Genomic DNA, 125,000 nt, shown 5'->3' on the forward strand with positions numbered 1-125,000 from the left:
CTTCATCGATTTATTTCTATAGCGCCACTAATTCCGCAGCGCTGTACAGAAAACTCATTCACATCAGTCCCTGCCCCATTGGAGCTTACAGTCTAAATTCCCTAATATAGGACACAGGTTCAATTTTGATAGCAGCCAATTAACCTACCAGTATGTTTTTGGAGTGTGGGAAGAAACTGGAGCGCCCAAAGGAAACCCACACAAACACGGGGAGAGCATACAAACTACACACAGATAAGGCCATAATATAATTGAACTCATGACCACAGTGTTGTGAGGCAGAAGTGCTAACCACTGAGCCACTGTGCTGCCCACATGACCAATTTTAAAGAGTTCAGTACTTGCACAATAAGCCCCTCCCCCAAAGGCTGGCACTAGTGGGCGAGCTGTGGTCACTGGTGCGGGTATGGAGGAAGCGGGACCCCCAACCCTCTGCATCTGCCATGCAACCGGCCCCATTATCTCCATGGGCCACGTACCACACCAGCCGCACCAATGGTAGTTCACAGACTACCCTAACGCACCAACGAGTTCCCTCATATAGTAATTGTTGTGTCCTTACCAACTGACGCTGCATCAGGAAACACAAGTGCGAACCGCTTGTGAAAACACATATAAATGCTGCTCTTTGCACCTGTGTTAGATATACGGAATCCAGAAGCCGGCAGCCCCCTGTCCTCACTGGTCAGCACAGGACGTTGTTATATCTGCTCTGTCCCTAACACTGAACAAACTCTCTCTTATTGGTCAGTAAAGTGGGTTCCTCCGGGTGATGATCAAACCTTGGAATAAAATCCTTAACCTACTTTTTGTTGACTGCGATCTGTAATAGTGCAGAGTAAAGTTCAAAGAATTACAAGTACATATTAAATGCCCCACATATTGCGCTGTTTGATTTATATAACATTTCATTTGAATATTTACAAAATGTCCCCTAGATGGGGGTTATGCTGCTTTCGGGGCCAACACTGTACCCCCAGAATACGCCTGACAAATAGGTCAATGCCTGATAATTCTGCTGAGCAACAGATGTAAAATTAGGGGCAAACCAATCCTGGATCACTAATGAAATCATCATGCTCACTTGCGCCGCCCTATAGCAAGATATGTAACTTGCATCATTAAACAGCCGCAAGGGATCGGACTGTAAGATACAACCATAAAGCTGGGTACACAATACAGAGTTTTTGTCCAATAATAGGCGCAACGAGCCGACATACGACCGCTCGTTTGAAAGTCGGGTCAGTGTGTGTAGTGACACGATGGTCGAAAGTCTGCCCAAATGGACGATTGTCGCCTCACTTGGTTGGTCGTACCGTTTAATTTTTTCATTCCAATCTCGTTTCCGCTGTGTAGTGTGTATAAACTTCCGACCGATCCACGACAATCCTCCGATACTTCCTCGACCTGGGGGGCGTGTGTATGTAAATTTTTGATGTCTGTCTCAGTCCCACGTGGTGCGGTATCCGCACATCACAGACTTGTGTTTTGTATAGATGTATATTGCACCTGTCTGGCTGCAGACCATTACACCTTTTTTTTTGCGGCGGGGGGGGGGGGGAGCGGGCTAGTTTACAAAAAACAAACAAACATACTCACCTGATCGCGGAGCCGGCGTCCCTCCTCTCTGCTGCTCTGTGCTCTATTCAGACTGTCTGAATGCCGGGTGTGATGTCATCATGTCATGCCCAGCATTCAGTCAGTCTGGAGTAATGGAGCACAGAGCACCAGAGAAGACCAAGGGCTAGATTTACTAAGCTGCGGGTTTGAAAAAGTCGGGATGTTGCCGATAGCAACCAATCAGATTCTAGCTGTCATTTTGTAGAAGGTACTAAATAAATGAAAGCTAGAATCTGATTGGTTGCTATCGGCAACATCCACACTTTTTCAAACCCGCAGCTTAGTAAATCTAGCCCCAAGAGAGGAGCACGGGGGGGGGGGCAGCATGACAGAGGGGTTAAAAAATGAGGGGGAGCACAGAGGGGTTAAAAAACGGGAAAGCAGCTCGTCATAGGGGTTAAAAATGAGGGGGAGCACAAAGGGGTTAAAAAACGGGGGGGGGCAGCATGACAGAGGGGTTAAAAAATGAGGGGGAGCACAGAGGGGTTAAAAAACGGGAAAGCAGCATGTCAGAGGGATTAAAAACAGAGGGGGCATCATGACAGAGGGGTTAAAAAATGAGGGGGGCACAGATGGGTTAAAAAACGGGGCAGCATGGCACAGTGGGGTTAAAAAACAGGGGTCAGCATGGCACAGTGGGGTTAAAAAATGGTGGGCAGCATGGCACAGTGGGGTTAAAAAGGGGGGGAGCAGCATAGTATAGTGTGATGAAGGGGAGCCAGATGAAGGGGGCAAAAGCAGCATGGAGGGCACAGTGTAATCATAAGGCATGGCGATGATGAAGGGGCACATTATTGTAATATTGGAGCTGGAGGAAGGCCTAATTATTAATCGTGGATGGTATTGATTTAACGCCAGGGTTGTTTGGAATTATCTAAATGTAGCTATTTTTTTCCAAATAGGGCCCCCAGCATTCCAGGATCCAGACAAGCCGCAACTAAAGAAACATGCAGCAACAGGTGGTGAAAGTGAGAAGAACAGGTAGGAGAGAGCAGGACAGTATGTGAAATGTTGTGATTCTAGTATGGACAATGTCAATTTTTGGTGAGTGTTGTGCCCAATGTAAGGTGGAGGCCAAGACTGAACTCTTTGTGTACACACTGCATTTTTTTCTATACTACATTTTGGTGCTAGATGTCCTGAAAGTCAGGAGTGCTTGGACATATGTGATGCTCGGGCGAATTGAGAGCCTAGTGATTTTGATGTGTTAGCCACTCCCCAATGGCGCATTGCCACGCCCCCAAATGCATGACCACATGTCCGAATTTTTTACCATACTCAGCTATGAGGGGGGCCCCATGAATTTATTGTACTGGGGCCCTGAATTCCTCTTGGCAGCCCTTGCGTGTGTTATTACCTGTTGCATCTATGTTGGGAATCTATTCATATTTACCCTTTATAAACTTATACCTTTATAATTTATTAAACTTTTAAAGTCATATTGACCTTTATTAACTAATATTTGTAAAATACCCAGAATAAACCACACAGTGTTCATGCAACAGTTTTATTGCAGTACAAAAGTACAAAATTTTCATTGCAGAATATGACAAGTGCAAAAAATAATATTACACTTAAAGGTGCCAGTGGTTTGTGGCAGAACAGTTGCAAACAGCATATACATTTCAACAACATTTTTCTCAAGGTTTTTAATTTTTCTCTTGATGTCGCTTGGATTTCTAAGCCCTTTGATTTCTTTGCCTACGAAACAAGGAAATAAAAAATGTTTACCATTAAACTTATATATCTGTAATCTATATCCAACACCAGAAATACTCTCATTTGCTCACCTTGCACACTGCTCGAGATCAGTTTATGTTGGGGTCCCTGTGGTGCAATTGCAATAATAGCGGGCTTAACCTCATATATTTTGGAAAACAGGCGCCATTTTGGTTAATTATAATTAAAATTCTGTAGTGTGTACCCAGCTTAAGTCCTCCATGTAACCTTGTCATAATCACAGACTCCCCGTGTGTGTGTAAACCACGCTGTGCGAGCTTTGGACGTGCGACTGAAGCATAAAGATATTTGCGATCCATCGTCCTTCCTGCGTACTGAACTGTCCTCATCTCACGGTGTTACCGTTCATTATAATTTGTGTTCATGTGTGTTTGTTTACCTACGTTATTATATTCCATGTGTCTTTATAATACTTGTTATACCAGATTTATTCTTAAATGTCACCAGGTGAAGTATTTAATAGCAGATAAGACAATGAGTCTACAAATAACATATCACCAACTTGTCATCTGGCCAACAAGGATATTGTATAATAGTATCCTGGGCCAGACTCCTAGGTGCCCTCTCCCCAGGGACCCAACGGTCCCCAGTCAGCAGGGGGCAGACACTCGGGGGTAATCATCATAACTTTCCCATCTATCACAAGCTGGCTACCACCCTAATCCACCCCCATTGGCTCCATCACCCTGGGAATAATGAGGGATATGTAACCTATATACTTACTGTATTGTGTTTTCATGGATTAGTGACTGGGGACCGCTCTTCTGCCACATGTGTACTCTGTGCTTATAAGGACTCTGCCTGGTGACTGTATATCTATCCGCCTGTATCGCCATGTGCTGAATAAACTGTGTTTTGGTTGCAGCAATCTGCCCTGGTGGTTTCAGGGAACCCACCCGGGCGTGTGGTCCTCACAGTGGTCTAGTAGGGTCCTCTAAGGTGGCAAAGGACCCGGGATGATCTGAGATCGAGCTGCAGGTTCAGCCAGGACAGTTCCCTGGGTGACGTCGCTGTGTTTTGAGCTGCTGATAGCAGCAGGTAATATTAATGTATCTAGGGGGTATTCAATTGTTGCTTTTAACGCGCTAAAACAAAAAAAACAGAGCGCTCTAAAAATATTAGCGTTAATACGGTAATATGCGCGTAAATACCGTTAATACGGTAGTTTACTCGCTGAATTTCATCTCGCAGCTCAGGGAGCTGCGAGATGAAATTTAGCGAGTAATTACCGTATTAACGCTAATATTTTTAGAGCGCTCGTTTTTTTTTGTTTTAGCGCGTTAACGGCAACAATTGAATACCCCCTAGGAATCCAGTAACATAAGGGAAGTTTTTATTTTTTAGCCACCTGAAGTGAGGAGCCCACGGTGCTTCCATGGAAGCCCATAGTGCACAGAATGCACCCGGGAACCAGTGGCCATGTTCTCAGGACCTTTCATAGTAAGTTCTCCGGCTCTCAGAGGGCGACTAACTCTGCAACTCGTGTGAGTGAAAGGGGACTGATGGATCTTATAATATCCTCATATTCAGGTGTACTGTAAACACGATGAGCTGATGTTTGTTAGCATCCCCTCAAGAGGGTATATGTTGGAAATAGTAAAACACCGGCTGCTCCTTATATGACTACATGTATTGTGATTAACACAGTCACCCTGGTGATGTCATTCGTGCCAAAAAGGGAAGAGCTCTGTTCATAAAAGGTTTTCACAAGGAACTGATCTTACTAAATTGGCAGATGCTCTCTCTGCCTGTCTGTCTCTCTCTGTCTCTCTCTCTCTCTCTGTGTCTCTCTCTCTCTCTGTGTCTCTCTCCCTCTCTGTCTGTCTCTCTCTCTCTCTGTCTCTCTCTCTCTCTGTCTCTCTCTCTCTCTGTCTCTCTCCCTCTCTGTCTCTCTCCCTCTCTGCCTGTCTCCCTCTCTGTCTGTCTCTGTCTCTCTCTCTCTCCCTCTCTGTCTGTCTCCCTCTCTGTCTGTCTCTGTCTCTCTGTCTGTCTCTCTCTCTCTCTCTCTCTCTATATTTATATATATATATCTACTATATAAATGCCTAGTGGCGTGTGTGGGAAAAAAAAAAAACAAGCTGCAACGCCACCTGCTGGGCAGAGTTATACACTGACCTATTTATTTCTTGAAGGAGAAGTGACAGTTGGGAGTGGTTGGTGGTTGCCGGGGGTGACAGTGGGGAGTTTTTAACACCTTAAGTAGCCTGATGAAGGATGTGGCGATGAAGATGAAGGATGAGCTGATGGAGAAAAATGATGAGGTGGTGACATGTGGACAAAACCACGTTAAAAAAGGGCGCTTGCATCAGGAAGTAACGCTCTTCCCCTGAGGAGGCCTGGGCTAGGCCCAAATACATGACAAGAACCTTTTTAACACCTTAAGTAGCTTGATTTGACTAGAATGCATGAGTATCATGCACGGGTTATCTTGTACATATATATGTATATAAGCAATGCCTTAATTTAATTAATTTTAACATTATAGACAGCTCACTGTTACATCTATATATATTTATAGACAATTGATGAACTGTTTGTATACTCCTATTGTTGTGTCTATTCTTGTGTGAACTAGACGTCCGCGCTGCATGTAATATAGAAGGCTGCCTTCTGCATTCACAAATATTAATATTCCCTGCCATTAGGCTTAGAAGACACAGGGTGACAAGTTACTCGGGTACTTCATACTGTGATCAGCAGCATATTCTGCAAATGAGTCCCTAAGACAAGACCCCTATACATATAGAACAAATAGGTAAATCACTTTTCTGCGCTGTGGTTTCCCAAACACAACTGTAGAATAAAACTTAAATTAAAAAATACTTATTGGTTGATGATATGATGATGTTCAATTTCTTCCAATCAATCATAGAAGTTTTCCTGAATCCAACCATGTAAAGGAAAAGATTATAATAGTGTGATACTGTATAGTACAATAATATATATGCCCAAGTTGTCAATATATGGCTTATTCTATTCTATAAGATCCCTGAAATCAATAAGTAGGTGGTAGATATATGGTGTGGGATTCCCCACAATTCAATCTACTTACACCGTAGATTCTTTAAAATTGGCACTTCAAAATAGACAAAGGCTTCCGCTCCTCCCCGCTTCTTCTAAACCTCACGAAAAATACAAGAAAGAGAGAAATATCTCTTAGGTAGAGGCTAAAAACATTTATTGTATAAAAACATAGATGTTCCTACCGCGGAGTAAATAGCGATCAGTATGTCATATGTGAGCCATTCCAGCGGGTACACAGATATTAGTAAGTAGTAAGTGACGTCCGGATGTTGGCTGCAGAATTTCAAAACAGCAGGATTGTGAGCTGAACAGTCACTGAACTCTCCATCTAAGCAAGTCCCGTCTCGGCCGGCAAGCACAGAGAAACACAGTATGGAATCACCGACTAGTTTCGATCCTGTTCAATGGATCATTTTCAAGGTAATGAATAAGGAGCACTGTGTTTCCTTTTTATAATTAACTCCGATCACATGATCGGATCCAAAGCTGTAGAGAAGTGCCAATTAAAAATGCAAAACATCATTCAAATATAAAAAATCTTCATTTCAATACAAAAACATTTTTTGGGTTTAACACAGGAAAAAAGAATACATATTTGACAAGAACTTTATGCAATCTATCAACTTTCTAAATATGTTGTCTTGAGTATGTCTCCAGTAACATATTCAAATAACAGGATAATTAATGGATAAATGTTAAATAGGTGTATTCACAAGAGAAAAAAAATATATACATACTTAACAAGCAGCTGAATACTATATCCAGTTATAAGTTTTCACAATATATTAACATGAGTATATCTCCGATCACATGTTCAACTCTCGGAATAATCCGTGAGTTCATATTCGTACATGATTTTAAAATATTCATACTTGGTTAGGAGAATATATAAATATAAGTGCAAAACTATTCAAAAATAGGAAGGAAGGCACACTGTATCACAAATATATCCCTATATAATTAGACCAATTATCTCTAATTATATAATTGTTTCCCTTCTAATGCAAAGAGAGATATAGCTAATATCGGCTATGTCAGGAGGGATATTTTATAATTAATCCGATATTGTGGGATTATAGATGTAGAGCAGTGTTACTTTCCTCTCCTATAAAATAATTCAAAATTCCAAATCATACAATGTTTAAAATAATTCAATGTTATAGATAAGTGGAGAAGATGTACATAGATGTTTCCTTCTGGAATGAGATAAGAGAAAACAAAAAAGAGATAGGATTAATCATTCTAAGAAGCATTTCAACTCAAAATCTTTATTTAAACCTGTTGGTATCAAGGTGTTGAGCTTAAAAATCCACATCATTTCTCTCTGAGATAATTTATTATTAACATCTCTACATTTCCAGTCTCCTTGTACTAAATATATACCAATGAAATTCCTAATGTCCCTAGTGTTACACTCATGATGATCTTTAAAATGCATGGATAGAGAATGTTGCTCATATCCTAATTTAATGTTCCGGATGTGTTCATATATACGTCTTTTTAGAGGACGTGATGTTTTTCCAACATAATATAATCCGCATTTGCATTCTATTATATATATAACATTACATGAGTGACATGTAATGAAGGAATCTATTTTATAAAGATTGCCATGAACAGTAAAATCTTCTATTTTACTATTATTGTGGACAATTTGTCTGCACGGAATGCACTGCCCACAACGATAGAAGCCCTTTGACTTGATTCTCCCTTGTCTGGCCCCCGGTGGGTGAATGCAAAGAGGAGTTGGCAGTCGGGGCGAATAGTATAGAAAAGAGGGTTGAGGGTCACCATGAAATAAGGAGACTTGGATGGTACAGCATAGAATAGTTGCAGGATTTGCAGAAACACAACTTTAATATTTCTAAAGATCTTCACAAACCTGTGTATAGAGGTGTCACACAGTATCATTAGGATTAATGATAAGTTATCTCAGATGCCCCTTATTACAGGCCTCAGCTTGGGGAAGCAGAGGATACAGAGGATATAGAAGACACAGAGGATATAGAAGACACAGAGGATACAGAGGATACAGATGATTCAGAGGACACAGAGGATACAGAGCATACAGAGGATATAGAGGATACAGAGGACAAAGAGGATACAGAGCACAGAGGATACAGAGAACACAGAGGATACAGAGCACACAGAGGATACAGAGGACACAGAGGATACAGAGGATACAGAGGACACAGAGGATACAGAGAACACAGAGGATACAGAAGACACAGAGGATACAGAGCACACAGAGGATATAGAGGATACAGAGGACACAGAGGATACAGAGCACACAGAGGATACAGAGCACACAGAGGATACAGAGGACACAGAGGATACAGAGGATACAGAGGGCCCTTAGGTAGAGACTTGTGATTATTCAACTGTAACAGGTTGTTTCCATGAGATTTCAATCTATATGATCTGTGTGTTGTGACAACAAACAAGGGGGATCTGTGTAATGTGACTTGTGTACAGATAGAACTGGTTTCTCCAGTGAACACGAGATACCGAAAGTAAATAAATTCCATCCATGGAACAGAAAATAGTGCAGCTAGTGTGTGCCCAGTGTGTACCCAGTTGGTGCCCAGTGTGTGCCCAGTTGGTGCCCAGTGTGTGCCCAGTGTGTGGCCTGTGTGTGGCCAGTGTCTGGCCAGTCAGTGTATGGCCTGTGTGTGCCCAGTGTGTGGCCTGTGTGTGCCCAGTATGTGCCCAGTGTGTGCCCAGTGTGTACCCCGTATGTGCCCAGTGTGTGGCCTGTGTGTGCCTAGTATGTGCCCAGTGTGTACCCAGTGTGTACCCAGTATGTGCCCAGTGTGTGCCCCATGTGTGTCCAGTGTGTAACCAGTATGTGTCCAGTGTGTGCCCCATGTGTGTCCAGTGTGTAACCAGTATGTGCCCAGTGTGCTCCTAGTGTGTGCCTAGTATGTGCCCAGTGTGTACCCAGTATGTGCCCAGTGTGTGGCCTGTGTGTGCCCAGTGTGTGCCCCGTGTGTGCCCAGTGTGTACCCAGTATGTGCCCAGTGTGTGGCCTGTGTGTGCCTAGTATGTGCCCAGTATGTACCCAGTATGTGCCCAGTATGTGCCCCGTGTGTGCCCAGTGTGTACCCAGTATGTGCCCAGTGTGTGGCCTGTGTGTGCCTAGTATGTGCCCAGTATGTACCCAGTATGTGCCCAGTATGTGCCCCGTGTGTGCCCAGTGTGTACCCAGTATGTGCCCAGTGTGTGGCCTGTGTGTGCCTAGTATGTGCCCAGTGTGTACCCAGTATGTGCCCAGTGTGTGCCCCGTGTGTGCCCAGTATGTGCCCAGTGTGCGCCCTGGTTATTATACGAGCCCTATCAGTGAAATAACAAAAAATAAATCAGTTCCTAAGCAATTCATGAAAGAACTTCAAAGATTAGATTTGCAACTTTGTCTGGGGGGTTAGGAAGCCCCGTTTTAAGCATTCTGTTTAGTATAGACGTAGACACAAAGGGGGAGTGCAGTTGCCAGAGTTATCTCCAGACAATATCTCTGAGTGTAATAGAAGAGACAGGAACAAACAGTGGATAGATGTGGAGAATGATTCTATTGATGCCGCCACATGTTCTTCCTTAGCTCTCCAAAGTCCCCACCATTGGTCCTACTATGATGACGTGGATGAAGCTTTGCTCTGAGAAGGACATGTCGGCCTCTCTGCCCACTTTATACCCCATTGTTTCCAATCCAGACCCCCCTGCCCCAGTCTCTGCAGAACCTTGTTCAGCAGGTGGATTTGGGCAGAGGATCGTTGGTGATCAACTGTCACGGGCACTAGGAGTCTTTACCCAGGGATCACCAGATGGTAGGCTTACCAGAGCAATGTAGGTGGTAATCGAGTACTCTGGTAGCTAGGTGATCACGGAACATGAAATGATGGCCGATGAGATGCTCAGGAAAGACTATGACTAGCAACACTGGTAATAATGAGGTAATAATACACAAGGAACTGTATGGACAAGGACACGTGAAGATAGTCAGTGGTCTGCGATAGCAAGTTGTACCACTGCTATAGAGAGGAGGAATGTCCAACAGAAACAAGGAGGTGATGAGAGTCAGCGGTCTGTGGGTAGCAAGTTGTACCGCTGTCTGAGTGAAGGAATGGAATCCAAGTGGAGGTATCCGGGTAGTCAGTGGTCTGCGGCAGCAAGTTGTACCACTGCTATGTGAGAGGATGATGGAACAGGTGATACCGGAAACAGGGATCAGTGGTCTGACATCAGCAAGTTGTACCACTGAATATATATGTGAGGAGGTGCACAGGGGAAGACTGCAACACAGGATATACACAGGCACCTTATACACGATCCACAGTAATATGCACAATATAGATATACATATAGATATAAATGACTGAGCAGGTCTGCAATCTAGAAAGTCTCTTGAAGTAGTCCAGCACAATTATAACACAGTCAATGATGGCAATAGACTCAGCGGATAGCAGACTCCAGAGAGAACCAAACACAGTCCAGCAAGATATGCAATACACAGCACAGTCAATGAGAAGTATGCATACCGTGGTTCAGCAGTAGCAGTCAGATGGGATAGCAGCGGTACCTGAGCGGCGGGAGGCCGCCTGGATAGGAAGTCCCTGGATAGGTGAGGCAGCGGTCTAGCAGGTGCAGCGCACAGGTGAGTAGACCAACAGGGACACGAATTCACAGGAGTCAGCAACACGTGGAACTGGACTCATAGGAGACCCAGGAGAATGGAGATGATCCAGCAGAGGGTAGTAGATGAAATACAACTCAAATGCTGACAGGAGGGTAGAGACCAGTGGAACACGTGAAGGCGTGGAGAGTGGATCAGCAGGAGATGGAGGATAGCGCTGACCACAGCAGCAGGACTCAGCGGCACACGGAGGTAACCAGTAGCAACCACAGGAACCAACAGCGATGGGAAACAGGAGTGCAGCGCAGGGCAAGAGCTGTTGATCACGAAGTGTAGCAGATGGTAATGAAAGCGGCAGGCTCGAGGAAGTCACAGCAAAGATGAGATGAAACTGTAGTGCACGGAGGCAGCGGATAGTAATCAGCTGGCAGTCACGATGTTGAACACAGGCGAGTTGAAAGCAGGAGACTGTGGTGCACGGAGGCAGCGGATAGTAATCAGCTGGCAGTCACGATGTTGAACACAGGCGAGTTGAAAGCAGGAGACTGTAGTGCACGGAGGCAGCGGATAGTATTCAGCTGGCAGTCACGATGATGAACACAGGCGAGTTGCAAGCAGGAGACTGTAGTGCACGGAGGCAGCGGATAGTAATCAGCAAACAGACTTGATGAGAAGCAGGTGAGTGAAGTAAAAGCTGGAGTGCACGGAGGCAGCGGATAGCAATGAGCAAACAGTCACATAGATGTAAAATAACGTAGAAGTGGTTTAGAAGACTGTAGTGCACGGAGGCAGCGGATAGGAATCAGCAAACAGTCATGATGATACAGTTGATGGTAGAAGTGGTATGGAACCACAGAAGTAGAAGTGGTTTGGAAACCACAGGAATCAGCAGCGCTGAATACACGAGTAATACAGGAACACCTTCAGAGACTCATGAGGAATGAGACTCCAAGATCAGGCAACGTGGTGTTGACCACAGGTGCTTAATATAGGGAGTGTTGCCTGATCTGCCAATTGAGTTAAAGGGGTATACACTGAAGTATAGAAAAGGGCTGCGCATGCGCAGACCCTCAGGATGGTGGACGGCCACGGTTCCTAAATGTCCGGGAAGAGGCACTCACGGTCCGGTGAGTGACAGTACCCCCCCTTTTAAAGGTGGGCACAGAACGCCTGGAACCGGGCTTGTCCGGATTTTTGGAGTAAAACTTCTTCAAAAGGGCAGGAGCATTAAGGTCTTCAGCTTTGATCCAAGAGCGCTCCTCAGGACCAAAGCCCTTCCAATGAACGAGGAAGTGGAGGACTCCTCGCGAAATTTTTGCATCTAGTACCTCGGTAATCTCAAAATCCTCCTCCTGATGAACTTGAACTGGCTGCGGAGCTGAGGGAGGAGTTGAGAAACGGTTGATAATAAGAGGTTTGAGCAAAGATACATGGAAGGCATTAGAAATCCGAAGACTCTTAGGAAGAAGGAGTTTCACACATACTGGATTGATAACTTGAATGATCCTATATGGACCAATAAAACGAGGGGCGAATTTCATGGATGGAACCTTCAAACGAATATTTTTTGTGGATAACCAGACACGATCTCCAATTTTTAGTGGTGGAATAGCCCGCCTCTTCTTATCAGCGAAAGATTTATATTTGACAGATGTCTTCTTTAAACAGGTTCTGACCTGAGACCAGATATTTTTAAAAGTCTGACAAACAGTTTCCACCGCAGGAACTTGGGTGGGCGGGAGGGCAGGAAATTCCGGAAAAGACGGATGGTGACCGTAGACCACAAAAAATGGAGTTTTGGATGATGACTCATGGTACATGTTGTTATGGGCGAACTCAGCCCAAGGGAGTAACTCTACCCAGTTGTCTTGATTGGCTGATGAAAATATCCTTATAAAAGTCTCAAGATCTTGATTGACACGTTCGGTTTGTCCATTGGATTGTGGATGGTAAGAAGATGAGAGTGCTAATCGTATGCCCAAGGTTTTACAAAGGGCTCGCCAGAATCTAGACACGAATTGTACTCCTCTATCAGACACAATCTCAGATGGACATCCATGGATACGGAAGATCTCTTTAATGAAATGTTCAGCCAGGATAGACGAGGAAGGCAAACCAGACAGAGGGATGAAATGAGCCATCTTCGAAAATCTGTCCACTACCACCCAAATAGTGTTATGGTTCTTACTAGGTGGTAAGTCAGTAACGAAATCCATACTAATATGGGTCCATGGTTTGGACGGAATGGGTAGTGGTCGCAGCAACCCTGCTGGGGTTCTGCGAGAGGATTTGAATTGCGAACATAATTCACAGGAAGCAATGAACTCTTTGACGTCTCTCCTCATTGAAGGCCACCAGTAACTTCGAGAGAGGATCTCAAAAGTCTTGTGTTCACCGGCGTGTCCAGAAAAGTGAGAGGCATGGAACCACGAAAGGATTTTCCTCCTTAGTATAGGAGGCACAAGGGTCTTCCCAAATGGTAGCGTTCTGGTGGATGAAGCAGCCAGTGAGATACATTTGGGGTCTAGAATGGTATGGTTGGAAACCTCTTCTATATCAGAGGACGTAACAAAGGCTCTAGATAAGGCATCAGCTTTCTTGTTCTTGGCAGCTGGTTTGAAGGTAATTATTAATTCAAAACGGGAAAAGAAAAGAGACCATCTTGCTTGACGAGGGTTCAAGCATTGGGCAGACTGGAGATATGACAAGTTCTTATGATCTGTGAAGATCGTCACCGGATGGCGAGCTCCCTCCAACAAGTATCTCCATTCCTCTAGTGCGACTTTGATAGCCAGTAATTCCTTGTCCCCGATGGTATAATTTTTCTCTGCGGGTAGGAGACCCCGAGAATAGAAGGCACAAGGGTGGAATTTTTGCTGTTCCGAGCGTTGGGAGAGAATAGCTCCTAAGCCCACATTAGAGGCATCTACTTCTAGGAAGAAGGGGAGTGTCACATCAGGCTGTCGGAGGATTGGAGCCGAAGAGAAGGACTCTTTTAATGTTTGAAAGGCTTGAATAGCCTCAGTTGACCATTGCTTAGGATTAGCCCCTTTTCGAGTCAGGGCCACAATAGGAGATGCAATGGAAGAAAAGTCTTGAATGAAGCGTCTATAGTAATTGGCAAAACCTAAAAAACGCTGGATCGCACGAAGAGTAGTTGGCTGGGGCCAATGTAGTACAGCATTTACTTTGTCAGGATCCATCTTCAGGCCAACTCCGGAAACTATATACCCCAAGAATGGAATCTGGGGTAATTCGAATGAACATTTTTCTAATTTACAGAACAATGAATTTTTCCGTAGCCTGGAGAGGACTTCTGCCACATGTTGGTGGTGAGAGGGCAGGTCCTGTGAAAAAATCAATATGTCGTCCAGGTAGACGACGACACATACATATAATAAGTCCCGAAAAATCTCATTGATGAAGCCCTGAAAAACAGCGGGGGCATTACATAGCCCGAAAGGCATTACCAGATATTCGTAATGCCCGTCTCTGGTGTTAAACGCTGTCTTCCATTCGTCACCGGAACGAATTCTGATTAAATTGTAGGCACCACGAAGATCCAACTTAGTAAAAATACGGGCTCCCTTGATGCGGTCAAATAGCTCAGTGATCAACGGAATGGGATACCGATTCTTGATAGTAATGGCATTGAGTCCACGAAAATCTATACAAGGGCGTAATGATCCATCCTTCTTTTTGACAAAGAAGAACCCAGCTCCAGCGGGCGAGGTGGAAGGTCGAATGAACCCACGCTGGAGGTTCTCCCGTATATATTCAGATGTAGCTTGAGTTTCAGGTAACGAGAGTGGATAGACCCGGCCCCTGGGAGGAGTCTTGCCAGGAAGAAGGTCAATCGGACAATCCCAAGAACGATGAGGAGGAAGACGTTCAGACTGAGCTTTATCAAAAACATCGGTAAATGAAGCATATTGAGGAGGGAGTCCTGGTGAAATAGCTGAGATGGAAGCTTGCTGTACCTTAAGAGGAATGACTTGGGAAAGGCAATGATGGTGACATTCAGACCCCCAAGACGTGACTTGAGGGGTGCGCCAGTCAATCTGGGGAGAGTGACACTGAAGCCATGGAAGGCCTAGGACAATCGGACTTGTCGTAACAGGAAGAATTAAAAACGATATCTCTTCATGATGCAGAGCACCAATCTGAAGGGTTACTGGAGACGTACTCTGGGTGATGAGACCGTTGATGAGACGTGATCCATCGATAGCCGTCACAGTAATGGGAGTTTTTAAGGTAATCACTGGTAGAGACCATTGATTTACTAACGATTTGGAAATAAAATTTCCTGCTGCTCCGGAATCAATCAATGCCTGTGACTCAAAGGTCTTGGTAGCAAAGGAAATAGTCACATCAAAAGCGCAGACTTTAGATTTCATAGACGATGGAGAGGACTCCAGGGACCCTAACTTCACCTCTCCAGAACTAGTTAGGGCCTGGCATTTCCCGATCTCTTAGGGCAGGAGCTGAGGACATGAGTGGAATCAGCACAATAGATACAGAGTCTATTCTTGACTCTTCGTTTCCTCTCCTCAGAAGATAACTTGGAACGTCCTATCTCCATGGGAATCACAGCGGGTGACACTGGACGAAATTGAGGGTTAGAGCGAAGAGGTGCTTTAGCAGAAGTCGTTTTCTCAGCCTCTCTTTCACGAAATCTCATATCAACACGATGGCATAGAGAGATCAAATCTTCAAGTGACGAAGGAAGCTCTTGGGTAGTCAGTGCATCTTTAATTTTATCGGAAAGCCCCTGCCAGAAGGCGGCAACTAGGGCCTCAGTGTTCCACTGAAGTTCAGAGGCTAAGATCCTAAATTGAATGACGTACTGGCCTACAGTATGAGATCCTTGTCGCAGACGGAGGATGCTGGAAGCAGCGGAGGTCACACGACCTGGTTCATCGAACACTCTTCGGAATGTAGAAATGAATTTGGCACTATCTTGTAATATTGGATCGTTCCTCTCCCACAGAGGGGAGGCCCAAGCCAGGGCTTGTCCTGAAAACAAAGAGATAAGATAGGCCACTCTGGAACGATGGGTAGAAAAATTTTGAGGTTGGAGCTCAAAATGGACTGAACATTGGTTAAGGAAACCCCTACAAGTTTTGGGGTCTCCATCGTACTTTGACGGAGTAGGCAGGTGAAGCGTGGAAGCTGTAGACACCTGGGATGGCAAAGGGGAAACGGAGGAAAGCACAGGAGCTTCAGAAGTAGCTGTCACAGTCTGTCCAGATGTTCCTTGGGAGGTTAATGACTGATAACACTGAAGTAACAGCTGTTGGCGGGCATCCTGTTGCTCCACACGGCTAACCAGATGTTGCAGCATCTCTTTGGCGGTAGGTTCCACATCTGGGTCTGTCATGGCCTGATCTTACTGTCACGGGCACTAGGAGTCTTTACCCAGGGATCACCAGATGGTAGGCTTACCAGAGCAATGTAGGTGGTAATCGAGTACTCTGGTAGCTAGGTGATCACGGAACATGAAATGATGGCCGATGAGATGCTCAGGAAAGACTATGACTAGCAACACTGGTAATAATGAGGTAATAATACACAAGGAACTGTATGGACAAGGACACGTGAAGATAGTCAGTGGTCTGCGATAGCAAGTTGTACCACTGCTATAGAGAGGAGGAATGTCCAACAGAAACAAGGAGGTGATGAGAGTCAGCGGTCTGTGGGTAGCAAGTTGTACCGCTGTCTGAGTGAAGGAATGGAATCCAAGTGGAGGTATCCGGGTAGTCAGTGGTCTGCGGCAGCAAGTTGTACCACTGCTATGTGAGAGGATGATGGAACAGGTGATACCGGAAACAGGGATCAGTGGTCTGACATCAGCAAGTTGTACCACTGAATATATATGTGAGGAGGTGCACAGGGGAAGACTGCAACACAGGATATACACAGGCACCTTATACACGATCCACAGTAATATGCACAATATAGATATACATATAGATATAAATGACTGAGCAGGTCTGCAATCTAGAAAGTCTCTTGAAGTAGTCCAGCACAATTATAACACAGTCAATGATGGCAATAGACTCAGCGGATAGCAGACTCCAGAGAGAACCAAACACAGTCCAGCAAGATATGCAATACACAGCACAGTCAATGAGAAGTATGCATACCGTGGTTCAGCAGTAGCAGTCAGATGGGATAGCAGCGGTACCTGAGCGGCGGGAGGCCGCCTGGATAGGAAGTCCCTGGATAGGTGAGGCAGCGGTCTAGCAGGTGCAGCGCACAGGTGAGTAGACCAACAGGGACACGAATTCACAGGAGTCAGCAACACGTGGAACTGGACTCATAGGAGACCCAGGAGAATGGAGATGATCCAGCAGAGGGTAGTAGATGAAATACAACTCAAATGCTGACAGGAGGGTAGAGACCAGTGGAACACGTGAAGGCGTGGAGAGTGGATCAGCAGGAGATGGAGGATAGCGCTGACCACAGCAGCAGGACTCAGCGGCACACGGAGGTAACCAGTAGCAACCACAGGAACCAACAGCGATGGGAAACAGGAGTGCAGCGCAGGGCAAGAGCTGTTGATCACGAAGTGTAGCAGATGGTAATGAAAGCGGCAGGCTCGAGGAAGTCACAGCAAAGATGAGATGAAACTGTAGTGCACGGAGGCAGCGGATAGTAATCAGCTGGCAGTCACGATGTTGAACACAGGCGAGTTGAAAGCAGGAGACTGTGGTGCACGGAGGCAGCGGATAGTAATCAGCTGGCAGTCACGATGTTGAACACAGGCGAGTTGAAAGCAGGAGACTGTAGTGCACGGAGGCAGCGGATAGTATTCAGCTGGCAGTCACGATGATGAACACAGGCGAGTTGCAAGCAGGAGACTGTAGTGCACGGAGGCAGCGGATAGTAATCAGCAAACAGACTTGATGAGAAGCAGGTGAGTGAAGTAAAAGCTGGAGTGCACGGAGGCAGCGGATAGCAATGAGCAAACAGTCACATAGATGTAAAATAACGTAGAAGTGGTTTAGAAGACTGTAGTGCACGGAGGCAGCGGATAGGAATCAGCAAACAGTCATGATGATACAGTTGATGGTAGAAGTGGTATGGAACCACAGAAGTAGAAGTGGTTTGGAAACCACAGGAATCAGCAGCGCTGAATACACGAGTAATACAGGAACACCTTCAGAGACTCATGAGGAATGAGACTCCAAGATCAGGCAACGTGGTGTTGACCACAGGTGCTTAATATAGGGAGTGTTGCCTGATCTGCCAATTGAGTTAAAGGGGTATACACTGAAGTATAGAAAAGGGCTGCGCATGCGCAGACCCTCAGGATGGTGGACGGCCACGGTTCCTAAATGTCCGGGAAGAGGCACTCACGGTCCGGTGAGTGACATCAACAGGAGTTTGTGCTCTTTCCAAGTTCATGTTTAGGTTGTGTGGATCAGTCTGGATTGGCTAAAGAGGCAGGAGGCTGGATTACATCCTGCCAACTTGTGTCCAAATCTGTATATAGAGCCCTGTTCTACCCTGAAGTGTATCATTATTTCATCTGTAACTTCTGGATATCACTAGTACCTCAAACTAGCATGTAACTGTTCTTATTATCACACTTGAGCTAATAAACATAACTGCTACAAGATCCTGTTTTGACTCCAACTTACCTGCTGTAATTACTGTGACCTACAGATTAGACCAATCGAATCCATTATTCGGCTGTTCTGAGGTTTGGACCCAGCATCCAGTACCAATGCTCTGACCGCTACCAGCAGCTCTGACCAGTGTGATAAGCCAGGGGGTAACTATCCACAGCAACCTGACCTGAAGGAGAGGTCAGGGGCAGCCCAGGTGCCTAGTGAGGGGGTACACTAGCAGCGGGAGTTACCCAGATGGATGCAGTTCTAGGTGCCACTAAGGAGCCTGGTGGTGGCAGCAGGCTCCTCCTACTGCGGTTAGAGGGCGCATTTGGGATAAAGAAAGGGGATGGTGACAAAGTAAGTCTACCAGGTCCCCAGCAACATAACAGACAGGGTGGTATAGGAGGTCCATCCTGTCACAACGCCATTTTGTAGCAAAGTCTTTAGGCTTTCGGAGCTTATAGTCAGACATGAGATCCTCAGAGACCCCTCGGTTGCTGGTTGCTCTCCCTGTCTGACATTCCCGCCTCCAGGTATAAAAAGTCGTTATTACATTTGAACAATGCAGCCAGAGCTGTTAGACCGATACATTGGAGATCCCGATCTACTATTTTGATTAAGGATTGGCTCATTAGAATTGGTTTGTATAGGACTAAAAATTTAATTGTTTTCTATTCTAATGACAAATATTTAGATTTTACATCCACTTGGTTTAGCTGGTTGGAGATTAAGGAATCGCAAGAATTGTTTGTTGTGTTTGTTTTTATTTCACATGATAATGAAGGTTGTGCCATAAGTCTTGTGTAGCTAATCACTCTGAGACATTCTGCCCCATGTTTTATCATCGTTGTGATCTCCTTGATGTGTTTGGTGTAACTCAATGATTAATATTCTGTTTTTACATCTGAACATTTCTTTTTTTCAAAAGAATTTATATATAAAAAAGAAAAAATCAGTTCTTCAGTTCACAACAAATCTCACCGGAGCAGCAGAACGATGGCGACTCCGCCACGGGTGGTAAGAATTGGCGTACTGCTTCTCAGGGGGCTTACTTTTAGTGTATTCCCTTGGCGTACGTTATACTGTATTTTGGTTGATTATAAGCACTTACATCAGTGACAGTTACTGTGTCTGGATCACTTAGAACTAACTTATTGCATAAATTTATTTCAATTAGTGTTGCAGTGCGCCAATGTATATCACTGCAAATGTACTGATTTCTGTATTGTTCATCTATAGATTTATGAGTGATATGCAATGTTGGAGGCAACTTGTTTTTGAAGAAAGAAAGTGCCATGCTAATTAAGCATTTCATCTGAGAGTGACCAACACATCTTTTTAGCCTCTCTCAAGGTGCCCTGAGGGAATTTACATTGGAGAGACCAAGCAGAAACTACAATCCAACATGAAAACACTTCTCTGGATCAGGACACAGTGTGACAGATTAAAAAGTCCTAATACTGAAAGGTCTTTTTAAGAATGACAGGGGGAGAAACATATGGGAATTCAAGCTGATAAGAACATTCCAGTCATTGACTAAAGGACTCAATCTAATACCTGGATTTATGACCCACTACATGGACACAGTTCACACCCCACACCAGGATGCAGACCTCTGAACTCATAAGGCTTTTACTCTTCCATCCATAACGAAAACCTTCTTTTTATTACTTTAGCTTATAATAATGATGTATTCCCCCCCAATCCCCTCCGCCCCCCCCTCTCCCGTACAAATTTATTGATGTAACAGCTCTTAAATGTTGTGCCTTTTTTTCAGTCATTTATTTGTAAACTTGCCTGATGAAGGGACCTCTGTGCTCTGAAAACTAGCAAATCTAATAAAAAAATAATTGTTAGCCAATAAAGGTATCACTTCTATAATACTTTTGTGTTGTTTTACATGAAAGTATTTAACATCACATAGACGTCTCTAACTCTGTATAGTATAACAATCCTCCAAGAACACGTCTCGCTCTACTTAATAAAACAAGGAGCCGAGGCGTCAGGGGTTCCTAGATGTTACGATTTATTACTGTGGGGACCTCAGTCACATCGCAGCCTTCTTATGTCCCCTGGACTATTCAGGACAGCCGGGACTGCAGCAGCGTTGCCGGATCTTCATGTCAGTATAGCTCTAGTTTCTCTGAATATTTGGATCCTGTCTCTGTGCTTCCTGGTATTACTCGTGATCTAGTATGTCCCTGATATCTGCACCAATCCAGTGAGTTCCTGATATCTGCATCATCTCCCATTGTGTGCAAAGACCAAACCTCCATCCGAGGGTTAATGGAAAAACCTATAAAACGTCACACTCCGCACCTCCGCCGTGGCTCGAGTTTACAAATCCTGGGCCTGGTTCATTAGAGAACGTAAATGCCAAAATGTGCCGTATTTTCTCTGCACATACCTAGATAAGGGCTAAACACCGGAGAACGCAGCGATGTCCTATTCATCTACGAGCGCAAAGGACACTTACTACAGCCTACGATTTCATTGGCAGAATGTGTATGGGACTGGGCGTATAGAAGTAGTAAGTACAGTAAGGGGGTCTCTCAGGTACTTGTTTTTCTGTCGTATCACTTGTACCAGCTACAGGTCAGGTGTAAGTGCTGATTGATAGTGATGGCAGCTGTGTGTGCATGCTAGAACACGTGTGTGCATGCTAGAACATGTGTTTGCAGCTAGAGCATGTGTTTGCAGCTAGAGGATATGTTTGCACTCAACAGCAGTGTATTGTGTCTGCCAGAGCAGAGCAGACCTAGACTAGAGATTCAATAAGAGACTTTTCTTCAGATCCACTTCTAGTTGAATACAGACGTTTGTATACCTGAATTAAGTTCATTTTTTAAAGACTGCACAATACTTTCGTTTTGTATGCCTTAGTGACCCAAACTAGCCTCTGTTTATTTCCTGTCCACATTTACAGACAATAAGAGTTACGCCAAGGTGTGATCTGAATTAAAATGGGCTAGAACGTAACCTGTATTACATTACTAAACAAAGGATTATCTTCTGGTAGACAAACCTATCTTCAGGATGTGTGATTCTACAGACGTCCACCAGATGGAGTTGTCTCCCCATATAATGTAACCAACTTTAAATCATTCTATTCCATGTTCTGGAACTATGGGGCAGATTCAGTTACAAGCGAGGTCCCATCAGCACCTCACGTGAGGTTCCTCCTCGGGATGTTGGGGGTTAAAATCTATTGAGCAAAGATTTCAGTAATGTAATTGCTGGTTCTGTGCGTACTGACCCCAGCCCCAGGTTCCACCGGGACAACAGAGGCGCCCCCAGAGCCTGGTGCCCTAAGCAGCTGCCTAGAGCTGCCACATGTACCTGTGTATACTTCATCTAGTTTAATATATTTTATGTGAGTGTGATTTTTAGAATGTAATAAATACGATTTTTAAAAAGATCAATATTACGTTAGGATTCTTCTTTTATTTCTTTTTGGGTATAATATGAGAAATAACCCTGAGACCTAGCCCTTCTGATGTAACGTATTGGAGAAATTCACATAAAGAAACCACTACGGGCTCCCTCTCAAGATTTATTCCAGTTATGTCTGATGGAATCATAAGTTTGTGAACAAAGTTTTCAGTGCACATTGTATTAAGTATAAACCGCATTTGAACTTGTAACATTTTCATTTTCAGGTAAACACTCTACAGAACTACATTTGTATTTATAATACAAATCTTCTTGAATATCTTATATTACGTAACACCCTTCAGTATCGCGATATCTGGCATGTTCTGCTGGGGAACATCAGAATCGCTGCTCCCTGCATGACGCAGAACAATATTATTTCAGGGGTGCTCAGCCTCTGTCTGGTGCGTTTCCTGCTAAAGCGCTATATCCATCTGCGTTTTATGTACGTACTAGCAGGGTCTTGTAGTCCTTATTCATACAATGACATCAAAGTATTCTATCCAACTTATCGGAGCAGCTCATCTGCTTCCTCAGCACTGCGAATAGCTGCGGATTCTGTGCTTCTGAGGGGAGGGGGTGTCACGATATTTGGTGAAACCCTTTGGGGTCCCCCTACGGTGCTGATACCGCTGTGATTAGCAGTGATGATGAAGCATTAAGCGGAGGCGTTGCTCCTGTGGGAAGTGTTTGCCTCTTCAGTGGGTTTATGATGATGATGATGTCGCCCCACTATATCCGCCAGCCCCTGCTCATTTCCCTGCGCTTGTTCAACTGTTTGTACCAGTTGGTCTTTTAGAAGATGCCTACTACGGGTGTACCATTAGCTGGTACACATGGCATTGAAGGGGCACACCTCCCAACTGACAGATGTACTGATCGCGGAACAGTTTCCTCTAATCTGGGCAGTTGGAAGTACGCCGCTGCCTCCGTACAGGGATGAACGATCTCTTCATATGTTTAGAGCTTCCATTGTGGGGGAAATATTTCTGTAACTCTTCCAGATCGCCACGTTCTTCTTTCAGCCTTATGCCGCTGCTCCCGCGAGACGTTACAATCCTTAGGACGTCGTCTGATGCTACAATTGCTGTATCGTGAATTCCCGTAATGTGCATCAGTATGCTGCTGATAGGGGAAGCCACCCCCCCCCCTAATATTATTACACATATCTATAGCTTGATATGATGGGGGGGACGAGGGGTAAGAAAATTTTAAAAGGTCTCTTATTGGTATATGTTTATTTCTTTTTGGTAGTTACACAAATCTCGTATGTATCAGCGATTGACCTTAACTTGACCATCTTGAATATAATCGGCCTGTTGTCTATACATGAAATAAGGCGTCTGATTAGCCGTAATCCATTACACAGTTACATATCACTGGTGTTTATGTTTCTAAGAAATTATCATCACATTTATAGAAATCCCATTAACTCATGAAGATTTGGCTACTAAATGCCACCCACAGTGGCCAGTATAACATGTCACTGGACAGATGTACATGATAAAGGTATGTAGCGTGTTTGCCTGGTGCCAGGCCTGCACATGGGCATTGCCCCTGGAGCTATGTTCTGTTTTGCTGCCACTGAACAGAATGCAGGTCATGTGGATGTTTTATAAGGGATTATTGATCCCTCTGACGCTCACAATCGCTGTTCACGCAGCTCTGTGAACGGACCGCAGTTCAGGCGCAGGAACGAGACGCCTTAGTGGATGTACCCTGAGCGAGGTCACTGTCACCGAGATAACCCATGGAAGAAATGTCTCCATAATGAGACGGCGCTCTGGGCTGTGTGTGTTACTGATGTTCATCACAGGGACGCTGGCTGCCTTGAGTGGGATTATATTACGTGGGCGGAAGGATCTCCTGGGGCTGCGCAGAATACTCAGAGTATTTATAGACTGTTTACTCTGAACCTTTATCAGTTGTACAGTCACTTACTGAGCCAACATCGCTTCACACTGGAGGAACATGAAAGGCAGAGGGCGGCCCCTCGCCCACACTTAGTGACAGGCCCCTGATTGTCTTTGTAGCTGTACATATTGTGTAATAGAGGGTAGGGACCTAAACGTCCTGTGTAGAAAATATCTGCACATTATTTCAGATGTTCATGTGATAAGAACGATGATCTGAAAAATCTTTATATTACTCATTCTGATCTCTTTATTCGTAGACAGGGTACAAACAAACACACACAATGACTTGTGTATTTATAAAACAGGCAATGAATGTAATGTATTGTATGAACACCTATGCTAATAGGGTAAACAAAATCTTTTAAGTTTTTATAATATACTTTTTTATAATATATATCCATATATAATTACAACTTGTGTCAGGTGAGTCCCAGGTCTCCCATGGCTGCTAGTGCTAGGGAAAGACTTGCCTTTAAAAGCTGTGTGCAGGTAAGCCTTAAGCCCAGATAAAATAGCATAGCATTTGATCATGTTAGGACTGACCAGAATGGGAAGACTTTGGCGTCAGTTGGTCAGCTTAACATATATTGCAATATGTGGAACTAACATTCCCTGTTTTTAATATAGAACAGTACTTGATATAGCATTGATTATGTGTTTGGAGAGTGCAGAGTATCCCTGTTTTCTTATATATATATATATATGTGTTACATCTTGTGTGCAGTTTTATAATAAGAGCTATACTTCTTTGGTTAAATCAGAACTACCTTTGCGAGGAGTTGGTTGACGGTAATACTCAAAAATAACGTTATTAAATGGGTCTCATCACATTTCCCTGACTATTAGAAGCCTTCTACCCCTAGAATCACCTTTTAACATCCGTTATGAATTAACTTTTTAAAAATAATGTTTAATTGATTCTACTACTTTGAACATCAGTTACAGTGAGGCAATCTGTGGCTCTCAGCTGTTGTGGAACTATAAATCCCAGCATGCAATCTGACATTGCATGCTGGGACTTATAGTTAAAGTTAGGAGGTAACTTGGGAATTTATTGCTGACAATGGGGTCTGTGGGACCTCACTATGAGAGCAATCAGGTCTGTGCAATGGGATCTGTGTTATTGGTTCTGCAGAGTGTGGCAAACAATCTGATCTGTTGTAGAACCTTCTTGGCACTAGTAGATTGCTGGTATGTGTGTATCTGGGACAGAGTTTCATATGTATAAATGTAGCAATAAACGTAAACAATCACCTTGTACATACATAAAATTATGTTGCAAAAATTGAAAAAACTGCACTTAGTATCTACACAGATCATTCAGATACAGAATAATCACAAACAGACTCATAAATAGGCAAACAAAGAAAAACAGTAACACCCTGTGTACCCAGTATGAAGGTGAATCTGATCTGTGGCTGAGAAGCACAAGGGATGCACAGAATGCTGCTGTATTTATCAACTTCAGGATACACTCATCAAGGGACAAAGAGCCACTTTCTCTGGAGACTTAATTCCGTGATGGGACTTTCATGTGTCAATACAACACATGCAACAACAATATTCCTGATATACTCTGTGCTGCTGTGGACCCTGCTCCTTCCACTATATAACTCTCAGTCTGTAACTTCCTGCTGCCTCCATTTCCCTCCTCACATCATGTCACTGCCCCTGTCACATGCAGCCCTGTCCTCACTAACACATCACTCATCTCCTGATATACTCTGTGCTGCTGGAGGACCCTGCTCCTTCCACTATATAACTCTCAGTCTGTGACTTCCTGCTGCCTCCATTCCCCTCCTCACATCATGTCACTGCCCCTGTCACATGCAGCCCTGTCCTCAATGACACATCACCCATCTCCTGATACACTCTGTGCTGCTGGAGGACCCTGCTCCTTCCACTATATAACTCTCAGTCTGTGGCTTCCTGCTGCCTCCATTCCCCTCCTCACATCATGTCACTGCCCCTGTCACATGCAGCCCTGTCCTCACTAACACATCACTCATCTCCTGATATACTCTGTGCTGCTGGAGGACCCTGCTCCTTCCACTATATAACTCTCAGTCTGTGACTTCCTGCTGCCTCCATTCCCCTCCTCACATCATGTCACTGCCCCTGTCACATGCAGCCCTGTCCTCAATGACACATCACCCATCTCCTGATACACTCTGTGCTGCTGGAGGACCCTGCTCCTTCCACTATATAACTCTCAGTCTGTGGCTTCCTGCTGCCTCCATTCCCCTCCTCACATCATGTCACTGCCCCTGTCACATGCAGCCCTGTCCTCACTAACACATCACTCATCTCCTGATATACTCTGTGCTATAGGGGACCCTGCTCCTTCCACTATATAACTCTCAGTCTGTGGCTTCCTGCTGCCTCCATTTCCCTCCTCACATCATGTCACTGCCCCTGTCACATGCAGCCCTGTCCTCACTAACACATCACTCATCTCCTGATATACTCTGTGCTGCTGGGGAACCTGCTCCTTCCACTATATAACTCTCAGTCTGTGGCTTCCTGCTGCCTCCATTCCCCTCCTCACATCATGTCACTGCCCCTGTCACATGCAGCCCTGTCCTCACTAACACATCACTCATCTCCTGATATACTCTGTGCTGCAGGAGGACCCTGCTCCTTCCACTATATAACTCTCAGTCTGTGGCTTCCTGCTGCCTCCATTCCCCTCCTCACATCATGTCACTGCCCCTGTCACATACAGCCCTGTCCTCACTAACACATCACTCATCTCCTGATATACTCTGTGCTGTAGGGGACCCTGCTCCTTCCACTATATAACTCTCAGTCTGTGGCTTCCTGCTGCCTCCATTTCCCTCCTCACATCATGTCACTGCCCCTGTCACATGCAGCCCTGTCCTCACTAACACATCACTCATCTCCTGATATACTCTGTGCTGTAGGGGACCCTGCTCCTTCCACTATATAACTCTCAGTCTGTGGCTTCCCGCTTCCTCCATTCCCCTCCTCACATCATGTCACTGCCCCTGTCACATGCAGCCCTGTCCTCACTAACACATCACTCATCTCCTGATATACTCTGTGCTGCTGGGGACCCTGCTCCTCCCACTATATAACTCTCAGTCTGTGGCTTCCTGCTGCCTCCATTCCCCTCCTCACATCATGTCACTGCCCCTGTCACATGCAGCCCTGTCCTCACTAACACATCACTCATCTCCTGATACACTCTGTGCTGCTGGGGACCCTGCTCCTTCCACTATATAACTCTCAGTCTGTGGCTTCCTGCTGCCTTCATTCCTCTCCTCACATCATGTCACTGCCTCTGTCACATGCAGCCCTGTCCTCACTAACACATCACTAATCTCCTGATATACTCTGTGCTGTGAACATTCTGATGATCTCATTGGCTGCAGGTTGCCCTCATGTGACTGATACATGGATAGTATTGTAAACATGACAGATGTTAAATACAATACACAGATGTAAATAACCCATTATGCCTGCAGTGATTGGTAACATTGATGTTAGAACGGGTGGCGAGAGCTTATAGCCGTATATACCAATGTTAATGTCCTTTATATGAACGCGGCTCATGTACAGATACTTTCGCTGCGTTTGTTCAGAAGCATCTGGTAATAATCGGTGCAGTCCCTGAGTGACTGGATCCTAGTGTCTGGGTAACAATCTGCTCTATAACCTGGGTCTGCAGCTCTCATGTACTAAGTGTTCTCCTCCTGTGCTCAGTTGTATCAGCTCAGAGCTGGTTGCTCCCCGGGAGATTCTGTGAACAGCGAGCTCCATGTTTGCTGCAGCCTCACGTTCCTCAGAATTCAGTTATCCGCACTCTGCTCTGTATTACGGGGAATAAGTCGATTTGTTCTGCAACTGGAGACGCCGGAGAGAGGTCGGGGTCTCGTGTAATGTGCTGGGGGCAGGAATGACACCTTATTGGGATTTGGCAGGTTCAGCTATCGGCCATTTACAGAAAATGTGTGGGGGGTGCAGACAGGGGACCCCAGGTACCCCCCTGAGAGAGCCCAAGATGGAGAGTGCAGAGTAATAAATGTGATGTGAGTTCTCTGTATAGCGCTGCGGAATTAGTGGCGCTATATAAATATATGATGATGGTGATGGTGATGATGACGATGACGATGACGATGACGACGACGACGACGACGATGATGATGATGATGATGTGCAGATTGTAATATAGCAGCAAATAACTGGAGGTGTGAGGCTGAGAATACAAAGTGCCTCTCTAGGAGGTATATAAAGTTGTATAGGTGAACTTTATTGGGTTACATATGTCATTAAAAATGGCTTTATATATCAGTTTACCAACATCAACCTTTACTCATATGTAAATGACGCAAAATGTTTATGATTTTAAGCCCAAAAACTAAAAATGTTTTTTTTTAACTGAAACAAAACGCCATGAAATTAGAAATGTCAAATCAGATCTGCCCCTGACTCCAGTCAGCTGTGAAAATATCACTTGTTTTGGCAGCTTCTCAATGAAACAATTTAACGTTACGTATTTTATTTGCGCAGCAGAAGATGCCGTTGCTCCGTCCACACTGAATGCCATTTGTGTAAGGTGGGCTACACAGCACGTCCATCAGATACACCAGACTGACAGCCAGTAAGGAATACCCAATGGGTTGTCATGGAAACTGCTGCCATTCAGATAACAAGAAATGGCTTTTTCCTCAAGGTCAGTTTTCGGCTGTGTTGTAGTTTAACTACTTCAGTTCTCACCCATAGTAACGTGCTGGCTGCATCCTTCACCAGCAGTGTCTGGTTGTCGCTTGCTAAATGCCACTATCAACGCGCGCCACCTAAACGCCAACTGACGCATTTTGCGTTGCACTGTAGAACACGATGCACCATCATGTGTTCAATGCTCTAGGAGCACCATGTGTTCAATGCTCTAGGAGTTCAATGCTCCGGGGTGTTCAATGCTCCGGGGTGTTCAATGCTCCGGGTGTTCGATGCTCCGGGTGTTCGATGCTCCGGGGTGTTCGATGCTCCGGGGTGTTCGATGCTCCGGGGTGTTCGATGCTCCGGGGTGTTCAATGCTCCGGTCGTTCGATGCTCCGGTCGTTCGATGCTCCGGGTGTTCAATGCTCCGGGTGTTCAATGCTCCGGGTGTTCAATGCTCCGGGGTGTCCAATGCTCCGGGGTGTCCAATGCTCCGGGGTGTTCGATGCTCTGGGGTGTTTGATGCTCCGGGGTGTTCAATGCTCTAGGAGTTCAATGCTCCGGGGTGTTCAATGCTCCGGGGTGTTCGATGCTCCGGGGTGTTCAATGCTCCGGGGTGTTCAATGCTCCGGGGTGTTCAATGCTCTAGGAGTTCAATGCTCCGGGGTGTCCGATGCTCAGGGGTGTTCGATGCTCCGGGGTGTTCAATGATCCGGGGTGTTCAATGCTCTAGGAGTTCAATGCTCCGGGGTGTTCAATGCTCTAGGAGTTCAATGCTCCGGGGTGTCCGATGCTCAGGGGTGTTCGATGCTCCGGGGTGTTCGATGCTCCGGGGTGTTTGATGCTCCGGGGTGTCCGATGCTCCGGGGTGTTCGATTCTCCGGGGTGTTCGATTCTCCGGGGTGTTCAATGCTCCGGGGTGTTCAATGCTCCGGGGTGTCCAATGCTCCGGGGTGTTCAATGCTCCGGGGGTTGCTGTCTGAACTGATCCTGCAGCAGCCGGTGTTATGACCAGGACAGATTAGCCAGAGCAACGGGGCTTCGATTTTAAAGTATATACTTAAAGGCATATTAAACTAGGCCATCTCATCTTGGATTTCCCAACGCTTTCTTAAACTCAATATTTCCAAGACTGGGCTTATAGTCTTCACCCCTGCCAGGACTCTTCCCCCCCCTCTCTATTACCCTCGTCTCTGTCCCCCAAGTCCAATGCCTTGAGGTCATCCTTGATTCCACCCTCTCATTCAAGCCTCACATTCTGTCCCTCTCAAAATCCTGCTACTTCCACCTTCAGAATATATCTAAGATATGTCCCTTTCTCACCACAGAAGCTGAGAAAACCCTTGTTCACTCGCTTGTTATCTCTCGCCTTGACTACTGTAACCTCCTTCTCTCTGGCCTACCTGATTCTCGCCTTGATCCTCTTAAGTCTATCCTCAATGCTGCTGCCCGCCTCATTTTTCTCTCCCGCTGCTCTGTCTCTGCAGTCTCCCTCCAACAGTCACTACATTGGCTCCCCATACCCTACAGAATTAAATGTAAACTCTTCACCCTCATCTTTAAAGCTCTTAGTCAATCTTCCCCTCCCTACATCTCCAATCTCATCTCTACCCACACTCCTACCTGCCCCCTCCACTCTGCCTGTGACCGCCACCTCACTACTTCACTGATCACCTCCTCTCACTCTCGTCTCCAGGACTTTGCCCGGGCTGCTCCCCAGCTGTGGAACGATCTTCCACGTTCCATCAGGGTAGCATCTACTCTCAAAGGCTTCAAGTGTGCCCTTAAGACTCATTTCTTTATTCCAGTCTATCAGTCCTCCTCCTAACTCCCGTGTCCCGGCTCTCTCCCCCAGTTAGTACCACCATATTTGTGTCTCCCTCTTCCCTTTAGGATGTAAGCTCTCAGGAGCAGGGCCCTCTTTCCTTGTGTGCTCCTTCTACTATTCCATCACCCTCTGTACCTCATGTCCTGCTTCCCTAGCCCTATCTTCCCTGTTTTCTTAAGCTTCGGCCTTCTTCTCGCTGATTTCTACCATCCCTTTCACTATCTGTCCCAGATATAATCGGATTTGCTTTACCCTGTCACTTGTGTTTGTATACATTTTTGTATCATGTTGGGTCTTGGTTCTGTTTCCTGTATATGTAATGTATGGCGCTGCGGACCCTTTGTGGTGCCTTATAAGTCAAAGATAATAATAATAATAATAATACTAAATATGTGAATGTATAACTTCTGTGTATAAAGCTGACCGATCACCTACGACGCTATATTCTAGATAAATGATGATTAGACATTTGGAGGGGAACAGGTCCACAGGATCCACCTTTGCTGCACTTATCAGACCGGCATCTGATCTAATTACAGAGTCCCTGAGAGTTGTTATTTTACGACCAGAGCACTGATCCCCTAAAATTACCGTAATTGACACGGCCAAGCACCTGTCTCTGTTCTGGTTTGTACACGGCCTCCTACAGCTTCTACTAAAGACCTCCCCTTTGTTCCTTTACTATTCAGCCAACTCGATATATCATCAGGCAGAGCTGGGATAGGACAGAGCTCTGCGCTAATCTATGCATTGGATACAATCGTATCCAGCCTCGTTTCCTGGCGCAACGGAAATAAAGAAAACCTCTCCTAGCTGGTTGTTGGGTAAACATACTCCTCCATCCATCTTTTGGGGTGCTTTCAAGAGGGCAATGTCCACTATCCCCCCAACACCCTCTGTCCTCAGTTACATTGTCCATCATTTCGGTAAAATGTTTACATTTGCTGTTATTACATCTCTACCGAGCCCTACAGTCTGTTCTTTGGATCAATCCCTACATTTTAAGCTCTATGAGGCAATACAGATGGAGTAGAGTTTATTTCAGTGAATAGTGCACCATGGGTATTGTGGAGAAGCCTTGCTGCATTGTAACAGATCTCTGATAAGGGCAGCAGAGAATAGCTCAAGATTTACTTGCAGAAAAATGTTGGCGCCCTGCAATCCACTCTGCTCCATCTGCAATATCGTGTACACTCTATGTACTTGTTATCAAAGCGCTTTGCACATCTAAAAGGATAATTACATTGTCAAACAAGTGGCTTCCTTTATATATATTAGGCCGAAACATACATATTTTCCAACAAAACATGGTACCAGCAGGCCTGATACCTCTGGTTGCTGTGGGCAAAGCTGACAAGAAACCATGGAGTCCAGGATGGATGGTAAGAGCCGGCCGCCCCTCCAAACCTTACCCCCTGTTGACATCTTTACCCCCAACAATTTCCACCAATCTAGTTCCCTCCCTTACTTCCAACTCCCCCTAGGTTATGTAGGAATATCACGCAGTGTTTCTGGGATCACAAAAATAAAACAAAAACAGACGTCTTTCTTGGGCAAATATTCTCTTTATTACAGACATTATTTTGAGATGAAACTATCCTTTAATTTGTCCCCTCTCTTCTGCTGGCAGCTCTTCACTGGTGTTATTATCATTCTATGCAAATGAGAGGTAGACACATTCAGCAGCATTCTAAAGGTTTAAAAACTGTAAGTTTGTAACTACCGTCTGGAGTAAATTACTTCCTGTTCTCAACATTCTAAGGGTCATTTATGAATGTGCAAAATTGCGGACACAGCGCAAAGGCTGTAGAGACTTCTTGTGAGATGGTATAGACCACTCTGCAAACTACTTTAGCAGAAAATAGTGGTGGCAGCTAAGAGTGATCCGACATTTATACTTTACTGGCAATCACAGTCCTTTAGTGGATACGATCCCACAGATGGTCATTCCAAGCGTGTGCGCGGAGGCGGGAGGAGGAATAGGGCGCGTCCCGTGCACGATATCTAAATACGGCAGTGGTGCAAAGGAAATAACCCCGCTCATCCAAGTTTTTTTATCATAAATGACCCTTACCCTCATAACTCATTTAATCTGATAAAGACATTAGTGTGCTCATATGTTCACGTTACATTGTTAGGATGATCAGTGCTTTAAAAACAGGGACTTACTTATCCCTGCCAAGCGAAATAAAATTAAACTATATAATATTTCCATCGTGAACGCTGCCAGTCACGACCTATTCTGATGCCTCTCAGGTCGCGGCTGCCGATCCATCATGGAGTCACTTCCTGTCTACATGAAGCACATTTACAGCCGCAGAAAGTCACTATCAAGTAGGAAATTACTGAAACATTTATTCCGTTATGTTGTGGTTTCCAAATCTCTGAAAACAAATAGAATATGACCTTATGGATTCATGATAGTGCTGTACCTAAAGGGTGACCTCCAGTTGTCACATGATCTTGGCGGCACGACTAAGTGACCAATTCCAGACCGGAGCCGCGCTGCCATCTCTGCCGGTGAAGTGGTTACAGACACAGGACCAAAATACAAATTGCCCAGCACCCTTGGGGGGGTTTGTATAAAAACTAATTCTACCCATTTAAAACCCACTAGATCCCGCTGTCCATCTCCACTGACCCTACAGCCATAGGACCACTCTTGGCCTCCAAAATGGTAAAAAGGGTCTGGTGGAGGCTCTCTGTCCTCAGTTGACGCTGTCGTCATCGCTGGCCTCTCCCCGGTCATCCTTGGTCTCAGCCACGCTGCTCTCATCTATGTTTTCCAGTGAGTCGGCATGTTGGACGGACACCTCGGAGAGGCGGATGGTTGGTAGACTGCTCTGCTCGGGGTAAAGCCAGGGCTTGTGCTGGGGGTTATGTTTTTTCTTCCAGTCTGGGTACTTGACGCAGGCTTTGTACATCTTCTTCATGGCCTGGTGACACAGAAAAAGAAACTATAACTACTACTAATATTCACAGCAAAACTGTCTCTGGTGTCAAACCAATAATCCGGTACCTATCCCTTCCCAATGTCACAGCTCTGGTTTGTGATAACTCTTTAAGGAAGGTTCTCACAAATAATTTTTGTTACACTCAGTCTTGTGTCCTTATTTTACTTTTCCTCATTAATTGAGAGTTTACTTTGTCTGTATTTATTGATAATTTGTTGTTTCGGGTATTACAAGGTTGGAACTGGGAACATTCATACAATCTGTAAGGTGATGGCGACGTTCAAGGTCTTGTAGATGCTTCTACAGAGATCCTGGGAGTTATCAGACGAACGTTATATAAAACTTTTGAACGCTTTAGGCGAATCTACTTCCATCAGGTAGAGTTGGGATCAGAAGACCACTATAGTGACGAGAGATGACCTACCAGGAAACCAGACACCAAAAAGAGGACACAGGAGCTAGATGTAGAAGATGAGGTTTTTGAAGTTCAAGGTGATAGACCTACATGCTCGTCGGTGTCCAATTTCTGGTGGGTCATCTGGACTTAAGTTCCCGCTTCTGTATGAAAGAGGCAAGAAGGTACAACGCTCGTCTGACATCTCTCTAGCTCTCTGGAGCAACATCTACAACTCCTTAGATCACTGGTTCCCAAACTGTGCACCTAGGCTTTCTGGGGTGCCTTGGAGAACTTACAGGGGTGCCTCGGCCAGGGCCAGTGGTAAGCAAGGCAGGGGACTACTTGGTAATTATTTTGGCTTAGGGGTGCCTTGAAAAAATTTTGGAGACCCTAAGGGTGCCTTGAACTGAAAAAGTTGGAATCCACTGCCTTAGATGTTAAGGTAATCTCTGGTACCTACACCAAATATGAATAACATTTACTGGGTCTGTGTGTCATTCTCCCTCTTTCTTATACTAAATTTGGCTGGATTGTTCTACAGTTGTGAAGCAGTAACCAAGTAGTCACTATTGTCAGCTTCATACTTCTCAATAGACCTGAACAAGTGTAGCTTTATATTCCCATAAAAATAAGAGACCAGTTTCCTTCATATCCCAAGATTAACAATTATTTTTCACTTACTTTTGGGGCCAGAAACTGTGAGGACTTGTTCACCACCCACTTGGGTAAGGAACCTAAAGGACATAGGAAACCAAACATTAGTTCCATCACATTTCCATCTTCTCGACATAGCACTGGGGCTCTGAGAGGACCGGGCTGCCCAGACATATACGCCGTAGACGCACCAAGCCGACTTGTGACGGGTGATTGCCAATTCTCCAACAACTGCCCAACGGCTATGGAGCTGATAGGAAATTGTGATGACCCAACACTCGGTGGTAGAGGGGTCACAGGGTATAGAGATCAATTTTACATAATAATTACAGTTGCTGTATACTTTAACTTCTCAGCCATGTCAACCTATTTATACCAGTCCATGTTAAAGGGTAACTCCACTCAAAAATAATATTGCCTAACTAAAATCATTAATCTGGGTTCTACATCTTCCAGGAAAAAATACTTCTACTTGAAATATGACTTGTGCCTGAAATTACTAGAGATGGTCACTGACCCCCGTGTTTTGGTTTTGTTTTTGGTTTTGGATCTGGATTACCTTTGTGTTTTGGTTTTGGTTTTGCAAAACCACCCTTGCATGTTTTGGTTTTGGTTTTGTTTCGCTATTTTTGAAAAAAATACAATTTTTTTGGTCTAAAATAACCTAATTTAGTGCTCCACCAGTTTCTTAGATAAGTGAGGTAATTCTAAAGCTAATAAATTACGAAAAAAACAGTTTAATCCCTGGTAGGCCATCCTTAATGCGAACACTTGTCTGCAAATTATACAGTCAAACCTGGTTGTCTACCTCCTCCATCTTTGATTATTGGCAATGTAGCCATCGTCTTTGGGTGTATATTACACCCTACACCCTCTAGTTGAATATTAAAAAAGCAGCCTGCACAGACTGTGGAGCTAGAAAGTAAAATTAAATGGACCACTGTACTTTGGTGGCTATCTATGCCCCCCCCCCCCCCCCCCGCCCTCCACTTGTAGTTGAATATAAAAAAAGCAGCCTGCACAGACTGTGGAGCTAGAAAGTAAAATAAATGGACCACGGTACTTTGGTGGCTATCTATGCCCCACCCCCGCCCTCCACTTGTAGTTGAATATAAAAAAACAGCCTGCACAGAATGTGGACCTAGAAAGTAAAATTAAATGGACCACGGTACTTTGGTGGCTATCTATGCCCCCTCCCCGCCCTCCACTTGTAGTTTAATATAAAAAAGCAGCCTGCATAGACTGTAGAACTAGAAATTCGAATATACAAAGAAATGGACAAAGGCAGTTTGGTATCTGTCTGCATCAGATCCCCCCCCCCCATCCACGTGTAGTAAAATAGAAAAAAAAACAGCCTGCATAGACTGTAGAACTAGAAATTTGAATATACAAAGAAATGGACAAAGGCAGTTTGGTATCTGTCTGCATCAGATCCCCTCTCCCCTAGGAGTAAAATAGAAAACTATTCAGCCGTTATATAATTTAGAATATAAATAGAAATTGAGAAAGGCAATTTGGTATCTGCCTGCATCATAATCATCAACATCCTCATTAGCGCCCTCATCACCTCCATAAATCTCCCCCTCATCCTCTTCTATTTCCAAAGTGGCATCCTCAATTTGTGTATCACCGGCTACACTCGGGCTGTTCAGGTACACATCAGCAGAACTGCTGAAAGGGCCCTTCTTTATAGGTACACTAACAGAATGCTCACGATTAGACATACCACTGTTGGATGGACTCTCCACAGGGATTGGTGTCATTTGTGAATCAGAGCAAACATTATCCTCTAATGCCTTACTGTTATCTTGCAGCTCGGCTTTGACGCGTAACAGTAGTTGTGCACCAACTGTAGGCTCGGTAACTTTTTGGGATCTGCCACTAATAGCCAAAGGTGAAGGCCTCATTCTCTCTTTGCCACTGCGTGTGTAGAATGGCATGTTGGCAATTTTTTTTTTATTGGCACTTAACTTTTGCTCAGTAACACTTCTTTTTCGCTTCAACACAGTAATTTTTTTTTTTATTTTGTTTTGTTTTTTGGACTGATTTCGAAACACTCTGTAGTTTGACATCGCCTTGCCCAGATGACGTACTGGGAACACTAACATCAGGACTGGTGACAGTACCTGGTTGCTCATTCTGATCATATGTGGACTGCTTTGAATCCATTCTGAGCGCAAAGCACTTGTAGTGGTAAAAATTATTTGGTAGGATACTGCTGACAAATATGACTTTTGACAGCCAGAAATATTTATGCACAATAATGGGGGACACCCCAAAAGCACTGGGGAGTGCTAAAAATTATTTGGTAGATACTGCTGACAGATATGACTTTTGACAGCCAGAAAAATTTATGCACAATTATGGGGGACACCCCAAAAGCACTGGGGAGTGCTAAAAATAAAAAAATAAAAATAAACCTCTACCCTCCCTCTTCTCTAGCGATTTTTGTTATAGAAATTGCAAGAAGAATATTGTATTCTCTGTCCCTGCTCTAATCAGCCTGTGACTACACCCTGCTCTCTCCCTCTGTCAAATGGCGATGGATTGCTGTGGAGGCGTGTATTTATAATATTGAAGTACCGCGAGAACCGAGCCCCGAGATCCGACGACGTCACGATGACGTTCGGCCTCGATTTGGATTCGGAGCGAGCGGGAGAGTACCGAGCTACTCAGCTCGGTACTCGGATAGGCAAAGTTCGGGTGGGTTCGGTTCTCGGGGAACCGGACCCGCCCATCTCTAGAAATTACCTATCAAAGACTCATTGTCGTTTGTCCCTACTTTACACTGTAGCATGTACTTTCGCACAGATTGGCCTGATTTACGGATGCACGTTGGGCTTACGCGCAAATGGTGGTGGTGGTGGATCTGTGAGGAGTTTGTATGTTCTCCCCGTGTTTGCGTGGGTTTCCTCCGGATGCTCCGGTTTCCTCCCACACTCCAGAAACATACTAGTAAGTTAATTGTCTGCTATCAAAATTGACCCTAGTCTGTCTGTCTCTGTGTGTGTATGTGTGTGTGTGTGTGTGTGTGTGTGTATATTAGAGAATTTAGACTGTAAGCTCCAATGGGGCAGAGACTGATGTGAATGAGTTCTCTGTACAACGCTACAGAATCAGTGGCGCTATATAAATAAATGATGATGATGATGATGATGATAGTGGACGGCTGGGCAAGGACATAATTGGGTATTATGCACAGAAAGAAAGGACAAGATATATTCTAATGAGTGGAGGTATAGATTAGCCTCTAGTAAGTAATTAGACACCTATGTACCTGGGAGGCAGCAGGAGTCATACCTCAGCCACTGATTTTAGTGGGATGACCTTTGCTTCATCAAAGCTCATGTTATACGGAGAGCACATTAATAAGTATATATGTATAAATATCTATAAGTGTAATTACAAAGTAAAATCATGATAACCGCCCCCAGGGTCTCCTCACTGTCAACATAAATAGAATAAACAGTTTTTTTATAGAAAATAAAAGGAAACCATGTAATTAAGGGTGTGAGCAGGAACATGGATGTTTTTAGAGATGAGGTTTTGTCACAAAATAAAAATCCTCAAAACAGTGCAAATAAAAAGTATAACGCGTGGGGGCTGCAATGTGCGCTGTGAGGATAAATAGGCGAAAACGTTCATGGGAAAATGACCATTTTTTTCTTTAATAATTATCATCCAATTATAAGTAAGGAAGAAGCAGATAGTGATAAAATATCATCCGTTCCTTTCAGTACGTGAGACTCACCTCGGGGGTCCACCTGTGCCAGGTAGGTGAGGGTGGAGCTATTTGTGGCCCCGCCCTCTATGAGGTATCCTGTCTGTATGGACACCGCTCTCACCAAGTCCTTTTTGGGGGGATATTTCTGTAACAACAACAATATAAGAAATACAAATTAGAACCTGTTCATCCATTCATGAAAGCTGACTCACTGGCTGGGAAGACATGCTGGGACTTGTAGTTCCATAATAACTATTGAGACAGTTGTTGTCGTCAGTATAGGCAGCTCTATACAATATTAGACTGTAAGCTCTTTGGAACACAAATGTCTCACATTTCATGGTTGGCCCAGCTCTTCTGTTTACACATTAATATTATTTTGTGCACATGTTGAGTAAAGCGCTGGCAATGGGGGGTACTATACATACTATACAAATATGGGGTCGTATCTACAGGAAAAGCCTAGCGGCATAGAAGGGGTGAAGCCCCACCCACTACTCCCTGATAACACGTTATCCACATATTTATGTTATGTACTATCCCAGTAACATTGAGCAGCCGCAGTCTCCTGATTCCGCCTGTCCCCGGCTTATAGATATCATTTGCAGTAATATGTGTTGTTCCAGGCTGCAGGGGAAAGTGACCTAGTTTCATGGAGGGGATCCAGAGCCGGTATTATCTCAGCACATGGAAATAAGATAAGATGTCCACAGAGCAGTCAGACGCTCTATAATAAGCCGTACATCTGTGTTGACAGAACGCTTAGTACAACAGCTAAAGGGACAGATTGTGTCGTGACTAAACAGAGGGCGATATGACTGCACCGCGCAGGCGGTGTGATCTATAGAGGGGATGACGACAATATGTCCAGGCATGTGGGTCCTAATAATAACTAGGACATATTGTAGTTGTATCTCTATAACTTAGTGCCAAATCTATGTACTACACTTTGTTACCAGTCATCATCATCATCATCTATTTATATATATAGCGCCATTAATTCCGCAGCGCTGTACAGAGAACTCACTCACATCAGTCCCTGCCCCATTGGGGCTCACAATCTGAATCTCCTAAATTACACACACACACACACACACACACACACACACACACACACACACACACACACACACACACACACACACACACACACACACACACACACACACACACAGACAGACTAGGGTCAATTTGATAGCAGCCAATTAACCTACCAGTATGTTTTTGGAGTGTGGGAGGAAACCGGAGCACCCGGAGGAAACCCACGCAAACACGGGGAGAACATACAAACTCCACACAGATAAGGCCATGGTCGGGAATTGAACTTATGACCCCAGTGCTGTGAGGCAGAAGTGCTAACCACTGAGACACCATGCTGCTCAATCCCCAACTAGTGCAACGGATCCGACCTCGGGGTCACTGCCGTCCTAAACAAACAAGTTCTCCCAACCCACATAACAGCCCTGGACGATGGGGACCTCTGGGAAATATCTACCTGGAAAGCCCCCTCAGTGTGGCTATACTGTACATTGATGTAGGTGGAGAGTCGGGAGCCCGAACACCCCCCAGGACACATATTTCAGTGCTCTCCAGCAGCAATAACTGCGGCAGAGAACGAAGGCTGAGAAAATAGCGCAATGTTGCGTCAAGAGTGTAAATACCATACAAGCGGGGGGTACAGCTGGTCTGGGGGCCCATCTTACCCGACAATGCCCCATGTGAGAGCAGTACCTGGGGGCACTTACAGAATTTTTGATGGGGGCCATAAATATCTAGTTACGCCCCTGTCTGGGGTTCCAGTTATCTGGCTCGCTGAGTGTTTGGAAGTGGGGGGACGTGTAACTGTCATGCGATACAACCCCTTTAAGACAGGTTCTATAACGCTGGCGCTATGAAATAACTACTTTGCGTCTCTGTATTCCGCGCAGTTCGGCTGCAGGAATCGCACTCACCGCATGTTTGACAGAGTAGTTCATGATGATATAATCTCTTCCCATTGGCAGCCAGGAGCGCAGCGTGATGACATCACGGTTCTTCAGTGGTTTAGGACACTTCCCTGAGGGCAGATGGGAAATGGCGGTTTAGTCATTTGGCTCAATTCACTAACGTTGGTATCACACTGGTGGATTACGGGGGCCCCCAGAAGTCAGCTATAGGGCCCACAAATTTCACAGAGATTATATTGTAAATATACAATAATAAGGAATACAATTTGGGGACGACTGACTACATGAAAAAACAGTCAAGATTTAACTTATGTGCAAAACAGAATGCTTATTTGCACCCCTTGCATTGTAACATGGTTTTGTCCAGGAGACTGAAAAAAAGAATTTTCTTAAGTTAAGATCCTTAATGAATCAGGCCCTTGCTGTGAATCTCGCCATTAAGCCCCTGGTGTTTGTGCAGCTTTAGGAATATTTAGGTATATTCTGTACAAGTCTTTTCTATCTATCCAAGGTTCCTGCGTCATAACAAGATATCACAGCAAGATATCCAAATGTCATTACACTGCCTAAATTCCTCTGCAGCAGGGGAAAAGGCTTCAGCACCCTTCATTAGATTGTAAGCTTAAAGGACAGCAGCTACTTCCTGTAGTGTATTCACACCTCTTATAAGCTTACATGCGTAGTATCCACTCACACCTCTGTAATAAGCTTACATGCGTAGTATCCACTCACACCTCTGTAATATGCTTACATGCGTAGTATCCACTCTCACCTCTGTAATATTCTTACATGTGTAGTATCCACTCACAGCTCTGTAATATGCTTACATGTGTAGTATCCACTCACACCTCTGTAATAAGCTTACATGCGTAGTATCCACTCACACCTCTGTAATATGCTTACATGTGTAGTATCCACTCACACCTCTGTAATATGCTTACATGTGTAGTATCCACTCACAGCTCTGTAATAAGCTTACATGTGTAGTATCCACTCACACCTCTGTAATATGCTTACATGTGTAGTATCCACTCACACCTCTGTAATATGCTTACATGCGTAGTATCCACTCACAGCTCTGTAATATGCTTACATGCGTAGTATCCACTCACACCTCTGTAATATGCTTACATGTGTAGTATCCACTCACACCTCTGTAATATGCTTACATGTGTAGTATCCACTCACACCTCTGTAATATGCTTACATGTGTAGTATCCACTCACAGCTCTGTAATATTCTTACATGTGTAGTATCCACTCACAGCTCTGTAATAAGCTTACATGCGTAGTATCCACTCACAGCTCTGTAATAAGCTTACATGTGTAGTATCCACTCACAGCTCTGTAATAAGCTTACATGTGTAGTATCCACTCACACCTCTGTAATATGCTTACATGTGTAGTATCCACTCACAGCTCTGTAATATTCTTACATGCGTAGTATCCACTCACAGCTCTGTAATATGCTTACATGTGTAGTATCCACTCACACCTCTGTAATATGCTTACATGTGTAGTATCCACTCACAGCTCTGTAATATGCTTACATGTGTAGTATCCACTCACACCTCTGTAATATTCTTACATGCGTAGTATCCACTCTCACCTCTGTAATATGCTTACATGCGTAGTATCCACTCACACCTCTGTAATATGCTTACATGTGTAGTATCCACTCACAGCTCTGTAATATTCTTACATGTGTAGTATCCACTCACAGCTCTGTAATATGCTTACATGCGTAGTATCCACTCTCACCTCTGTAATATGCTTGCATGTGTAGTATCCACTCACACCTCTGTAATATGCTTACATGTGTAGTATCCACTCACATCTCTGTAATATGCTTACATGCGTAGTATCCACTCACACCTCTGTAATAAGCTTACATGCGTAGTATCCACTCACATCTCTGTAATATGCTTACATGCGTAGTATCCACTCACACCTCTGTAATAAGCTTACATGCGTAGTATCCACTCACACCTCTGTAATATGCTTACATGTGTAGTATCCACTCACACCTCTGTAATATGCTTACATGCGTAGTATCCACTCACTCCTCTGTAATATGCTTACATGTGTAGTATCCACTCACACCTCTGTAATATGCTTACATGCGTAGTATCCACTCACAGCTCTGTAATAAGCTTACATGTGTAGTATCCACTCACTCCTCTGTAATATGCTTACATGCGTAGTATCCACTCACACCTCTGTAATATGCTTACATGTGTAGTATCCACTCTCACCTCTGTAATATGCTTACATGTGTAGTATCCACTCACAGCTCTGTAATATGCTTACATGTGTAGTATCCACTCACAGCTCTGTAATATGCTTACATGTGTAGTATCCACTCACACCTCTGTAATATGCTTACATGTGTAGTATCCATTCACACCTCTGTAATATGCTTACATGTGTAGTATCCACTCTCACCTCTGTAATATGCTTACATGTGTAGTATCCACTCACACCTCTGTAATATGCTTACATGCGTAGTATCCACTCACTCCTCTGTAATATGCTTACATGTGTAGTATCCACTCACACCTCTGTAATATGCTTACATGCGTAGTATCCACTCACAGCTCTGTAATAAGCTTACATGTGTAGTATCCACTCACTCCTCTGTAATATGCTTACATGCGTAGTATCCACTCACACCTCTGTAATATGCTTACATGTGTAGTATCCACTCTCACCTCTGTAATATGCTTACATGTGTAGTATCCACTCACAGCTCTGTAATATGCTTACATGTGTAGTATCCACTCACAGCTCTGTAATATGCTTACATGTGTAGTATCCACTCACACCTCTGTAATATGCTTACATGTGTAGTATCCATTCACACCTCTGTAATATGCTTACATGTGTAGTATCCACTCTCACCTCTGTAATATGCTTACATGTGTAGTATCCACTCACACCTCTGTAATATGCTTACATGCGTAGTATCCACTCACACCTCTGTAATATGCTTACATGTGTAGTATCCACTCTCACCTCTGTAATATGCTTACATGTGTAGTATCCACTCACACCTCTGTAATATGCTTACATGCGTAGTATACACTCACAGCTCTGTAATATGCTTACATGTGTAGTATCCACTCTCACCTCTGTAATATGCTTACATGTGTAGTATCCACTCACAGCTCTGTAATATTCTTACATGCGTAGTATCCACTCTCACCTCTGTAATATGCTTACATGTGTAGTATCCACTCTCACCTCTGTAATATGCTTACATGTGTAGTATCCACTCACACCTCTGTAATATGCTTACATGTGTAGTATCCACTCACAGCTCTGTAATATGCTTACATGCGTAGTATCCACTCACACCTCTGTAATATGCTTACATGCGTAGTATCCACTCTCACCTCTGTAATATGCTTACATGTGTAGTATCCACTCACACCTCTGTAATATGCTTACATGTGTAGTATCCACTCACAGCTCTGTAATATGCTTACATGTGTAGTATCCACTCTCACCTCTGTAATATGCTTACATGTGTAGTATCCACTCACACCTCTGTAATATGCTTACATGCGTAGTATCCACTCTCACCTCTGTAATATGCTTACATGTGTAGTATCCACTCACATCTCTGTAATATGCTTACATGCGTAGTATCCACTCACATCTCTGTAATATGCTTACATGCGTAGTATCCACTCACTCCTCTGTAATATGCTTACATGCGTAGTATCCACTCACTCCTCTGTAATATGCTTACATGTGTAGTATCCACTCACACCTCTGTAATATGCTTACATGCGTAGTATCCACTCTCACCTCTGTAATATGCTTACATGTGTAGTATCCACTCACAGCTCTGTAATATGCTTACATGTGTAGTATCCACTCACATCTCTGTAATATGCTTACATGCGTAGTATCCACTCTCACCTCTGTAATATGCTTACATGTGTAGTATCCACTCACATCTCTGTAATATGCTTACATGTGTAGTATCCACTCACATCTCTGTAATATGCTTACATGTGTAGTATCCACTCACTCCTCTGTAATATGCTTACATGTGTAGTATCCACTCACAGCTCTGTAATATGCTTACATGCGTAGTATCCACTCACACCTCTGTAATATGCTTACATGCGTAGTATCCACTCACACCTCTGTAATATGCTTACATGCGTAGTATCCACTCTCACCTCTGTAATATTCTTACATGTGTAGTATCCACTCACTCCTCTGTAATATTCTTACATGCGTAGTATCCACTCACAGCTCTGTAATATGCTTACATGTGTAGTATCCACTCACAGCTCTGTAATATGCTTACATGTGTAGTATCCACTCACATCTCTGTAATATGCTTACATGCGTAGTATCCACTCACACCTCTGTAATATGCTTACATGTGTAGTATCCACTCACACCTCTGTAATATGCTTACATGTGTAGTATCCACTCACTCCTCTGTAATATTCTTACATGCGTAGTATCCACTCACAGCTCTGTAATATGCTTACATGTGTAGTATCCACTCACAGCTCTGTAATATTCTTACATGCGTAGTATCCACTCACACCTCTGTAATATTCTTACATGCGTAGTATCCACTCTCACCTCTGTAATATTCTTACATGTGTAGTATCCACTCACACCTCTGTAATATGCTTACATGTGTAGTATCCACTCACAGCTCTGTAATATGCTTACATGTGTAGTATCCACTCTCACCTCTGTAATATGCTTACATGCGTAGTATCCACTCACAGCTCTGTAATATGCTTACATGTGTAGTATCCACTCACACCTCTGTAATATTCTTACATGCGTAGTATCCACTCACAGCTCTGTAATATGCTTACATGTGTAGTATCCACTCTCACCTCTGTAATATGCTTACATGCGTAGTATCCACTCACAGCTCTGTAATATGCTTACATGTGTAGTATCCACTCACACCTCTGTAATATGCTTACATGTGTAGTATCCACTCACACCTCTGTAATATGCTTACATGTGTAGTATCCACTCACTCCTCTGTAATATTCTTACATGCGTAGTATCCACTCACACCTCTGTAATATGCTTACATGTGTAGTATCCACTCACACCTCTGTAATATGCTTACATGCGTAGTATCCACTCACACCTCTGTAATATGCTTACATGTGTAGTATCCACTCACACCTCTGTAATATTCTTACATGTGTAGTATCCACTCACAGCTCTGTAATATGCTTACATGTGTAGTATCCACTCACAGCTCTGTAATATGCTTACATGTGTAGTATCCACTCACAGCTCTGTAATATGCTTACATGTGTAGTATCCACTCACATCTCTGTAATATGCTTACATGCGTAGTATCTACTCTCACCTCTGTAATATGCTTACATGCATAGTATCCACTCACAGCTCTGTAATATGCTTACATGTGTAGTATCCACTCACTCCTCTGTAATATTCTTACATGCGTAGTATCCACTCACAGCTCTGTAATATGCTTACATGTGTAGTATCCACTCACACCTCTGTAATATGCTTACATGTGTAGTATCCACTCTCACCTCTGTAATATGCTTACATGCGTAGTATCCACTCACACCTCTGTAATATGCTTACATGCGTAGTATCCACTCACTCCTCTGTAATATGCTTACATGTGTAGTATCCACTCACACCTCTGTAATATGCTTACATGTGTAGTATCCACTCACACCTCTGTAATATGCTTACATGTGTAGTATCCACTCTCACCTCTGTAATATGCTTACATGCGTAGTATCCACTCACACCTCTGTAATATGCTTACATGCGTAGTATCCACTCACTCCTCTGTAATATGCTTACATGTGTAGTATCCACTCACACCTCTGTAATATGCTTACATGTGTAGTATCCACTCACACCTCTGTAATATGCTTACATGTGTAGTATCCACTCACACCTCTGTAATATTCTTACATGTGTAGTATCCACTCACAGCTCTGTAATATGCTTACATGTGTAGTATCCACTCACAGCTCTGTAATATGCTTACATGCGTAGTATCCACTCACACCTCTGTAATATGCTTACATGCGTAGTATCCACTCACTCCTCTGTAATATGCTTACATGCGTAGTATCCACTCACACCTCTGTAATATGCTTACATGTGTAGTATCCACTCACAGCTCTGTAATAAGCTTACATGTGTAGTATCCACTCACAGCTCTGTAATAAGCTTACATGCGTAGTATCCACTCTCACCTCTGTAATATGCTTACATGCGTAGTATCCACTCACTCCTCTGTAATATGCTTACATGCGTAGTATCCACTCACACCTCTGTAATATGCTTACATGTGTAGTATCCACTCACAGCTCTGTAATAAGCTTACATGTGTAGTATCCACTCACAGCTCTGTAATATGCTTACATGTGTAGTATCCACTCACAGCTCTGTAATATTCTTACATGTGTAGTATCCACTCACACCTCTGTAATATTCTTACATGTGTAGTATCCACTCACACCTCTGTAATATTCTTACATGTGTAGTATCCACTCACACCTCTGTAATATGCTTACATGTGTAGTATCCACTCTCACCTCTGTAATATTCTTACATGTGTAGTATCCACTCACACCTCTGTAATATGCTTACATGCGTAGTATCCACTCTCACCTCTGTAATATGCTTACATGTGTAGTATCCACTCACACCTCTGTAATATGCTTACATGCGTAGTATCCACTCACACCTCTGTAATATTCTTACATGCGTAGTATCCACTCACACCTCTGTAATATGCTTACATGTGTAGTATCCACTCACACCTCTGTAATATGCTTACATGCGTAGTATCCACTCACAGCTCTGTAATATGCTTACATGTGTAGTATCCACTCACTCCTCTGTAATATTCTTACATGTGTAGTATCCACTCACAGCTCTGTAATATTCTTACATGTGTAGTATCCACTCACAGCTCTGTAATATTCTTACATGTGTAGTATCCACTCACACCTCTGTAATATTCTTACATGTGTAGTATCCACTCACACCTCTGTAATATGCTTACATGTGTAGTATCCACTCACACCTCTGTAATATGCTTACATGCGTAGTATCCACTCTCACCTCTGTAATATGCTTACATGTGTAGTATCCGCTCACACCTCTGTAATATGCTTACATGTGTAGTATCCACTCACACCTCTGTAATATTCTTACATGTGTAGTATCCACTCTCACCTCTGTAATATGCTTACATGTGTAGTATCCACTCACAGCTCTGTAATATGCTTACATGCGTAGTATCCACTCACATCTCTGTAATATGCTTACATGTGTAGTATCCACTCACAGCTCTGTAATATGCTTACATGTGTAGTATCCACTCTCACCTCTGTAATAAGCTTACATGCGTAGCATCCACTCACAGCTCTGTAATATTCTTACATGCGTAGCATCCACTCACACCTCTGTAATATGCTTACATGCGTAGCATCCACTCACATCTCTGTAATATGCTTACATGTGTAGTATCCACTCACACCTCTGTAATATGCTTACATGCGTAGTATCCAATGTCTGCATTGACTGTAAGTTTCCCAATATCGAAAGTCTCAATGACGTTAGTGTCCCATTTCTTGCGATATTCCACATCGTGTAGAACATCATAGAGGACTTCAGCGGAGACGTCCTTACATTCCATCCGACACTGCAGAGATCAGAAAAGGGAGAGTATAATATCCTGTTAATCACACAGTATAGACCCGTTATATATAATCATACAGTATAGACCCGTTATATATAATCACACAGTATAGACCCGTTATATATAATCACACAGTATAGACCCGTTATATATAATCACACAGTATAGACCCGTTATATATAATCACACAGTATAGACCCGTTATATATAATCACACAGTATAGACCCGTTATATATAATCACACAGTATAGACCCGTTATATATAATCACACAGTATAGACCTGTTATATATAATCACACAGTATAGACCTATTATATATAATCACACAGTATAGACCCGTTATATATAATCACATAGTATAGACCTATTATATATAATCACACAGTATAGACCCGTTATATATAATCACACAGTATAGACCTATTATATATAATCACACAGTATAGACCTATTATATATAATCACACAGTATAGACCCGTTATATATAATCACACAGTATAGACCTATTATATATAATCACACAGTATAGACCCGTTATATATAATCACACAGTATAGACCTATTATATATAATCACACAGTATAGACCCGTTATATATAATCACACAGTATAGACCCGTTATATATAATCACACAGTATAGACCGGACTCCGCCATGTTTGTTGCTCTGGGTTACAGCACCTTTCGTTGTGCACCAGTCTGTGCTGCACTGTAGGTAACTTATTACACCAGGTTTGTGTTACTATATTATAAACATCTTTGTATCTTTCTGGCCCAGCACCGTCTATCTCTCCGTAGGTGCTAATAATCAGAGAACTGATTGAGACGCGGGAGATGTACAGTAAGAACCTCAGGGTTATTGCAGATGTCATATTATAGAGGTTTCCATATATCTGTCTCTGTAACAGCAGCATAATACAGATCTTATAGACCTCAACCCTTTCCTTACTAGCGGGTGTAATGCCGGGGACAGGTGAGTAACGTGGTTAGTAATGCCGGGGACAGGCGAGTAACGTGGTTAGTAATGCCGGGACAGGTGAGTACCGTGGTTAGTAATGCCGGGACAGGTGAGTAACGTGGTTAGTAATGCCGGGACAGGTGAGTACCGTGGTTAGTAATGCCGGGACAGGTGAGTAACGTGGTTAGTAATGCCGGGACATGTGAGTAACGTGGTTAGTAATGCCGGGACAGGTGAGTACCGTGGTTAGTAATGCCGGGACAGGTGAGTACCGTGGTTAGTAATGCCGGGGACAGGTGAGTACCGTGGTTAGTAATGCCGGGACAGGTGAGTAACGTGGTTAGTAATGCCGGGACAGGTGAGTAACGTGGTTAGTAATGCCGGGGACAGGTGAGTACCGTGGTTAGTAATGCCGGGACAGGTGAGTACCGTGGTTAGTAATGCCGGGGACAGGTGAGTAACGTGGTTAGTAATGCCGGGACAGGTGAGTAACGTGGTTAGTAATGCCGGGGACAGGTGAGTAACGTGGTTAGTAATGCCGGGACAGGTGAGTAACGTGGTTAGTAATGCCGGGACAGGTGAGTAACGTGGTTAGTAATGCCGGGACAGGTGAGTAACGTGGTTAGTAATGCCGGGACAGGTGAGTAACGTGGTTAGTAATGCCGGGGACAGGTGAGTAACGTGGTTAGTAATGCCGGGGACAGGTGAGTAACGTGGTTAGTAATGCCGGGACAGGTGAGTAACGTGGTTAGTAATGCCGGGACAGGTGAGTAACGTGGTTAGTAATGCCGGGACAGGTGAGTAACGTGGTTAGTAATGCCGGGACAGGTGAGTAACGTGGTTAGTAATGCCGGGGACAGGCGAGTAACGTGGTTAGTAATGCCGGGGACAGGTGAGTAACGTGGTTAGTAATGCCGGGGACAGGTGAGTAACGTGGTTAGTAATGCCGGGGACAGGTGAGTAACGTGGTTAGTAATGCCGGGACAGGTGAGTAACGTGGTTAGTAATGCCGGGACAGGTGAGTAACGTGGTTAGTAATGCCGGGACAGGTGAGTAACGTGGTTAGTAATGCCGGGACAGGTGAGTAACGTGGTTAGTAATGCCGGGGACAGGTGAGTAACGTGGTTAGTAATGCCGGGGACAGGTGAGTAACGTGGTTAGTAATGCCGGGACAGGTGAGTAACGTGGTTAGTAATGCCGGGACAGGTGAGTAACGTGGTTAGTAATGCCGGGACAGGTGAGTAACGTGGTTAGTAATGCCGGGACAGGCGAGTAACGTGGTTAGTAATGCCGGGGACAGGCGAGTAACGTGGTTAGTAATGCCGGGGACAGGCGAGTAACGTGGTTAGTAATGCCGGGACAGGTGAGTAACGTGGTTAGTAATGCCGGGGACAGGTGAGTAACGTGGTTAGTAATGCCGGGACAGGTGAGTAACGTGGTTAGTAATGCCGGGACAGGTGAGTAACGTGGTTAGTAATGCCGGGGACAGGTGAGTAACGTGGTTAGTAATGCCGGGGACAGGTGAGTAACGTGGTTAGTAATGCCGGGGACAGGTGAGTAACGTGGTTAGTAATGCCGGGGACAGGTGAGTAACGTGGTTAGTAATGCCGGGACAGGTGAGTAACGTGGTTAGTAATGCCGGGACAGGTGAGTAACGTGGTTAGTAATGCCGGGGACAGGTGAGTAACGTGGTTAGTAATGCCGGGACAGGTGAGTAACGTGGTTAGTAATGCCGGGACAGGTGAGTAACGTGGTTAGTAATGCCGGGGACAGGTGAGTAACGTGGTTAGTAATGCCGGGGACAGGTGAGTAACGTGGTTAGTAATGCCGGGACAGGTGAGTAACGTGGTTAGTAATGCCGGGACAGGTGAGTAACGTGGTTAGTAATGCCGGGACAGGTGAGTAACGTGGTTAGTAATGCCGGGACAGGTGAGTAACGTGGTTAGTAATGCCGGGACAGGTGAGTAACGTGGTTAGTAATGCCGGGGACAGGTGAGTAACGTGGTTAGTAATGCCGGGGACAGGTGAGTAACGTGGTTAGTAATGCCGGGGACAGGTGAGTAACGTGGTTAGTAATGCCGGGGACAGGTGAGTAACGTGGTTAGTAATGCCGGGGACAGGCGAGTAACGTGGTTAGTAATGCCGGGGACAGGTGAGTACCGTGGTTAGTAATGCCGGGACAGGTGAGTACCGTGGTTAGTAATGCCGGGACAGGTGAGTACCGTGGTTAGTAATGCCGGGGACAGGTGAGTACCGTGGTTAGTAATGCCGGGACAGGTGAGTAACGTGGTTAGTAATGCCGGGACAGGTGAGTAACGTGGTTAGTAATGCCGGGGACAGGTGAGTAACGTGGTTAGTAATGCCGGGACAGGTGAGTAACGTGGTTAGTAATGCCGGGACAGGTGAGTAACGTGGTTAGTAATGCCGGGGACAGGTGAGTAACGTGGTTAGTAATGCCGGGGACAGGTGAGTAACGTGGTTAGTAATGCCGGGGACAGGTGAGTAACGTGGTTAGTAATGCCGGGACAGGTGAGTAACGTGGTTAGTAATGCCGGGACAGGTGAGTAACGTGGTTAGTAATGCCGGGACAGGTGAGTAACGTGGTTAGTAATGCCGGGGACAGGTGAGTAACGTGGTTAGTAATGCCGGGACAGGTGAGTAACGTGGTTAGTAATGCCGGGACAGGTGAGTAACGTGGTTAGTAATGCCGGGGACAGGTGAGTAACGTGGTTAGTAATGCCGGGGACAGGTGAGTAACGTGGTTAGTAATGCCGGGACAGGTGAGTAACGTGGTTAGTAATGCCGGGACAGGTGAGTAACGTGGTTAGTAATGCCGGGACAGGTGAGTAACGTGGTTAGTAATGCCGGGACAGGTGAGTAACGTGGTTAGTAATGCCGGGGACAGGTGAGTAACGTGGTTAGTAATGCCGGGGACAGGTGAGTAACGTGGTTAGTAATGCCGGGACAGGTGAGTAACGTGGTTAGTAATGCCGGGACAGGTGAGTAACGTGGTTAGTAATGCCGGGACAGGTGAGTAACGTGGTTAGTAATGCCGGGACAGGTGAGTAACGTGGTTAGTAATGCCGGGGACAGGCGAGTAACGTGGTTAGTAATGCCGGGGACAGGCGAGTAACGTGGTTAGTAATGCCGGGACAGGTGAGTAACGTGGTTAGTAATGCCGGGGACAGGTGAGTAACGTGGTTAGTAATGCCGGGACAGGTGAGTAACGTGGTTAGTAATGCCGGGACAGGTGAGTAACGTGGTTTGTAATGCCGGGGACAGGTGAGTAACGTGGTTAGTAATGCCGGAGACAGGTGAGTTACGTGGATAGTAATGCCGGGGACATGTGAGTAACGTGGTTAGTAATGCCGGGGACAGGTGAGTAACGTGGTTAGTAATGCCGGCAGAGGTGAGTAACGTGGTTAGTAATGCCGGGGACAGGTGAGTAACGTGGTTTGTAATGCCGGGGACAGGTGAGTAACGTGGTTAGTAATGCCGGAGACAGGTGAGTAACGTGGATAGTAATGCCGGGGACATGTGAGTAACGTGGTTAGTAATGCCGGGGACAGGTGAGTTACGTGGATAGTAATTCCGGGGACATGTGAGTAACGTAGTTAGTAATGCAGGGGACATGTGAGTAACGTGGTTAGTAATGCCAGGGACAGGTGAGTAACGTGGTTTGTAATGCCGGGGACAGGTGAGTAACGTGGTTAGTAATGCCGGGGACAGGTGAGTAACGTGGTTAGTAATGCCGGGGACATGTGAGTAACGTGGTTAGTAATGCAGGGGACATGTGAGTAACGTGGTTAGTAATGCCAGGGACAGGTGAGTAACGTGGTTTGTAATGCCGGGGACAGGTGAGTAACGTGGTTAGTAATGCCGGGGACAGGTGAGTAACGTGGTTAGTAATGCCGGGGACATGTGAGTAACGTGGTTAGTAATGACGGGGACAGGTGAGTAACGTGGTTAGTAATGCCGGGGACATGTGAGTAACGTGGTTAGTAATGCCGGGGACAGGTGAGTACCGTGGTTAGTAATGCCGGGGACAGGTGAGTAACGTGGTTATTAATGCCGGGGACAGGTGAGTAACGTGGTTAGTAATGCCGGGGACAGGTGAGTAACGTGGTTATTAATGCCGGGGACAGGTGAGTAACGTGGTTAGTATTGCTGGGACAGGTGAGTAACGTGGTTAGTAATGCCGGGGACATGTGAGTAACGTGGTTAGTAATGCTGGGGACAGGTGAGTACCGTGGTTAGTAATGCCGGGGACAGGTGAGTAACGTGGTTATTAATGCCGGGGACAGGTGAGTAACGTGGTTATTAATGCCGGGGACAGGTGAGTAACGTGGTTAGTATTGCTGGGACAGGTGAGTAACGTGGTTAGTAATGCCGGGGACAGGTGAGTAACGTGTTAGTAATGTCGCGGTTGATATGTGAGCAGGGTGCCGTCTGCGTGGTAAATGTATGTTGCCCGGTGTACGTGGGGTTATCCCCCAGCGGTTACCTGGCTTCTGATAAAACGTATGTTTGATCGTGTGTTTGTGGCAGGAGAATTAAATTGTAAGCTCCTCTGCAGCAGGTATTAAATGAATTGTAGATCACTGTGTGATATGTTGGCACCATATTAACAATGATAAGAATTATAATAAGTATTAATATTGTCAATAACATGAATCAGTAAGTGGGGAGAAATGATTCCACATGATGCATTATACTGATCAGATGATGATGACGATGTAGTGATGATTTACAGAGGATAAATCTGCATATTCCAGATATTATTATATATAACAAGTTAACCCGTGCATGATACTCATGCATTCTAGTCAAATCAAGCTACTTAAGGTGTTAAAAAGGGTCTTGTCATGCATTTGGACCTAGCCCAGGCCTCCTCAGGGGAAGAGCGTTACTTCCCGACGCAAGCGCCTTTTTTAACGTGGTTTTGTCCACATGTCACCACCTCATCATTTTTCTTCATCACCTCATCCTTCATCTTCATCGTCACATCCTTCATCTTTATCGCCACATCTATCCAGATGTCTATCCAGACACAGGGATCTCTCTCAGCGGTCCTGAGTATCACACTCCTCTTGCTCTGTCACCACCGGCAACCACCAACCACTCCCCACTGTCACCCCCGGCAACCACCAACCACTCCCAACTGTCACTTCTCCTTCAAGAAATATATATATATTTTTTTAAAATCTTTATAAACACTTTTAACAATTAACAAATTAAATTAACAAATTAAAAACATCTTAGTATACCAAATTTCAGCCCTTTCTGAATTTTTTTTTCCACACACACTAAGAATTTAGTAGGTCAGTGTATAACTCCGCCAAGCAGGTGGCGCTGCAGCTTGGTTTTATTTTTTCCACACACACAGACAGTCTAACACACGCCACTAGGCATATATATATATATATATATATATATATATATATATATATATATATAGAGAGAGAGAGAGAGAGATACTCGCGTCCATCAGGTGCAGACAGACCAGCTTTATAGTCAGATGATGAAGGAATGCCACACTTGCCAACTTTATTTACCTCCCCTCCAAGAGATCCCAGAGGGGAGGACAGGTGGCATGTTCTGTGGGGTGTGACGGGGTGACTTTCGCCATTTGGCCCCACCCCTCACAATCTTGTCATTGATGCCCCCTGTCCCTCCCATGTCATTAAGAAGCGGGCAGGTTTCAGGAGGGTGCCCGGCTCTCCCGGGACTTCAGTTCATCTATCCGGGGGAGAGTTGGTCAGTACACTCCTTCAAAGGCCACTTATCATACAGAACGAGGCTTATATTCTCAAATTAAACAAGACTCGGAGTAAGATAACACAGGGTCCAGGCCAGGGTACAGCGGGTATTACAGGGGTCCTGGACATACTGCAGAGTCACAAAAGTTTCTTTAATATCTTGGTGCCATTTCAGATCATAGTCACATATTTCAGCTGAATTTCCCATCTAAGATATAAATGCAGATTCACAGAGATATGTTCTCGTACTGGGAAACAGAAAAAGGTTTATACCGTATCATGTTCTGCCCGTACATTATATCCCATGTACACATTGTTTACAAGGAAACAGATACCACAAATCCAGATTATGATGTGAATGTCTCTCTCGCAGTCCTAATACCAGACAAGATTAGGTGAACGCAGAGGACAGGGTTACACGGATATAAACAGATTATCGCTAGAGTCCTACATTGATATGGGATCATTAATCCCTGGATTACACAGACATTGTATAACCCAGCTCCTGCGGATGACCACAGTGTACAGACATGGAGCCACGCACCTGTGCGGACGGCCTACAGTGTTCGGGTGTTTGACCGTAACGTGGATGATGTCATAAAACGTGGGAGAGCTCTCAGAGTCACAGGTGGTAGGATGACGTGGGTACAGTTACCTGTACAGGGTGAATTACACCGTTAGTGCTGGTGGGCGCATTATCGGGTCTCTCTATCATTGGTGGCTTGTGGACGGTAGTAATTACAATTTTGTATCGCTGTATATCGCAGTGATATAAAATATAGCACCGCTGCTATTTATCATGCTAGGGCAAAAATCCTGCAATGGAGAGCAAAAAAATTTTCACAGCCAGTCTAACGCTGCCGGGGAAAGTGACCCTCTGTAGCTGAGCGCACTGTGGTGGGACCCCGCGAGGGAGGCCGCGCAGTCTTGTGGGCAGATAGACTTTCTAAATCGTTTTCAGTCATCAGCCCACGTATGATGGTAAACCTTTGCCAAGTGACCCGTATTGTGTCAATAAAATTATCCCTCAAAAATGTTCAAATTTAGTCCAAGGACCCCTAACATGTATAAATGTAGAGACATCTGTTATGTGTTTAAATGTGTCAAACTATTTAATTCTAATTTGTTTTCAATATATTTAATTAATTCTATTACACTCTAATAATATAATTCTCAGTTGGAAGCCTGGACCTTGTCTGAAGTAACCCCAGAGCAGTGGTCAGGGAACAGGGGTAAATTACCCCAAATGGGGTAAAAATGAAATTCCTGGGGGTAATGCTGCCGATTCACATGCTGTCAGTTGGATTGTAGACCCCTTTAAATGTGACATTGCTGTTGTACCAGAAGAGCCTCAAGGGTTGGCAGAGGCACCTTTGAGCTTCGATGTAATAATGAAGCACGTATTGCATTTGAAAACAAAGCAGATCTGTCATATTTTTGGATGTCAACAGCTGCAAAATCATCAAAATTGCACATGAGGAGGCAGTCAAAAAGTTGCTGCCTTTTGCAACAACCTACCTTTGTGAACAAGGATTTTCCACTGTAACAAACATAAAAACAAAACAGAGAAATCGATTGGACGCTGAAGACTGTATCCAAATTGCTCTGACATCAAAATGCCCCAATATTAATGCTCTTGTATCAAAAATGAAGCAACATCATTTCTCCAAAACCTGAAGTTTTGAAGTTGAAGCTTTCAAAGAAATTTTGAATAGATTCAATAAAATTTTGAATTTGAATAATAATCTATGATTTTATTCCTTTCATATCAAGGGGGTAACGTCGGCCTATCTAAATATGTTTGGGGGTAAAAGGTAAAAAAGTTCTCTGAACGCTGCCCTAGAGGGCACATGTACCATAGGTTGTGAACCGCTGGTATAGAAGATCCAACCCCCTGGGTATATAATATACAACCCCCCATCGCCCTTATCTCTAGATACAGCTGATTCCAGACAGCAGATCTTATCTCAGGGCAACTCTGCCAGATTATATTGGTACCTGGATAAGAAGCAGGAATGGAAGGTAGCGATGTATGTAGTAAAAGATGAAGGAAGACACATACAACAAATAAACTTAATGTGACCATGGGAACCCTTAGTGTAGGACACAGACGTGGGACAGGTTATATATCATTATTTCTCCAGTATAGACTGGGAGACATAGAGCGCCGGCCGGAGGACGGGAGACCTCTGTGCTGTATCTCTGTATATCCTGCAGCTCGAAGCCCCCTCAACACCTGTCATCAATCTATAGATATACACAAAATGTGCCCCGCAGAGCTGACACTTCAGCTGCCCTGAGGATACGGGACCAGCTGCTACGTGGAGTCCGCGGGAGGATGTCACTTTCACGTCGCAGTAATGGTTACATGAAATCGCTCTCAGTAATATACAAATACGGGAAATTAATTCCACATTGTCCATGAGATGTAGTAATATATGGACATACTTGTCAACTCTCCCGGAATGTCCGGGAGACTCCAGAAATCTGGGTCGGTCTCCCGCATCCCATAATTACCTGGGCAAAATAAAGCGATTCGTGATTTTGGTCCCGCACCGCGACAAATCATCATTTCCGTCGAGGGGGCGGGGCCAAAATAACGAGATTGACCGCGCCCCACCCCCTCCCACCCTCTAATCACGCCCCCTGTTCGGGATCTCCCGGATTTCACTGCCTTAAAGTAGGCAAGTATGAATTATGGCATCAACGGACAAGAGGATGTAAAGCACGACTGTTTATATGTGAGAGATCATACACAGATATATCATCATCATCATCAATTTATATAGCACCACTAATTCCGCAAAGCTCTGGACGTCAGAGAGTAACAAGGTGCCGATCTCTGGAGTTCGGAAACCACAGCATAATGTCATAAATGTTATTTAACTCAAGAGGGTAAGTGTATCAAACTACGGGTTTGAAAAAGTGGAGATGTTGCCTGTAGCAACCAATCAGATTCCAGTTATCATCATTTAGTACATTCTATACAATGACAACTAGAATCTGATTGGTTGCTATAGGCAACATCTTCACTTTTCCAGACCCGCAGATTGATAAATTGACCCCAAGGACTTAGAAATGGTGACTGTGGACTCCTGTTTTTGTCAGATATAAGGCTTTACGCCCTTTAATAAATCAGCCCCAGAGTCCCGCGTGAAACGCGTCATGTGGACGTCTGTCCTGTGCTCTGTGAGGGAGGAAAATAACTTCACCACAGAGCCAGGATTACATCTCCTGTGTCTGCGTTATTATAATAAACCACTGTCATTGCTGGTGCCGGCGCAGCACCCAGTGCCTTTTTGCGGCACGCAGGCACCGGTCCCCCGGCGCTAGGTCCGTCCCTACGGAGGAGATGTTGTCGGGCAGTGAGAGCGATGCTCCCAGTTACTAAGCAACAGTGATGCTGAGTACATGAAACACTTAACTCTGTGTGTGCTGCAGCTGTGGCTAATCCGGGAGGATCCCAGCAGGGAGAAGAGGCTGGTAATGGCTTCATATCGGGGAGGGGGAGAGGAAGGGCTGGGGGGCATGGTGCATTATCTGTCCAGGACACAGCAATAAAACCATATGACACTTGTGATGTTTGTCCTGGGAAGCTGACTGGTAACTGCGGATCACAGAGAAGTGAAGCAGATTACTGCCGCTAGTTAAAGCCCAACTTGAATAACATTTTTGACCATGACCCCGTGAGAGTACCCACATGCCTCAGTATCAACTTCATTATCATCATCACCATTTATTTATATAGCGCCACTGATTCCGCAGCGCTGTACAGAGAACTCACATCAGTCCCTGCCCATTGGAGCTTACAGTCTAAATTCCCTAATATATACACACACACAGACAGACACTAGGGTCTGTATGTTTTTGGAGTGTGGGAGGAAACCGGAGCACCCGGAGGAAACCCACGCAAACACGGGGACAAACAAACAAACTCCACACAGATAACACCATGGTCGAGAATTGAACTCAAGACCCCAGTGCTGAGAGGCAGAAGTGCTAACCACTGAGTCACCGTGCCTCCCAATTAATGTCCATTATGGCATTAACTGTTTAAAAAACAAATACATTGTTGGGAACAGAGAAGGTGGGGGGTTATAACCTCACGTTCCCCCCACGATTACAGCTAGAGATGCTCAAACTAGGGCCATCTTTTCCACTGGGCACGATGGGCAGGTGCCCGGGGGCTCAACGGGCAAGGGGGCCCCATAACCAGGGCTCTTAGTTAGAATAAATAATCCAGCAAAAAAAAAAAAAACCTGCAAAAAATACCTTCAAGGGTCACTGTATATATCAATATCTATATATATATATATATATATATATATATATATATATATATATATATATATATATGTAGGGGCCCCGGGGCACTGCTTTGCCCGGGGGCCCATAATGTTGTTAAGATGGCTCTGGCTCAAACCAGTCTCAGTTCGATTGTCCAAGCGATTCGACAAATCGGTTCTAAGATTGAAGTATTTGTTGGTATCACTTGAATCTTAGAACAAACAGAGAACGTTGAGCATGTTTTGCGACCGTTTCTGAAAGTGTTGATACCAGTTCGCACGAGTTAAGATTCAAAAATGTGTTCTTCTTTTATTGCAAATAGTGAACCTCTTACAGCAAACACGGTTAAAATACTTTTATATTAATTAACAATATTGTGGTAATTGTTTAAATATTTTTTTTTAAAAAAAAATGAAAACATTTCTATGGGAACCTTAAACAAATTTTAAAACGAGAAAAGCGAAGAAGTAACCCTGGAACAGCAGACTTATACTGGGGACCATAGCTGACAGTACAGCGCACATCCATACATGTGGCCGTCCAATCAGAAGCTGGCACTTCTACGCGCTTTATAACCATCTCCTCCCACTACAGGATCAGATACTACATGATGGAGCCGGGGCTCCTACTGGGAGAAATACACATTATCTCAATTCTTGAATTAAATCACATATTTTAACTTTCAGCCATTAATAAGAGAACCATCTGCTCTGGTTTCCATACGCCATAGGCACCTTGTAACTGCTGGGATCTGTAGTTCCACAGCTGGAGCAGCGCATTACCTTCCATAACCAATGCAAATTAACGTGCAGGACAGAGTTATAAAGTGACCATTATAATCTCGATTAACCAGTAGATTCAGGATGCATTAACCCTTTCAGAGCCAGCAGACGGGATTGATGGACATCTGTATGGGAGAGATAACTGCTATATATCTCGCTGTCCTTGAAGTCACGGCTGCGTCACGTGTCCCGTGTGGCATGTGTCTATTACATATGAAGTATTTTATTCCACTCACATCCTCTTTCAACCTTGAGCAAACACAGATAGACGCTTAACCCCTTCATTACTAAGGACGGCTTACTGTAGTACATCTAGTTATGTTATTCAGGCTACTGCAAGTTTTAAACCAGTGTGTTGTTAACTGTCCCTAAGTATTCTGGAGCAGTCACCGGGTTTAAAAATTTGTCCCTGAAAATGTCCCCATTTTTAATATTGACCAAATGCTCAGTACAATTTCTCTTGTATCCTTGGTGTAATTCTCACTATCTGCTCACTTCTTCAGTGGCCATTATACTTACGGCTACATCCACAATGACGGGGGGTAAAGGTATCACACCTTCTAAAAAGGAAAAGAGGAGGCGTGGACCATAGCAACCAATCAGATTATAGTTATTTATTTAGCTCATTCTATAAAATAATGGGTAGGATCGGATTGGTTGCTATAGGCAACACCTCCAAGCTGAGTTAATCAGGTATACAGGTAACAGAATGCAGGTACCGGTGTGCTGGCGCTCAGGTGTGAGCCTAATACTCTGGCTGGTTTACATGGAGGCAGGGAGCACCTGATTAGAGCTGAGGAGAGACAAGAGCTCCTGATAAGGAGAATTGGGCGGTCAGCACTGACTGCTGATACTACTGAGAAGCGTCCCTGCTGCGAGGCAACGGGGATGCGACTGTGCATAGAACGGACGGAGACAGGAAGACCATGTCCCATTAAGCAGCTGAGGAGAGTTGGGGCGGTCGTCCCTGGCAGCAGCGGAACTGCGGGGACAGCGTCTGACACGGTGGCTAGTATACAATACAAACCATGTTCCGGTGGCTAGGACACAATAAAAATTAGGTTACGGTGGCTAGTATACAAGTTCTGGTGGCTAGTATACAATACAAAGCATGTTCCGGTGGCTAGGACACAATACAAACCAGGTTACGGTGGCTAGTATACAATACAAAATATGTACTGGGGCTAGTATACAGTTCATACTTCCTGTACTTGTGGCTAGCGCACACCGCCTTCTTCATAGTGACTAGTGTAAAACACCTCTCCTATAGCGTATAACACCGTTGGGTAGTTCACTGATGCAGGCAGCCTATTGGAGTTCAGTGCAGGCAGGAAATGGAGAGCTATGAGCCAATAAAAACAGAGGGTGTTAGCACAACGGGCCCTCCGCGGGAGCAATGGTAAGAGAGATGTATAGGGGTAAGGGCCAAGCTTTTATACATAGATAAAATCAGGATCACTTTTGATCTGTTTCTCATGCACAGAGGTCTGTCTATAATGAGGACTGCGGCGATAAAGTCTGGTTTTTAAAAATCAGGTATTGATGGTATTTAGGGGACAAAATTCACGGGAGCAGCTGAGCTACACTTACCGGGCCCGGAGCAGTAAGAGTTCACCAGTCTCTGCAGATGTGCGCATACGTAGCGCAACCACATACCCAGATTTGGACTGTCAATCCAAATAATGTGGGGGGAAAAAATGGGGATTATTAACAGACAAAAATCGCACCTGTATCTGGAATCACTGACGTTTCTAGGAAACAGTGGAAGCGACTATGTTCAATTCATTCAGTGACTACGTAGCTGAATGAATTGAAGTGCAAGCCTTTCAGGCTAGCTCTCTGCAAGCAAAATTATATATCTGCTCCGTTAGTCAGTAGAGTATCAGTATGGCTCCCATCTCCGTGCAACGGGTGTGCTCTCCCCTCTGGACAGTGCAGGGTTAAATCCCGGTCTCCATAATCCAGGACACAGACCCTGTTTCTGAGCAGTGTCAGGAATATTCAGGTAAGGCCGGGATCCCTGGCTGCACCACATACTGTAGCAGTACAACCTCCTATAGTCCCTACGTTTATCCAGTTATTATCTGGGTGTCCACAGTGGAGGCAGCACTTACCATAAGGGGATAAAAGCTGCTGCATTATTCATGGCGGCCAGAGACTAACCCGTCAGTCCTGGGGAACCGGCGGATGGATGTCTCAAGAAGATGCCGGGACTCTCAGCAGCCACAAATGGATGTAACCGCGCTATTTATCCCTCTCTGCTGCAGAAAGACATCATCCAAGTGCAGAGGAGGAAATATATGTTGGGATGACACAGGGCGCTGGATGCAATGTTACTTTACTTCTGTAGTTACACTGAATAACCCGTCCGCAGGCGGCTGATCCGGAAGGACTGAGGCGCTTCCAGATATGGAACCAAGAGACATATTTATTAACCACCACATTTTCATAACGATCCATTTCAATCCTTATCGCACAGTTAAGAAATGAAATATTGTGAAAAAAAGTACTGTAATTATTATTATTATTATTTCCTGGATCAGATGTGGGCCTGTGTGCGTTAAATGCCAGAGCTGATTTTTGGTCCCGGTCTGGCCCTGTGTTGGAGGCAGCCGTTTCAGCTGACAAAATGGCTGCCTGCAATGTGTGGAGGTGACTGGCCCACTTTCAGTCTTGTTCATACTTGTCAACTTCTAGCACTCCGCGTCCGGGAGCTGGCGGGGGGAGGTGGGCGTGCGCGGGGGGCGGGGATCAGAAAATTGCATCATTTTGGCCAAATGCCTTGATTCCTGGGCAGATGCGGGAGGCTGCCAAACTCTCCCGGGAGACCCACCCGGAATCCCGGAGTCTCCCGGACATTCCGGGAGAGTTGGCAAGTATAGTCTTGTTCCATCTGCTTCTTGTTGGAAGTGACTCTGGTCCCTGCTGGATAAGGACATGTTGTTCCAGAGCTGGGATGTTAAAGAACTCACAGGGGATAATGATTGGCTGCTTAACGTCTTCATAAAAGCTCGTTTTCCATCCCACCAGCAGGAATTGCACCTTTAATGCCACGGGGAACTCAGACTGCTAATCCGTGCTCCTCTCCCATACCCTCTGTGACCGCAGGATCATTGTGTCCCATCTCATCAGATTAAGGACAGTGTGTTTGTTTACAGGCAATCGCTGAATCCTCTGCTACATCTGCTCAACGCAACCTCTGCTCCTGTACCTTAACCTCCTCATTGCCTGTGCCGCAAGTAGATGCACTAATATCTAGTACGGGATAGTACCTGCTAGGGAGAGCTAGTACCACACCGATATATAGGTTATAGATATATAGCTGCCATGTAATATCTGAGCTGCAAATCTGTCCTCCTCCATTTACTGACAGTTGTTATCTTTATAAAGCATCTCAGTAGGGCAGCTCCAATATCTATGGTCATTCAATCCAGGCAATGCAGAGAGCTTAATGGACAGATGTGCAGTCTACTAGGTAACACAGTTTTGTAGATTTACACACACAAGGATATTACGTCTGTGCAAGTTTTAAAGAGAATAACTGACTATGCTATGCTTTGTGTTTGAACTCTTTGTCCCATACCAGCATGCTATTAATCATCGTTTAACAGAAGTGGGATGTGTTTGCTGCTGTTTTTCGGTGGGGAGGGGAGGAAATACTCCATCACACATTGACTTTCCACTGAAGCTCTGTTAAAAATCCTAAGCGGAGTAAACCTTTCTTAATATATTATCACTTCAGGATGGACACCCCTCCACATATCACAGTATGGATCATGATTGGCTGGGAGACATGGCCGGGGTATACCTTGCCAAAGTGTGAGTTAGGATAAGGATGTGGGATGATCATGTGATGATAACCTCCAATCCTGGGCATGAGCCTCCCAGCCAATCACAAACAAGGCAGCTGAAATACTTTTGTTGCAGTACTTGGAGTGAGGAAGTTGTATTAGTAGATGTGTAAAGTGTTACAAGACAACAGTATAACACAGCAATGAACATGTTAATACTATTACATCAGCTGTACTCAGACATCAAAGGAGTGGGCTCACAAGGAGTGTTAGGTGCATTTACAGCTCCCAAAAACCTTCTTTTACTCCTTTACAGAAATGACGTACATCTGTCTGTACTGGCATACAGTGCAGACTAGTGTTTTATATATATATATATATTGGCTAAATGCAAAGTACAACTTCTCTTGTCCTGTATGCTGACTACATTGTCTTATTGGGTATGACACCTGGAATGTACATAGTGCGGGTGTGGCAGGGTTACAGGGACACGTGTTGTGTTACTGTGTTCTGGGACCGGTCAGTCTGGTTTGAGAGTCAGGTGCAAAGGGCTCTTCATAAGACGTTATTCCTGTTCTCCAGGGAAGAGGGGCTGCAATTATATCAGGAAAACAAGAACAACGAGCTGGGACCCCCCCACCCCCACCCCCACCCTGCTACTGCCATCCTCTCAGTATAACACATGGATTGTAGTCCTGAATAATTGATCAGGGAATATGGAGAAGGTTATTATTAGTAATATTCTCACCATGTGATAGGAAACGATGCCCATTACCGATCATTTCTTATTTAATGGCAGCATGAAAGCAACAAACTTGTGTAAGAGGCAGATCGGGCTGTGTAACGTGGACCCCTCCCTAACGCACCGTGGAGGTGAGACCATTTTGTGGCTGAACAAATATTTAGGTGACCTCCCAAGGCACAGTGTGATGTCACTGGTGAACTCGCAAGGTACAGTGTGATGTCACTGGTGACCTCCCAAGGCACAGTGTGATGTCACTGGTGACCTCCCAAGGCACACTGCGATGTCATTGGTGACCTCACTAGGCTCACTGCAATGTCATTGGTGACCTCACTAGGCTCACTGCGATGTCACTGGTGACCTTCCAAGGCACAGTGTGATGTCACTGGTGACCTCCCAAGGCACAGTGTGATGTCACTGGTGACCTCCCAAGGCACAGTGTGATGTCACTGGTGACCTCCCAAGGCACAGTGTGATGTCACTGGTGACCTCCCAAGGCACAGTGTGATGTCACTGGTGACCTCCCAAGGCACAGTGTGATGTCACTGGTGACCTCCCAAGGCAGTGTGATGTCACTGGTGACCTCCCAAGGCACAGTGTGATGTCACTGGTGACCTCACAAGGCACACTGCGATGTCATTGGTGACCTCGCAAGGCAGTGTGATGTCACTGGTGACCTCCTAAGGCACAGTGTGATGTTACTGGTGACCTCCCAAGGCACAGTGTGATGTCACTGGTGAACTCGCAAGGTACAGTGTGATGTCACTGGTGACCTCCTAAGGCACAGTGTGATGTCACTGGTGACCTCCCAAGGCACAGTGTGATGTCACTGGTGAACTCGCAAGGTACAGTGTGATGTCACTGGTGACCTCCTAAGGCACAGTGTGATGTCACTGGTGACCTCCCAAGGCACAGTGTGATGTCACTGGTGACCTCACAAGGCACAGTGTGATGTCACTAGTGAACTCGCAAGGTACAGTGTGATGTCACTGGTGACCTCACAAGGCACAATGTGATGTCACTGGTGACCTCACAAGGCACAGTGTGATGTCACTGGTGACCTCCCAAGGCACAGTGTGATGTCACTGGTGACCTCCCAAGGCACAGTGTGATGTCACTGGTGACCTCCCAAGGCTCACTGCGATGTCATTGGTGACCTCCCAAGGCACAGTGTGATGTCACTGGTGACCTCACAAGGCACAATGTGATGTCACTGGTGACCTCACAAGGCACAATGTGATGTCACTGGTGACCTCACAAGGCACAGTGTGATGTCACTGGTGACCTCACAAGGCACAGTGTGATGTCACTGGTGACCTCCCAAGGCACAGTGCGATGTCACTGGTGACCTCACAAGGCACAGTGCAATGTCACTGGTGACCTCACAAGGCACAGTGTGATGTCACTGGTGACCCCAGAAGGTACAGTGTGATGTCACTGGTGACCTCCCAAGGCACAGTGTGATGTCACTGGTGACCCCAGAAGGTACAGTGTGATGTCACTGGTGACCTCCCAAGGCACAGTGTGATGTCACTGGTGACCTCGCAAGGCACAGTGTGATGTCACTGGTGACCCCAGAAGGTACAGTGTGATGTCACTGGTGACCTCCCAAGGCACAGTGTGATGTCACTGGTGACCTCGCAAGGCACAGTGTGATGTCACTGGTGACCTCCCAAGGCACAGTGTGATGTCACTGGTGACCCCAGAAGGTACAGTGTGATGTCACTGGTGACCCCAGAAGGTACAGTGTGATGTCACTGGTGACATCATTACTTCCTAGTAAACTGATAGGATAAAGAATGTACCATACATGGAGCACCTGCTGCCACCTTCTACATAAATGGTACTAACTTGGCGATTACCATGGCAGTAACCCCGGATGAACGTGAACAAATGGCACCTGTTGGAAAATGCCATGTTCCAGCTGACATGGCTTGCTGGGAATTGTAGTTCCCCTCTAGCTGGCAGGCGACAGGTTACTCAGTCTCTGCAGACTCTCTACACAGGGCCGCTTCCCTCTAAGCACAGATTGTTATTTTCCAAACATTTCAAGAAAATCCGCCCACACAGGTTTCCGTCGGTTCCAAAAATATTCCTCAATCTGGTCTCACGTTATCCCTGGCAGCTGCTACTGCCGGGAGCGGTGACCTGCTGAGCGCTGGAGAATACAGGAGACACGATACCGTCAAACAGGCTCATCCAGGGACAATGCAACCATAGAAACAGCTGTATACAGAGACAGGATCTCACCCCGCAGGTCCCAGCGCTCAGCCAGTCTGAGCTGCTGCCTTCTGCATGTACCATACATGTTACTGTCAGGTCTACATGTGGCAGCATCCTGACGTGTGTCTAAGGGTCACACCTGGGGGGTGTCAGGGATGCCGCAGTTACTGACGTCTCAGGATTAGCTCTAATCTTTAACGAGCAAAACGAAGTGTAAAAGGGAGGGTGACAAATGGTCCAAGAGTTTACCCATAAGTCCACGTGCTTATAGGTCAGCATGGTGGCACAGTGGTTAGCATTGCTGCCTCACAGTGCGCGGGTCCAGAGCTTAATTCTGACCATGTCCCTGTGTGTTTGGAGCTCTCCCATGTTTGTGTGGGTCTCCTCCGATCAGTTCTGTGTTCTCCCACAGTCCAAAAACATACTGGTAGGATAACCAGCTGCTTATACAATGGTCCCTATAGTGTGTAACAGGGAATATAGGGGCCTATTGATAAATGGCCGTATATGTCCCCCGTTAAATATCATTCCCTATCGCAATCATATTTCCCGGGTTGTATTAAAATATCATCCTGGGACAGCAACCCTACGGCCCAGTGGTGGAATTACCATTGGTGCGGCAAGTGGAGATAATGGCAGATGCAGAGGGTCGGGGGCCACGGTTCCCTCCTCCCCGCACCGGGGGCCCCAGCTCGCTAGTTCTCTGCTAAGGCCCAGTACTTGGTGTCCAACACGCATAGGAACATCTCGGTGCCCATCACTGGTAGAATTACTGATATATAGGTCCAGCACTTGGTATTATATATGATAACCAGCCCATAATCCAAGTACTCAGCGTTCCACATCCACATTCTGCCCACGAGGGGCTCGGGCAGTCGGTGTAATGACAGGTAAAGGAGTCGGCACCACGCAGCCCACGTTTCAGGAAGTGGTTTCAGGAGGTATTTGAAAGAGTTTCACTTGGTAGAGAATTCACTTTACAAGGAGCTGAAGAACCGGTTCCCTGTATAATCCTCCTGCTCGGCCAAAGCACACAAGAGAGAGAGTCACTTACTGAGCACTTTCTCCAAACACCACGATGATGACTCTACGCCGAGTCACTGGAAAATATAACCAGGAAAACGGTTTTCAGGTGAACTCTGCTTAACGCTTTCATGGCCAGAGTGATTAAGCCGCACGTAACCCGTAAACAGAAGAGCCGCTGACAGACGCTGGAGAGATTACTGGCATCACACAGCCAACACCCATGACACCATTATTTCCAGGGCTCTTTGTAATAAAACGCAGGTCGTCCTGTCTTGTACGTGATATGTAGGACACAGTCACACCTGGCCACTGTTAATGTGCTCCTCATGTGTTAGTAAACGCAGGAAGAGTACATTAGGATACGGGAAATAAGAGTCTATGCAGCAACAACCACACTGTAACATGTTAGCACTGCTTGTAAATCCTGGACATGTCCTAATTCTTGTGTTGGTTCTATAGTTTGTATTAATGACACAACCTAAATCCTAGTTAGTTTTAGGCCTTTTTACACATTTCCCCAGAGACTGGTTTGTCCGGTCGGAGGGTTTCATCGGATTTTACAATCTGCAGATTAAGCACAAATTAGTCATTATTTAAATGAGCCTTAACGAGCTGGATTAGGCAGTCTGCCGGGGTGGAAGACTACATGGCCGGGCTCCGTAGCCATAGCTGTATTATAATTTATACAGTGCCCCCATATTACGCAGCGCTGTACAGAGAATATCCATCAATCACATCAGTCCCTGCCCCATCGGAGCCGACAGATAGGGCCCAGGTCAGAATCAAACCCATGGCCCCAGCACTGCTAACCACTCTGCCACAGTGCTCCTAAATGTTTAACTGTTCCCCCTACCTGAAGTTGTGACTGGCAGAGAATGCTGGGACTTATAGTTCACCAGCTGGAAAGCCACAGGTCACGTGAGAACAGTTCTCACAGAGGCTGCAGCCTGGGGGTATGTTTCTTGCATTAAATGAGAGTCAGCCGGGGCTTTATAATGGATTTATATAATGGAGGAATGATTCAGAGCTGAACTTGTAATCACCCCAGACCTCTAAGTGACCCGCAGCTAAATGCTGCGGACGCTCTAAGCGTTAGATCTGCAGACACAGGAAACTGCCCCTAGCTAGGGCAGATTATTCCTACACACAGACCACAATCTTTTCCTGGACGACTCTGTGAGATGACTGACAGCTCTGCAGCTAAGCGAGGTTCTGCAGCAGCTGGGACATAGATGGGAGGACACTGACATAAGGGCACTTGCAGATATTAACTCCTAGTTTATGTAGACATCAATGAGCCGTCTAGCCCCACCAGCAAGTACTGCGCCCAAGATGTCCTTTTGTGGGGTGCAAGTAACCGGGCAACGAACACCCCTAAAACTGAGCCTATCTCACTCTGATAAACTTGCTCAGCAAGGCGAACACACTCTATCCGACTACCATTGGTTGGGTGCAGTCTGCTGCTCCTTTTCAAACACCGCCATCTTGCTTTGTGAACGTATGCGCTTTGCCGGAAATCTAGGCGCACAGGAGGATATTGCCTGTGCTGGACGTTTTAACCACCATTGTTGGGATAGCAGATTATATGTTTTGTAAGTCTCCTACAGAATGTTACATGTGGTGACACCTGGCACATGGCATAGGATGGTCAGTGCCAGCGGTCTGATTCATTAAGGATCTTAACTTGAGAAACTTCTTATTTCAGTCTCCTGGACAAACCCATGTTACAATGCAAGGGGTGCAAATTAGGTTTCTGTTTTGCGCATAAGTTAAATACTGACTTTTTTCATGTAGCACACAGATACTTGATAGCTTATTTATACACTGAAATCTAAAGTTGATATCTGTGTGCTACAGGAAATAACAGTCAGTATTTAACTTATGTGCAAAACAGAAACCTAATTTGCACCCCTTGCATTGTAACATGGGTTTGTCCAGGAGACTGAAATAAGAAGTTTCTCAAGTTAAGATCCTTAATGAATCAGGCCCCAGGTTCTCTGCTGTCACCTTACGTCACTGCCATAAGTAGTGAGATATAGGTGCTGGGATGATGGAGCCGCTAGTATGTGAAGTATTAATATAATCCTCAGCACTATCTCACATGGATGTGATAATTATATGGGAGGATGCACAGTTATTACACAGGGGATGTCCTCTATACCACAGTACACATAGGGGTCTATTCATTAACTACAGAGCTGGCACCTCTATATCTACCAACGGGCATCAATGATAGCCACCAGCGGCACAGAGAACCCTCCTGTAACTATCACATCCTATGTACCATTGTGCTTACACTGTACACGCCTGAACCAAGCGGTAACACACGTGTCACAGAGGCATCCAGGACTGGCAGTAACACACGTGTGCAGAGGCATCCAGGACTGGCAGTAACACACGTGTGCAGAGGCATCCAGGACTGGCAGTAACACACGTGTGCAGAGGCATCCAGGACTGGCGGTAACACACGTGTGCAGAGGCATCCAGGACTGGCAGTAACACACGTGTGCAGAGGCATCCAGGACTGGCGGTAACACACGTGTCACAGAGGCATCCAGGACTGGCAGTAACACACGTGTGCAGAGGCATCCAGGACTGGCGGTAACACACGTGTGCAGAGGCATCCAGGACTGGCAGTAACACACGTGTGCAGAGGCATCCAGGACTGGCGGTAACACACGTGTCACAGAGGCATCCAGGACTGGCAGTAACACACGTGTGCAGAGGCATCCAGGACTGGCAGTAACACACGTGTCACAGAGGCATCCAGGACTGGCAGTACCACACGTGTGCAGAGGCATCCAGGACTGGCAGTAACACATGTGTCACAGAGGCATCCAGGACTGGCAGTAACACACGTGTGCAGAGGCATCCAGGACTGGCAGTAACACACGTGTCACAGAGGCATCCAGGACTGGCAGTAACACACGTGTGCAGAGGCATCCAGGACTGGCAGTAACACACGTGTGCAGAGGCATCCAGGACTGGCAGTAACACACGTGTCACAGAGGCATCCAGGACTGGCAGTAACACACGTGTGCAGAGGCATCCAGGACTGGCAGTAACACACGTGTGCAGAGGCATCCAGGACTGGCAGTAACACACGTGTCACAGAGGCATCCAGGACTGGCAGTAACACACGTGTGCAGAGGCATCCAGGACTGGCAGTAACACACGTGTCACAGAGGCATCCAGGACTGGCAGTAACACACGTGTCACAGAGGCATCCAGGACTGGCAGTAACACACGTGTCACAGAGGCATCCAGGACTGGCAGTAACACACGTGTCACAGAGGCATCCAGGACTGGCAGTAACACACGTGTCACAGAGGCATCCAGGACTGGCAGTAACACACGTGTGCAGAGGCATCCAGGACTGGCAGTAACACACGTGTGCAGAGGCATCCAGGACTGGCAGTAACACACGTGTGCAGAGGCATCCAGGACTGGCGGTAACACACGTGTGCAGAGGCATCCAGGACTGGCAGTAACACACGTGTGCAGAGGCATCCAGGACTGGCGGTAACACACGTGTCACAGAGGCATCCAGGACTGGCAGTAACACACGTGTGCAGAGGCATCCAGGACTGGCAGTAACACACGTGTCACAGAGGCATCCAGGACTGGCAGTAACACACGTGTGCAGAGGCATCCAGGACTGGCAGTAACACACGTGTCACAGAGGCATCCAGGACTGGCAGTAACACTGACAGCCACGTGGCCAGGAGCTGAGTGTCACTCACCCGCTGCAGCAACAGTTTTCTTGTTAGATTACAACAATGACAGATTTACTATCACCGGGATAAGATGCGTTATTGTCAAATAGTAATAAATAGCCCGAAAAATGTTTCACTATAACACATAACACCTATAACATGTACTATTGTCTGTATGTCCACAGTGTGATCATGACACATCAATAACACACAGCTCAGTCACACACTACACACACAGGTCAGTCACAGTAACACACTACACACACACACAGGTCAGTCACAGTGACATACAACACACACAGGTCAGTCACAGTGACATACTACACATACACACACACACACAGCTCAGTCACAGTGACACACTGCACACACAACACACACACAGGTCAGTCACAGTGACACACTACACACACAGCTCAGTCACAGTGACACACTGCACACACAACACACACACAGGTCAGTCACAGTGACATACTACACACACACAGGTCAGTCAGTGACACACTACACACACACAGGTCAGTCAGTGATACACTACACACACACAGCTCAGTCACTGACACACTACACACACACAGCTCAGTCACAGTAACACTACACACACACAGGTCAGTCAGTGACACACTACACACACACACACAACACACACAGGTCAGTCACAGTGACACACTACACACACACAGCTCGGTCACTGACACACTACACACACACAGCTCAGTCACTGACACACTACACACACACAGCTCAGTCACAGTAACACACAACACACACAGGTCAGTCAGTGACACACTACACACACACACACACACACCACACACAGGTCAGTCACAGTGACACACTACACACACACAGCTCAGTCAGTGACACACTACACACACACACAGGTCAGTCACAGTGACACACTACACACACACACACAGGTCAGTCACAATGACACACTACACACACACAACGCACATACACAGGTCAGTCACAGTGATACACTACACACACACAGGTCAGTCACAATGACACACTACACACACACAACGCACATACACAGGTCAGTCACAGTGATACACTACACACACACAGGTCAGTCACAATGACACACTACACACACACAACGCACACACACAGGTCAGTCACAGTAACACACTACACACACACAGGTCAGTCACAGTAACACACTACACACACACAGCTCAGTCACAGTGACACACTACACACACACAGGTCAGTCACAGTAACACACTACACACACAGGTCAGACACAGTAACACACTACACACACACACAGGTCAGTCACAGTGACACACTACACACACAGGTCAGTCACAATGACACACTACACACACACAACGCACACACACAGGTCAGTCACAGTAACACACTACACACACACAGCTCAGTCACAGTGACACACTACACACACACAGGTCAGTCACAGTAACACACTACACACACACAGGTCAGTCACAGTAACACACTACACACACACAGGTCAGTCACAGTGACACACTACACACACAGGTCAGTCACAATGACACACTACACACACACAACGCACACACACAGGTCAGTCACAGTAACACACTACACACACACAGCTCAGTCACAGTAACACACTACACACAAACAGGTCAGTCACAGTAACACACTACACACACAGCTCAGTCACAGTGACACACTACACACACACACAGGTCAGTCACAGTGACACACTACACATGCACACACACACACAGGTCAGTCCCAGTGACACACCACACACACAGGTCAGTCACAGTGACACACTACACACACACAACGCACACAGACACGTCAGTCACAGTGACATACTACACACACACAACGCACACACACAGGTCAGTCACAGTGATACACTACACAGGTCAGTTACAAAGACCAATACACACCCGTCATTGCAATTTTCTGGACTTTCTGGAATGTATTAAAGTTTGTTTTTCCAAGTGAATGGAAACAGTCTGACTACACGGATGTCTTCATCATCACTTCTTCAAACAAAAACCATGAAATTACAGTTTCTGTCACCTATAATCCACCAGTATAGTCTAGAAATAAATTGTCGTTGAACTAAAGGTAACAGGTAGAAACTAATGTCATTATAGGCCAGGTGTTAGAATATATGTTGTAACAGGTTGGATACTGCCATTATTGGTCATCTGTTTATAGATACATTGTAACAGGTTGGATAATTCCATTATTGGTCATCTGTTAATAGATACATTGTAACAGGTTGGATAATTCCATTATTGGTCATCTGTTAATAGATACATTGTAACAGGTTGGATACTGCCATTATTGGTCATCTGTTAATAAATACATTGTAACAAGTGGAATGCTGTCATTATTGGTCATCTGTTAATAGATACATTGTAGCAAGGGGGATACTGTCATTATTGGTAATCTGTTAATAGATACATTGTAACAAGTGGAATGCTGCCATTATTGGTCATCTGTTAATAGATACATTGTAGCAAGGGGGATACTGCCATTATTGGTAATCTGTTAATAGATACATTGTAACAAGTGGAATGCTGCCATTATTGGACGTCTGTTAATAGATACATTGTAACAAGTGGGGACCATCCTCACCTTGATCTTGTGCAGAGCCCTCTCCTCCTCTAGGATCTGCACCCACACTGTGATCCCAGACTTGTTATAAGTCAGAGTCCAGCCAGTTTCTGAGTGACACTCAGTCCTGAAGTTCTGAAAGTCCTGGTCATCAGGGATCTGGACGCTGTCTCTGGACATGATGGAGCTGATGTGGGACTGAGCAGGCAGACAGATCTCTCACACTCTCCTCCTCGCCAGCACTTCCATATGTCAGCAATGCCCAGGGCAGGTGATCCGGTTCTACCAGCCAGACAGGTGCAGCAGGTGACCTCCCAGCAGTGACACCAGAGAGAATGAGGGAGCAGATCCTCTGCTGATGCTGCTGGTGAGACATTCATATATCTCTTTATTTCTATGTACACAGGGTGCCCCCTCCCACACACTGCACACACCCCCGTGTCACATCTGGCGGCCTCTGGGTCCTACACACTGCCAGCTTCTCTCTCTGCAGTTTCACCCATCCATTGCCAGAGCAGATTGCATTATTCTGTACTGGGACAAGGCTCATATATTGCAGGTCTTGGCTATGGATTTATCGTGTTCATTGCTACCTTGTTGATTTATATGTTTCTTAGATTGTTCTATTTGTAGCAACTGAATTTGCAAATCTTGTCTGCTATTAATTCTATCGTAAACAGTGGAAATAGAAATCGTACAATGTACACCTGCCCATAGGTATATGCCCCGCTTTTCTCTGCGCCAAAATTTCCCCAATTTATTTTCCACATGTAATTGTTTGGTGGATTTGAGATTTTCTTTAGTATAATAAAACCACAGGTAGAGTACTCCTAGGCACTTCTATGTCAAAAATGTATCTATATCCTTAAATATAACAAGTCTGCTTCTTACAAGAGGGAAAAGTGCCAAACCCCTCAATAAAGAAAACATGACAGAAATACTCACAAAAGGCTCCTAACTATACTAGGCTCTGTGTAGTGTCGCCAAACCGAGATAGGGGTGCTATCTCCTGGGGTAAACAGCAGCATTTACCATGCGTTAGCCAAGTAATAGGTACTGGTAGCCACAGCTAGTTTTATTTAGCAGCTTAAAATAAACAAAACATAACAAATTCTAGGTTGTCCGGCTCTATCTAGCACAATAAAGAATTTCCTCCCTAAGGTGGAAGGACCTAGTGTCCCACACACATAAAATAACAGAACTCACAGGAAATAATGGCAGTGTCTCTCAGCAGACCTCTGACCTGTTCCCCAGGCAGTGAGAGACTGAGGGAACGGCCTCACACCTTTTTATTTACACCTCACAGGTGCAACTCATAGCTGGTTGGAAACCGAAATGGGCCTAAATAATGGAGCCCGCCCCTTCTCTCTCCATTCATAACCCCAGGGACTCTTACACAGCCATATGTTTCAACAGAGCATGATCTGTAATCAACCTAAATTTTTGCCCCAAAAGGAAATATCTTATTGTTTCCAATGCCCATTTAATTACCAGTGTTTCTTTTTCAATAGTGAATGCTTCTCTTATTTGCACGACAAATCCATTTTTAAAATCAGGTGTCACTAAAAGTGATTCACAATGCCACCTTCAATGCCTGACTCAGCATTCCACTTAACCATAACTGACACTTTGGTAAGGTCAGTTCCATGGACAGCAATAGTGACAAAACTGGGTATAAACCTTCTAAAATATCCTGTGATTCCCAGAAAAGTTCTCAACTGCTTCTTGTTTAGGGGTCGTGGCCATTTTTGTATTGCCTCAATTTTATTAAGTTGAGCCTTTATCAAACCTCTGCCTATGGTGTACCCCAGATACGTCACCTCCTCCACCCCTAAGCAACACTTTTTTGGGTTGGCTGTTAATCCTGCTTTGCGGATGAAGTCCAACACTGCCTGTACCCTGGATAGGTGAGATTGCCAATCAGGACTATGGATGACTACATCATCAATGTAAGAAGCAGCATATTTTCTATGGGGCCTTAGAATTTTGTCCATCATCCTCTGAAAGTTGGCAGGTGCCCCATGTAACTTATATTGGAACAGACCCCCCAATGCAGAAAGAGCTGTCTTTTCTTTTGGTTTGTCTGTCAATGGCACTTGCCAGTACCCTTTGGTTCAGTACGGTGCTGTTCCCAGCCTTTCACGTTCATCCACACGAGGCGTTGGCCAGACATCACACTTAGACACACTGTTCAGTTTACGGAAGTCATTGCAGAAGTGTAAACTCCCGTCGGGCTTTGGAATGAGTAATAAGGGACATGACCACTCTGTATGTGACTCTTTAGCTATATCTAACACCAACATTTTTTAAATTTCTTTACACACCGATTCCCGCTTCTGGTATTCTATGGGGCTTTAGGTTAACCGTATCCCCCAATTCAGTGATTATGTCATTTTTTACTAACTGTTGTTTTACCAGGTATGTCCATAAAAAAATCTCTATTTCTTACAAGATACTCTTTAGCCTCATGCTGTTGAGTGGTTGGGAGGGTTTTGGTTGCTGTTATTTCAAGAACCAGAGGGATAGCGGATGTAACAGGTTGGATACTGCCATTATTGGTCATCTGTTAATAGATACATTGTAGCTGAGAAAGCTACTCTGGCTCTCCATGGTTTTATAAGATTTACATGATTGATCTGTTCCAGCTTCTTTTTCCCTGGCTGGTATACCTTGTTGTGACAGGATGTACCGCCTATGCCCACCCTGTCTGTTGTATTGCTGGGGACCGGCTGGGCTGGCCTTGCCACTGTTCCCTTTCTTTATCCCAAATGCGCCCTCTAACTGCAGTAGGAGGGACTTATGCTGCTGCCACCACTATGCTCCTTAGCGGACCTGGAACCGCGTCCTTCTTGGTAATTCCCGCTGCTAATGTACCCTCTCACTGGGCACCTGGGCTGGTACACTGACCTCTTCCTTTAGATCAGGGTGCTGTGGATGGATCCCCCTGGCCTATCACAATGACCAGGGCTGCAGGGTAGCGGGCAGAGCGGTGGTACTGGATGCTGGGTCCCAACCTCAGAACAGCCGGATAACGGATTAGATTTGGTCTAATATGTAGGTCACAGGAATTACAGCAGGTAAATTGGTGTCAAAACAGGCTCCTTAAGCAGTGATGTTTATGAGCTCAGGAAGTCCTAAAAACACACACTAGTTTGAGGTACTAGTGATATCCAGAAAGGTACAGATGGATTAATGATACATTTCAGTATAACACAGGGTTCTTTAAATACAGCTTTGGGACACTAGCTTGGCAGGAGGTAATTCTGCCTCTTGCCCCTTTAACCAATCTGGATTGATTCATGCAGCCTGCATGTGAATCAGCCCAGAGGGGTTAATACCTTTTACCACTGAAGCTAGTGGCAGGGGCGAGTGTACTTCCCCCCTGCCCACAAGCTGCCAGGTAGAGGGAGGCTTAGCTCTGGTGCCGCTCTGTCTGAGACGGGAGATTTATCTTTTAAAATTTCCCGCCTAAAAATACCTCCAGGGACTCTGCTCCAGGATTTGGCTCACACCCCTGGCCGAAAATAGTACCAGAGGGAGAGAGACCAGGTGCCCTGCGGCTGAAGCTCTTTGAGTTCCAGCATGCGGCTTAGCCTCCTACGGCCCCCAGGAGGCACTGCACCATCTGGAGCTATTGGTTTCCTGGAGGCTGCTGTGGAAGCTGGCTGCCAAACAGTTAAGGAACCAGGGCTGTCCCTGCAGGCCCTGCTGGACTACCATGGATTGGAACTACAACAGCCCCCCAGTAACACTTGTATTTAACTTCACCCACTTTCTCCATGGTCCTTGCCATTTGGCCAAAATTGTACTTTCTGTGTGGTTACCAAAACAAGCATGTCCTAGTTGGGCATTAAGATTGTACAGCCTTTGTTGTGCCTGTAGGTGCTCTCTTACTATTGGCACCAATGCAGCTATTCTCTCCTGCATCTGGGAAACATGTTCAATCACAGTTTTATAGGGACTGCGTTGCCCCGCACACATTTCCTTGGCAATATCCAGTAGTCCCCTAGGGTGTCTCCCATACAACAAATCTAAAGGAGAGGATCCCGTGGAGGACCGTGGAACCTCTCTAATGGCCAGTAACAAATAGGGCAACAAATAATCTAATCTTTATCTACCACTTTCCTTAGCATATTCCTTAAAGTTTTGATAAACCTCTCCACTAAACCATCAGTCTGAAGGTGATACACAGAGGTCCTCAGCTGAGTAACCTCAAACAGGTGGCACAATTCTTTCATGACTCTGGACATAATTGGGGTACCATGATCATTTAGGATTTCGTCAGGTATCTCCACTCAGCTAAAGACATGTACAAGTTTCCTAACAATTGTCTCTGCTGATGCATTGCTCAATGGTGTCGCTTCCGGGTATCTGGTAGTGTAATCCATTATCACCAAAATATACTGATGTCCCTGGCAACTGGACATAAATAATGGATAATGGGACAAGCAGACTTTTATAATGTGGCCTAGTAGCCTGGTACTTAGGGCAGGATGTGCAGTAGTCTGATACATCTTTATAGACCCCTGGGCAGAAAAACCACTGCAAGATTCTCTCTGAGGTTTTTCTACCCCTAGATACCCTGTAGTTGTTTGACAGTGATCCAACTCTAACACCGTTCTTCTATAGGCCTTAGGAACTATTAACTTTTCCACAATATCCTCTCTATTTTTATGTGATATAACAACCCATGACTCATTGCCAGGTGAGGGTATGACAACCTATTATCAGGTTCTACTGAGTTTCCGTCAAACACTTTTACATCCTCTATAGCATTACCAGAGTAGGGTCTTTTAACTGTTCTGAGGCAAAAATATATTTTCTCACTTTACGACCAGGCAAAAAAGGGAACACCTCAGACTTGGGGAACGCTCCCACTGTCACTGTATCAGTCACATTATCAATAGGGTCTGGGTCATTTACCTGTATAATCAACTGAGGCTCCAACTGCTACCAGAAATGGGTAAAACCTCTCCCCAAAATAGCATCAAACATCAAATTAGCAACTAATCCCACAGTGACTACCTTCGGACCATGGACTGTGTTTCTATGTTCACTTCAGCAGTATCATAATGCCGAGTATCGCCGTGTATACAGGTTACCCCAATAGTTTTCCCTTGATGCTTCAAGGGGTTCACCAAGAGTAACCATACTACCAGAATCTAGCAGAGCCTTTACCCGTTTGCCTTCTACAGTAATTACACAAATTTGTCTGGCTCAGTGTGTCGGTCTGCCATGCAGACCGGCTGGGCAAAGAAAGATTCTCTGCGATGTACATAAGCAGTATCACAATACATAGGTGCAGAGGTAAGTGGACAATTAATAGCATTATGGCCCCATTCACCACATCTAAAACACATTATTACATTTCCATCAAGTCTTGTATGAGGCTGGGACCTTCTTGGCATAACTGGCCAATCTCCAGGCCTTCAGTCTCTGGATGTTTCAGTCCATGCCACCGCCCAGCAGCATTACCCATGCAGCAGTCTTACCAGAAGTCACTGGAGATCACCTTTGCGGAACTAGGGGACGGTGGGTTATACTCATCAGTTCCTCGGCTGCCACATACCTCTCCACCATTTACACAAGCTGGTCTGCTGTTTTAGGGTCAGCGGGGACCTACTCACTTGCGCAGAACAGCAGGTACTGTAGATATCCATCCATAACGACCCTTTCCACAATCTATGGTCCTGTCAAAGTCTTGTGTTGTAGTCACTTCTAGATTAGATGGATGAGGTCATGAATTTGAGAGCAGGGAGGTTTATCCACATGGTATCCCCAGCAATAACCTTGCTGTGCTCGTACAGACATTGTGACACCCAAACGAGTCAGAAATTTTTTAGTTAATCATTGTTGTTGGCATCACTAAGGCTTAAATTAAAATTTGCCTTTTGTGAATCCCCAGACAGCAAGGGAGCCAAAAGGCCTGCCCACCGACCTTTAGGAGAACTTTCCCTCTCAGTGGTTCTTTCGAAAAGTCATTAAATAGGCTTCAACATCAAAGTTCAACACACAAAATATCAGAACGTACTGGTAACAATGTCAGTGTGTCACGGATTTGTTTGTACTGAAGGTCACTTGTTGGTATTGGTGCTTCTAAGCTAGGAGGTGTGGAGACTAACATGCCTCTGGTCTTCACCAGGGACAACCGCAAGGGAGTTTGGAGTTCGCTGCAGCGAAGTAGTAGGTGAACAACCGTAGTCGTGCAATCCAAGGTTAAAACGAGCGGGTAAAACAAGTACCAAAGGAGCAGGCAAAAGCGGAGTCAGGAAGCCAAAGGTCAAACCAGGAGATATAATCAGGCTAAACGGAGATCCAAAAGCAGAGTCCAGTAAAGCCGGGTCAGAATCCAGGAGGTCAGACAAGATGCTAGGAAACAAGCAGGAGCGCTGGAGCATAAGTAGACCTAGATACTCTCGCACCCTAATGGTGCCAGTGCCTGCTTCAAACAGTGTTTGCTGAATACTGATTGGTGGCAGTGAAATTCGGCAGTCAGAACAGCTGACCGCTGACAGAAGGCAACAAGCGTCCCGTTGCCTAGAAACGAGGACGAGGGGGAACTGCGCCAGCAATGCTGGGCCAACGGAGGAGAGAAAGCGTCCCGTTGCCTAACAATGAGAAATGCGAGCAGAGAAGGAAGGAGACCATTCCTGGCACCTACTGAGCGTGTGGGGGCAGCGCCTGATACAGTGTCTCTCAGCAGGCTCTGACCTATTCCCAAGGTAGTGAGAGACTTAGTGATAATAACTAGGCCCCAAAGTGAGATCATGTACAGGGGATTTACGGCACATTGATTAAACTGGAATTGAATATTTTTTATGTAAATCTAGTAATGTTGCACTTTGCTTCTGGTCAGGAAGATCTGTAACAAATCTTATTCCCATTTGTAGCCAAGATTTAAAGTGTGAGATTGAACTTCCAGCAGGAGATGGCCAAAAGACCACAAATATGGGTCATGGGGGAACAGCGGAGGACAAGTTAAACTGGGACATACAAGAGTGATCCAATTTTAGGGATAATTAATGTTTGATAGTTTGAAGTGTGTTTGTTTTATTTTGCTGCCGTTCCCAGTATCAGGACTCTATGATGCCAGCCAACCCCAATTCTTGCTGGTAATTAGTGTGTGTGATGCCACAGGACCACGTTCTACCGTCCTGCCTGTTGCATGACCTTGGCTGTGATTACAGTAATAGGATTACGTTCAGAGGGGTGTTAGGTGTCATTATATTATCAGTGACAGCGGTCATACCTCTCTGCTGCTGTGATAATGCGGATTTTCCACCAGATTAACGAGACTCAGTAGAAAAGACTCAGATAATTGACACATTCCGATATAACTAACTTCATCCAATACTGGTGAGGCAATGCCGGCTCCTAAAGCCTGGTAACTGCTGTTTAACACGTATGGTCCAATAAATAATGGAAGTGAAACCTCTAATCTCACTTTCTGACATAAGTCCGCTCCACTTTCCTTTGCATCAATTTCAATCTTGCCGGCAGCGTTCCTTTGCGTTATCGATGACTGATGCCCCGGAGGGTTCAATCACAATCCAGTGCCACACTCCGCGCCCATCGCCGACATGGAGGAGGGACGGGTAAGAAGTTACCAGCTGCCCTTCCTCCAGGTCAGCCGCTGGCTGTTCAGTGCTGTAGCCACCGCCCATACCCTTGGAGCCTAGTGCTAGCGCCCGCTCTGGCTGTGGGGTTACACGGTACAGTGATGAAATAGGGGTAGTGCCAACACCCATAGCCCAATCCTGCCTCTGGCACAGTACCCCTCAGCTGTCCCACCGTTATTATTGTTATAAATTGCGGCTATAAGAGATTTACAACGCCGCAATAAGCACAAATCAAAATCATCCTTATCACTAGAATGAGCTGTGGGTAAATAAACCTTTACGTCTCTGCACTGTGTCTCCTCTACCTTCATTATTGCTCTGATCCTGGTTAAAGGATGACGCAGGCTGCGTAATACCCCATAAATACACAGCGTTTAGTTTACGGACGGGGATTAATGGTCATTAGAAGCAACACCTGACTTTTCTACCATTATTCAGGGTATTTAAGGATCAGTGTTCTGCAATGTTGGTCAGAGAGTTCCACGTCACTCCTGTGTCAGTATCCCTGTCCTCACCCCCTCATCCACACCTAACGCATCAGCGGAGAGCCAAGCTGCCAGGATTAACAGTTAATCACTCATCCGCTGATCACAGAATTCTACTTTATTAACCATTTCAGTGCCAGGTGTTTGGATGTTCACGCGTGTGTGTGTGTGTGTGTGTGTATGCAACCATCTGTCTGTATGTATGTGTAACTTGATATGTAACTGTGTGTGTGTGTGTGTGTGTGTGTGTCACACTTGCCAACTTTGTAATTTCCCCCTCCGAGAGCGTAGCTAGATCACGTAGAAATAATTTATTGTTGAAATGTATTTCAATTAGTGGTGCAGGCACCAATCTATTTAATTGCAAATGTACTTATCTTTTTATATTGATATGTGTGGAAATGTATTGACTTCTGGGACAGTATGTCATGTTTGGGTTTTGAAACTGTCTAGAGACAGGTAATCTTATGTTAATTAATCATTTTCATGTGAAGTGACCAACACATCTATTTAGCCTTAAAGCACAGCAGGTAGTCGTTACCTGTTATCCTGCCTTGTTAAAGTGTTAGGAAGCGTCTGATCAATGTGATTTAGGATATCACAGATTAGTGTCAATTTTGTTAAGTATAAACTGCATTTAAAATCCAAGTTTAAAGAATATCTCACATCCTGATCATCCGTGTCTAGCCAAAGTCAAAGCCAGTAGTCTTCGTCTCTGCCAAATCGTTATGAGTAGTCCTTGCCAATAGCCGTTTCCACAAGTCAATCAATTGAAAGCACAGAAATCGCTCAAATTATCACTTAAGGACCAGGTCACCAAGTGTGGCTTCCACTCACTAGCCCTCCTTTATATAGTACTGTGGCCTTATGGCATCACTAGATGACTCATAATGACCTGCTCAGCATGATATATGGCCACGCACAACTGGGCGTGGTCATGTCCCATGTGACATGCCACGCACCCCATTGTGCAGTGGCCACGTCCCAGTCCCTATGCTGTGTACCCAAATGGTGGGAGGTATGGTAACTTGTTAATAGTCCTCCTCTGACAGCACTTCCTCCTTTTAATGGTCTAGTAAAGTAGAGCAAGCCATTTTGTGGACACATTATGGCGGAACCAATATTTTTAGGATACAGCAGCCAATCTATTTACTAGTAACGAGTCACATCAGTGGGGGCACGAAGCCAGTTAAGTCACCAAATATTGGTTCAGCCCATAAAATGGCTCCTCCATTGTGTACATGTGACGAGTCCAGTTTAAAACTATATTTGGATTTAATACACTAAGAAATCGGGGAAAATAAACTATGTTTGATCTAGAAAAATCAGGTCAGGATAGACTCTCTAACATATTTATAACACTCTGCCTTAGAGTAGATGGACTAAAACCAATATTTAGGGAAAAGTACTGGTTAAGTTGACTTTAATGAGCAGCCATCGTCAACACACAGTGGAGGCAGCCATTGTAAGTACTGAATGAATATACATGAGAAGACAGCATATGAATTTCATAGAAGCAGGAGACCCCAGGTACTTTGTGGGATGAGCAAATATTCATAAGACGGGAACCAATCAGCTCACTAGAAACTAGTGACATCACTATGATATGAGTCACCTTAACCAGGACTTACTGAAGAAATGTGATGTCAGCGCAACAGTCCTGGGACAGTTAAAGAGCCTACTTGCTGCTATTAGTAGAGATTCAGGGGTAAATGTATTAATGTCCGGATTCTTCAACTCCGGCGTGTTCAGCGTCTTCGGCGATTAAATTTAAAACGGCGCTGCCTTGTAAAGTGAAGTTTCCCTTTACAAGGCAGCGCCGCTTTAAATTTTATCGCCGAAGACGCTGAACACGCCGGAGATGAAGAATCCGGACATTAATACATTTACCCCCAGGTCTCTTAATAACACAATGCAACAAGAATACTAAGCGCACAGTAAGGTTCATACTAACACTAATAATATTCATGCAGAATGAGTTAGCTTGTATGCAGATCGACGTAAGTCTGTTGTATGCAAACTAACCCTATTAACTGCTAGCGAGTAGGAATGTCCAATAATCTTACAACAAATTTCTCTGAAATAAACCTACTATGCTTTAGTAAATATATATATCATTTGCAAAAAACATGCAAGTAGTTGTTAACCTCCTTTGTAATTAAACTTGCATCACCTCAATGTTGACCTAAATATTCACAATAAAATCCACAATAGATCAGTGTCTCTTACTGGTATTCATCTACTCCTAATATCCAAATTGCCACAATAGAGGTTGTGGAATGAGCTGAACAGGTCTCTTGATGTGATACCTCACTTATAATCCGTTTGTGGTCTTTAGAGATCTGCACCTGGGTCCTAGGAGTCACTCCTGATGTTCGTCACCCGAACCCACATGAAATAATGATAGTTAGATCAGATCAATATATCATAACTGCACCCAAACTAGGGGAAAAATAGTCACTTACATGTAAACAGGCTGAGACGCTCCTCTAATCACTGTTGTGTTGGACACGCCGGCTGACTTCATTCATTCAGTCAAAGCCGTCGGCTGTACGTGTCTGTGTTCCTGCATATACTCCACAACAGTTATCTGTTCTATGGGATTATAAAGCTGAGCAGGATGTAGGAATAGTAACAATATGTATTACAAAGAACTCATATCCATAACATACGTAATATTAAAACAATGTCAGTAACTTCCGCTAACAATTTGCATTTTTGATTTTTTTTTAACTTCTGCACAAGATCACAAAGCATTAGATACACAACTAGTGGTCTGTGCACACTTGCACATAAAAAGCGTATAATGCACCAAAAATGCAAATTGCATTGAAATCAACATTAGACCCTTTATCTTTATCTCTCTCACCAACATTTCATCTTTTCCCCTAACTACATCTTTATTCCTCTGCCAACACCTCCGTCCAGCCCTAGGGTAAAGGGGACTGCCTAAGTCTTGCAGCGGAGGTGGTCCCCAAGATCCATGTATATAAATATGGAATGTGTATAAATTATGTTTATATGTTCTATTCCTGCCATGTAAGAAATATGTAACAGAGACAGTTCAGAAAGGCCAATAGTCACCCGTCCCACACATGTAGGTATTTATAATATTTACATTGATGCAGATTTGGTTGCTCAAAACATGTATTGACAATGCAATTGAAAGTCCACATTCTGAGAAATTAACAGGACAGATTTTGGACCTTGCAAAGATACATGTATAGATGGAGATATGATGGATGAGGATTTATACTATGTGATGGAGTCAGAGAACCGTAAAGTATGGTTAATCATTTTTAGAATTGAATTGGAAAAAACAAATGCACCGGTAGCAGATTTGCAAAATCCTTCATTAAGACAACAGTGAACAACTACGTACAGAGGCATTAGTAGACATTTAATAGATGATGAGAGAGCACAATGTTAAATGTTGCAAGTAAAGATGGTATTGCCCTAGGAGTGAGGTACATCTGTGCCACAATGCTGCCCTTCTGAACTAAACCAGGGGAGTTGTAAACATTTATGCAGGAGGGAGGGCGGAAAAATCATTGCCCCGAGGTAAGCTTCATCCAACCCCGGGGTAATGGGGACTGCACAAGACATGCAGCAGAGGCCGTCCCCAAGAAGGGGTGTACTCACTCTGACGCCAGGGAAACCTTGTCGCCTCATACTGCCGCTGCGTCCTGGCTGGTGATAGGCAGCCGGGGTGCGCAGCTGTAATTCTATTAACAAGCAGAGGTCATTGGATGGACACTGGTAGGAATGAATAGCGTTAGACATTTTGGAAAGTAAATGGACAAAGGTGTCCTGCACCCATACTACAAAAATTCAAAGATTAGGCACACATTAGATTGAGAGAGCATTCATCGGTAGCAAAGAGCATGGCTTTGTACCCTGTTTTCCATATATCATCATCAGCAGCTATTTATATAGCGGCACTAATTCTGCAGCGTTGTACAGAGAACTAACATCAGTCACTGCCCCATTGGAGCTTACAATCTAAATTCCCTAACACACACAGACCGAGAGAGACTATGGGCAATATTACTACCTTTAATGGGGGCCTGACGTCTTGATCCTGAAATGAGACACAGAGAACACAACTACACAACAACAACACAATCGTTTATCACTACACTTACTTTAATAACACAGTCCTAGTGCTGGAAATGAACTAGACCACAAAGACTCTAGGCCTGGATCGCCTAACACCACAGGCTCTAGGCCTGACTGAAATACTCCAAAGAGTCAAAAATATTCCCTACCGAGGCCCTAGAAGCCCCAAGGCCTTGTGCCCTACTATGAAAATGAGCCTTGTGCCCATAACTATCACTGGGGCCTTATGTCCAGATAAACCCAGCCTATACCTAACTGGCCAGAGCGTTATGCCCACTATGGTGCCACGGGCCTAATACCTGGATGCCGCACGGGCCTAGTGCCCGATGTAAGGAAGAAACAAAACTTTATTATAGGGGTATGTTTAGAAATGTAGGAGAGGGCCTGGTAGAGGGGTTGCCAATAGGATCCTACCTTCCTCTGATATTTTCAGGGGTCTTCTCCAAGAGTCCCCCAATCTGCGGCCATTCTCAATGCTCCGCCATTGTCTTCTGGGCTTCATCCTGTTGAGTCTTCAGGAGGCAGAGTCGTTCTCAGCCCTAACAAGGGCTCTCTATCTCCACTGTCTGTCCACCGCTTCTTTCTTCCTTATTGTCTTCTTACTTCTTGTGTTCCCTCTTGCGCCCGTGGTGTTTTCTTCTCTCGTCCCAGCGTCTTCTTCCTTCCTTCTTTGTTCCTCGGCCCCGTAACGTCTGCTCTCCTCGATCTCCGCTGCAGAATGAACAACATGGCGCCAGCCATGGTGGCTTAAATAGCTGCTGACGCCAGATGACGTCACCACAACGCTGTGTGACGCCGCAGCGAGCCCTGATTGGCTCGCCACATGGCCAAAATTCAAATGACCGAGTGGGGAGCCCTTATTGTCTCCCTGTCCCGGTTGTTTCCGAGGGCGCCGCTGGACAGACCAGATGTGCACCGAGGGACCCTCTGGATGCATCGCATCCAGGTAAGTCTCTCACATAAGTGCATTCTCAAATGCCAATATTTTCCCATTCAGAGCAGCCCGTATGAACCCTGTATTCGTGAACTCACAATTCCGACCTGGCTGAAGTACAGCGGGAGCAGTGTTAAAGCTTGTTACACCAATCTGAAGGTGTTGTAGGATTGTCTGTGAGCTCTGTGTATGTAATGTAATAACAAAAATGTAGGAAACCTCGCTACCCCCAACTTAACATATTTGGGTGTTTTACAGGTGTGTGAACTTCTTTCCATTCTTCCTTTTTTGCCCGTCTCTGCGTTGCAGCAGCCACAATTTCTGCAGCCAGATCAGTCGGGGAAGTGACACAATTTTGTCTCATGTTTCGGCGCGCCAGTCAGCCAGTGTATGACATCTCCCGGTGACCAGGGCCATCTTTTCCACTGGGCACGAATGGCAGGTGCCCGGGGGCCCCACGGGCAAGGTGGCCCCATAGGCAGGGCTCTTAATTAGAATAAATAATCCTGCAAAAAACTTCAAGGGTCCCTGAGCGAGTACATTTAAAAAAAGTGATTTTATAATATATAAATATATATATATCTAGGTAGGGGTCCCGGTGCACTGCTTTGCCCTTGGGCCCATAATGTTAAGATGGCTCTGGCAGTAGCACCACATCCGCTCACATACCACACACTCTTCTTTTCACGGTATGGGGGTACTTTACAAGGGGGTGTATAAGGGGCTTACTTGCCGCACCCCCCCTCCGAGGACACCTGTGACAGCCGGCAGGATCGCCCAGTTACACAGACTGACCTCCACACAGTAGCTTCTTCCAGATTCTCTACTCTCTCTTGGGGGTTCTCCCCCTATTATCAATATCAGCCTTAGTAACCCACTTTCCTCTGGTGCCTTCTCTTGGGGTACCCCTGATGGTGGGGATCCCCCCTCTGTATCTTCCCCTCTCTTTTGGGAAGTTAAGATGATGAGGCCTCTACATTCCCCTAATGGGGACACAAGTCTTTGCCTCACAGCATTCGTCGCGCACCCTCCTTCTGAGGTGATGTATATACCTGGCGCTTCCTCGCTGCACCTCTAAGAACCACCTACTATTGGTGGCCCCCCCGGCGACTGCCTGCGTCTCCGGCTGTAACTATAGCGAGGCCTGCACGCCGTCTCCCCCAGTGCGCACACGTGACGCCACATGCCGCCACCGTGAAGCATATGAACACCGGCAGGCATTAAACATACACTTCACAACTTGGTGTCTGTTTCCAACCTTTATCTTCTTTTCACCAGATCGAGGGCTCCTCACCTATATCTGCCTTTTCCCAATAACAATAGTCCCCATTCATTTTAAAAGTTACAACCTGAGCAAAACAATTTATCACATCAATAAATCATTTTTTTCAGTCTATTTCTTCGTTAGCGCCACGCTGAGCTGGTATTAACGGAACAGGTATTGTATGATACATAGGCTGCACCAGGCAGAGGTGATTCCATGTACCGAGGTCAGAGCTATATCACCAGCCGTGGGTAATACATCTTACCAGCAGGGCCCCCACTAGTCTAACCCGCCTGCACCTCTCATATTCTATGCTACAGTATTATAGAGCATTATTACATTATACAGACAGCACCTGTCCCTCGTTGTGGTACCGGTCATTATACCTGTGGAGCTCACACTTTGTACCACGTATCTTGTTATTATGCTTCATTTGTACTCATATATTTGTATATTGACTGTCCGGTGTGTCGTATATATAGACGATGATGATGATGAAGGCTGCAGTCCGGGTGCTTTTATACAGGTGACAGAACTTCGAGATGACTATAAATACGTTTATAACTAGGAGGTGGTACAATATTTCCTGCATGGTAATACATGCACACACTGGTCCGTTACAGACACTGTTATAGTTAACAGCATGATGCATAACCAATATAATAGACGGGAGATTATATGTATAATAATGTCACTGTATTATAGGATGGTTGCTGGTAATGGTGACTGTTCCTGCTCCCTGCTCGCTCAGACCCAGGGTTTGTTTGCTGAAGGAGGGATCTCCTGTTTGGCAGATGTTGTATCCGGCTCTCAGGAAACGCCCTAATCAGACCCCACCTGGTGTTCCCCAGCCCCCGGAGACCACCTGTCTGTGTGCTAGACGGGCTCGGCCCACTGACCGGATGGTGGATGCAGAGGATACAGGGGGTTAATGCTCAGAATTAAAGTGACAGCGCTATAAGGTCAGGCGCAAGATGGGTGACGGGAATAAAATCTGATCAGTCGTGTAACATAATGGCTGTGGTATAAGTGAAGGTCAGGCTGCTCCGATACTAGACAGGAATAAAAATATTCAGTTTAAAGGGACAGAAGGTCCAACTCTCAGACATAAAACAACAGGGAATATAGAGCTTCACGTAAGGTGCACTCATAGCCGGATGCTGGAGACGCGGAGCTGGGGCGTGTAACTGAAGTATAGTGGGGGGGTTCCCATACAGTGCAGCACGTGGGGCAAGACATTTTAAAGGAAAAAAAAATGCAGGTGGCCCAGTGACCCAGCCCAAGGTAGCCCAGTATGGTACGGCAAGTGCCCCCCAAGTCAGTCCCTCCCCCTTCTGTGTAGTCCTCATCTCCAGTTACCCCTGTTAGCAGAGTATCCTTTATGGTTACTCTCGCTGTGGTGGAAAGATACCAGAATTTTTTTTTTATTGAATTATTATTACTTTTTTTTTACACTTCTAAAGATCGTCGCTGACGATCATTAAAAGTGTAAAAAAAAATAATATTTTTTTCTATAAATTTTTTTTCACCCTGCTCCCCCTCCGTTTGTAAAGACTCCCCTCTGTCGCACAGATATCCCTGGCCTGTGAGCCTTATCCTTACACGGGGGCATTAGGTGTAGAGATCACAGGAGCTGATTTATCAAAGCGTGAAAGTATTTTTTGGTGGAGAAAAAGGGTCTTTGTGAAAGGTCGTTATTCCTTAACGCTATATATATTCTCCATAGCCGGCTGGGAAGCGCAGTGGGATAGATTTGGACTTTTAGTTCCACTATTAAAAAAAAATCAACGATAGATGAAACATTTGTAAAATAAAATTAAAATAAAAAACATATTTAAAAAGATTAAAAAGCTTTATTAAACGGGGTTTAGAGAATGATGAATAAGACTTATAAAGAAACCAAAGTTTACTATTGAGGCACCCAGCAGATTCCTATAACCACAATGTGCTCGTCCACCATCCATAGGTCCAGCACGGTTCTGTCTGCACCGTCTACCCAGCAGAGGAGGAGGATAGAACGGCATGAAGAGGGGTGTAGGGGCAAGAGGGGTGTAGGGGCAAGAGGGGTGTAGGGGCAAGAGGGGTGGAGGGGGCAGATGGGAGAAGGGGGGACAGTCAGGATGGGGGGGGCATGCAGGATGAGGGGATAGAGTTGGAGACAGAGACACAGAACTGGTTGGGGGGACGACAGACAGAGAGAAACACCCATGGGGGACAGAGATGCAGATACACAAGGGGGGCAGTTAGAGAGAGGTACATAAACATAATGGGACAAGGTGGTAGACCTGGGGGGTCAGAGACCGACAGGGGGTGTCGGAGAGTCACAGACAGAGATAAACCCGCTAGCGGGGGAGGATGGAGTCAGTGGTGGGCTGGGAAGGTCAGGGCAGAAGGGACTAAGACTGGACATGCTAATGGCACTGGGGCTCCACCCAATCCCTAGATGGTGGGGGTCAGGGTAATAATTTAAATAGCCATTTATTATGTGGCACTACATGTCCCAGCAAACTCTAGCAGCCTTTAACTGCTTGGGTATGCCGGCACTTGTAGAACATGAATAAACATTGTAGTCCATCCATACCCCATGTGCGGTTTATAAGCGAGTATCCAATCAGAGCGGCTTTCTCACACTCTAGCCAATCAGAGCAAGCTTGCACTGACAGGATGCTGGTAGAGCGACTCCCTGCCTGTCAGTCACACCTGATCTGCTCAGTACTAGTGTCACACATATTAAATGGCACTTAGCTACCTCCAGGTATGACAGTAATACTCCACCATGTACTGTAGTAACAGTATTTCCAGGATTCTCTCATAACTGTAGAAAATAAGAGAACATACTCTGTACATCTGCACTTCTAGCAGGGCCTATAAATAGATGGTAAGATATATACGGTATGATTGCACGCTGCGGCCTGTGATATTACATGTTATTTCCTCTGTACATTTGCATGATAATGGCGCACGACGGGAGACAGGGAGCGTACAGGAGAACAATGAGTCATCCCTCCAGCTGTGTCCATAGACCAGAGAATTACCTGAGTCATCATCCTAATATTACATATAATCACTGTGACATTGTGCACCGTATCCTGGGTCCTTACAATAAGACAGGAGGGTATTAGAGGGGTCACACGCTGACACCAGGGAGATTATCCATAGGTTATAATCTCCGAGCAGCTGCAGAATCCAGAGAGCTGCACCTATGTGTACACACACTGTTACCTTAGGCCTGGCTATCTTACAGGGCTCTACAGTCTTGTACTACGCTTATAGTAAAATAATAAAACTGTCACCAGGCCGCCCAGATCTCTGTGTTACCACAGGAGCGATGTATCAGTATAAACAGCTGTGTCAACCTCTGATAGCACTAATCACACATAATAATATGGTTTACTATGGTGGCCACGTGGGGACATTTCTCACCCTGCCAGAGAGTGACAAAGATGATTTACTTCACATTCCATCCCACGCTGTCATTGGACAATACTTACAGCTTCTCTCCTTCAAAGCTGCCTCACCTGACGTTACACTGCATACAAAACTCATCTTTAGGATTCTCCTTCTCTCTACTCCATATTCTATAATGTTATATCACAAATTATTCCGCCACTTATGCCACTCTTATGCTAAACCCTTTCTGAAATTGCAGATGTTTGCAATGTAAAGCCTGAAATCAGGATGAATCGTGTCAGACCCTTTAATGTAACCAGCAAAATTCAACTGAAAAACACATAGACAATTTTTATAAAAAGGAAGTGAAAACACAAAACATACAAATGCCCCGGTTGCATAAGTATCCACACCCCATAAACTAATACCTTGTGGAAGCACCTTTTGCTTTTAATATAGCTGTGGGTATTTTTGAATAACTCTCCATCGATGCTACACTCCTGGACTGTACCACTCGCTCGTTCCCTTCATACTGCGAGGGGACCTCCCTCTGTAGGACATTACATGGTATGATGAGATCACTCCGTGCTTGACGTGGATGTGGGCTTTGGATCGTTATCATGATGGAAGGTGAAATTCCTCTTCATCTTCAGTTTTCTGATAGAGATCAGAAGGTTTTGTGCCAAAATATCTCACTCCAGCGCACTTCTAGTGTGCGGGAGCGTTTCCCAGGCGCAGAGGATGAGTGTGCGTCTGCGGTGTGCAATGAGTGCGCCTCGGAGGTGAGTTTACACCGTACACTGTACAACGGAGCTCCCGCATGCGGGGCCACAGTGTGACTCTTTGTTCCCCACCCTGGAAGTTCAAGCTAAGAATCAACCTTTGGATACCAGCAAAGTTTTCATGTATAGTAAACAATAAGAATCTGCAATCAGTAGATGAAGCCTCTGGGGTGGGCGAGGTCTCAAACGCCAATCGTACAATCTGTGAGACTTTTGTTTGACTGGTGCATTGTGTAAGAGATTTACAAAGTGCATGAGACAAAGTATCTTACACAAGAGTCTACTTACATTGGAACGTGTGTAGTTAATGTTGTCTGATGGCGCTCTGTGCTCGCATCCTCCACCACGTGTGACTGTTCACTAACGAGCGACCTTTCACCTCTGACCACTTTCACAGCTGACTCCCATGCTCCAAATTCTGTATCTATGCGTGTGATTACCTAGGGGTATGATGCAGGTGGATGTTACCTATACCCATGTGATCCTCATGGCTCTCATGTATAATGACAACCCCTCGCTCCACTTCTACTCCCCCTACTCCACTGTTTTACTATTAAATATAATTAACTTTATAACTACTAAATTGAGATCCTCTTTCTACACTCCCCCCCACCCCCCCCACATGCCCTTCCATACAGGAACTTCCTGCAAATATTATACTCTGGCTTTACACTCACATAGACAACTACTATCTCTTCCACCCCCTTTGTCATTTACCCCCCTTCCCCGATACACCTTTTGGACACATTTATCTCATACTTTGCTGAAGAGTAGTCTGGTGGGAGGATGAAAGGGGGGGGGCATGGCGAATCGCATAATTTTGGCTCCATCTTCGCTGCGACAAAAGCGGAATTTTGTTGCAGGACCGGGACATGAAAAAACAGTCAGTATTTAACTTATGTGCAAAACAGAAAACTAGTTTGCACCCCTTGCGTTGTAACATGGTTTTGTCCAGGATACTGAAATAAGGATCCTCTTCATTTAAGATCATTAATGAATCAGGCCCTATATTACTGAGATATTTGTCATGACCTTCTTACAAGGCTGTTTAAAGATCGCTAACTATTTATAACCCAGAAATGTGACAGACTGTGGGACACGATATAAACCAATAACATCATAAAACAATGCAACACTTACATTCCAATCCGGACTGATAAATGTATCGCACTAATGTAACAATCAATGTTACTACAAAGACTCCTGTGTTCCCACATCCGCCTCCTATGGGGCTCTACCTGTCAATCAGTTTGTATTCTGTTAACTGGTCAATAACAGTCGTGCGGCTGGAGAGGAGGAAGAGGATACAGGCAGCGGACAACACAACACTGACAGTCACAGGTAGAGATGAAGAAATATATAGAAGTCACATCAACAAGACAGCAGCTCTGTGTATCTGTACCCAACAATGGCTCAGAGCCTCTTTAACACATTTAAATCTCTCTGAATCCTCCTGCCCCAAATCCTCCAACTACCATCAGTGCCCAGGATCTTGCTTCCTATTTCAAGGACAAAATTGATAAGATCAGACTTGAAATGATATCATCTCCCTCGACAAGCAATCAGCTCAATTCCTGTGTAGCACCCTCTGACACCATCTCTTCATTTGATCCCACAAATGAAGAGGAAGTTTCTACTCTCTTCTCATCTTCCTACTCTACCTCCTGTCCTCTTGATCCCATTCCCTTACAAATGGGTATGTCCCTGTCTCCTGTGCTCATTCCCCCTCTAACTAAAATCTGTAATCTATCTCTTTCTACTGGTATTTTTCCATCACTATTCAAGCATGCAGTGATTACTCCCATTTTAAAGAAACAAAATTCTGACCCTAACTCTCTCGTAAATTACCGCCCCAGCTCCCAGCTCCCATGCCCCTCCAAGCTTCTCGAGAGAATTGCCTACACCCGCCTCACACACTTTCTTACAGCAAACAACCTGTTGGATACTCTTCAGTCAGGCTTTCACTCTCTACACTCCACAGAGACTGCGCTGACCAAGGTTGTCAATGATCTGATCACAGCAAAAAATAATAAAATGCTTAATGGCTGATACCTTTCCTTACATTATTCTCTTATCGTTTTAACCATAACCATAATAAAGACACGACAACTTAAATATGAGGAAAGTAACACGGGATTTATTGCCAGGTATGGTGGTGGAGAAAGGAGCAGACCGAGTCGACATCCGCCAGGCCAACCAGGATGCCCCAAGCCTTCCAGGGGGCATCCGCAAACGGGGGACAACCACACACCCCAAGGCGCACATATCTACCTAAACGGGGCTACCGCCCCGGGCACTACAGAACCCTCCCCTTTTCTAGGCTAACGGAAGCAACCACAAGTCAACCCGGTCGGGAAGTACTTGGACCGAGACTAATAGCCTATTCCATTTGAAAACAGGTGGGTTAAGCGTGCCCGATACCATCATGTGCCCTTACCACTGGCCGTCGACTGTACTGCGATTTCCGGCCACGCCCGGGTCCTCCAGACCCGCGGCCCGCCACCACACCTAAAGAATTCCCGCTAAGCCTCTATAAATATCCTCAATAAACAAACGCATGCCTTCCTCATTCAGATGAACACCATCAGACCGATATAGCCCAGGACTCTGGAAACGTATAAGAGGATGTTGTATACGGACTCCACCAATAGAGCGAATAAATCGAGCAATCACCGAGTTCACTTTTTTCCGTACCTCGTCAGCCACTCTGCCTTCCTTAAAATATCTCCAAGACAACCTAGGCACTATATCCGACCAGCATATTAACAGGTCAGGCCAGGAGGCACGGACCCAAGCCAACTCCGACTGAATTACGAACTCCAAATCTACGGTCCTACCTATACCCAGGTCATTTCCTCCTAGATGAATAACCAACACATGAGGCACACCCCGTTTAGCAATCTCATTTACTAACAACCTACGAAAACCCGTCCATCTTAAACCCCTCTGACCAATCCACTGAACCACAACCGACCCCGGAATAGCTGAAGTGTCACCTATAGCCCTATGCAAAGCAGCCCAATGCACAAACGAATGTCCCAAAACCCATACCAGCCGCGGGGTCCTGTGTTCTGTAAAGAAGGCAGTGAAAAACAATATATATGTTAACGACAAATACCAGCAAAACTTTTGAGCGGCTGGAAATTGAAAAATAAGAAGAAGAAAAGCAAAGACCAGCATGGCCCCAGGATTCTAACCTGCACACCCATAACAGGCAACTCAGCAGACCACCACACAAGAGGTACACATTCACACAAGTAGCAAAAGGAAACAAAGAGGGGAGCTGAAACACAAGCGAGGGTAAAACCATTAAAACCTCATGGAGCCAACAAGCCAATCATGGCCCCACTTTAGAGGGAAAAAACGGACAAAACCCTCGCGCCCTGCTTAAAAAGCATGAGCAGCCGCAGCCCTGTGAATCCGCCCGCAGCTTCAGATCAGGAGAGCAGAAATTCAGGGAAGAAGAGAGGGTCGCACATAACGTTTGTAGACATTACTTTTCCACCTGCCCAGTTCCTTCAAGGCAGGCTCTGATGCCCCTGCAACCGCAGCAGATGTAGCTGCACCAATACGGAAAGAATGTGTGCCAAACTGCTTACAATCCACACCCACAGCCGTCAATGTGCGTTTAAAAACCACTGAAAATTGGTACCTGGTGAGAGGTGAACCATCAACATGCACCAACCAAGGTAATGCACCCCTCGGTCTAAGGGAGGCAAATTGGCTGATTAACACAATAGGGCATACCGAACAACCAACCCTTGGGACCAATGTAACCCAGCGCCCCCTCCCTAACTGGTCAGATTTAGACTTCCTCACCTTACAACACACAGAGCTGCTAGATATTATTACGTGCTGGCCTAGCATACCTGACAAGGGGAAAGTCCGAGAGGAAGCAACTAGCTCGCTCACCCGCAAAGCGCCAAAGTATAACATAACAAAAGCGGCACGAAACAAAGCAACCTCGTAGCTATCCCTAGCAATTGTCGAGATTGCGGCCACCATATTCCCTAGCAACGAGTCACTGATAGGCCTTCTTTGATCCGAATGAACCGGTCTTTCTCTCGCCCAACCCCTCAGGGCCTTTGAAATCAAAAAACTTTTTGTCAAGTCTCTCTCTCCTTTCATCCTAGCAAAGAATGATATCCCTGCCAATGCGGCCACCATGGAGGCCTTAGACTTGCCTGCCTGATACCCTGCCCAGACAAACGCCAGCATCCGCTTATCCCCACCTTCCTTAGCGCCAAGGCCTTGGCTGTGGAAAGTGCACCATTCCGTCCATGCAGCCCGATATTTTCTCCTCGTCGAGGGAGCCAGGGAGGCTTCGGCCAGCCCTTCTATGCTGGCTTGACAATCTGCCATACGTAAGGGGGACAGGGCACACCCGTTAGGGATGCCCCAGGAGCCAAGACCCTAAATCTCTCCATCTGACCCCTAGATAACGCATCCGCCAACTCATTCTCGACTCCCGGCACATGTCGAGCTTGAAAGGATATATCGCAGGCCAGACAGCGCCAGACTAACCTACGCAGAAGTGTAATTACTGGGTGGGACTTGGACCTTTGTCCATTTATTGCCTGCACAACACCGAGGTTGTCACACCAAAAAACTACCTGTTTTCCAGTTAACCTGCTTGACCATAGCTCCAGTGCCACGATCACGGGGAAAATCTCGAGTAGCGTCATGTTAGCTGTCCAGCCGGACGCCACCCACTCCTCGGGCCATGAAGCAGTACACCACTCGCCGGCAAAGTATGCCCCAAACCCTACCGACCCAGCTGCATCTGTAAATAGCTCCAGCTCCGGACTGGACACCGGAGGACCGGGCCATACCCGTACTCCGTTGAAATCCTGTAAGAACAGGTCCCACACTGCCAAATCCTCCCGGATTTCCTCCGAGAGTGAGATTCGACAATGCGGTCGCCTGTTCCCCGCCGTTGCCCTCTCCAGCTTCCTACAAAATACCCTGCCCATGGGTATCACCCGGCAAGCAAAATTGAAACGTCCCAATAACTCCTGCGCTTGCCTCAACGACACTCCCCCTTGGCCTATCACTTCGCCTATAGCTCCCCTTAGCTTACTCACTTTATCGTTTGGCAAGCAGCAGATACCCCGGACAGTATCTATCTCAATACCCAGGTATGATAACTTGGTGGTGGGGCCTTCAGTTTTTTCCCCAGCCACTGGTACCCCCAGGGAATGGAAAAGAGCCCTCACCGCAAACAACATGTCTCTACAAGTCTCATCCTCCCCGGGCCCTACCACCAAGAAGTCGTCCAAGTAGTGGGCGACTCCGTGGTGGCCTGTGCCCGCGCAGATACACCAGTGCAAGAACGAACTGAAGCATTCGAAGAATGCACAGGACACCGCGCACCCCATGGGAAGGCACCTGTCTACATAATAGCCCTCCTCTAGCTTAAAACCCATAAAGGGGAAGGAATCCGGATGAAGCGGCAGCAGACGAAAAGCCGACTCCACGTCAACTTTCCCCATCAATGCCCCTTCCCCGAATCCCCGAACCATGTCCAGAGCCGATTCAAAGGACTGGTACGTGACACTACAGTACTCATCTGGGATCGCATCGTTCACCGACGCCCCATGTGGAAATGAGAGATGCTGAATGAGTCGAAATTTCCCTGCCACCTTTTTAGGAACCACCCCTACCGGGGACACCACCAATTCCCGATATGGGGGGTCCCGAAAAGGTCCACTCATGCGCCCCAGCCTCACCTCCTTCTGAACTTTCTCCAATAGAACCCCTGGGTGCAAACTAGCCGATTTCAAATTTCCCCCTTTTCCCGACTGAACCGCTCCCTTGATAGGAACTCGAAACCCCTCTCTAAAACCTTCCCTCAAAAACTCTGCCTCCATCCTATGAGGATAGCGGCTAAGCCACCTGCCCAGGCTCACCAAATTAATCGGCGACCCTGCCTTCCCCAACGCCAGTGCTGGGCTGACCACCTGCGCCACCTCTTCTATCCTGCCTGTCACATGCCTTTGCTGGATGCCCTCCCCCGCACTTAATACATGCATGGGTGAATCTGCACCCTTGTCCGTGAGGGCAGCTTGATCGGTTGAACAGGAAACAGCGGCCCTTGCTGAGAAAGGGCGCGTTACCCTTCACCCGCCCTGTCTGTCTCCGCCACGTGACGCTTGTGGCGGCGGCCCCCCACCCTTCCTGGGACACCTTCAACCAAGTCTCAACATCTTTGTAACCTAACATCAGGCTGGCGTGTCCCTTATATTTTTCCCTGAACACCTCATCGTAGGCCAGCCAAACCCCGGGACGGGAGGACACGTACATCTCGTGTATCATATGCAGATATTTTAGCATATCCATCCATTCGCTAGGGCGAGACTCCAGATAACAGGCCGCAAAGAGGTAAGCGCCCGACAGCCAGTTCTTGTAGGTCTTGTAACTGGCTTCCCCGGCCCCTCCCCTGGCCATGGCCTCTGTCACCAATTTCTTGCCCTGCTTGGAGACTTCAAACATATCCACGAAACGCCCCCTGTGAATTCTACTGCGTATTGTCTTCCTGACACCTTGAAATATACCTGTGCTTGCGCAGCGCATAGTGTCATCACCCGTGAGCCTGGAGCCCCTGAAATGTCTGTGTCTATCCGCAGAGCGCTCTGACTGTCTGGTAACAAAATGCTTCCACAAGCGCTTCACTAACCGCTGCGGACTACCTTGTGAATCCGAAGAAGACATGCTAGAGCTACAGCTATAGCTACCAGACCCCCCAGATTGCTCGTCATACATATCAAAGACATTCATCTCACCTTGCTCCGCGGACCCTCCTTCCAAGCCCATCCACTGACCTTCCATCTCCGCCTCAGCCGAGGCCTGCCGCTCTCGAGTCACGGACCCATCCCTTCGACCACCACTGAAAGCGACGCCATCTGCTGGGAGAGATACGTTACTACATGACCCTAGAGACACAGCATCAATCAACAAAGAGCGCCTTCCTTGACTACCCGGCCTGTGAGTCTCCTGCACCAACCGTCTAGGCCGCTCCCCCTGTCCTTTCGGGGCAACACTGCTGGGACCTGATCCACTCCTCGATCTACCCCTGCGGGACCTGGAAACCACCTGTCTGCTGCCCCCTGCTGCCCGGTCTGATTGCTGACTACTCTGGGATAGGGCTCTATTCACTCTGGCCCGGCTATGCCCATGCACAACATCCTGAACCTGCCCCTGGTGACTACCCCTTGGAGATGAAGAAGGAGGAAGACCACTGTCTATCCCCCGCAGGACATTCCGCTCATCCCTGCCCTCCCCTGGAACAGGACTACCCCTACCCTGTAAGCTACCATGCACACTGATTGCACGTGACAGGGATTGGGACTGACTGATTACAGGCACCTTGGGGCTACTCCCCCTATTAAAAGGGGGGGAACTGCTGGGCCTGCTAACACTCCTTGGGGGGGGGGGGGACACCACCCCCCTGTACTGACCGTGAGCCAGCGCTATCCTCCTGCTGGCCCACAGACCTATGGTGATGCCTGCCAGCGGGGGGGTGCATTGCCCCCTCCGCCGCTGAATGATGGCCACTTGTCCTCCCCCTAGCTGGAGCTAGACGAGCGGCTCCTCCGCTCGTGGAGTTACCATGGCGACGGACCCGGGACCGGAAGTGACGTCCGACGTCACTTCCTGTCGGGCGGCGGCCATGGAGGGCTGAAACATACCCCTCCGCCGCATCTCGTGGAGGGGGGAAGGCCCGGCGACTGCTAGCTCTCACATGAGAGAGGGATGCCTGGCCAGCTAACGGTAAGGCACCGGGCGGGGGGGGGGGGAGCGGGAGTTAGCGGGGGAGCGAGGATCCATATTACTATGTTAAAAATGAGCACCAAACACCACAAAGGAGGGAGGGGGTGAGGGGAGAGCGTGAGCGGGGAAGAGGAGAGATAGGTGGAAGGGGATGTAGCGGGAGGTGGTACAGGGATATACAACGCTAAATGAAAGTACAATACAATCAAGGTGAAAAAGAAAATAAATAAAGAGCACAGACAAAGGAAAGGAGACACAAGCAGCTATACACAAGTTTTAAGAAATAAGGACAGCGTGCTAAGAGATATACTTATCTGTGTCAAGAAGCCTCTAACGTTCAGCAGGGTCACGTCCAGCAGGGTCACGTCCAGCAGTGTAAGAGATGGATTCTTCTCCGCCTATCCCATATATAACCTCCGTAACTCCTCCCCATGACTCATCCGGACGTCCTGATCAGACCAGCCCCTTTAACCCCCCCCAGAGTCCAATACAGTTCAACACAGCCTTAGCTTTTATTATCCCTCGGGCTTATATCCAGCCCTCTGTTCTTATAACCAATACTCTCTCCTAATTCTCCTGGATCTCTCTGCTGCATTTGACACTGTTGACCACTCTCTCCTCATACAAACGCCACAATCCCCAGGTCTTGAAGGCACTGTCCTATCCTGGTTCTCATCCTACCTATCTAATCGCTCTTTCAGTGTTAATTTCTCTGGATCCACCTCTGCTCCGCTTCCTTTATCAGTTGGAGACCACAAGGCTCAGTCCTCAGTCCTGGTCTGTCCAGGCCCCTTAGTCTGACCGCCTGTATCCTCCGCAATGCTGCGGCTCCCAGTCACTGATAGGCCGGGAGCACGCGGTGTGGGAACGATATCACTGGACACCAAACTGCCTGTCTATCAGTGACTGAGAGCCGCCACATTGTGTGAACAACAGGTGAGTGAATTGGGCATTTATTATGATTTGGGCTGAGGGAGCGGAGCATATACTGAGCAGAGGAAGGGGGACATTTACTGTGATGATGAAGGGGGACATGTATGGTAAAGAAGGGGGGGGGGCTGCCAGATTAATTAGTACTGGGCCCCAAAGTTTCTGATGGCAGCCCTTATTTAACCTATCAGTATGTTCTTGGACTATGCCCTATAGATTGTAAGCTTGCGATCAAGGACCTCTCACCTCTCTGTCTGTCTTGTTTCATTATTAATGTTTTTTCTTAAATTGTAAAGTGCGGAGTCTGCAGCCGCTTTATAAATAAGTGTTAAATAATAATAATACATCATAGGCGTATTAATGTATATAATCTACCACTGGATGTATCAAGCTACGACCCAAATCCCGTCTTTTCTGGATAACCAAATAATAGTTACAAACTGTGTCTGAAGCCTCTTCTAGTATTATATAAGTACTAACAAGTCTGGAAAAATAAAGAAATAATCAGAGTAGTAGAAAGTAAAGGTCCTCTGCCCTCTAGTGGCTGTGAGAAGTACTGCACAAGTTACAGGGAGCGTTACACTGTTACATGGATTATAGTGATATCACTACCATGAGTGATAACATCACTATCGCAGGCAGTGACCCTGCTGCTGATCTGCACAGACAGACTCAGAGAAGCGATAAGTTAATATTCACTGATATATTATTTGCCGCAATAAAAATCAGCCTGATTGCCAAAGTAATTAATCTATTGCTACATGGACCCCCATACCTGTGACTGGTTATGGGGGAGGCTGCAAAGCGCAGGAGGGAATGTGAAGTAGGTTTGTTCCTCCCTGTCATGGTGAGAAATCTCCTAACAGCCACCGCAGGGAAAGATATTGTTATATCTGATGAGGAGTCCTCTGACGTGGGCGAGATAAGGACATCTCACAGCTGGTTATACTGATATTCACAGCACTGTGATAAGGGTAACGGCTGCACTCTCTTCCTGGGCGTCTCTACCCCCCATGTGTTGGGGTCCCAGCATGCTCTGTTCTCAGCCCTCTGCTTTGCTCACTGTGCACATCTTGGGGGATCTAGTTCTGCCCCCATTACCACCTCTACCAATCTCCCCACATCTCTGAGCTCTCCCCTTCTGTACCTCCCAACTGCCCCAATCTCACAGAACAGTCCCCATTCAGCGACCTTGAGAGGAATGAAGATTACAGGGGCTGTCTGGCAAATGTTAGCCCGAGGGGCAAGACTCGGCTCAGCAGCATATTAGGAACAATTTAAGGGACAACATGCAGACAGCCCAGTGGCTCAGCCCAAGGTAGCCAGGGGCCTGGGCTGGGGGGAATCTGCCCCCCTGGGCTGGTCCGATAGTGGGCTACTTTGGGCTGAGTCACTGGGCTGTCTGCATGTTGTCCCTTAAATTGTTCCTAATATGCTGCTGAGCCGAGTCTTGCCCCTCGGGCTAACATTTGCCAGACAGCCTGTCGGTAGCCCACTATGGGACCAGCCTGACGGCAGATTGCCCTGCCCACCAACCTTGGGTTACACAAAAATTTGGGCGGGATTTCATCCAAAAGTGGGTGTTTGGTTGGATTGGTGCAGGGTGTGTGCGGATCAGATATGACAGGTCTCTCCTTCTGTACTATCTTGTGTAACCAACCGTCTCTCTGTGATCTCCACATGGATGTCCCAACGCTAAATAGAGCTCAACATGTCCAATGCAGAGCTTGTTATATTCCCTCCTTCCAGAGTCACCATCTCCCCTCACCGGAAACACCACAAATTCCTCATTCTCCCAATCCCGCTGCCCAGGCGTCACCCATAACTCCGCCCTCTCCCGCACCGATAGTAGCCGAGCACAGCGCCAGTGAGCGACTTACCCCCAACATCTCAGCAGTCGGGAAAACATCTCTTAGAATTGTTTGTATTCATTTCCTCTGCTCTGATGACTGTCAGTGTCTGACTGGAGACGCCGGCTTCACTCATCCGAACTTCTCAAATTCTTTATCAATGAAAAAAAACAAAATCATAAAAGTTGAGGGGGTTCATCTCTGTTTTAACTCAAATAGTTAAGTTTTAAACATGTAATTTGCAGCGAATTGAGAAACTCAAATGTTTCAAACGGCTTCAAACACAGTTTGCCGTTTGCTTTATAAAAAACTAAAATACTTTTTTCTATTATTTAAAAATCTAGTTTAGTGTTTTAAAATAAAATTATTTTATAACAGTTTTGAAGCAAACAGCAACCTCAAATGCAGCTGAGAATACAAACTGCAAATGTGTGGCCTTCATAATAGGGAAAGTATCACAGACTGAGCACTGGGGGCCATGTATAAAAACTCAGTGCAGTGTTTATTACAGGTTGGTGATTGCTGCCCACTGACACTATTATATTTATATATATTATGTATAAACTCTGGATATGACAGGTCTGAGCCCATTCACCTCAGCTGATGTAACTTATATGACATTATCTCACCTAAGTCGAACTACAATTCCCGCCATGCCCCGGGAATCTATGGCCTGAGCACCGTGGAGTTTGTCGGGAAATGTAGTTCTTCGCTGTAATCAGTTCAATTTCCACACCAGACTCAACGACTACAACTCCCGTGGTGCACTGCGACGGCCGTCAGCTACGGCACAGACATCGGTCTGGGAAAGTGACAGGCGGAATCCATCTTGCTGCTTCGCACTGACGGCTACTGTGTGGTTCCCGCTCATGTGGGGCTCCCGAGTGTCCGGTCTCGGTATTTCCCGACTCCTCACCTGCCGCCTGGGGCTGTCACTCAGCGCCGACGTTCCGTGGCGGCGAATAGTCCCCGGGCGCCATGGAGCGCTGGGGCTGCAGTACCCCTTGAGTGACACTGGAGGGCGCACTGTGAGCACCCGTTACAACTATAGTCAGCTCTCAAGTCTTCACGTACAGGACGGGCCGCAGTTACTAACAGAAGCCGCTGGAGGGCGCCAGAGACATAGAGAACACAATGAGTGGCAGAAGAATGCACAGCCCAGAGTTCCCCTGCTCGCTGCTGCCGCCCTGCTGGCCTATTGCTACAACAAAGAAAACCCAGATAGAGGTGATTATTATAAATAAATGGTGATGATGATATTATGCAGCAGCTTCAAACAATAGTACATTTGTAATGATATTTGCCATAACCATGTTCTCTACAGAAAGAATATTGCTGTGAATGTCTCTATAGGTTATTTATGTGACAATTCTGGTGACTGACTGATATTAATCCAACATAACTGTTTGCACATATGCATTCAGACTGTGCCTTATTATAGCTTTTATATGTGTGATATAAATATGGTAACTGTACATATAGCATAAGGGTGGCTACAATGTTTCTTTGTATATGATTTTGTATCTTTCATGTTCCCTTATCAACATATTCTCCGATTCCTGGTGCAGGTCCCACACCTGTCTCCTTGTAGTTGCTCCCTCTCTCCTCCAGGGGGAGCCCTGGTCTTCTAGTACAGAAATGGTTTAGAAGTTGCATCTGACATGATGAGTGTGTTATTGTGTATCATTGTGCACGTCACAACCAATTACCACATTAATGAGGACTTTAGCCAGAATGTTTGTCTATTTGTATGTACCAGTCGGTGACGTGTTCAGAGTTAGGAGGGCAGAGATTGGAAGCAGGGACAGGGTTCCTGCTGAGCTCTTATAATCCTGTACAACCAAAGCTGGATTAAGGCTTTGGGGGGCCCGGGGCACTTAAGACAGGGGGGCCCCTAAAATCTTAAAATAAGGGCATAGTGACGCTTCCTGCATTACATCACCTACAGCTCTCCCAGAGGGCTCACCTACGTTGTCTGCATAAGAAAAATCATTGCTTCCCCAAACTAAAATACTGTACATTAAAACAATCATCAAAGCACCACATTAAAATGGGTATTGACACCACACATTAAAACTAGCAATGATATCGCACATGAAAAATACCATTGACACTGCACATGAAAACTAGCAACGATACTGCACATAATATATATATATGTATACACACACATACATGATGCAGCAGATATTCTTTAGGATCCTCTATTTTATTAATCATTACTAAAGTAATTATCAAAGCCTGTCTCTCATATTAAAGCTTTAATTATATATATATATATATATATAATGTACTGAAATCTAATTCAACCTTTAATATATAAGTGGCTGGCTTCAGTAATACTTAAATAATGATTAATAAAGTAGGGGATTATTCTATAACATACTTATTCCTATTCTCTTCATTACCTCTTTAAATTAAAATAAATTGTATACATTGGACAAGTTCCGCCATAAGAGAGGGAATATTTTAGGGCTATCCGGTCTGATACTGTGCCAGTAACAATATATTGTAAGGGTTTTGATGTGTTATATTTGGCTAAAGCATGTACCGTTTGATATATGGCTGTGTTCTTCACCCACTATGTACCCCCCCCTACCCCATTTGTTTTTATTGTCCGTCCCTTCCTCCCCCCTCTTTTTATTTCTGTACCTCTTTAAAAACCCCAAAAAAATTCAAAACTAATAAAAACTTTCTAAAGTTAAAAGAAAATAAAAAAAATTGTATATGATATATTTAAGTGAACTATTATTACAAACTAAGATTGGCCAGAGCAAGTGTGACTCACCTAGGAAGCCATGATCAGCCCACTCCTCACGTCTCTCACAGTTGTCCTCGCCTGTAAGGAGCTGCTGTAGCTCCATTTCGCCCATTTTAGTATGTACAGCAGCCGCGGTGCTGCTGTACATCTGCCCCGTGGGCGCGTGCGTCAGCGGGGCAGCCACAGCTGCACCACCAGGAGAAGTATCGGATCACAGGTGATCCGATCCGATCAGCGGACGACAGACGGCGGGGGGGCCCTCTTAATCCGGCCCTGTGTACAACCTGTAATCATTGTGGTAACAGAGCCCCCAGCGAGGGCAGTAAGAGAAGGGAAGAACAGAGCAGCTGAGCGTCTGGTGTCTTATTTGTGACTTTCCAGCTATTTCTGGACTACAAGTCCCAGCAGGTCTTGCAGCAAAAGTCCTAAATTATTGCTGCTACTGATGTCTTTAAGCAGGACATGTCACCCAACACAAATCAGGTTCCCCTCACTCTGAGTGCGATGAGAACACTTCCTCGAGCCTCTGATTATTTTGTCTATTTATTTAAAGCCCAGGGCGGGGCATTCCATTAACCAAAGTCACACAAATTTAAAAAATGCAAAAAAAAAAACATGCTGAGAGGAGCTGTCTTCATAAGGGGCCCCTTGACCCTGGTACCATAACCATAAGGTGCCTCAGCCAGGGTACAAGAGGTTGCGGGGAGGTGGGAGCGCTGACATCAGTCCCTGCCCAATTGGAGCTTACAGTCTAAATTCCCTAATGTAGACACACACTCACTAAGGTCAATTTGATTGCTGCCAATTAACCTACCAGTATGTTTTTGGCGTGTGGGAGGAAACCGGAGCACCCGGAGGAAACCCACACAAACACGGGGAGAACATACAAACTCCACACAGATAAGGCCATGGTCGGGAATTGAACTTATGACCCCAGTGCTGTGAGGCAGAAGTGCTAACCACTGAGACACCGTGCTGCCCATATGGATGAGGTGATTTCTGGTTGGGGTCTCTCAGCTGGATGTGTAACAATTGCCGAGGCAAAGACAAGCCATGTGCAGCTCAAACATCGGGCTTGGTGCAAAGTGCCCTAATCTGTTAGGTGGGGCCCCGCTCTCCTGTGATGATCAGACACCCGCGGACACTTCTCAGGGGTCACTATGTCCTGGGGGCTCAAGCTGCCGCCATCTGGCCGGAGGACCCAGGTAGACTGACCAGTATGGGGGATACCACAAGTAATAATACTGAGCCTGTCCATCATGTGACAGAGTGAGGCAGAGTGAGCAGCCCTCTAGTAGTATAAACAGAGAGATAATACAGTGTAAGAGTCTGAGTCCCGACATACAGCACTGTATACAGAATCCTTATTGGATGATTTACAGCAGAGATCGTCCCCCTGTGGAACTATAACTCCCAGCATGTCCTGCCCACCTATACACCAGTGGTAGTCACAGATAGCCCAGGCAGGTCCTCTGCATGCACTTGTGCTGGGTTACTCCAGAGACCGCACATCGGGGACTAGTGTCATCACTGAGGTGGGAGGCACATCAGGGACTGTAGACTGATGAGATGCTTTGGGAGCTGATGACTGAGGTGTGAGGCATTTTGTGAGCTGGTGACTGAGGTGTAAGATTGGTGCCTCGGTGGTATTACCAGGGAATATGTGTTCTCCTTCTGCAGGCCAGGTTTGCAGATCTCCCTGTGAGACAATGTGTTTACATCTCCTCTGTAATATATGAATGCTGTGTGCCCCAATGATTATGTACATGTGGTGGGACATACCTTGTACACGTGCAGAGCACCATGTGTGCAGCCTTACTCATGTAATATCCGTTATATATATTGGAAGAATACACTCCCTTCTGTACATTATTTGGATATTACAAGTCTGTACAGATACAGACACACAGCTGGGTCAATGGGGCCTTGTCATGTCCCAGAATTCCTCAGTAACCTCTGATATCCGTAATAACACACAGCAGGGGGGTAGTTACACATTATACATATATTACGTACAGGGGAGTATTACAGGTCAGGCAGCAGAGAGAGCGGTATCGGCACATGTAATATACGGCCTGATGTAGCATCGCATGCACAGCGACTTACACTTTGGCCCTGGCACCTGGAGGAATAGATCTAGGCCACGCTGGGCCCCCTGGAGGTACCCCAGATACCCCTCTTACCCCCATGTTTTACTCCTCCCTGCAGCCGGGTGTAACACCCGTCCTGGGGCTTCATCTGATTTGTGTTATACAGTGACTGGTTATTACTGATATCTGGCTGTAGGATAGATATATTGGGGGGGGGGGTCTTCCTGCACTTTTGCAGATGTTTGGGCATGCTGGGATTTGTAGTTCCAGGATGGTCGCGATTGCTTACACCTGTATTACCTGGGAAGTCTAATACTGATCTCTCCCCCCCAGGTCAGCAGTTGCTGGAGGCTGCGCGGACCAATAACGTGACCGATGTGGAGAGGTGAGAGCCGTGGCCCCCACCGTACCTGTATACTCCTCATTAATGTGACTCTGATATTATTGTATGTTATAATAGGAGAGTAGTGACATCATCACCCCAGTACGACGGACACTGGTACATATCACCTGTATATTATAGTATCCTGATAATGTACAGTTGGCCATATATTCAATCACAATATAACTGTCACTTACACACAGAGAAAGCCGCCATCTTGTGGGTGGAACCAATGTTTATACCCGTTTACTAGGAGCTGTGACATCACCGAGTGACCTGCCTCTTTCCTCGGTGAGGTCATTGGTTCCTAGAGGGTTGATTGGCTGGATAAATATTGGTTCCCGCCCACAAGATGGCCACCTCTATGTCCATATATGTGAGGGTACAGGCACTGCGTTTCTGGACCGGACCCCAACACCTTGCTCACCCCAATCTGATACGTCCAGACCCTGTGTGCAGGTACGTCCTCTCCCTATCCAGCTTACACAAAATGGGGTCACAGCTGGTCCGGGAATGGGCTGGATTTATCCGCACCATTATTCTGGGGATATAATGTTCTATCCGCTTCTTCTGTAATAAGATAAATCTAGAGGTCACCTGACTTATCTCTACGTTCCCCAGATTCACAGATCGGCTTCCACCGTCCGGCTGATTCCAGAACCGGGAACTGTCAGTGTGAGATTGGTCCTGCGTGACAGTAAAGGGTTAACTTCGGTCCTCTCTCTTCTAGGTTACTGCGGGAAAAGGTGGACCCCAACTCACGGCACAAACTCGGATGGACCCCTCTCATGGTGGCAGCGATCGGGAGAAATCGCAGGTACGATCGGTAGCTCAATCCACAGACTGTCCTATGTCTATGTACTGAGACCTCCAATATTCCTGATAGGCCTCTTATACACAGCAAAGGCACTAATACCCCACCAAGCCTCCACTGCGGCCTCCTGTCCCTACCTCCTGTATGCCCCATCGGTGCTTTCTCTGCTTTATACCCACCGAGCCTCCACTGCGGCCCCCTGTCCCTACCCTCTGTATGCCCCATCGATGCTTTCTCTGCTTTATACCCATTGAGCCTCCACCTGCGGCCCCCTGTCCCTACCCTCTGTATGCCCCATCGATGCTTTCTCTGCTTTATACCCATTGAGCCTCCACCTGCGGCCCCCTGTCCCTACCTCCTGTATACCCCATCAGTGCTTTCTCTGCTTTATACCCACCAAGCCTCCACTGCGGCCTCCTGTCCCTACCTCCTGTATGCCCCATCGGTGCTTTCTCTGCTTTATACCCACCGAGCCTCCACTGCGGCCCCCTGTCCCTACCCTCTGTATGCCCCATCGATGCTTTCTCTGCTTTATACCCATTGAGCCTCCACCTGCGGCCCCCTGTCCCTACCCTCTGTATGCCCCATCGATGCTTTCTCTGCTTTATACCCATCGAGCCTCCACCTGCGGCCCCCTGTCCCTACCCTCTGTATGCCCCATCGGTGTTTTCTCTGCTTTATACCCATTGAGCCTCCACTGCGGCCCCCTGTCCCTACCTCCTGTATACCCCATCAGTGCTTTCTCTGCTTTATACCCACCGAGCCTCCACTGCGGCCCCCTGTCCCTACCCCCTGTATGCCCCATCGGTGCTTTCTCTGCTTTATACCCATTGAGCCTCCACCTGCGGCCCCCTGTCCCTACCCTCTGTATGCCCCATCGATGCTTTCTCTGCTTTATACCCATCGAGCCTCCACCTGCGGCCCCCTGTCCCTACCCTCTGTATGCCCCATCGGTGTTTTCTCTGCTTTATACCCATTGAGCCTCCACCTGCGGCCCCCTGTCCCTACCTCCTGTATGCCCCATCAGTGCTTTCTCTGCTTTATACCCACCGAGCCTCCACTGCGGCCTCCTGTCCCTACCCCCTGTATGCCCCATCGGTGCTTTCTCTGCTTTATACCCATTGAGCCTCCACCTGCGGCCCCCTGTCCCTACCCTCTGTATGCCCCATCGATGCTTTCTCTGCTTTATACCCACCGAGCCTCCACCTGGGGCCTCCTGTCCCTACCCCCTGTATGCCCCATCAGTGCTTTCTCTGCTTTATACCCACCGAGCCTCCACTGCGGCCTCCTGTCCCTACCCCCTGTATGCCCCATCGGTGCTTTCTCTGCTTTATACCCATTGAGCCTCCACCTGCGGCCCCCTGTCCCTACCCTCTGTATGCCCCATCGATGCTTTCTCTGCTTTATACCCACCGAGCCTCCACCTGGGGCCTCCTGTCCCTACCCCCTGTATGCCCCATCAGTGCTTTCTCTGCTTTATACCTACCGAGCCTCCACTGCGGCCTCCTGTCCCTACCCCCTGTATGCCCCATCGGTGCTTTCTCTGCTTTATACCCACCGAGCCTCCACTGCGGCCTCCTGTCTCTACCTCCTGTATGCCCCATCAGTGCTTTATACCCACTGAGCCTTCACCTGCGTCCCCCTGTCCCTACCTCCTGTATGCCCCATCGGTGCTTTCTCTGCTTTATACCCACCGAGCCTCCACTGCGGCCCCCTGTCCCTACCCCCTGTATGCCCCATTGGTGCTTTCTCTGCTTTATACCCACCGAGCCTCCACTGCGACCCCCTGTCCCTACCGCCTGTATGCCCCATCGGTGCTTTCTCTGCTTTATACCCACCGAGCCTCCACTGCGGCCCCCTGTCCCTACCTCCTGTATGCCCCATCGGTGCTTTCTCTGCTTTATACCCACCGAGCCTCCACTGCGGCCCCCTGTCCCTACCGCCTGTATGCCCCATCGGTGCTTTCTCTGCTTTATACCCACCGAGCCTCCACTGCGGCCCCCTGTCCCTACCTCCTGTATGCCCCATCGGTGCTTTCTCTGCTTTATACCCACCGAGCCTCCACTGCGGCCCCCTGTCCCTACCTCCTGTATACCCCATCAGTGCTTTCTCTGCTTTATACCCACCGAGCCTCCACTGCGGCCCCCTGTCCCTACCGCCTGTATGCCCCATCGGTGCTTTCTCTGCTTTATACCCACTGAGCCTCCACTGCGGCCTCCTGTCCCTACCCCCTGTATGCCCCATCAGTGCTTTCTCTGCTTTATACCCACCGAGCCTCCACTGCGGCCTCCTGTCCCTACCTCCTGTATGCCCCATCGGTGCTTTCTCTGCTTTATACCCACCGAGCCTCCACTGCAGCCCCCTGTCCCTACCTCCTGTATGCCCCATCGATGCTTTATACCCACCGAGCCTCCACTGCGGCCCCCTGTCCCTACCTCCTGTATGCCCCATCGGTGCTTTCTCTGCTTTATACCCACCGAGCCTCCACTGCGGCCCCCTGTCCCTACCTCCTGTATGCCCCATCGATGCTTTATACCCACCGAGCCTCCACTGCGGCCCCCTGTCCCTACCGCCTGTATGCCCCATCGGTGCTTTCTCTGCTTTATACCCACCGAGCCTCCACTGCGGCCCCCTGTCCCTACCTCCTGTATGCCCCATCGGTGCTTTCTCTGCTTTATACCCACCGAGCCTCCACTGCAGCCCCCTGTCCCTACCTCCTGTATGCCCCATCGATGCTTTATACCCACCGAGCCTCCACTGCGGCCCCCTGTCCCTACCTCCTGTATGCCCCATCGGTGCTTTCTCTGCTTTATACCCACCGAGCCTCCACTGCGGCCCCCTGTCCCTACCTCCTGTATGCCCCATCGATGCTTTATACCCACCGAGCCTCCACTGCGGCCCCCTGTCCCTACCGCCTGTATGCCCCATCGGTGCTTTCTCTGCTTTATACCCACCGAGCCTCCACTGCGGCCCCCTGTCCCTACCTCCTGTATGCCCCATCGGTGCTTTCTCTGCTTTATACCCACCGAGCCTCCACTGCGGCCCCCTGTCCCTACCTCCTGTATACCCCATCAGTGCTTTCTCTGCTTTATACCCACCGAGCCTCCACTGCGGCCCCCTGTCCCTACCGCCTGTATGCCCCATCGGTGCTTTCTCTGCTTTATACCCACTGAGCCTCCACTGCGGCCTCCTGTCCCTACCCCCTGTATGCCCCATCAGTGCTTTCTCTGCTTTATACCCACCGAGCCTCCACTGCGGCCTCCTGTCCCTACCTCCTGTATGCCCCATCGGTGCTTTCTCTGCTTTATACCCACCGAGCCTCCACTGCAGCCCCCTGTCCCTACCTCCTGTATGCCCCATCGATGCTTTATACCCACCGAGCCTCCACTGCGGCCCCCTGTCCCTACCTCCTGTATGCCCCATCGGTGCTTTCTCTGCTTTATACCCACCGAGCCTCCACTGCGGCCCCCTGTCCCTACCTCCTGTATGCCCCATCGATGCTTTATACCCACCGAGCCTCCACTGCGGCCCCCTGTCCCTACCTCCTGTATGCCCCATCGGTGCTTTATACCCACCGAGCACCAGGCTCATATTAAATTAGTCTCTGGGGAGGCTGAGGGGTGTAGGAGTTGGATATATGAAGGACATTCTGGGGTAAACAAGGGTTGTAAAGGGCTCATGGAGGTGAGTTGGGGTATAATTGACATACAGGAAATCCAACAGCTGTTGCGGATATTCCTGTGGGATCATAAAGTCATACGTGGTCTCTTTATAATTGAACGTATTATTTTACCTTACTACCGAGATTACAGGGTATGTGTGGCCCTATGGAAGGTAAGAGGGCCACACGTGAGATGCCCTATGGTCAGCGCACATTGCAGCCCGGTACGAGGAATCCTCACTTCATCTTCATTAATAACTGAGTGTGTGTCTCTAGCCGGGGTATAATCCTGGGGACCAGTCAGAAATGGGGGTGATATAAATGGACATATTCTGTATAGAGCACTGATCTGTGTTATTCATAGAAAGTAAAACTGCAATGGATTATATATATAAATATAAGACAGGGGGGGTGTGTGGTGTCTTTCTGAAGGTCCTCGTGGTCGGGCGTTGGTCCGTCTTTGTGCTGCGCTGCGTCTGATCTAGTATCTGTGAGATCCTGGTATCTGTGAGCTCCTGGTATCTGTGAGCTCCTGGCATCTGTGAGATCCTGGCATCTGTGAGCTCCTGGTATCTGTGAGCTCCTGGTATCTGTGAGCTCCTGGTATCTGTGAGCTCCTAGTATCTGTGAGCTCCTGGTATCTGTGAGCTCCTGGTATCTGTGAGCTCCTAGTATCTGTGAGCTCCTAGTATCTGTGAGCTCCTAGTATCTGTGAGCTCCTGGTATCTGTGAGCTCCTGGTATCTTTATCAATGCTCCGTGTTACGTCGGCCTCCCAATCCTCCATTGTGACCTGTGCGGTTCCTCTTCCCTCCATTGATCTTGTTCCCAGGGAGATCAGCTCTCACCTTGGGCTGTTTGCTGACCCCCTAACCAGATCCAACCAGTGGTGTAAAGAGAAATCCAATTTGGCCGCCGGCATTGAAGACCTGGTGACGTTTGATGTTTTCCCCCTGCACTCGGCCGAGTCACAAGTTCATAAATGACAAAAAGGACTTTAATGACTTGGGACAACACAGGATTAAGGACGGCGGGACAATAGGTGGATATCCGCTCTCGAGCGGCACGGCCCGGGCCCCCGTGTGCCGTGTTCGTGTGTGGTGCGTTTTTTTGACAAGATGCCATGACAAGCTCAATGCCAGGAGACCCCCATCAAGGTCGTCCGTTAAGAGGCTTTCCGCAGCCCCCGTGTTTGTTTAACTTTCATGTCTCTGTGGCCGTTGTGTTACTGTGCTCAGTGGTGAGAGGCCGGGACAATGGTCAGCGCTGATCCGTGAAGGTTGTTGACTCTTCCAGCCGAGCGTCGGAGCAGAACGGGAGTGAAAGGGCCGAGGAGGGCGGAACCTTCACCCACAAGTGTCCTGATCTCCGCCAGGACGGGTCAATACTCCCTGTCCACCTGCCTGAGCGTCGCTTAGATGTCCGCAAGGTGCAAATCATCAGCTGGAGGAAATGGATAAATAAATCTATACAAATTGTGTTACTTCCTCTCACTGGGAATTTAAAAATGTTAAACACATTTATTCCACCTGATCTGGTGGTTATGATGCAGTCTGGTCACCGTCTCGCTGTAGGTGTATTGGGGAGAAAAATTATTCCTGTTGGGTTGTCCAAAATTTAGAAAACTTCCATCCATTATATCGGAGAACCAACGGCCGGTTCTGTTAAAGAACCCGGAGGGGTTTACGTTCCACTCTAACATTTAGATTCCTCCCAGTTTCCTGACTTAGAGGACAACAAACTTTCTAATTATATATACGTTAAAGTTTGATACTAGAGCTAATAAGGATGAAGTGTTTCTACATCTGGCTCCCCTTCCCCTACAGAATCCTTTTCAAACTCCTCACCACCACTTACAAGGCTCTCTCTCAGTCTACTGCCCCTTACATCTCTAACCTCCTCTCCATTCACACTCCCCCCCGCTCCCTGCGCTCGGCCAATGATCGCCGCCTCTCCTCCACTCTGATCACCTCTTCCCACTCTAGAATCCAAGACTTCTCCCGTGCTGCACCCCTTCACTGGAACGACCTCCCTCGCTCCATTCGTCTCTCACCCAATCTGTGCTCCTTCAAGCGGGCACTTAAAACTCACCTGTTCCTTAAGGCCTACCAACCATCCACTTAACCACTCACCCTTCTGTTTCTCCCCTGGCTCCTTTCCTCTCTCCCCGTTGCTTCACTGGCTCCCTTTTGTGCCTGACTTTGTTTACCCTCCCTTAGGATGTAAGCTCGAATGAGCAGGGCCCTCTTCCCTCCTGTCTCCATACCTGTTCTTCTGCTCCGTCTCTACTGTATCTGCCTGCTTGGAGTTTCTGAAGTACTGGTACTTTGTGTTTATTGACCTGTACTGTTTTACCCTGTATAGTCTACTGTTTGTACCATGTTCGGCGCTGCGGAAACCTTGTGGCGCCTAACAAATAAACGATAATAATAATAATAATAATACATCTCTCTGTGCCCGTATCACTGTCCAATACTGAGTGGAGATCCGTGTGGGAGTGCGGTCCGTCCTGTGGATCCAGCGCTGCCCAGTTTAGCAAGAGGAAAGCGTTTCACAGATCACTTCATGGAGGTTGTTATAACTGTGAGCGCTGTAACTAACTCTATGACCAATCGCAGATTGCTCGCGTTAACTATAAATTCTTATAGCGCTGATTTAAGATGGGGATTTATTAAAATTGATTGGCCGGGACAACGATCACCTGCTGGTTGTAGTGGGGTGTTGCTCCCTTCACAGTTATCCCAATTCTATAATAAGTGTCGTTCTGCGTTCTATGTCAGGTCTGATCCTTAATGCTGCCAAACCCCATTGATTACTGGGATCCTGGTAACGTCATGCTGAAAACATGATTTAGGAGATGACCGTTTGTACATGGAGACTATTACCCATAATCCTCTCTGCTGTAACAGTCCTTCTGCTTTGGGACTTTGCTTCCAGACTATTGTTCCATTCTGATACGAGGTTTGGAGAACTTGACTCCTACCATAACAACTGTGCGTTGACGGCCCAGAATAACAACACGTGAATGTAATCTCGTTACTTTGTCACGTTACTTAGTTCCCTCTCTATAGATCCAATGTATTGATAACTGTGTAGCAGGAACTTCCGAGGATATAGCCTGGATGTGTATAAAGTATAGATCACCCGGAGAGTACACGGTATTAATTATATACGCCGCAAGGCCTGGAGCCGCGGTCACACACGGGTGTCCTTCTGTAAAAGGATCTTGGTTGAGTGGTCCCGTCTGCCAGACACGACAAGGTGTCTCCCGTGTTGCCCTCCGCACTGACTCCTATAGTGACCTTTCCCTGCTCCTCGGCCCTATTGTTCTCTCTCTGCAATGAATGTTAGTGCAGATCGATACCAGCAGGTTTCATATCCGTTTACGTGGGACGCTCTTATTATCCCTCTAATTCCCGAATCAAAGCCTCACAATACATTGCTGGCTGTTAATAGGGGTAGTGGGGGTTCCAGCGATTCGGACAGAGCCAGGCTCGTCCCCGGTGACTAATCATCTATCTCTGGACACAGTGACTACATATAGTCTGTATAGATCTGTGCAATAGATATGAAGTTTGGATCATTGTTTGGATGTCCTGCAAGGTGGCCGCCCCCCCCCCCCCGTGACGTGCATCACAAATCTCTTTATACAGCCTCTCTATGTATAATGTTACGGGGTGTGAAATCCTCCTGGAACAGCTGAATTAATGACGCTTGTCACACGTCGTCTTCTGATACATTTTACTGGTCACTGTCGTAGACTAAGCTAAAGATGCTGAAAATGCAGAAGAGCCACTTGTTGGTCCTGTACATGTATTTACTGACACGTGATGTTCCCCTATTTAATGCTGAAAGATGAGGGTCAGCTGCGTGGTTACACTGGAGACCACGTTTTGTATTTGGATTAATAGTTATCTTCGTGTAAATATTCACGGTCATTAAAACACTTGTTTTTCCTTCCACACGGGTCCCGTAATCCGTTCTGCATTGTGTTCTAGTATTATGGGCTTACCGTAATGTCACTGGCTGGAACCCTACCATATCCTCATCTATGCCGCCACCAAATCGTGTGCCCTTTCTCTCCCACCGAGGTTACTGTAGTAATCTTACAGACAATCCTAAATAATATGTGTGCTGAAAATGAGGAAAATAAAAAAAAAATATGTCCCCCCAGTTATCTTCTCTGTTCTTCATTAAATAGAACTTACTTCTGAACCGTTCTCTTTCAGCCCATAATCTCTGTAGGTAACTCTATGTGACCGGACCTCTCCGTAAATCAGTGATTCTCATCCTAGTCCTCAGACCTCCCCCACAGTGTATGTGGTGTAGATGTCCTCACAAGATTGTCCTGGTTCAGGAGATCAATATAACATGTCCCCTGGTGACTTGTCCTGGTTCAGTCCTCCTGGCCAGGCCTTCGTGTAGGCACCTCTGTGTGACCGGACCGTCCGATCCGAGTATTGTATTACTGTGTGTTGCCCGCCAGCCACTCATGGCATTATGTACATGTTTGTGGTGTATATTTAAGCACTGGGAGCCCCTCATGTAGGTGTGTCCTTCTGCTGCACCCACCCCTGTTGGTATCTATAGGAACGTTATTCTGTATACCTTCAAATAAAGAATTGGGCCCAACTGCATTGTGATTGTATCTTCTGCAGCTGAAGCTCCGTACAGTTATAACTGTGTGCGCCTCTAATGGCCTAATTAGATTGTAAGCTCTTTGAGGCAGTACCCCTTATTGTCTCCTAAATATAAATTGTGCCTTATGTAATGTAATGCTCACTGTAGGCAGCTCTTCTCCCTGTGTGTTATATAAATATACCCATTGTATTTCTGCCCCTCACGGCCCTGTTCTGTCCCCGCAGTATCATCAAGTCCTTGCTGCAGGCGGGAGCGGATCCGAACCTGGGCGATGAGTTCTCCAGTGTGTACGAGGTGGCGAAGGAGAAGAACTTGCACTCACTGGAAGGTGACTTTGTTTTTAAATAAAAATTGCTGAATATTTATTGGCTTCATCTGCGCTCTGTTTTATCGCGAGGACTTGTGCAGTTCACGTCTATCCCTCACTGCTGATGTCACACTGACCGCCTCCCGGTTCCGCTTTTGTAACTTTTATGTGTATTTTTATAGATGTACAGTGTGTTGCCCAAGGTTGTTGCTGCTGTTGTCTCCTATGAATCATCATCATCATCATTTATTTATATAGCGCCAGCAAATTCCGTAGCGCTTTACAATTTGGACCAAACATTAATAAGACAATACTGGGTAATACAGACAGACAGAGAGGTAAGAGAACCCTGCGCGCAAGCTTACAATCTATAGGACAATGGGAGTTAGAAACACAAGGGCATGTGTTACATCATATTGCACAATGGACCAGCTAGAACGCAAAGGTAAAAGTATTGAGTGGGCTATGTGTGTTGCAATGTTGGTCAGAGGGTTGTTGTCTTGTGTTAGCTGTGTAGAGGGTGGTAATAGGGTAACCTAGGGAGATTAAGAGGGTGGTAGAGGAATATTATAACCTTGTCTGAAGAGGTGGGTTTTCAGTGAACACTTGAAGGTTTGAAGACTAGAGGAAAGTCTTACTGTGCGAGGGAGGGAATTCCACAAAGTATGTGCAGCCCGAAAAAAATCCTGTAACCGAGAATGGGAGGATGTGATGAGAGTGGAGGAGAGACGTAGATCTTGTGCAGAACGTAGGTGTCGAGTAGGGAGATATTTTGAGACAAGTGAGGAAATGTATGTCGGTGCAATTTTGTTGATGACCTTGTAGGTTAGTAGAAGAATTTTATATTGGATTCGTTGAAATACAGGCAGCCAATCTAGAGACAGAGTTTCTCAGCAGAGGAATAACGGTTAGTAAGGAAAATCAATCTAGCCGCTGTGTGCAAAATAGATTGTAGGGGTTCAAGTCTGACTTTGGGAAGACCAGTAAGGAGGGAATTGCAATAGTCGATGCGGGAGATGATAAGTTCATGAATTAATGTTTTTGAATATCTTTTAGCTGGTGAAAGTGTGACACCTGCTGGTAACTACAAAGAACTACACTCACACCAAATGAAATGTTTAGCAATGTGTTTATAACTTTCCAATGATGCATGGACCTTGCTTTATATATAGATGGCCTATGGCAAGGAGCAGCCTTACTGCACCCAGACAGTCTGTCTGTCCCTCTGCACTGACTTGTGTGACTGTATGGTATTACAATGTGCTCTACCATGGACGGGCCATATGATTTACTTCATACTGTTAATACATTGTATTCGGATGGTATTATTCCATTAACGTCCTCTCTCCTGTAGGGTCGTGTGTAGGTTTCATCTTCTAGGTACATGAATTCTATATCTGTAACGTAGAGAGATGACACATGGGAGGTGAATGTATAGAGGTCGGAAGACGTCACTTATCCTCTGTTACGTTGATGTAACCCTTCAGAGGTGAATAGACAACGTTTAGCGTAGTGTCGTATAATCCGCCGCTACGGCGCAGCGATCGGCACGGTTCCCGCGTGGGGCCCAGGTTCTGTCCTGACCAGGGTGCTGCCTGCTGGAGTCTGTGAGCCTAATTCATTAACGTCAGTTTTGTGTGTATAATCTGCACAATCACTCTGCGATGTCCACAGCCGGACCACACGTCACAGGACACGGCAACGGTCATTTCATCTTCAATCAGAGGACCCTTATTACTGCCTATAATTTCAGGGAGGGAACTTGGGGGGGACTGGTCGTATCCAGGTAGTCAGTGTACAGTAAGGAGGTGCCAAGCTGGAGCGCAGCAACATCCGTTTAGTCTCTGGGCATCTATAAGGAGCCTGATTATCAACCGAATCTCTTGCGCCATCTACAGGTCAGGTGTAAGTGCTGATTACTAGAGATGACGGCTGTGTGTACAGCTAGAACATGTTTACAATCAGGAGCAGCTATAGAAACGTATTTTATGTTCAGTAGACATTAATTACATCCTAATTAATGTGTTTCATGGGGGGAAAAAAAACACTCTTTTTTTTTTTTTTTAATGTTTTTATCATTTCTCTGTATTATAAACAGGTGACATTAAGTGAATATTTTTTTTTGCCTGTGACTCGATATTGTACATTAGACGTATCCTGCAGTGTTCTGTGTAATAGAGCAGATTGGAGCTGCCTTTGTATTCATCACCCTCTCGTATCTTCAGATCCGCTCCTTGTGAATTCGGGCGTACACCCAATTTACGTGTGTTTTAAAACAAACGTGTGCGATACTATGAGAGCGGCTGGGACCGGGCAAAGCGGTTTCTCTGAAACTTTATGTGTAAATTATAGGTCGAAATAAGTCCAGCTTAACCCCTTAATGACCGTGTAGGGGACATGTCGGCGTCGCCAGGAATAACGTTTATGTCCTATTCCGCCCCGCTGAATATTATATTGAGTTGTTGGCAGAGATGGGGGTTCTTTTCTTAAGAGTGGACTAAATACATATTTGTTTTTTTGTTCATTCTACAGGGAACCAGACTCTCTTGTCCTTGATTCTTTCCATGTTTTCACACAACTAGGACGACCCCAGAGATTGACTCTGCTTGTCCTGATTTCATGGGTGCCAGATATATGTACATAGGTGGGAGATGGGACCCTCGCACTGTGTTGGTCCTGACCCCCTGCACCCTAATGATAATACATCACTTGCTGCACCAGTTGTGGTGACCTTTCACCTTCAGTCCTCATGGACCATAACTAAGGTCACCATCGCGATGACCGGTTCTAAAGATAGAGCACAGTGTCCAGGATCAGCCGGGGCGCGGGGTTAGGAACAAATGGGGGTTTGTTCCCTAATGACAGAACTAACGGTGACTCGCTGAGAGGTCGGCACAACCAAATCAATCAACTCCAGAAGTCTGAGACATCGTCCCACCGCGTGACGCCGATCCGATGACTGTTTTATCTTTGTATTAATAAAATCTTAATGTTCTCCATCTTTTATTTATAAGTCCTCCAATAAAAAAGTAACAAAAATGAAACATTCTTAGTTTCAGAACCGACCATCTGTATCTGTATCTGTATCTGTAGAAAAGACGACTTCAGCAATGTCAGTATTTCCCATTTGAAACATGCATCATACTCCCGTGTGCGGATCAAGGGGACCAGGAGGTCGTGCCGCTGCTCGTACACGTGTCCTGGAGACATGATGCTGCTCTCACGCGCCCCGGAGGCGTGCCGCTGCTCGTACACGTGTCCTGGAGACATGCCACTGCTCGTACACGTGTCCTGGAGACATGATGCTGCTCTCACGCGTGTCCTGGAGACATGATGCTGCTCTCACGCGCCCCGGAGGCGTGCCGCTGCTCGTACACGTGTCCTGGAGACATGATGCTGCTCTCACGTGCCCTGGAGGCGTGCCGCTGCTCGTACACGTGTCCTGGAGACATGATGCTGCTCTCACGTGCCCTGGAGGCGTGCCGCTGCTCGTACACGTGTCCTGGAGACATGATGCTGCTCTCACGCGCCCCGGAGGCGTGACGCTGCTCGTACACGTGTCCTGGAGACATGATGCTGCTCTCACGCGCCCCGGAGGCGTGCCGCTGCTCGTACACGTGTCCTGGAGACATGATGCTGCTCTCACGCGCCCCGGAGGCGTGCCGCTGCTCGTACACGTGTCCTGGAGACATGATGCTGCTCTCACGCGCCCCGGAGGTGTGACGCTGCTCGTACACGTGTCCTGGAGACATGATGCTGCTCTCACGTGCCCTGGAGGTGTGACGCTGCTCATACACGTGTCCTGGAGACATGATGCTGCTCTCATGTGCCCTGGAGGCGTGCCGCTGCTCGTACACGTGTCCTGGAGACATGATGCTGCTCTCACGTGCCCTGGAGGTGTGACGCTGCTCATACACGTGTCCTGGAGACATGATGCTGCTCTCACACGCCCCGGAGGTGTGCCGCTGCTCGTACACGTGTCCTGGAGACATGATGCTGCTCTCATGTGCCCTGGAGGTGTGACGCTGCTCGTACACGTGTCCTGGAGACATGATGCTGCTCTCACGTGCCCTGGAGGTGTGACGCTGCTCGTACACGTGTCCTGGAGACATGATGCTGCTCTCACGCGCCCCGGAGGTGTGCCGCTGCTCGTACACGTGTCCTGGAGACATGATGCTGCTCTCACGTGCCCTGGAGGTGTGACGCTGCTCGTACACGTGTCCTGGAGACATGATGCTGCTCTCACGTGCCCTGGAGGTGTGACGCTGCTCGTACACGTGTCCTGGAGACATGATGCTGCTCTCACGCGCCCCGGAGGTGTGCCGCTGCTCGTACACGTGTCCTGGAGACATGATGCTGCTCTCACGCGCCCCGGAGGTGTGCCGCTGCTCGTACACGTGTCCTGGAGACATGATGCTGCTCTCACGCGCCCCGGAGGTGTGCCGCTGATCGTACACGTGTCCTGGAGACATGATGCTGCTCTCACGTGCCCTGGAGCTGTGACGCTGCTCTTACACGTGTCCTGGAGACATGATGCTGCTCTCACGTGTCCTGTAGCCGTGACGCTGGATGAGGAGCTGACGGGAAGATAAAGGTTTAATTTCCCTGTCTGACGTGTTTTCCATTACTAAATAAATTGGCGCAGGAGCTCAGACCTGTTATTATTATGTATAAGTGTCGCTGCCTTTTTTCTATGATGGTTTATTTATTTTACTGCTGAATAGTTTGTTACATGTCAGACAGTGTAAGGCGGTTATTACAGAGGTGAGAACTGCGCCCACGTCGTGTTTCAGCCTATTGAGAGCCCGGATGCCAGATATGGATTTAATAGCGCTGTCGCATAGTGATTGGTTTGTGTAATAAGCGCAGTGTGAGACCAGCACAGAGAAGGTGGGTGTATGTATCATCATAGGGGGACGCCGCAGTGTAGAAGACGCTAATTGTCACCGCGTAAGTAATAATCCGCGTATTACTCTACGACTTGAGAGGCAGAATGAGGGAGGGACGGGCGGTCTAGCGTTGGCCGAGTACAGTATGGGGCGTGTTCGCTAATGGCAAATGGGGCAAACCTGCACGGACACCCAGATACACCTGTCAGGAAGCGGACATGTAGCGAGTGCGCCACTGATGACTGACAACGGTCAGCACCACTAGCTAGACCAGGCCGGGACATCATGCGGATCTCCAGGTGTGACTACAAATCCCAGCATGCCCCGCCAGCCAAGAGCCACAGTTTGTCCAGGACTGATCAGTGATCATCTGATCTTCTTTACTTGTGGCTATATTATAGGATTCAGCTGCTCTTTGCTAGTGTATTATTTACTACCCCCCACCCCCCAACACTGGCGTCCTATAGAGATAAGTTATTTATATGATACTGAATAGTGACTGTGTGTCCTGCGATCAAAACAAAAAGATCCCGCAGAGGGTTAATCTAGGTGATTCTCTTACACGTCCTGTTTATTTGTAGTCAGATATATTCTGTAATGTTCTATATCTGCTGGGTACATATTTATTTATGTAGTAATACATACGTGTACATATAAAACATGTGATATGAAGTCTCCTGGATCCAAATTTGATATATATATTCTTTTTTTTCTTAGTGTTTCACCTGTTCTTGGTCCGTGAGTTGATCTGTAGCAGATTGTCAGCTCTTCTGCCCGGTCCTGCTGTTTTGTTTTTATTGCATTCTCATTCCCCAGCCCCGTGCACATATTTCAATTTCATAAAAGCATCCAAACCGCGACATGAGAAGAAATATATTAGACATTTGTGGGGCCGGCAGCGAGCGGAGATGATCCAGGCGTCTCGGTGATGGATGTTAGTCGCGGTTTCCCCTGACGCGTTATCGAGTTTCCCATCATAATGTCCCGCTCCTGTATTTCTTACAGATGATGACTGAGCTGTCACAGAGAGGCAGGGGGAGCAGGGAACAGACACACACACCCAATAGTAATAAGACTTTAATCTCTTTACAGCTCTGCTGCCTAGTATCTCAGATTCATCTTCCCTGACACACAACAGTCATCTGCTCCCATATACTGCTGTCTCTTAACTCTTCCTGGAGCGTCCTCAGCTTGTGCTAAACGCCGGCTGCTAATTCACGGCTTTATATCCACATAAATTACCTTTCTGTTATTCTGACCACATAACGTTCAGTCTGATCTCCAATATTGTAACAATATGGGGGGCAATCGAGCTAATGCAATTAGTGTAGATCCCTCAAAGCGATTGATTGGCCGAGTCGTCTGCCCCAAAGTGTGTGTTGTGCAATTATAAAATGTAACGTTTGCTATAATTATATTGTTATTTATTGATGCGATTCTATAGGGGGAAAAACGTTTTTTGTTTTGCAGATGGCTGTCTCTTCTCTCCGCCATTGTATGGTTGTCTTGTTGTAATGTGATCACACACTCGGTGATTTTATATGGTCATTTGGCCAATTATAAAAAAAATTGTGTTGTAATAGCCACATGTTAGGTTTCAGGGAAAACAAATGAGACTTTTCCATATTCTAAGTTATTCAGCCGAATGTAGCTGGTCGGTTACTGGTTCCAGTCATTACCCAACCGCGGTATTATAGCCCTATTGCGTGTGGGCGCTCAGCCGGACTGCTAATGGCTGCTTTTGGCCACCACTGGCTACCGGTCCAGATTAGGGATCATGCCGGATGTTGAGGTCTATGGTCAGCTGGAGAGAGGCATCAAAATGATGCTTTGGTTAAATAAGTAGTTTTGGTTACAAGCTCTTCAGCCTAGTGAGAGATCTTCAGGCACGTTGTTGCTAGACACATGTTAAGTAACAGATTGAATGGGCTTGGGAGCTTACAATTCAATCCGCTCATTTATCCAGTAAATAATATTCCATGTTTTCTCTTTGTATCTCTGTTCGTTCTGCCCGCAGGGAGGTTATTATATAACGGATATCTGTAAAACATGGTATATTGTTACAGAACCGGCATTCCATGTTCTAGATTCTGGGGTCACGTCTGTTTTTTTCTGGACTGTCCCAGAACCCTGTCCTGCTACTTTCCATATATATTCGTATGTTTCCCAACTGTCTCCAGGAATGTAAAACCTGGAATAAAAAATGTCATCTCGCTCGTCAGCCAATCAGTGTAGCCAAGTCTTCCGGAATCGTTTAATGACTTAATTATTGACTACGTACATGTGATCAGATCCTGGACATCTACATACATGTGGATGTACACTAGTGACACGGCTCGCTATATGTGATCAGATCCTGGACGTCTACATACATGTGGATGTACACTAGTGACACGGCTCGCTATATGTGATCATATCCTGGACATCTACATACATGTGGATGTACACTAGTGACACGGCTCGCTATCAGTGATCAGATCCTGGACATCTACATACATGTGGATGTACACTAGTGACACGGCTCGCTATCAGTGATCAGATCCTGGACATCTACATACATGTGGATGTACACTAGTGACACGGTTCGC

The 125,000-nt window shown here is 46.3% G+C and overlaps 2 protein-coding genes and 1 long non-coding RNA gene across 3 annotated transcripts in view; 1 reads left to right on the forward strand and 2 right to left on the reverse strand.

Annotated features, from left to right (window-relative positions):
- Nucleotides 1–32,034: 32,034 nt before the first annotated feature.
- STARD10 (StAR related lipid transfer domain containing 10) lies at nt 32,035–74,106 on the reverse strand. The gene is made up of 6 exons (XM_075198348.1): nt 73,747–74,106; nt 47,718–47,865; nt 40,171–40,274; nt 38,246–38,363; nt 34,522–34,574; nt 32,035–33,425 (listed from the first exon to the last, which is right to left on the reverse strand). Exons 1-6 carry the CDS (start codon nt 73,903–73,905, stop codon nt 33,198–33,200), a joined length of 810 nt encoding a protein of 269 aa, XP_075054449.1. The 5' UTR covers nt 73,906–74,106; the 3' UTR covers nt 32,035–33,197.
- LOC142140631 (uncharacterized) lies at nt 71,642–72,056 on the reverse strand. Its single transcript, XR_012688550.1, has 3 exons — nt 71,999–72,056; nt 71,781–71,831; nt 71,642–71,712 (listed from the first exon to the last, which is right to left on the reverse strand). It is a non-coding gene; the product is annotated as an uncharacterized LOC142140631 (long non-coding RNA).
- Nucleotides 74,107–103,737: 29,631 nt separating the features above from the next.
- Nucleotides 103,738–125,000, forward strand: part of CLPB (ClpB family mitochondrial disaggregase) — a 71,402-nt gene continuing 50,139 nt past the window's right edge. The window contains exons 1-4 of the mRNA XM_075198349.1: nt 103,738–104,095; nt 108,053–108,104; nt 108,832–108,918; nt 117,441–117,544. Of these exons, the coding sequence (XP_075054450.1) occupies nt 103,738–104,095; nt 108,053–108,104; nt 108,832–108,918; nt 117,441–117,544 (601 nt within the window). The remainder of the gene's footprint in view (nt 104,096–108,052; nt 108,105–108,831; nt 108,919–117,440; nt 117,545–125,000) is intronic.

The sequence above is a fragment of the Mixophyes fleayi genome, chromosome 2, assembly GCF_038048845.1.
Source record: "Mixophyes fleayi isolate aMixFle1 chromosome 2, aMixFle1.hap1, whole genome shotgun sequence".
Classification (NCBI taxonomy): Eukaryota; Metazoa; Chordata; class Amphibia; order Anura; family Limnodynastidae; genus Mixophyes; species Mixophyes fleayi.

Excerpts from the sequence above, each read along its gene's own strand:
- STARD10 (XM_075198348.1), bottom strand. The coding sequence starts at position 73,905 with ATGTCCAGAGACAGCGTCCAGATCCCTGATGACCAGGACTTTCAGAAC. Across the intron at positions 47,866-73,746 it reads GGGCTCTGCACAAGATCAAG|TGTCGGATGGAATGTAAGGA; the intron begins GTGAGGATGGTC and ends TGATCTCTGCAG. Across the intron at positions 38,364-40,170 it reads ACTACTCTGTCAAACATGCG|AAATATCCCCCCAAAAAGGA; the intron begins GTGAGTGCGATT and ends TTGTTGTTACAG.